We start from the raw sequence: 126,452 nt of genomic DNA, 5'->3' as shown, positions 1-126,452 counted from the left end.
CCCATTGTTTATATTAAACATGCATACTTGCCAACCCTCCCGGATTTTCCGGGAGACTCCCGAAATTCAGCGCCTCTCCCGAAAACCTCCCGGGACAAATTTTCTCCCGAAAATCTCCCGAAATTCAGGCGGACTCAGGTCCTCCACAATATAAAAAAGCTTACCTGCCCAATCAGGTTATAACTATAGAATGATGGAGGGCGAGTTCTTGGTTTCTTATGTGGGTTTATTGTTAGGCAGTTTCATTAACGTCCTCCCAGCGTGGCAACAACACACAACAGCAGTCACTTTTTTGTATACCGTAAAGCAGTTCGTCTGCCGTAAACAGCAATGTTGTGACACTCTTAAACAGGACAATACTGCCACCTAGTGCAATTGATGAAAGCACTTTTGTGCGTGCCACACATCAATGCATCATCAGAGAGGGTGTTCAGCATGGTTAGAAAAATAGTGACAGAGAATAGAACAAGGATGGACAATTCAACCCTTAACTCAACAATGAGTAGATGAGTGTTATGTGTGTGTATATGTGTAAATAAATGAACACTGAAATTTAAGTATTTATTATATATATATATATATATATATATATATATATATATATATATATATATATATATATATATATATATATATATATATATATATGTCTTAATAAGGTTATCCAAAAAATAGTGCTCGATACCGTAGTAGAGCGCAATATATGTATGTGTGAGAAAAAAATCACAAGACTATTTCATCTCTACAGGCCTGTTTCATGAGGGGGTTCCCTCAATCATCAGGAGATTTTAATGGGAGCATTCACATACCATGGTTTATATAGGGCACAGAGTGGGTGGGTACAGGCTGGCGTAGGGGCGTGGTGATTGGCTCATGTGTTACCTAGGAGGTGTTTCTGTCTGTGGCGGCATGCTGATACAATTTCGCTGCGCTTGTTGAGGGATGACAGGTCTGGACGGTAAATAATAAACAGTTTCTCTTTCAAGCATAGGTTGCATCTTTTATTACCACTATTGTAAGGTGTGCTGGATGCAAGAATTTGCCATGTTATTGAATATTCAACATTATTGTCTTTGAGGTCCCAAATGTGTTTGCTGAGTTCTGTGGTATTCCGCAGGTTTTGGTTCCTGAAAGAAGCCTTGTGATTGTTCCATCTGGTTTTAAACTCTCCCTCGGTTAATCCTACATATGTGTCGGATGTGTTAATGTCCTTGCGTGTTACCTTAGATTGGTAGACAACTGATGTTTGTAAGCACCACCCGTTGAGAGGGCAATCATGTTTCTTGCGGCAGTTGCATCCTTTGTTGGTTTTGGGGTCGCTCTGTCCGGGGGCCGACGGCTCATTTGCAATTGTTTTGTTGTGGTTTGAGATGATTTGTCGTATATTGTTCATACAGCTGTAGCTCAATTTTACAGCAAAAACGTCTCAACTAACATTGGCCACAAATTCCTCACTCTGATTGACAAACACTTTCCCAAAGGCAACAGTATTCAACAAGAACAACATTAAATTGAGCTACAGCTGTATGAACAATATACGACAAATCATCTCAAACCACAACAAAACAATTGCAAATGAGCCGTTGGCCCCCGGACAGAGCGACCCCAAAACCAACAAAGGATGCAACTGCCGCAAGAAACCTGATTGCCCTCTCAACGGGGGGTGCTTACAAACATCAGTTGTCTACCAATCTAAGGTAACACGCAAGGACATTAACACATCCGACACATATGTAGGATTAACCGAGGGAGAGTTTAAAACCAGATGGAACAATCACAAGGCTTCTTTCAGGAACCAAAACCTGCGGAATACCACAGAACTCAGCAAACACATTTGGGACCTCAAAGACAATAATGTTGAATATTCAATAACATGGCAAATTCTTGCATCCAGCACACCTTACAATAGTGGTAATAAAAGATGCAACCTATGCTTGAAAGAGAAACTGTTTATTATATACTGTCCAGACCAGTCATCCCTCAACAAGCGCAGCGAAATTGTATCAGCATGCCGCCACAGACGGAAACACCTCCTAGGTAACACATGAGCCAATCACCACGCCCCTACGCCAGCCTGTACCCACCCACTCTGTGCCCTATATAAACCATGGTATGTGAATGCTCCCATTAAAATCTCCTGATGATTGAGGGAACCCCCTCATGAAACAGGCCTGTAGAGATGATATAGTCTTGTGATTTTTTCCCCCACACATACATATATATATATATATATATATATATATATATATATATATATATATATATATATATATATATATATATATATATATATATATATATATGAAATACTTGACTCGGTGAATTCTAGCTGTAAATATACTCCTCCCCTTTAAGCCACGCCCCCAACCACGCCCCCGTCTCACCCCGACCACGCCCACCCCCACCTACCGGTTTCGGAGGTCTCAAGGTTGGCAAGTATGTAAACATGCTTCACTGATTCGAGTATTTGGCGAGCGCCGTTTTGTCCTACTAATTTTGGCGGCCCTTGAACTCACCGTAGTTTGTTTACATGTATAACTTTCTCCGACTTTCTAGGACATGTTTTATTATGCCACTTCTTTTTCTGTCTCATTTTGTCCACCAAACTTTTAACATTGTGCATGAATGCACAAAGGTGAGTTTTGTTGATGTTATTGACTTGTGGGGAGTGCTAATCGGGCATATTTGGTCACTGCATGACTGCAAGCTAATCGATGCTAACATGCTATTTAGGCTAGCTATATGTACATATTGCATCATAATGCCTCGTTTGTAGCTATATTTGAGCTCATTTAGTTTCCTTTAAGTCCTCTTAATTCAATTTATATCTCATGACACACTATCTGTATGTAATATGGCTTTTAATTTTTTTGCGGCTCCAGACAAATTTGTTTTTGTATTTTTGGTCCAATATGGCTCTTTCAACATTTTGGGTTGCCGACCCCTGCGTTAGGGGCTCCGTAGAAATGAGTTTGACACCCCTGCATTAACCCTTGTGTGGTGTTCGGGTCTGTGGGACCCGTTTTCGAAAAATGATCCATCCATCCATTTCCTACCGCTTATTCCCTTTGGGGTCGCGGGGGGCGCTGGAGCCTATCTCAGCTACAATCGGGCGGAAGGCGGGGTACACCCTGGACAAGTCGCCACCTCATCGCAGGGCCAACACAGATAGACAGACAACATTCACACTCACATCCACATGATACAATTAATTAATTGTTCAAACTGAGACTCACTGGCTTTGGCTCATTTTCTGTGAAGAACATATATCAGAATACATATTTAATGACCACACACCATACACCCCCCCTACACATTTCTACTACATATAAGATGTCTGGGTCCACTGAACCCAGGGCTAATAGAAGTGTAGAAATTGATGTTTTGTGTACCACACACACACACACACACACACACACACACACACACACACACACACACACACACACACACACACACACAGCAGGCCTAGACAAGAGGAGGACAGAGTCTAGGTACACAGAACATCAGAGGGTCAAATGTGCGAGAAAATGAGAGAAGACAGTGTTGACAAACAATATTGCAACCTTGTGTGGGAACAGATGTTTACCTTATCCCAATAAACATATGTTCAGTATTTTAACATTAAAAGTGTTTGATTGTGAAGCATTAAAAGCCACAAAATGCAACGGGTCCATCAGATCCACAAACGCTGGCTGAGTAACAACAATATGAACATTACACAAGGGTTAAGGTTTTGTGAATAACCTCTCTCCGTCATATCTCTCTGACCTGCTCCATGTCGCCACGCCCTCACGTTCCCTAAGATCTTCTTCATCTATCCATCTCAGTGTCCCCATATTTAAACTGTCCACCATGGGTGCCCGAGCTTTCAGCCGCTCTGCCCCTCATCTTTGGAACTCATTACCACCAGACCTTTGTAACTTAGACTCAATATCCCTCTTCAAATCAAGACTCAAAACACACCTATTCCTGACTGCTTATTCATTGTAAATCTTATCGATCTTTGATGTTGTTGTTTTTATCCAATTGATTTTATTGTTTTGATTTTGTACGGTGTCTTTGAGTGCCCAGAAAGGCGCCTTATAAGTATAATGTATTATTATTATTATTATCAGTGTGTGAATAGGTGAATATGGAAATAGTGTCAAAGCGCTTTGAGTACCTTAAAGGTAGAAAAGCGCTATACAAGTATAACCCATTTATAAACCTATTCATATTATAAACCTACTCAGTGGCCGAGTGGTTAGAGCAGGCCTGGGCAATTATTTTAACTCAGGGGGCCAAATTTAGAGAAAAAAATGTGTCTGGGGGCCGGTATGTCTGATTTTTAGGAACACTAATACAAAAACTCACAATAATGTCTGATTGAATGCTAAAAAAGTTATGAGAGACCGTCTTAAAAAACAGAGTGGAATTTTAAGTTTTTTTACTGAAACACCCAGAATGTACATGAAAATAAAGAATGTGGGATTTACAATATTTTTACTATGAACGATAAAACACTGAATATTTACAACATATGAACGTCACACCCCCTCTCCATCCACATTTTTTACAATCAAGCCCAACGCAACAAAAATGCAACAAACACAGCGAAATATGAACGTGAAGGGTAAAAAAAAACCACTTACTATCTGATATATGGGATTTATCACTAAGCTTTAGAACTTTGTTATAACAATCTCCTTCAACGTCTGTCCCTGACACCCGCATTTCAGGCTGACCGCTCTGGAAACACTCTGGAAACGCTCCCCACCCACACTGCTTGGTGCCTCATCTGAGCTGCTCTGATTTAGATTACCATAGTAACTAATTAGATTACCATAGTATCTAATTAGATTATCATAGTAACTAGTATATCATGCAAAAGCGCAGATTCCAACCATTGAAATACTTTGTATAGTTCAAGACTCACGGTAATTTGAAAACATCACTGCAAATCATAATGGCAGCTACAATTTCCATCTTGAAGATCTAAAAAAATTTGGGGGGAATGTCCGGTGGGCCAGATTGAAAATCTTAACGGGCCACATGTGGCCCCCGGGCCTTAATTTGCCCAGGTCTGGGTTAGAGTGTCCGCCATGATATCAGTAGGTTGTGAGTAGAGACAGGGGCGCCGAAAAGGGGGGGTAAAGGAGACGGATTCTAGGGGCCCATGATGGAGGGGGACCCAGAGAGGCCCCTAATGATGATGAAATTATAATACAGAAAAAATAATGACACTGTGTTGGCGGCCCTGTAAAGATTCTTTTCATGGGGCCCAAAATCCCTAGCGGCGCCCCTGAGTAGAGATGTCGGCCGATAATATCGACAGGCCGATATTATCGGCCGATAAATGCTTTAAAATGTAATATCGGAAATTATCGGTATCGGGTTTTTTTTAATTATTGGAATCATTTTTTTAATTTATTTTTTTATTATTAAATCAACATAAAAAACACAAGCTACACTTACAATTAGTGCACCAACCCAAAAAACCTCCCTCCCCCATTTACACTCATTCACACAAAAGGGTTGTTTCTTTCTGTTATTAATATTCTGGTTCCTACATTATATATCAATATATATCAATACAGTCTGCAAGGGATACAGTCCGTAAGCACACATGATTGTGCGTGCTGCTGGTCCACTAATAGTACTAACCTTTAACAGTTAATTTTACTCATTTTCATTAATTACTAGTTTCTATGTAACTGTTTTTATGTTGTTTTACTTTCTTTTTTTATTCAAGAAAATGTTTTTAAATTATTTATCTTATTTTATTATTATTATCTTCACCATACCTTGTTGTCCAAATTAGGCAAAAATAATGTTAATTCCACGACTGTATATATCGGTATCGGTAATTAAGAGTTGGACAATATCGGAATATCGGCAAAAAGCCATTATCGGACATCCCTAGTTGTGAGTTCAAACCCCAGCCGAGTTATACCAAAGACTATAAAAATGGGACCCATTACCTCCGTGCTTGACACTCATCAAGGGTTGGAATTGGGGGTTAAATCACCAAAAATGATTCCCGGGCGTGGCCACCATTGCTGCTCACTGCTCCCCTCACCTCCCAGGGGGTGAACGAGGGATGGATCAAATGCAGAGGACAAATTTCACCACACCTAGTGTGTGTGTGACACTTTAACTTTAAACACTGTTTAATTGGTTAGGCTTCAATATTAAATCAACACACAAAAAAAGGCTTAAAAAAAGAGTTTATTTAGTTTTTAGTACGAAGTAACATTGCAAACAAAAAAAATAATAATTGTGAGTCCTTTTGCTCTACTTGAACTGATTGTCAATGAGGGTGCCCTTCATCTTGGCCCTCTTGGCCTCCAGCTCAGCCAGCTCCTGCAGCCTCCTCTTGCTCATGCCCTTCCTCTCCAGCTGCTTCTCGATCACTTTGGCATTCTGGGCGTAGGAGTCCGCCACCTCCCTGGCCTCGATCTCCTCCTCCTCCTCGTCGATGGTGGACACGGTGACGGAGCTGAACTTGCCCATGTCTTTGGTCCGCTTCGTCATCATCACGCGGACCTTCTTCGGGGCTTCGGGCTGCTTCTGGCTGTAGACGCTGGTGCTGCCGAAGCCCCGCCCGAACTTCACCACCGCTCCGTCCACCACGAAGGTGGCCTGGGCGTTCTTCTCCAGGTGTTGGTAGAAGAGCAGCAGGCCGCATTTGCCGCACTTTTTGCGGTACTGCCGCTCGATGCCCTCGGCTCGTTTGATGTACGTGTTGTCGTCCTGGTCCACGTTGCAGAATTTGTGGGCGTGTTTGCCGCCGTCGATCACCCGGGCTCCGTCCCGGGGCCTCATGGGCAGCTTCTCCAGCTGGCAGGCCAGGACCAACACCATCTGTCCGCACAGGCAGTAGTAAACATGGAGGGGCTTCTCTCCGTCGTCGTACTCCTCTCGGTCTCGAGTGTCCGAGCATACAACGCTTCTGGACACAACTTTCGGCATCTTCGCCGAATATACCTTCACTTTATGTTATAATGGAGCGATATGTTGGATTTATTTAGCGCTGAACCCGAGCCGCCATGGCGTGATAACGAAAGTGTGTAAACACGTCAAGCAACGTCGGGCTCACTTCCGGTGTCCGTCACTATAATGTTTCCCACAGGGAACGAAAGCAATTCCATTCCATTGTTCCGCCGAGGAGAAGGGTGAAAACTAGAGATGTCCGATAAATGCGTTAAAATGTAATATCGATTACATTATCGGTATCGTTTTTTTTTTAAATTATCGGTATCGGTTTTATTTATTTATTTTTCCATCCATCCATTTTCTACCGCTTATTCCCTTTGGGGTCGCTGGAGCCTATCTCAGCTACAATCGGGCGGAAGGCGGGGTACACCCTGGACAAGTCACCCCCTCATCACAGGGCCAACACAGATAGACAGACAACATTCACTCTCACATTCACACATTAGGGCCAATTTATTGTTGCCAATCAACCTATTCCCAGGTGCATGTCTTTGGAGGTGGGAGGAAGCCGGAGTACCCGGAGGGAACCCACGCAGTCACGGGGAGAACATGCAAACTCCACACAGAAAGATCCCGAGCCCGGGATTGAACTCACGACTACTCAGGACCTTCGTATTGTGAGGCAGACGCACTAACCCCTCTTCCACCATGCTGCCATTTTTATTTATTTTTATTTTTTGATTAAATCAACATAAAAAACACAATGTACACTTACAATTAGTGCACCAAGCCAAAAATCCTCCCTCCCCCATTTCTTTCTGTTATTAATATTCTGGTTCCTACATTATATATCAATATATATCAATACAGTCTGCAAGGGATACAGTCCGTAAGCACACATGATTGTGCGTGCTGCTGGTCCACTAATAGTACTAACCTTTAACAGTTAATTTTACTAATTTTCATTAATTACTAGTTTCTATGTAACTGTTTTTATATTGTTTTACTTTCTTTTTTATTCAAGAATTTTTTTTAAATTTATTTATCTTATTTTATTTTATAAGTACCTTATCTTCACCATACTTGGTTGTCCAAATTAGGCATAATAATGTGTTAATTCCACGACTGTATATATCGGTTGATATCGGTAATTAAAGAGTTGGACAATATCGGAATATCGGATATCGGCAAAAAGCCATTATCGGACACCCCTAGTGAAAACTAAATTAATTTTACCATTGCAACCTCTTTATACTATTGGCTATGTTTTATATTCATAAATGTAGCTTTCTCAATACCCGACCTGTTTGTTGTGCCTTTAAAAAAAAAAATGAGAATGACCATGAATTGATTTACGTGGACCCCGACTTAAACAAGTTGAAAAACTTATTGGGGTGTTACCATTTAGTGGTCAATTGTACGGAATATGTACTGTACTGTGCAATCTACTAATAAAAGGTTCAATCAATCAATCAACCAATCTACCTCTAACAACCAAAAAGCTGTGAAAACGATGATGCTGTGTTCCAAATTTAAATTATTTACTGAACTTTGTGTGAGCCTATGGCTTTACACTTTGTGCATTATTATTATTTCTTGATTGTTTGTAAATGTTGCAGTTTATAAATAAAGGTTTATATAAAAAATTTAAAAAAGGGTGAAAACCAACTTTCCCTTTGAATCGTTTTTATTTTTATTTTGTACAATATATAATCATATGTCAATCAATCAATCAATGTTTATTTATATAGCCCTAAATCACAAGTGTCTCAAAGGGCTGCACAAGCCACAACGACATCCTCGGTACAGAGCCCACATAAGGGCAAGGAAAAACTCACCCCAGTGGGACGTCGATGTGAATGACTATGAGAAACCTTGGAGAGGACCGCATATGTGGGTAACCCCCCCTCTAGGGGAGACCGAATGCAATGGATGTCGAGTGGGTCTGACATAATATTGTGAGAGTCCAGTCCATAGTGGATCCAACATAATAGTAAGAGTCCAGTCCATAGTGGGGCCAGCCGGACACCATCCCGAGCAGAGACGAGTCAGCAGCGCAGAGATGTTCCCAATCGATGCACAGGCGAGCGGTCCACCCCGGGTCCCGACTCTGGACAGCCAGCACTTCATCCATGGCCACCGGACCTGTGCCCCCCCTCCTCCACAAGGGAGAGGGGAGCAGAGGAGAAAAGAAAAGAAATGGCAGATCAACTGGTCTAAAAGGAAGGTCTATTTAAAGGCCAGAGTATACAAATGAGTTTTAAGATGGGACTTAAATGCTTCTACTGAGGTAGCATCTCTAATTGTTACCGGGAGGGCATTCCATAGTACTGGAGCCCCAATAGAAAACGCTCTATAGCCCGCAGACTTTTTTTTATGCAATACAGATATTATATGAAGCAAAATATATTTCATTTACTGAATCTAATTTTTGTTGTGTACAATTTATAATAAATATACATACATGCAAACAAATCAGCAACCTTTGGGTTCACTTCTGGTGTCCGTCACTGTAATGCTTCCCACTTGGAATGAAGCAATTCCATTTGATTGTTCCGCCGAGGAGAAGGATGAAAACCAACTTTCCCTATGAATCTTTTTTATTTTTATTTTGTACAATATATAATTATATGTAATACAGATATTATATGAAACAAAATATACTTTATCTACAGAATCTCATTTTTGTTTTGTACAAGTTATGATAAATATACAGTACAGGCTAAAAGTTTGGACACACCTCATTCATTGTGTCTTCTTTATTGAAAGTTAAAGTACCACTGATAGTCACACACACTAGGTGTGGTGAAATTACCCTCTGCATTTGACCCATCCCCTTGTTCCACCCCCTGGGAGGTGAGGGGAGCAGTGAGCAGCAGCGGTGGCCGCACTCGGGAATCATTTTGGTGATTTAACCCCCAATTCCAACCCTTGATGCTGAGTGCCAAGCAGGGAGGTAATGGGTCCCATTTTTATATTCTTTGGTATGACTCGGCCGGGGTTTGAACTCACAACCTACTGATCTCAGGGCAGACACTCTAACCACAATGTTTTCATGACTATTTACATTGCAGATTGTCACTGAAGGCATCAAAACTATGAATGCACACAATGTGGAGTTATGTACTTAACAAAAAAAGGTGAAATACCTAAACATGTTTTATATTCTAGTTTCTTCAAAATAGCCACCCTTTGCGCTGATTACTGCTTTGCACACTCTTGGCATTCTCTCGATGAGCTTCAAGAGGTAGTCACCTGAAATGGTTTTCACTTCACAAGTGTGCCTGAAGCTTGGCCTGTACTGTATATTGTATGTGTCGGTCTGTCAGTGTTGGCCCTGCGATGAGGTGGCAACTTGTTCAGGGTGTACCCCGCCTTCCGCCTGAATGCAGCTGGGATAGGCTCCAGCACCCAAGCGGTGGAAAATGGATATATTGTATGCATATATTGAGGACGCCGCTGTAGTGGCTGCTGCTTGCACGAGCAGGTTACGTACATGACTCTGAGGTGTTTGGCTGCACAATTGGCTAAAAAGGTCAGCATAGTACCAGGTAAATCAGCTGTAAAATTGGCTCAAAAAGATAACATGTTGGTAATGCTGCCTGAAGTCCAGCCAATCAGTGGCCACGATACTTAAGAGTACGGTCTGATTTCCCCCCCCCCATCTAGTGGCCAATAGTAGCCATTTTTATGCTGCAAAATTCTTCATTTAGAGGAAAATACATAGAATATGCTTACATAACCATTACATAAAGCTATAGTGTATTGGTTCTATCTTTAATGCACAAATCATGTCCCCTGCATCCTTAAATATTGACGCGGCAATCGCTGAAAAATAGTTTGCACACCCCTGTTCTGGATGTTTCCTTGTACTTTCATGACCTCTGTACTTTATGAACTTTTGGAGCTACATTAAGGAGCAATGGCTATGTCTGACGGCTTTCTGGCACACTAGAGTGCACATGGAGAGACTGGAGAAGATGCGGATAAGCGTTGGGATGGACAAGCTTTACTTGACGAGCATGTATTGGCAGTGCTCAACTTTCTCAGTCTTTTTTGCCACTTGTGCCATCTTTTTATAAACATGTTGCAGGCATCAAATTCCAAAATGAGCTAATATTTGCAAAAGTTTTCCAGTTTGAACGTCATTTGTCTTTGCGGTGTATTCAATTGAATATGGGTTGAAAGGGATTTGCACATCACTTTTTTCACACGTGTCAACTTCACATGTTTTGGGTGTTGTACATAACACCGGGAAAAGTTGAGCAAAAGTTGAAAAGACAGGGCAAAAAAGTTGAAAGTTAATATTGAATACATCTAAGCTTTGAGCAACATTCAAAATTTGGATTTTTCAGTACGTGGTCCTGGATGTAACAAGTTGAAAAATACACACCAACTGAACTGATTTTAAAGGAAACATTTATTTCAATATAGAAGAAAATACATATGTAGATAAGACATGAAAATCAGACATAAGACAAATAAATCCCTGGCAGGCGGGCGGACGGCCATGATTGCTCCTCACTGGCAGCAGCTTGTGTCACAAGTCTTGCCTTTGCACACACAGCCTGATGCACACTTGCTGCATCCAGATGGGCAGCAAGCGCAGCAGCCTGCATCCATAAAAGACAACATAGTTTGTACTTCAACACATGTTAAATACAATTTGAAGTCAACAGCTTTAAAAGTAATTAAAAAGCAGCAAGGCCAACATAGTGAATATAATATAAGGACATAAGTGGACTTACTCTTCTTGCAGGTGGTGCAGGAGCAGTTAGTGCACTTGCAGGATGCTCCGCATTTGCAGGTTCCAGCTACACACACATAGAAATAATAGTATTAGGTCAAATAGCACAACACAATGCACAATAGAAGATGGCTGCTCGGGTAATAAAACTCACTCTTGGAGCAGTCGCAAGGGTCCATGTCGTGGTTTGATCGTCTTCTTGAAGAGAAAAGTAGATGTAGTATTTTTTCCCGCCGAGGAGGTTGTTGTCAATATGGGAGGCGAGGCTGCACTTTTATAGGTCACAGATCAGTAGTGTCGTGTGCAAAGTGCATTCAAGTGATGATGACCATCGACTTTGTGCACACGACTTTTGAAAAAATACCCAGAAGTGGACAATGTGGTCTGAACATTACGTCATTCCGTTCCCTTCATAATTAGTGGGTAGTGGGAAAAAAAACATATATATCTATATGGATGTCCGATCTAATTATGCTCTGCAGTATTTGTTCAAATTCAAGACATGATACATTTTTATTTTTTTTATTTTATAAACCTTTATTTATAAACTGCAACATTTACAAACACTCGATAAATAATAATAAGTACAGAAACAGTACAAATCAGCGCCAGGGGGACATTTTTCCTTTTTTTTCCCCATCGTAAACTGACAACACTGTTGTCGTCATAAAAGAGCGCTGCACACGGCACGCGCTCTCCAGCAAACCTTCCCGTGCGCGCGGCACTTAGCTCCGCCCATTTGCACTCCGCAGCTTCACCGAAGCGCTCGTGAGCAAAAACAAACGGAAAACAACCTATTGTACCGTGCTGCCTTTAAGTACCGTGCGCAGTGGGAAAATAGCCCACTCACACGTCCGCTATAGTGTGTTCCATCCAATCTAATAACTGTTTTCCCCGATGAAAGTGGAAATCAGTACTTATTTTGTGAAGTTTGAACTCTTAACGTGTTTTTTTATTACGTTTTATCCCAAAGTGGCAGCCATAAAAGCGTTTTGTCCTTCATGACGATCGATGACTTGAAGGCAGCAGTCGTCCCCTTTTGCACTCGCCACAAAGTATTTCCTCACTGATAAGTCACTTTATGACAAAGCAGTCATCCTGTCATGTGACAACTAAAGCAATTTCACACATTCATTGTATCTTTGACCTTCTTAATGATTATTTTATTACCACTACAGCACTAAATTCTTGCTTAGTCTATACAACAAGGATATTCAATTAACGTATTTTGAGGGCCACGTATATTTCCTTAAACCTAAAACAACACTACGAGTATAACTAAAGTTTTTATTTTTTATTTATTTTTTGCGTCTCCACTTTTTTGTTTGTTTTTAGTTTTATAAATCTTTATTTATAAATTGCGACATTTACAAACAATTGAGAAATAATAATAATCAAAATAAGTACAAAATAAGTACAAAATAAGTACAAAATAAGTACAAAAAAACAGTACAAAACAGCGCCAGGGGGTTGTAAACTCAATAAAGTAACTAAAATAGAATGCAATATATATATATATATATATATATATATATATATATATATATATATATATATATATATATATATATACACACACACATATTTATACACACACACATATTTATACACACATATATACACCCACACACATTTACACACACACATTTATACACACATATTATGCATACACACATATAGACATATGTATGTATATATATATATACACATATATGTATATACATATATATATATATATATATATATAATATATATAAATATATAATATATACATGTATATAATATATATATATATATATATATATATATATAATATATATATAAATATATAATATATACATGTATATAATATATATATATATATATATATATATATATATATATATATATATATATATATATATATATATATATATATATATATATATACATATAAAACAACGTGCAAAGCCATAGGCTCACACAAGTTCAGTAAATAATTTGAATTTGGAACACAGCATCATAAATTGATTTACGTGGACCCCGACTTAAACAAGTTGTGTTGTTTGTCTTGGTCCTGTGCAATCCAATGTGTGCAACATGTAGGGGTGTGAAAAAAAAAGAGAGAAGATTTTCAGATTAATCGCGATTCTTATTTGTAACGATTCTTAATCGATTCAAAAAAATAGTTTTTTCCCCTACATATACATATATACACATTTATACATATATTTACAATTATACAAATATATAAACACATATACACATATATACAGTCACACACACATATATACACTTACACACAACATTTTTTATACACACATATATATACACACACACATATATGCATATACACACACATATATACACACACACACACACACACATTTATACACATTTATACACGCACACACATTTATACACACATATATATACACACACATTTATACACCCATATCTCACACACAAATACACACACGTATATACTGTATATACACACATATATACATACACTATATTGCCAAAAGTATTTGGCCATCCATCCAAATGATGAGAATCAGGTGCCCTTATCATTTGGTATAAAATCAAGCACTTAGGCATGGAGACTGTTTCTACAAACATTTGTGAAAGAATGGGCCACTCTCAGTGATTTCCAGCGTGGAACTGTCATAGGATGCTACCTGTGCAACAAATCCAGTCGTGAAATTTCCTCGCTCCTAAATATTACAAAGTCAACTTTGTTGTAAGAAAAGTGAAGAGTTGGGGAACAACAGCAACTCAGCCACCAAGTGGTAGGCCACGTAAACTGACAGAGAGGGGTCAGCGGATGCTGAAGCGCATAGTGCAAAGACTTTCTGCACAGTCAGTTGCGACAGAGCTCCAAACTTCATGTGACCTTACAATTAGCCCACGTACAGTACGCAGAGAGCTTCATGGTATGTGTTTCCATGGCCGAGCAGCTGCATCTAAGCCATACATCACCAAGTCCAATGCAAAGCGTGGTATGCAGTGGTGTAAAGCACGTCGCCACTGAACTCTAGAGCAGTGGAGACGCCTTCTCTGGAGTGATGAATCACGCTTTTCCATCTGGCAATCTGATGGACCAGTCTGGGTTTGGAGGTTGCCAGGAGAACGCTACATTTCGGACTGCATTGTGCCGAGTGTGAAATTTGGTGGAGGAGGAATTATGGTGTTGGGTTGTTTTTCAGGAGTTGGGCTTGGCCCCTTAGTTCCATTGAAAGGAACTTTGAATGTTCCAGGATATCAAAACATTTTGGACAATTCCATGGGATGGCACTTCAAGTTCATAAGTGAGTAAAGGCAGGTGGCTAAATACTTTTGGCAATATGGTGTATATACAGTTGTGTGCCGTCAGGGCCAGCAAGGCCTTCTCTGCTTGCCTAACATAACCAGAAATCATGATCATAATTAAAGATAAAAGTAATTTTTATTTACTTTCCCTAAATATCAAAAATTAATCATATTCTCTTCATGTCATATTATGCTCCTTCCAGTGCTGTTGTTTTTAGTTCATAGAGTTTTTATCCAATCAGAATTCAGCTATCTTATGTTGCCACGCTTTACCAAATCTGCCCGAGGCCTTCAGATTCAGCAATGCTGGCGTCCGTGCACTGTAAGTGAACGGGAACATACAGTTGATAGACAGTTGCAATAGCCAATCAGATCACAGGTTGTTGTCAGTAAGGCCTTCTAGATGGCCTAAGGCAGATATATATAGTGATGTTATGAGCTAGGTCAGTGTTTTTCAACCACTGTGCCGCGGCACACTAGTGTGCTGTGAGATACAGTCTGGTGTGCCGTGGGAGATTATCTAATTTCACCTATTTGGGTTAAAAATATTTTTTGCAAACCAGTAATTATAGTCTGAAAATGATGTGTTGTTGTTGTTGAGTGTCGGTGCTGTCTAGAGCTCGGCAGAGTAACCGTGTAATACTCTTCCATATCAGTAGGTGGCAGCCGGTAGCTAATTGCTTTGTAGATGTCGGAAACAGCGGGAGGCAGCGTGGAGGTAAAAAAAGGTGTCTTATGCTTAAACCAAAAAATAAACAAAAGATGAGTGCCCCGAAGAAAAGGCAGTGAAGCTTAGGGAAGGCTATGCAGAACAAAACTAAAACTGAACTTGCTACAAAGTAAACAAAAACAGAATGCTGGACGACAGCAAAGACTTACATGACATGACAATCAACAATGTCCCCACAAAGAAGGATAAAAACAACTGAAATATTCTTGATTGCTAAAAATAAAAAGTAGATGCGTGAAATATCGCTCAAAGGAAGACATAAAACTGCTACAGGAAAATACCAAAAAAAAGAGAAAAAGCCACCAAAATAAGAGCGCAAAACAAGAACTAAAACACTACACACAGGAAAACAGCAAAAAACTCCAAATAAGTCTCGGCGTGATTTGACAGGTGGTGACAGTACACCTACTTTGAGACAAGAGCTATATTGATGCATGCTTGGTTATGGTTTAAAGTCATATTCAACAATTGCGACAACGACTTTTTACTGTCAACTTGAGTTTCGTTTTTTTTAATGATTTCTGCTGGTGGTGTGCCTCCGGATTTTTTCAACGCAAAAAATGTGCCTCGGTTCAAAAAAGGTTAAAAAACACTGAGCTAGGTAACATAAGAACTCCATTACCTAGCATGCCACAGTAGTGTAGAGCAGTGGTCCCCAACCACCGGGCCGCGGCCCAGTACCAGTCCGTGGATCGATTGGTACCGGGCCGCACAAGAAATAAAAAAAATAAAAAATGTTTTTAATTTTTTTTTTTTTTTTTTTAATTAAATCAACATAAGAAACACAAGATACACTTACAATTAGTGCACCAACCCAAAAAACCTCCCTTCCCTATTTACACTCATTCACACTCATTCGCACAAAAGGGTTGTTTCTTTCTATTATTAATATTTCTGGTTCCTACATTATATATCAATATAGATCAATACAGTCTGCAGGGATACAGTCCGTAAGCACACATGATTGTATTTTTTTATGACAAAAAAAAGTTTGTTGAATGTAGACATGCCGGCAGCGGGAAGTTTTGGATGAGCACGCTGTGGAGTAAACTTTAAGAACTCAGCCACCTCGCCTCGTCTGCATCTTTTATGATTAGACAAGACAACACATATACGGTATTTGCAAGGCCATTTTCAAGAAGGATATTTAAAGAGAAACTACATCTTGTGAGACGATGTAGGCCAACCCAGGAAGCCCGAAAGCTCGAACGGGTTCTACTAATTGTGAGTTCAGATATTTTGTTCATTTATTTTGTCACGTTTAAAATGTTTTTAGCAATTTTAATTTTGACAGTACCACAAAAGATATGTTTTAATTGCTGATGCGGGTTTATTGATTTCTAAATGCTCCAGAAAAAAAAACCTTGTTTACACTGTTGGGGGTGATTTAATGCCCAGTAGTGCGTAAATGTGTTTCTATATAGTATTTCTCCAGCAATGGTCATGTGGGGACATACATGATGGTATTTTGAGAGGTCATCGGACATCACTGAAGGCCTAGGTGGGAAACGCACGGCCCGCCACTGCATATACACACACACACACACACCATTTATATATACATATACACACACACACACACACTTTTTCCCCCCTTATCTGTCCTGCCCAGCCAATCAGGAAAATGTCAATGATCATATTTGCTGTACAGATTTACTTTACAAAATTAAAGTGTTGGATACATGTTTTGTTGTCACATACATACATACATACATACATATATCCATCCATCCACCCTGGACAAGTCGCCAATTCATCGCAGGGCTATATATATATATATATATATACAGAGCCGGCCCGAGGCATAAGCGTACTAAGCGCTTGCTTAGGGCCCCGCGGCCACCAGGGGGCCCCAAAAGCAATTAACAAAAAAATATTATTTTTTATTTTTTGCATGTACGAGTCTGACTGATGATTTCTAAATGATCAAAGATATATTATTGTACAAAAACACAATTTTAGGTCAACATTTTTGCACATTGCTGTTTCAGGTTTTTGTTACCAAAAATAATAAAGTGAATCAGAATCAGCTTTATTGTCCAGTTATGTTTAACACACATGGAATTTAACTTCAGTAGACTGCGCTCTCTTTGTACAAAGTAAACATTAAATATGAACAATTAACTAAAAATATAAACTAGTAATTAAAGACTAATATGTACAAGACTGATGAGACAAGATGACACTTTTACTGTAAATACAAAGCTTTATCACTTGGACTGTTCAACCCCAGGCCACTCTTGTAGCTGAATGTTTTCTACATATTAAGATTAGGAACCATATGTGGCACTCTGGACATCATTCGTTCATTCATTGGTATTATTTATGTTCTTAACTGGGCCACCCCCATATCTTTATAAATGACATGTCATTTGTAAAGACATGCCAGGCTGACAATAGGATAATGTAAACAACACTGCCAGAGCCGCAATGAGTTTATATATTATTTATATATTATTGGCAGAAATAGAGGGCCCCAAAATCAAATTTTGCTTAGGGCCCCATGGAGGCTGTATATATATATACTGTATATATATATATATATATATATATATATATATATATATATATATATATATATATATATATATATATATATATATATATATATATATATATATATATATATAAGAATATATATAATTATTCACTGTTACAAGTGGCCCCCGGTGAAAACGAGTTTGACACCCCTGTCATAAAGTGACTTAGCAGTGTTGAAATACTTTGTGGCGAGTGCAAAAGGGGACGAGTGCTGCCTTCAGGTCATCGATCGTCATGAAGTACAAAACGCTTTTATGGCTGCCACTTTGGATAAACGTAATAAAAAAAACACGGTAAGAGTTTAAACTTCACAAAATAAGTACTGTTTTCCACTTTCATCGGGGAAAACGGTTATTAGATTGGATGGGGACACACTCAACCGGACGTGTGAGTGGGCTATTTCCCCACTGCGCACGGTCCTTAAAGGCAGCACGGTACAATACGTTGTTTACCGTTGAAGCTGCGGAGTGCAAATGGGCGGAGCTAAGTGCCGCGCGCACCGGGAAATGTGCTCAAGAGCGCGTGCCGTGTGCAGCGCTCTTTTATGACTACAACAGTGTTGTCAGTTTCCGAGGGAAAAAATAAAAATGTCCCCCTGGCGCTGATTTGTACTGTTTTTGTGCTTATGTAACCTATTTTTATGGGCTTGCCTCTTTTTGATGTTAAGTTCCTGTTATAATTTGTTATACAGTATATGCCGTGTGCTCTTATTTTGAAGGCGCCAAGAGCGGAAGTGGTGACACGTTGTAGTGGAGCGGAGGTTTTGAAAGAAAGGAAATAAAGTGGACCACACGAGGACCACTTTTGAAGTATTATACAGCTCCGTGTTTGTTATTTTGTAGTTTTATGCAGTATTAAACTACAAAATAACAAACACGGAGGCTCCAGTTTTTTGTTATTTTGTGGTTTTATACTGTATAAAACCACAAAATAACAAACACGGAGGCTCCAGTTTTACACGAGTACCACTTTTGTAGTTTTATACAGTATAAAACTCTGTTTGTTATTTTGTAGTTTTTTACTGTATAAAACTACAAAATAACAAAAAACTGGAGCCTCCGTGTTTGTTATTTTGTAGTTTTATACAGTATAAAGCTACAAAATAACAAACACGGAGGCTCCAGTTTTACACGAGGACCACTTTTGTAGCTTTATACAGTATAAAACTCCGTGTTTGTTATTTTGTAATTTTATACTGTATAAAGCTACAAAATAACAAACACGGAGGCTCCAGTTTTACACCAGGACCACTTTATTTCCTTTCTATCAAAACATCCGCTCCACTACAACGTGTTACCACTTCCGCTCTTAGCGCCTTCAAAATAAGAGCTCAAGGCATATACTGTATAACAGCCAATAAAAGGAACTTAACATCACAAAGAGGCAAGCCCATAAAAATAGGTTATACTTATTTTGATTATTATTATTTCTCGATTGTTTGTAAATGTTGCAATTTATAAATAAAGGTTTATAAAATAAAAAAATAAAAAATTATCATGTCTTGAACTTAAACAAAAAAAAAATACTTCAAAACCGATTAGAGCATTATTAGATCGGACATCCATATAAAGATATATATTTTTCACTACCCACTAATTATGAAGGGATAGGAATTACGTAATGTTCAAATCACATTGTCCACTTCTGGGTATTTTTTCACAGGTCGTGTGCACAAAGTCGATTGTCATCAACGCTTGAATGCACTTTGCACACGACACTACTGATCTGTGGCCTATAAAGGTGCAGCCTCGCCTCCCGCATCGACAACAACCTCCTCGGCGGGAAAGAGACGTGCATCTACTTTTCTCATCAAGAAGACGATCAAACCACGACATGGACCCTTGCGACTGCTCCAAGAGTGAGTTTTATTACCCGAGCAGCCATCTTCTATTGTGCATTGTGTTGTGCTATTTGACCTTATACTATTATTTCTATGTGTGTGTAGCTGGAACCTGCAAATGCGGAGCATCCTGCAAGTGCACTAACTGCTCCTGCACCACCTGCAAGAAGAGTAAGTCCACTTATGTCCTTATATTATATTCAATATGTTGGCCTTGCTGCTTTTTAATGACTTTTAAAGCTGTTGACTTTAAATTGTATTTAACATGTGTTGAAGTACAAACTATGTTGTCTTTATGGATGCAGGCTGCTGTGCTTGCTGCCCATCTGGATGCAGCAAGTGTGCATCAGGCTGTGTGTGCAAAGGCAAGACTTGTGACACAAGCTGCTGCCAGTGAGGAGCAATCATGGCCGTCCACCCGCCTGCCAGGGATTTATTTGTCTTATGTCTGATTTTCATGTCTTTATATACATAATAAACTTTGTATTTTCTTCTATATTGAAATGTTTCCTTAAATAATTTTAGCTGGGGTGTATTTTTGAACGTGTTGCACACACAGGGACACATGCTGAGAAATCCCAAATTTTGAAAGCAGGTTAAAGCTAAGATGTCTCAAAATTAACTTTGAACTTTTTGCCTTGTTTTTTTGAATTTTTGCTCAACTTGTGGTTTGCTGGTATGTAATTTTAGAAAACAGGACTGTTTTAAAATAAATTAAAACTTGGGCCACTCTTGAACATGTATTTTGTATTTCCGCTTTTTATTTGGCCATTTTTGATCCAATTAAAATGATCTGAAGTCTAAATCTAAACCCAGTGTGCTGCAAATAAACTGAAAAATTAAAATTTTGAAAGCAGGTTAAAGCTAAGATGTCTCAAATTTAACCTTTAACTTTTTGCCTTTTTAAAAAAAAAAAAAAAAATTTTTGCTGAACTTGCAGTTTGCTAGTGTAATTTTAGAAGACATGACTGTTCTAAAATTAAAACTTGGGCCACACTTCAACATGCATTTTGTATTTCAGCTTTTTATTTGGCCATTTTTGATCCACTTAAAATGAGCTGAAGTCTAAAAAGCTAAGATGTCTCAAAATTAACCTTGAACTTTTGGCCTTTTTAAAAAAAATGTTTTTAAATTTTTGCTCAACTTGTGGTTTGGTATGTTATTTTAGTAGATATAGGACTATTTTAAAATTAAAAACGTGGGCCACACTTTAACATGCTTTTTATTTGGCCATTTTTGATCCAATTAAAATTTAGCTGAAGTCTTAAAAATCTAAACCCACTGTGCTGCAAATGGACTTAGAAATCCAAATTTTGAAAGCAGGTTAAAGCTAAGATGTCTCAAAATTAACCTTGAACTTTTTTGCCTTATTTTTTTAAATTTTTGCTCAACTTGCGGTTTGGTATGTAATTTTAAAAGTAAATTATAATATTCACAAAACTTAAAAAAATAAAATTAAAAAAAAGAGCCAAAACTGAAGTTTTTTTGCCCTTCCTAATTGGAATGATTTTTATTGGCACAGGACCGTGGCGCCATCTTGGTATGAAATGAGGGAAACATTAAAAGAAAGGTCATAGACATTAAAGGAGCACTTAGCTGATGCAACAAACTGCCTCTTCAGAGGCACTATTTCTACATACAGCTACAAAGGTTAATCAAGTAAAAACAAAAGACCAATAAATACATGTTGCAAAGGCTGTAAATCTTCGGGCACAGCATGATTTTGATTCTTGGGGCTAAAGGTTGGGTTCAGAATCAAAATCTACACTTTTTTAAAATGACATTGGATGCTAGTTCTATGATTAACTACATTCCTCCAAAAATAAACAATTTTGATCCATTTCTGTAACTAAACAATAACTCGGGGTGTCGCCAACTTGACGCAGCAGTTTGAGCACCATACTGACGCAGAATGAGTAACGCCAGCCAATGTTAATTTCTAAACAATGGACATTTATCCATGAAAATATGCGACAGCTGCCGATGGTGAGTTTGACAGCTGGAAGGAGATGCATCATAAAAACTACTGTAGTTGGTAATAATACATTCTATTGTATTGTTTTTCATACAGTATGTCATATTTAAGTTTATTTTCTTTTTTTTAAAAAGGCATGTTGCATGGTAAAATTGTGCTGAATCACATTGATTTCAATTGGAGACGATTTCAGATACAAGTGTTTTGAGGTAAGAGCGACGTCACAGAACCAATTAAGCTCGTAAGTTGAGGTGCTATATATCATTTTAAAAACTACATTCATTTTTGTCTTGTGTATTTAAAAAAAAATGCACGTCAGACGTGTCTTTCCGGTGACATTGTTTGTAAAACCACCGCTAGAGGGAGACATCCACTGACAAGTGAAAGCCATTGCTGTTAAAAAAAAAATCATTTGAAAAATAAAAATATAGTCTCGTCATGCAAGATTGATTATTTGGTCGATAAGACATATAATTCAATCACTACACAGAATAAAATATAAATATATGATATATTTATTATAGTATGGTAAATCATGTTATTCTATCATTCTTTGCTTTGTCATTTTGAAGTAAAACACAATCTTATTCAAATTTGTAAGGCATTTAAAAAAAGTATGAGTCTATATTTTGGTTCAAGTAACATTTTTGTAAGCATCTATAAACTATAAAATCACATATTATTTGCACTCAATGCATAATTCAAGATCCAGTGTACCGTATATGTATTCCCGAGATCAGTGGTCCGTGACGCATTTGCTACCGGGCAGCATAAAAACATACAAAACCCAAAACCAGTGAAGTTGGCACGTTGTGTAATTCGTAAACAGAACGCTTTTCCACTCTGCAACGGTCCATCTTAGATGAGCTCGGGCCCAGCGAAGCCGGAGGCGTTTCTGGGTGTTGTTGATAAATGGCTTTCGCTTTGCATAGCAGAGTTTTAACTTGCACTTACAGATGTAGCGACCAATTGTAGTTACTGACAGTGGTTTTCTGAAGTGTTCCTGAGCCCATGTGGTGATATCCTTTACACACTGATGTCGGTTTTTGATGCAGTACCGCCTGAGGGATCGAAGGTCCCTAATATCATCGCTTATGTGCAGTGATTTCTCCTGATTCTCTGAAACTTTTGATATTACGGACCGTAGATGGTGAAATGTTTTTCTTAAACTGTTGGACAATTTGCTCAAGCATTTGTTCACAAAGTAGTGACCCTCGCCCCATCTTGTTTGTGAATGACTGAGCATTTCATGGAAGGTGCTTTTATACCCAATCATGGCACCCACCTGTTCCCAATTAGCCTGTTCACCTGTGGGATGTTCCAAATAAGTGTTTGATGAGCCTTCCTCAACTTTCTCAGTCTTTTTTGCCACTTCTGCCAGCTTTTTTTAAACATGTTGCAAATCATTGTATTCTGTTTTTATTTACGATTTACACGACGTGCCAACTTCACTGGTTTTGGGTTTTGCAAATATTTTATAAACAACCTTTTCTCTGAATTAACGCTCTAACCACAAGGCCACTGAGCAATAACATTAACAAAGCCCACCTTTGTGCATTCACGCACAGTATAAAAAGTTTGGTGGACAAAAAGAGACAAAGAAGGAGTGGCATAACTCACAACCTACCGATCTCAGGGCGGACACTCTAACCACAAGGCCACTGAGCAATAACATCAACAAAGCTCACCTTTGTGCATTCACGCACAGTATAAAAAGTTTGGTGGACAAAAATAGACAGAAAGAGTGGCATTAAAACACGTCTTTCTGCGGCAGCGTCGGACAAAGTCGTATATGTAAACAAACTGATCACAGTCCAGTTCAAGGACCGCCAAAATTATGAGGACAAACGGCGCTTGCCAAATACTCTCATCAGTGAAGCATGTTTGATATAAACAGTGGGATTTATAAAAATGAGGAACGTTTGTGTCATGTTTGTCCTCCAACAAAAAACATATTAAAAGAAAATAATTTATTTATTTTCCTCACCTTTTCCCATTTTCATACATTTTTGAAAATGCTCCAGAGAGCCATTAGGGCGGGGCCAAAGAGCCGCAGGTTGCGTACCCCCGCCCTAAATCAAGGGTTTTTACGTGTCAGGCAGGCTGGAGAGGGCTTTGGGTGAGGCCTAGCAGCTTCAGAAAAATAAAGAAACCCCCTCAAATCTGCTAAAAAAAAAAACATTTTATTTTTTTCAATTCTTTTAAGAGACTATTAAATGCAAAAAAGGCTCCCCCCAAAAAAAGTTTCAGGGATGAGCGAGGTCTTAACTGTATTATATTCACTATACACTTAAAAAAGCTCTGCCCTAGATTGGATAGAAATAGGATCCTGCAGCTTCCCTATAAAAACATGTATCGTCATTTCAAATAGTGTACTGTTCAATACAGGACATGTCTCATTTTAGGACACTTATTACAAGTCACTTACGGCCAATCCTAGCAGAATAAATGACACGCACAAACTGAAGTTATGTGCTGAGTGTGCTGGGATCTGGTTCCAGCTGTACCATGTGTGTGTGTGTGTGTGTGAATGCCTCCAACACAGTCGAGCCACATGTCGGCAGCAAAATGAAGCAATCCGGGGGGTCAAGTCGCCTCTTTTAGATTGCCGAGGTTAGCATGAGCAGTGCTTTCCTCGGTTTGGTGCGTACGGCGAGGACTTACAGCAGGTCTTCGCTGAATGTTGGGGGAGGAAGAAGCCTTTCACACTGCTGGCGTGCGGCCCTGAAGCAGGTTGGTTCAGCTTCATGATGGGAAAAATCCTATTTCTGATCTGAATGCATTTCTCACTTGCATTCTTGATTCAGTTGCATGCCCCAAAAACATTCAAAAAGGTATTCTCTCGTAAGTGTAAAATTGAGCTGCCTTTTTAAATGAAAGAAACTGCTGTTCTAAATGTGTCCACTGGATGTCGCAGTAGCAATTTTGTTAGGCAAGCAAATAGTTTATACAGGGGCGAGCAAGTATACCAAGCAAGAGGTAGGTAAAGAGGGGCTGTGTCAGGTTCAAACACTGATGACATCTATTAAACAGAGAAGCAAGGAATCATGCAGAGACAGAGTTCAGTTTGGCTCAATGAGGAGACGTGTTTTGGCCTGTATTCTAGTTACAGATCCAAACTACGTTCTAAAAGTCCAGCCCGCGTGCTTCCTCTATGTATTTCGAAGGTCCCTGTTAAATCACTGAAGCTGTCGCTGAGGGAAGGGGATAATCTTGACAACTCCAGTTAGACACAATATATGATTATACAAATATGCAAATGTATTGACGCTGGTGCTATCGCCCCGTCTCTGCTTTGTCTGCGTCCCGGTACCCAATGTTCGGCCTTGGCAGTCAGCAGGCCGAGTCTGGACACAACACTGATAGAGACGCCTGGCAATCATTTGGATTGCCAGCTTTGCACAGATACAAAAATACAGATAATAACTATAGCAACGGCCCTTAAAGGGGAACATTATCACCAGACCTATGTAAGCGTCAATATATATCTTGATGTTGCAGAAAAAAGACCATATATGTTTTTAACCGATTTCCGAACTCTAAATGGGTGAATTTTGGCGAATTAAACGCCTTTCTAATATTCGCTCTCGGAGCGATGACGTCACAACGTGACGTCACATCGGGAAGCAATCCGCCATTTTCTCAAACACGGAGTCAAATCAGCTGTTATTTTCCGTTTTTTCGACTGTTTTCCGTACCTTGGAGACATCATGCCTCGTCGGTGTGTTGTCGGAGGGTGTAACAACACGAACAGGGACGGATTCAAGTTGCACCAGTGGCCCAAAGATGCAAAAGTGGCAAGAAATTGGACGTTTGTTCCGCACACTTTACCAATGAAAGCTATGCTACGACAGAGATGGCAAGAATGTGTGGATATCCTGCGACACTCAAAGCAGATGCATTTCCAACGATAAAGTCAAAGAAATCTGCCGCCAGACCCCAATTGAATCTGCCGGAGTGTGTGAGCAATTCAGGGACAAAGGACCTTGGTAGAACGGCAAGCAATGGCGGCAGTTTGTTCTCGCAGACGAGCGCGCTAAACCCCCTGGATGTCTTGGCTCACACCGTCCCTTAAACTGGACAGATCAGCTTTCAGGAAATGAGCGCGGATGAGGGTATGTCTACAGAATATATTAATTGATGAAAATTGGGCTGTCTGCACTCTCAAAGTGCATGTTGTTGCCAAATGTATTTCATATGCAGTAAACCTAGTTCATAGTTGTTAGTTTCCTTTAATGCCAAACAAACACATACCAATCGTTGGTTAGAAGGCGATCGCCGAATTCGTCCTCGCTTTCTCCCGTGTCGCTGGCTGTCGTGTCGTTTTCGCTTGCATACGGTTCAAACCGATATGGCTCAATAGTTTCAGTTTCTTCTTCAATTTCGTTTTCGCTACCTGCCTCCACACTACAACCATCCGTTTCAATACATGCATAATCTGTTGAATCGCTTAAGCCGCTGAAATCCGAGTCTGAATCCGAGCTAATGTCGCTATAGCTTGCTGTTCTTTCCGCCATGTTTGTTTGTGTTGGCTTCACTATGTGACGTCACAGGAAAATGGACGGGTATCTATAACGATGGTTAAAACCAGGCACTTTGAAGCTTTTTTTAGGGATATTGTGTGATGGGTGAAATTTTGAAAAAAACTTCGAAAAATATAATAAGCCACTAGGAACTGATTTTTAATGGTTTTAACCATTCTGAAATTGTGATAATGTTCCCCTTTAAGCATAAAGTTGTGTGATAATATATATACAAGATTATTTTAACAGGCTGTGACTTCTCCCCCTCGACCCAACGTAAAACAAACAGGAGTAAAATAAACAATTGGTAACCCCACTTAAAATATAGTTCTGTAAAAATGATTGTCTTCTGTGCAAATTTAGAGAAAGTGAAGAGTGTGATTTACTGCAATACTGTCAGTCTTTTAAGTTTTTTTTAATTTTGGTTCGTTGAAATTGTTCATACATTGCACAGCTTTTATTTTGCTATCAATACACAGTGATGCCAAGAAGACAGGGAGTACCTCAACACTCTTGAATAGTTTCTACCTCAGTTTGTATGGTTTGTTGAGTTAGCACAGGATTTATATATGGAAATGACACGAGGTAGTTGATACATGGAAGAGTTTTTATTTTTTATTTTGTTTGGATTGGCTGTGATTCAAATTTTACTTGCTTTGTGCAAAACCCAAAACCAGTGAAGTTGGCACGTTGTGTAAATCGTAAATAAATACAGAGTATGATTTGCAAATCCTTTTCAACCTATATTCAATTAAATAGACTGCAAAGACAATATACTTAATGTTCAAACTGAGAAACTGTTAATTTTTGCAAATATTAGCTCATTTGGAATTTGATGCCTGCAACATGTTTAAAAAAAACTGGCACAAGTGGCAAAAAAGACTGAGAAAGTTAAGGAATGCTCATCAAACACTTATTTGTAACATCCCACAGGTGAACAGGCTAATTGGGAGCAGGTGGGTGCCATGATTGGGTCTAAAAGCAGCTTCCATGAAATGCTGTCATTCACAAACAAGGATGGGGCGAGGGTCACCACTTTGTGAACAAATGCGTGAGCAAATTGTCCAACAGTTTAAGAACAGCATTTCTCAACAAGCTATTGCAAGGAATTTCACCATCTACGGTCCGTAATATCATTAAAAGGTTCAGGGAATCTGGAGAAATCACTGCAAGGTCAACATTGAATGCCTGTGACCTTCGATCCCTCAGACGGTACTGCATCAAAAAGCGACATCCGTGTGTAAAAGATATCACCACATGGCTCAGGAACACTTCAGAAAACCACTTTCAGTAACTACAGTTTGTCGCTACATCTGTAAGTGCAAGTTAAAACTCTACTATGCAAAGGGAAAGCCACTTATAGTATCAACAACACCCAGAAACGCTGCCGGCTTCGCTGGGCCAGAGCTCATCTAAGATGCACTGATGCAAAGTGGAAAAGTGTTCTGTGGTCTGATGAGTCCACATTTCAAATTGTTTTTGGAAACTGTGGACGTCGTGTCCTCCGGAACAAAGAGGAAAAGAACCATCCGGATTGTTATAGGCGCAAAGTTCAAAAGCTAGCATCTGTGATGGTATGGGGGTGTATTAGTGCCCAAAGCATGGGTAACTTACCCATCTGTGAAGGCACCATTAATGCTGAAAGGTACATACAGGTTTTGGAGCAACATATGTTGCCATCCAAGCAAAGTTATCATGAACGCCCCTGCTTATTTCAGCAAGACAATGCCAAGCCACATTCTGAGTAAGTTATAACAGCGTGGCTTCGTAATGAAAGAGTGTGGGTACTAGACTGGCCTGCCTGTAGTCCAGACCTGTCTCCCATTGAAAATGTGTGGCGCATTATAAAGCCTATAATACGACAATGGAGACCCCGGACTGTTGAACAACTTAAGCTGTACATCAAGCAAGAATAGGAAAGAATTCCACCTGAAAAGCTTCAAATGTGGTCTCCTCAGTTCCCAAACCTTTACTGAGTGTTGTTAAAAGGAAAGGCCATGTAACAGTGGTAAAAATGCCCCTGTGCCAACTTTTTTGCAATGTGTTGCTGCCATTAAATCCTAAGTTAATGATTATTTGCAAAAAAAAAAAAATGTTTCTCAGTTCGAACATTAAACATCTTGTCTTTGCAGTCTATTCAGTTGAATGTAGGTTGAAAAGGATTTGCAAATCATTGTTGTGGGGAGAGGTGTGGCCAGCGCGCCTGCAGGAGCGAAGGTCACCGCTTCTGTCTATGGTGCTGAGGACGAGCACCATCGGATGGGGGCAGGGCATGTGCTGACGGCGAGACACAGCTGACAGGCGATTAGATTTCACAGGTGGTATGTGTTAATCTAATCATCGGTTGTCTTTAACAGTAAGCGGCCGAGAGTAGGAGAGGAGAAAGGATACGGACGTGACTGAAAAGTCACGTTCTACTGGAGAGATTTTGACAACAAATCTATGCACAATAAAACTTTGTTAAAACTGCACGCTTTGCTCCTGTGCCGTGTCTACAGTGGAACTGCTAGGAAGCAATTTCTAAAATTATATTGTATTTATTTACGAATTACACGTGTCAACTTCACTGGTTATGGGGTTTGTAAACACACTGAGATTAAGTCTAAGTTCATTGTGTTCTTCATGGTGTTTTTGAAACTGCACCAATTTTTTCCTGAGAATTTTCACCTGAAGTGTTTTGTCTAGACCAGGGGTCGGCAACCCACGGCTCTAGAGCCGCATGCGGCTCTTTAGCGCCGCCCTAGTAGCTCTCTGGAGCTTTTTCAAAAATGTATGAACAATGGAAAAAGATGAGGGAAAAATATATATTTTTTGTTTTAATATGGTTTCTGTAGGAGGACAAACATGACACAAACCTCCCTAATTGTTATAAAGCACACTGTTTATATTAAACATGCTTCACTGATTCGAGTATTTGGCTAGCGCCGTTATGTCCTACTAATTTTGGAAGTCCTTGAACTCACCTTAGTTTGTTTACATGCATAACTTTCTCCGACTTTCCAGGACGTGTTTTATACCACTCCTTTTTCTGACTCATTTTGTCCACCAAACTTTTAAGGTTGTGCATGAATGCACAAAGGTGAGTTTTGTAGATGTTATTGACTTGTGTGGAGTGCTAATCAGACATATTTGGTGACTGCATGACTGCAAGCTAATCGATGCTAACATGCTATTTAGGCTAGCTATATGTATATATCTAGGGATGTCCGATAATGGCTTTTTGCCGATATCCGATATTGTTCAACTCTTTAATTACCGATACCGATATCAACCGATACTGATATATACAGTCGTGGAATTAACACATTATTATGCCTAATTTGGACAACCAGGTATAGTGAAGATAAGGTCATTTAAAAAAATAATAATAATAATAAATTAAAAACATTTTCTTGAATAAAAAAGAAAGTAAAACAATATAAAAAAAAAGGTACATAGAAACTAGTAATTAATGAAAATGAGTAAAATTAACTGTTGAAGGTTAGTACTATTAGTGGACCAGCAGCACGCGCAATCATGTGTGCTTACGGACTGTATCCCTTGCAGACTATTGATATATATTGATATATAATGTAGGAACCAGAATATTAATAACAGAAATAAACAACCCTTTTGTGTGAATGGGGGAGGGAGATTTTTTGGGTTGGTGCACTAATTGTAAGTGTATCTTGTGTTTTTTATGTTGATTTAATAAAAAAACAAACTAAAAAAGAATGATACCGATAATAAAAAAAACGATACCGATAATTTCCAATATTACATTTTAACGCATTTATCGGCCTGCCGATATTATCGGACATCTCTTTACATATTGCATCATTATGCCTCATTTGTAGCTATATTTGAGGTCATTTAGTTTCCTTTAAGTCCTCTTAATTCAATTTATATCTCATGACACACTATCTGTATGTAATATGGCTTTTAATTTTTTGCGGCTCCAGACTTGTTTTTGTATTTTTGGTCCAATATGGCTCCTTCGACATTTTGGGTTGCCGACCCCTGGTCTAGACAATTATTTGTGTACATTTTCAGAATGGGCTTGTTCTATTATGGGCCGAAGTAAAACAAAGAAAACAATCTGAAGTAGTCGTAGTATTTTTAATTTATTATGCCATGATTTTACCCGTCCGGCCCACGTGGGAGTAGATTTTCCTCCATGCGGCCCCTGAGCTAAAATGAGTTGGACACCTCTGTCTTAGAGCTTCACGCCTTCGAGTGAAAGCAAGCGGGAAGCATGGCTACAGTTGTTTGGCTGTGTCATGATGGATGGGAGTGTTTTTATTTCCCCACAGACAGACCGACAGTGCCATGGATCATGTGCTGTCCTTTGCAGACTTTTATGTATTCACGCCGTACGTCTACCCTGCTTCATGGCAAGAGGAAGGGGCTTCACGTCAGATCGTCAGCCTGTTTCTTCTCACCAACCTTGGAGCGCTGCTGCTTTACCTGGTCTTTGGTGCGCTGAGCTTCTACTACGTCTTCGACCACAGGCTCACCAAACATCCACAATTTGTTAAGGTGAGCGCCATGCAAGACTTCTAATGCTTCTTTGATCTAATCACTGCCATATGCTTGTTGTAATGCTTGCAACATGAACTTAAATTTATGTCATTTCTTTCAACTCTGAATCTAACAATACAAATATTAAACTCGGGGCGTACGGATTCAGTATAAATATTAGGGTTGTCCCCACAGGAGCCGATCCCGTGGGTGCTCGGGCAATGCCGATGGCAACATTCAATCTTTAAAATAATTTTTGAACAATCAATCTTGTTGTTGTTGATTTTGTGGTGAGTTTGGTTTGTTCTTACTAGGGATGTCCGATAATGGCTTTTTGCCGATATCCGATATTGATTAATTGATATTGATATATTTTTATTTCAAATATGCATAAAAACAAGAGCAAACCTGATCCAATACAGTACTATAGCCTTAACAGACATTATAACAAAATGAAAACAACTGAAAAGAAAAAACAAAAACAAATGAGCATTGGGAATTTCTTTTCTTTTCTTTTTTTTTACATATTTGAAAAGGAGTGAAAAGAAGTTTACATTTATTTAATCCCACCCCTTTTCTTTAAATCATAAATTACTCTAAGCTAGAACTACCTGTTCACTCAATGTACAAACTTAATGAACTTGTATATACATACATTATAGATATATACGGTACATACATATGCACACTACACACATACATAGCCACACCATTACCACTAGTGATCATGGAAATGGTATCATGCCACCACAGCAACACCACTGCCTCAATGGGCAGCCCCACACTCTTCTGTATCATAAACAAGCCAATATCAAAGCCCTTCTTCATCTCTGTACCTCTGGAATACCATGTACCTATACTTCTTTTTAAACTGGTTTATGTTTGGACATTGCTTTAACTCCACATTCAAACCATTACATAATTTCACTCCACAAATTGAAATACAAAAACTTTTAATGGTCGTTCTATAACTAAGCATTTTGAAATTTAAATTCCCCTTTAAATTATAACCGCCCTCTCGTGTGCTGAACAATTTTTGAATGCTTCCTGGGAGTTTATTTATTTTGGCTTTATACATTATTTGTGCAGTTTGATACAAAATAATATCATTAAATTTTAATATTTTTGACTGTAAGAATAGTGAGATATTGACCAAACCCTTAATTACCGATACCGATATCAAGCGATATATACAGTCTTGGAATTAACATATTATTATGCCCAATTTTGACAACCAGGTATGGTGAAGATAAGGTCCTTATTTTAAAATAAAATAAGAAATAAATAAAATAAAAAAATTCTTGAATAAAAAAGAAAGTAAAACAATATAAAATCAGTTACATAGAAACTAGTAATTAATGAAAATGAGTAAAATTAACTGTTAAAGGTTAGTACTATTAGTGGACCAGCAGCACGCACAATCATGTGTGCTTACGGACTGTATCCCTTGCAGACTGTATTGATATATAATGTAGGAACCAGAATATTAATAAAAGAAACAACCCTTTTGTGGGAATGGGGGATGGAGGTTTTTTGGGTTGGTGCACTAATTGTAAGTGTATTTTGTGTTTTTTATGTTGATTTAATAAAAAAAAAAACAACAACAACAAAACAAAAAAAGATACAGATAATAAAAGAAACCGATACCGATAATTTCAGATATTGCATTTTAAAGCATTTATCGGCCGATAATATCGGCAGGCCGATATTATCGGACATCTCTAGTTCTTACATAATAAGTCACAAAATATACAGTCTATAGTTAACACAGCCTAAACCAAAATTTCATTGAGCACGATAACGAACTAATGACACAATCATCTTGACTTTGAACGCACTGCACACGAGCGAATGGAGGGCATACTTAGTCAACAACCATACATGTCACACTAAGGGTGGCAGTATGAACAACGCCAACACTATCATAAATATGTGCTTTATAGTGAAACCACACTAAACAACAACGACAAGCACATTTTGGAAGAATATTTATTATTATTTACAAATAATACACTAAAAAAACTAATTTGTCCCACTAATAGACTAAAAAACTCCTTTGTCCCACACGCCATTGGACTGTATAGCTCCTCTCTGGGAGGGAGGGGGGTACTAGGATGGACAATAACAGTGCGATACTTTTTCATAACATGGTCACTACTGCCTAGTTTCTCTTGTTATATTTTTATTTTACGGTTGTATTCTTATTCTCATTGTTGTTTTTTATTGTTATTCTTATTGTAATAGTTTTCCATTTTGTTTCCATTTATACACCCATTATTTACTTTTTACTTTTAAATTCGATCTCAATTCTGTACACTGCTGCTGGAATTTTAATTTTCCTGAGGGAACTCTCCTGAAGGAATCAATAAAGTACTATCCATCTATTTGCACCGCAACACAACATAAACACTACAGAACAAATTCCCAGAATTCCCTGCAGAACCAACTCTTCGGGACGCTACAATATAAACAAACGCCATTGGTGGATCTACACCTAACGTCCACTGTAATGATACCACGTACAATAGCGTATCTAGTCGATACTACTATGATTACTGTTACAGACTTGGAAAAGAAGGGGTGACCCCAGGATGCAGAGACGGGAGACAAGGTAGAATTGCTAATTGCTAGCAGGTGTGCCTCGTGGTTCGCTCCTTGCCGAGGACGAATGACTAAATACATAGGTGCAGACATCACAACAAAGGAGAAGGCAGGATAATGATAAAACACAACAATTATATCGATATTTTTTAACATCACAAAATCTTCTTTTTTTCTTTTTTTTTAAATTTATATTATGTTTATAAACTCAGGAAATATGTCCCTGGACACATGAGGACTTTGAATGTGACCAATGTATGATCCTGTTACTACTTGGTATCGGATTGATACCCAAATTTGTGGTATCATCCAAAACTAAAGTATCCAAACAACAGAAGAATAAGTGATTATTACATTTTAACAGAATTGTAGGTATAACATGTTAAAAGAGAAAGTAAGCAAATGAACAAGTAGATTAATAATTGATTTTGTACCACTTGTCCTTAATAATTTTGACAAAATAATAGAATGATAAATGACACAATATGTTACTGCATATGTCAGCAGCTAAATTAGGAGCCTTTGTTTGCTTACTTACTACTAAAAGACTATTTTATTTAAGGACTAAATTGCAATAATAAACATGTTTAATGTACCCTAAGATTTTTTTGTTAAAATAAAGCCAATAATGAAATTTTTTGTGGTCCCCTTTAATTAGAAAAGTACCGAAATACTTTTGGTGTTCCTAAAAATAGATATACACATTTTTTTCTCTGAATTTGGACTCCTCCGAGAGAAAATAATTTACATGCTGGTAACAGGAAGAGTACCTTTTTACACAGATATTGAATATTATTGTACTTCAGTTGCAATAATAGTAACTAAATACCAAAATGTATGTGTTTTTTCTTGAACTAAAAAGTAAATCTACAGCAAAGTTGTCGTTCATCTAATGGTAGAACCAGGTGAGTCAAGAGATCCATCTAGCCACTACCTCCATCTTCTGGATGAGTTTCCCCACAGTGATGCTTTTCTTCTGGGAGGTCAGAGGTCACAGCAAACTTTATGATGGCATCAAGCAAACTGTCATGGGTAAGACGACAGTTATTCCAATAATAAGACAAGAGGTTCATAAATGTACTTTGGTCAATTTGTGTTGTCAGGTTGGTCTGAGGTGTTGGCGAGCATTGTTGGATTCTTGTTCTTTACGGACATGTGCATCTACTGGATACATCGCTGCATGCATCATAGGAGCATCTATAAGGCAAGTCTGGATTACCACTGATGTGTTTTCAAGTCAACTATAACATTTTGATGATGTTCACACAGTGGCCCAGTGTTTCCCGTACAAATACTTGGTGCTACCGGTTCCCCCTCGGTCGTAAACACGTTCTAATAGGACTGTTTGTGCAATTCCGCTTGTTAACACACCTCATTTGCACCTGGTCTGCCAAAGAATACATTGAATTGAATTGAATTATATTTATATAGCGCTTTTTTCTAGTGACTCAAGGCGCTTTTTCATAGTGAAACCCAATATCTAAGTTACATTTAAACCAGTGTGGGTGGCACTGGGAGCAGGTGGGTAAAGTGTCTTGCCCAAGGACACGACGGCAGTGACTAGGATGGCGGAAGCGGGGATCGAACCTGGAACCCTCAAGTTGCTGGCACGGCCACTCTACCAACCGAGCCATACCGCCCCAAAAACCATAAAACACAGGGTTTTCGGATTTAACCGCGGCAAGTGCCGCGACCGCCCTTGTCACTTGCCATAATGCCCTAAAGCGGAGGTGTCAAAGTCGTTTTCACTGAGGGCCACATCGCAGTTATGTTTGGCCCCAGAGGCCCGCTTCTAAGAGTGAATACTATTATTACACAATTTTTATATGCATTTTATTAGATTAAAAAAAAACTCAAATGTAAAAAAAATAATAATTTCACCTCAAAATTTAGGGTATATTACTGTATATGGAAAAACAGTACTGCTGTTTTTAAGCTTAAAAAAAAGCAACTCAGTTGCCAGAATTTTATTGTAAAATTGTAATTTGTTTTTTTTACTGTAAATAAAAAAAACTGCCATTTTACAGTAACATTTTGGCACCTGAGCTGCCAGTTTTTTGTTTGTTACCGTAAATCAACAACTGTAGATTTTTCAGTGTATTACTGTAAATGCCAAAACGGCACCAGTTTATTACAGTAAAAAAAGTACTGTACAGTAGAAAAATGCTGTAAAAACCAGTAAATTACACAATTTTACCATGAAATCTATTGCTACTTTTACATTGCACCATTTGATGGATAACTTGCTTTGAAATTATTATTATTAGAATTTATTTCTATTTAAAAAATGAATGTTTGATCATATATTTTTGCATTATTAGACAATATTTAAGTTAACATAATTTGCAATTACATGGAGTACATATTTTGTTTTCTCCCAAAATAGAAAGAAAGAATACATTTAGTAAGAAAAATTACAGTACTTTTGATACATATTATTTCCAGGCTTTCGAGGGTCAAATTAAATTAAGTGACGGGCTACATCTGGCCCCTGGCCCTTGAGTTTGAGAACTGCGCCCTAAAGAATTGACGGCAAGAACATGCTGTGACCGCTCTTGACTTTTTACGTGTTAATAGACAATTATAAAGTAATTGTTTCGTCGAATAAATTGATAAAAACACCCCGACATGACTTTTTTTTCTTACATTTTCAACTGTTTAAGACATGGCATAATTAACGATAATCGGTATAAACAACATGGGCGCATCCAATTTGGAAGCGTGTGTCAAAGGTTAACCGACAACAAGAGGAGCTGAGTTGTTCCGAGAGATACACTAGTTGCATCAGGGACTGGAAGTACGTCAGGTGTTTAGGTCAGGCAGCTCTCAAAATGCAGAGTAATGAATGACTCAAAAAAAGAAAACAAACAATTACAGGCTGTTGGGAAAAAATGTAGCAAGCTACACAACCTCTTTAGGAAGGTGAATTTCATAGTCTAAATGGAGTGCTAAATTAGTCGATCGTTTGCCCTCGAAACTCAGCACTTCTCGACCTGTCAGTGTTGTTTATGTTTTGTATCGTGAATGTTTATTTTGATTCGTGGCTGTCAACGATTAGTTTACTTTTTTGTAAACGTTCAACATAAGTCGCTGATGTAAACAAAAATGGAATGAAAATTGCATGGCGTTTTATATATTCGTTTATACACAACTTTACTAAAGTTTACTACAAGTTAGGTCATACACTATATGATAGTTTATTTCAATTTATTGATTTGATTATTTGTATATCATATACGTGTGTATATGTATATATGTGTGTATATATATATATATATATATATATATATATATATATATATATATATATATATATATATATATATATACATATATATATATATATATATACATATATATATATATATATATATATATATATATACCGGTATATAATATATTCACACACAGTACAGGCCAAAAGTTTGGGCATACCTTCTCATTTCAATGCGTTTGCTTTATTTTCATGACTATTTACATTGTAGATTGTCACTGAAGGCATCAAAACTATGACACCTGTGAAGTGAAAACCCTTTCAGGAGACTACCTCTTGAATCTCATCGAGAGAATGCGAAGAGCGCTCAAAGCAGTAATCAGAGTAAATGGTGGCTATTTTGAAGAAACTAGAATATAAAACATGTTTTCAGTTATTTCACCTTTTTTTGTTAAGTACATAACTCCACATGTGTTCATTCATAGTTTTGATGCCTTCAGTGACAATCTACAATGAAATAGTCATGAAAATAAAGGAAACACATTGAATGGGAAGTTGTGTCCAAACCTTTGGCCTGTACTGTGTGTGTGTATATATATATATATATATATATATATATATATATATATATATATATATGCATTCCTTTAAGGCAACACTTGCCTTGACCCTAAAAAGTTTAAATTTGAGGCCTGAAAACACTTATCGGGAGAGATCCGTGTTGCCAATTTAGGAATTGTCACTATATTTACCGATTAATTTATCTTTTTCCCCAAAAGTGACTAGCGACGTATCTAGGTCGATTTGTGGAGCGTAAAACCAAGCAGCTCCAAAAAGGCTGAGATGTCTTTTTTTGTTTGTTTTTCTTCCATTTGGTGTATTTACAAAGATGTGTAAGCGTCAGAGAAAGTTATGTATTGGTTTCGCTTTGGCGTCTCATAGTGCATAACTGTGTTGCCTTCAAAGACAGCTGAATTAAGTGCAAAATCTGAATGCTTGACTAAATTATTAATGAGACGCAGACAAACAATTTAACATGGACTCTGACATAAAAAAAGCCTTGTTTGTGGCGTTGAAAACAACAGCAAAGAAGCAACAAAAGAAATATTTGTCGTGCTTTAACTCACTTTCTGTCTCCTGCAAAGTCATTCCTCTCTCCTCCAGCGTCCTTTATATTTTACATGTCATTGTCAATTATGCTAATTAAGATGGAATACAAGTTGCGGGTCACAAACGGCTTTGGACAACCTAACAGTTCTAATGTCATTCTTCAAAGACAAGCCTGCTGGCTAACTTAAAGACGAGACAAATAAAAACTTCACTTTTGTTTGCTAGTTTAAGGGTTCAACTTAACCCCTCAGCACAATTCCACAGTAAAAAAATTACACAAACGGCCTGTTGTTGAAGTCTGTGTTTTGAGTTTGTGTATGCATCTACAATAAAGGATGTTCTTTGCTACGGCTTGGTTCTTATCAGAGCGCACAATGCTGATTGCTAGGGGTCTAACGATTGATTAATATATATTCCGGAATTTCAAGTACAGTATTTTTCGGACTATAAGTCGCAGTTTTTTTCATAGTTTGGCCGGGGGTGCGACTTATACTCAGGAGCGACTTATGTGTGAAATGATTAACACATTACCGTAAAATATCAAATAATATTATTTAGCTCATTCACGTAAAAAACTTGACGTATAAGATTTCATGGGATTTAGCGATTAGGAGTGACAGATTGTTTGGTAAACGTATAGCATGTTCTATATGTTATAGTTATTTGAATGACTCTTACCATAATATGTTACGTTAACATACCAGGCACGTTTTCAGTTGATTATTTATGCCTCATATAATGTACACTTATTCAGCCTGTTGTTCACTATTCTTTATTTTAAATTGCCTTTCAAATGTCTATTCTTGGTGTTGGGTTTTATCAAATACATTTCCCCAAAAAATGCAACTTATACTCCAGTGCGACTTATGTTTTTTTTCCGTCTTTAAAATGCATTTTCGGCCGATGCAACTTATACTCCGGAGCAACTTATACTCCGAAAAATACGGTATATCGATCTGTGTTTGGCAAGTTGGCTTTCCGAAAGATAGGTATCAATCCAAGATCGTTTTAAAAGGGATTTTATAACTAGAAAAAGGTCAACATTGGATTTAAGGACAGCAGACGTTATATGAAGTTTAGCACTTTCAATAATAAGGGACGTTAAGTCTGTCTGCCTGTCCGTGGTGTCATCAAAACAAAAATGGCAGATACCTTCAGGGAAGGTCATAACAAATGCAAAAGCCACATGACAATATCAGTTACAACATAAAAAATTCCAGCTTCAGCACGATTTCAAAACACAACAAATACAAGCAACACAACGCTACCATGAATTGATTAACGTGGACCCTGACTTAAACAAGTTGAACAACTTATTCGGGTGTTACCATTTAGTGGTCAGTTGTACGGAATATGTACTGTACTGTGCAATCTACTAATAAAAGTTTCAATCAATTTCAAAAACGCGACTATATAAAGCGGTGACACAACTTTAAGCCACGAAGGATGTAACCGACACAACGGAAGTGACAGGGGAGCAAGTTACGGCAACGCAGCGACCTCTGGAACACAAGGAAAAGTCATTTTATCAGAAACAAATTAATACAAGAGATGGATGAAGGAGGCTATGGAAATTAGGAAGCGAGGGACAAGTGCCATCAATAGGGATGAGGGAGCATACATGCTGCCTCACACCTGGGACACGGTCCATCAACAGATACTGTATGGCCCTTGGTAATTCAATCTAAAGTGTTAGCTGCACTTTATTCAAAAAAATGAATTGTTTACTTGCTTGTTTGTATCCATAATGCATTTATACATAAGTACCTTCCAAGAAATAACAGGAATATAGGAAACTTCACCTGCACTATTTACTTCAGTCACACTGCTTGATTTTTTTGGGCTAAAAAAAAAACTAAAACTCACTATATGGTTTTGGATTAATCGTTCTAAAAATTAAAAAAAAAAATATATATATATATATATATATACATATATATATATATATATATATATATATATTGTCCCTGAAACCTGTAGGCAACCACAAATTCTGAACGAATCGAAAAAGCCAATCGTTACACAGCTGATTGCAGAAACTGATGCTCGCCACACAACAAATACTTTAGTGTTGAACTTGTGCTTTGCTCGGTGCTTTTGTACTTATTTGTTGTTGACTTATGCCAAAAAATGTTGACAAATGTTTTTCCTTTACCCTCTGGATTTTGACTGAACCACCTTTGAGTCTTGTTTATTCATCTTTCTTCCCCCCAGTACTTACATAAACAACATCATTTGTTCAAAATCCCCACGCCGTTTGCGAGTCACGCCTTCCACCCGCTGGACGGCTTCCTGCAGAGCTTACCCTACCACATCTACCCTTTCATCTTCCCGCTCCACAAGGCCGTCTACCTGTCTCTCTTCGTCTTTGTCAATATCTGGACCATTTCCATACACGACGGCGACTACCGCATCTCCGGCCCCTTCATACATCTCATAAACGGCGCTGCCCATCACGTGGACCATCACCTCTTCTTCAACTACAACTACGGACAGTACTTCACACTCTGGGATCGTCTTGGAGGCTCCTACAGACACCCCTCGGTCCTCCAGGGGAACGGACCACATGATCACATCCGTAAAATCGCAACAGAGACGGCACGGAAAAAGTGACCTTGGAGAACAGTCTCACAGAAGACTGAAAAGACTGAAATGTTTTTAGTAGCTTTGTCTTGCAACATGTCAAACCAAAGAATGTTTAATGCTGTATAAACATATGTATGTTAGACACTCCTCTATGACTTATTAAATAGCAAGACCTTCGCTTAAAAGGTATTTCACAAGCTTAAGAACAGCATGCAGCACACTTCTCAAGTGACTGCGCCAGAAAACTACAAACAGTCAAACTATATTTCAATGCACTGACATCAAACCAGGTGAGGTTGAACGTAGCTGGTGCTATGGTTCCACAGTCCAAGTCCAGTCAGTGGTGATTCAACTCCCAGTGTTCGGAGTGTTTTCGTGTAGGCTCTGCAGGGAAAGGTCCGTCCATTTCATCTCTTGCTCCTTCACCGACTCCGTGGATCCCCCGTTGTCCTGCTCGGCCTCAGGGAGTTCACTCTGAAAGACCACAAAGCTGATTAGATGACATTCATCTCAGAGGCCGAAGAGTCTAATCCACCTCATTTTACTCCACCTGGATCTGACAGAACCAATAATGGTGAAATATTGGCGGGGATACTTAGTGTCTACATTCTGTCACTGCAGTTTATGCTAAACAATAAGCAGGACATGTCAAATGAGTCAATCGTGTGAATGAGAGATCAGTCCAAGGTATAGCATACTGTATTGTACTCCCAACTTCCCCATGATCCTACATGGTTTACATGTTTAGAACAGAGGGTGTCACTCATTTGAGCTCAGGGGCAACATGGAGGAAAATATATTCCCAAGTGGGCCGTACTGGTAAAATCATGGCATGATAACCTAAAAATAAAGACAACTTCAGATTGTTTTATTTTGTTTAAAAATAGCACATACTGAAAATGTACAAATCATGGTTTTTTTTTACACTTACATGTTGCGGTTAATAGTATTCTATCTTCATTTGTCGATATGTATACTTTCTGAATAAATGATGTGATAATGATAATCAGTCAAATAGGTAAAATTGAGTCTGGCAGAATTTTAAAATGCTCCCATTGGTGTTATTTTTTTATCTATCAGAATATGAAATAAATAATGATATCAAAATCAAATTACAGGATGTTATTATTATAATTGACTAATTTTCCTCAACGGATGTAACATGATGTGCTTTATTCTGTACATATGTATAGCATCATCTACAATAGAACTTGTGAATATGGACTCATTTCATTAATCACACATTAAGTTATAAGGGGATACATATTATTTCAGCATATTTATGTGCGCCCACAAAATGTGTCCCCAGTCATAAGTACAACACAAAAGCTAGATAAAAACCATTTATTTTAGTAGAAATGTCAATTTATATATATATATATATATATATATATATATATATATATATATATATATATATATATACACACACACACACACATTAGGGCTGCAACTAACGATTAATTTGATAATCGATTAATCTGTCGATTATTACTTCGATTAATCGATTAATAATCGGATAAGAGACAAGCTACATTTCTATCCTTTCCAGTATTTTATTGGGGGGGAAAACAGCATACTGGCACCATACTTATTTTGATTATTGTTTCTCAGCTGTTTGTACATGTTGCAGTTTATAAAAATAAATAAAAATAAAACAATTTAAAAAAAAATTTAAATTTAAAATTGCTTCTGCATGCGCATAGCGTAGATTAAACGAATCGATGACTAAATTAATCGCCAACTATTTTTATAATCGATTAGTTGTTGCAGCCCTAATACACATAATATATATACTTGCCTAGCCTTTTAGACATATTAATATTATTAGTAATTAAACGTAATACATTGAAAATAATGGCCCTGCGATGAAGTCGCGACTTGTCCAGGGTGTACACCGCCTTCCGCCCGAATGCAGCTGAGATAGGCTTCAGCACCCCCTGAGACCCCTCCCAAAAAAGGGACAAGCGGTAGAAAATGGATGGATGAATGGACATTGAAAATATGCAATAAATATTTTAACAATGTACAATTTAATAATAATAGTACATTTATAATCTAATCATAGCCCCTGTATCGTAATCGAAGCGTGAGATGCTCAAACATTCCCACCTCGAAGCTAAAAGGGGACCTAATTATGCAAAACCAACCCTTCTTACCTATTGGTACCTATTTTTGTATATTTGAGATCTGCATAATCCCTGAAAATTTGAAATCAAATCATGGAGGCATGGTGGAGATATTTATAATACAATCTTGCTTTCCTAATACTTTCTCCAAAGGAGCCGTTCGGGCCCATTTTTCCTATCTGTTACGTCAGTAGGTATCTCCGTATATGGTAAAGATTAACCCGAAGAGCTTTGCATGAGTCCAATGGTAGCCCGACGTAGTCAACACTTTCCTTCTTTTTCGCTATCCTCTTGTTGTGGGGCGGACTGGCTCGTACATGCACATGCATCCTCCACTGTTTCTATTTCGAAGACAAAGTAGCATACTGTTCAAACGTATATCTTGTCAGTAGACTCCATATGGAAGCACTAATAACTACAACATGGCTGACGAGGAGAAGACCACCCAAAAAACGGCGCAGCCTAAAAGACGGCCAGAAAGCGGCTTGAAGATGGTCTGTAAAACATAATTTATGCAAAATGTTTCATGTTTTGTAGACAACATTGAAGTGTTTTAAAAGTATAAAAAAATCATAATATGACCAATTTAAGTATAATTAACACTGGAGGATGGGGCTAAACATGTTACACACCGAGAACAAGTTTGGAGCTGGCATGCTAATAGCTAAGCTAACTGCTAAGTTGGCTTGAAAAAACAAATTAAGTGTTTTGTAAACTTTCAGAAGTGTACATAGAACAGCATTACAACAAAAAGTAAGCCGTTTTTAAGAGGAAATTAACAAGAGTCTTCAATCTGTCAATCCTTTCCGTGTCCGGGCCTGGTAAGGTTCCCCGTGTTGAGTCAAATTAAGCTGGGGACGACGTGGTGCAGTTGGGAGAGTGGCTGTGCCAGCAACCTGAGGGTTCCTGGTTCGATCCCCACCTTCTACCAACCTCGCCACGTCCGTTGTGTCCCTTAAGGGCCGTGGTTAGGGCCTTGCATGGAAGCCCCCGCCATCAGTGTGTGAATGTTGAACTAGTGAGTACCTTGAAGGTAGAGAAGCACTATACAAGTATAACCCATTTACCTTTTAGAGAGGATAATATAACAACTGTTGGTGTGTCAACATTGTCGCAGTCAGTACACGACACGTAAGAGGGCAGATCAATCTATAAATTGGTGGTGTCGATACTAAGGCCCTTGATTGACACCACCAAATCGATATGGTCACTATCCTTAGGCATGGGTATTGTAAGTATATTATCAATAATAGACTGATTATATTGATATTTTTATTTTCTCAAAATAATTTTATTGTTGTTGTTAATGCTTGTACATTTAGAGAATACAGCTCTGGACACAGGACTTTGACGGCAAAACGTATATTTTTTGCCATCATTATTTAAACGAGTATTACTTTTGTTTAGTTATCCTGTACTATTGACTTTGTTTTGCTCATTGTATGCAACAAAAGAAAATAACAAACTAGTTTAAATATAAATAAATTGAAAAATGTTATTAATACAAGTGATCGGTAATGGAATCGATATGGCCCGATCTCACTCATGGGTGATCGATATTGAAATCGATCGCAAGAAACCCAACATAAACCATGACATCATCTAAGAAAAGATTTAAATAAAACAAACAAAATAACTATTCTATTTAATGTTATCTGTGTTGGTGACTTTTCCAGGGTGTACCCCGCCTTCCGCCCGAATGCAGCTGAGATAGGCTCCAGCACCCCCTGTGACCCCCAAAAAAGGGACAAGCGGTAGGAAATGGATGGATGGATGAAAACAACTGCGGATTCTTAGCTTGCTTTGAGGCAGCCAATCTTTTTTGCCCTCCAAAAGCTGCCAAATAAATGCAAGGGGACGTTTTGATCAATTTCCTACAACGACTAAGTGTGAAAAAATATCTACAATAACAATAATAACAGGGTTGCCAGATGGTAAATGACAAATTGTCATATCAGAAGCTTAAAAGTGTCATATTTTCTGGAAAATTATGGCACATACTAACTGCACATAATATAGCAAACGTAAACCGCGTACAGTAAAGCATATCCTGATGTAGTTTTACTTTTATAATCATAGACTTTAACATTGTTCATTGGTAATAGTAGGGTTGACGTTTTAATAAATTAACACATTTACAAAAAAGAGGGTTACACTAAATGCCACTGCTAAGCAATGTTTGTATTTGGGTTTCGACCCTGATTAATACTTTACCAAAAATGTGTCCATTACTTATGCAAGAGATGATGTTAATAAAGTGGAGTAGTTACCAGAGGGATGGTGACGTCCTCATAGGGCAGCCTGTCTTCCCTCCATGCGTCGTCTGTCAGATCCAGAACTCTGCCGTCTCGCTGAATTTCACTGTCCATGATTCTCAAAGCTAGACCAGGTTTAAACTTAACTGCTTTTTGGACAGATGAACACTTTATCTTCAATCCAACAATCGCTGTTCTTACTTTGTGGCAGAAAAGAGGACAGGACTGTAAAATAATTCCTCCGTGTGTTTAGCTGTGAGGGTTTGTGTTGATTTCAGCCGTTTGACCATGGCGCACTTTTGCAAACGTTAGCGCCGTCGCGTTGTGATAACGTCATGCACGACGCTTTTATGTTACGGAAAGCGCTCGTATAGAAATTTATAAATAAAGGTTTTAAAAACAAAAAAACAAAAAAAAAAGAAGAAAGCGATCGTATGATTAATTTTAACAGATTTACACAGTACCTTTGCAACCTCATTATACTATTGGCTAAGTTTTATATTCATAAATGTAAGTTTCTCAATACCCGACCTGTTTTTTGTGCCTTTAAAAAAGAATTAGAGCTCTACGTTAAAACACTCTCTACCTCTAACAACCAAAAAGGTGTGAAAACGATGATGCTGTGTTCCAAATTTAAATTATTTACTGAACTTTGTTATATATATATATATATATATATATATATATATATACATACATATATATATATATATATATATATATATATATATATATATATATATATATATATATATATACATATATATATATATTATATATATATATATATATATATATATATATATATATATATATATATATATATATATATATATATATATATATATATATATATATATATCATTCTATTTTAGTTACTTTATTGAGTTTACAACCCCCTGGCGCTGTTTTGTACTGTTTTTGTACTTATTTTCAAAATTATTATTTCTAAATTGTTCGTAAATATTGCAATTTACAAATAAAGGTTTATAAAATTAAAATAAAAAAATAAGTCTGTCTGTCTGTGTTGGCCCTGCGATGAGTTGGCGACTTGTCCAGGGTGTACACCGCCTTCCGCCCGAATGCAGCTGAGATATAAATAAAATATTAATGTTAACACACTTTTAAACTATTAAACAAACAACAAACCCAAATAGATACATCATTATTTATTGTATTTTAATTTACTTTTAAAAATTTCTGCGCATTGTTCCGCCCACAACACCGATTGTTTAATGATCACCATGGCAACCAAACTACACTGCAGACCCGAGGAGAACAACGCGAGTTTGGAAAATCCGCTTTCTGACGGTATTTTTTTCTTCATGTTGTTTACAATTTTTGTTGCTGTTAAAATGACTATTCAATTATTGTGTGCCATGAGCTTTTTCAAAACAAAATATTTAGCATCGAAGACGAATATTAATAAACGGTTTACCACTCGCGTTGGGCGGGTCTGGAGTCGCGTGATGCGATGACGTCACCTGGTGATAGTTTCATTTGCGGGTGGGAGATACTGCAAATAGTTTCATTACGGTTGGGAGATGTGTTGTCTTGTCTAATCATAAAAGATGCAGACGAGGCGTGTTGGTTGAGTTCTTAGTTTACTCCACAGCATTTAACCTAAACGGGGCTACTGCGCATGCTCTTCACTACTGTGGCATGCTGGGTAATGAAGTTCTTTTGTTACCTAGCTCATAACATCACAGAAGATACTGCATATTTGGCTATAGACCCGATACCAAACTTTTAATGAGCCTTCAATGATTTTGTCTTTAACTTGTTGTTCATGATAATTACAATGAAACCCTTAATAGTAAACAACTTAACACGAAATACAATATATGACAGTCTAGCAATATCAACAAAAATCGCGTTCATTATATACTTTATAGCGTCCAGAAATGCACACCGACGCTCTTTTTAACTTTTAGTTTCAAACTCACGCTAACACAGGCTCGATTCCAACATCACGCGTCTATATTCGTCTTTTACCTTCCAATAACAACACTTTGCCAATCGCCTTCCATGCGTGGTGCATTCAAGACAATGGGAACTCCGAACATCACCCACATACGAAAACAGCATAAACCCCAGCAGGTCGTAATCTACAATACAATCGTTTAAGCAAAATAAAGTTAATTGTGCATTCAAATCCGATTATTAAGACGTCCTCCCATCAGCTTGTGAAATTCAACAGACACAAACTGAAAAATATCGAATTTACCACGCTAGTATTGATGTTGTACCTGCTATCGACATTGTTGACATTTGTTCAGATCCTCCCACCGCTGTTTTCCGCCCCAGTATGACAAAGAGACATTTAGGACGACGTGTGAACAAACGTCGCCGTACAAAGAGTCGACCAACATGGCGAGTAGTCTGGCTTTAATTAGCGTAATGCTGCAAACTAAAGCTAATAATGATTATAAAGATGATCATGATGTCCATGGGGCAATCGATGAAGATGGAAATTATTGGTGCGTGTTTCTATTAGCGACTGTGTGCCACCTATACAGGTATAAGCAGCAATATCATGAACTTAACTTCATTTTGTGACTTTTCAAATATTAAAATAAATGTTTACTTATATAGGGGCTTCAGTGATGTCATCCTCCAGTGAAAAGCAGGCAGAAAACACACAAGCATGCATCACCCCTGGCAACCCAGTCTTCTCCTGCACATTCAATCCATCCTTCAAAGGTCCAACTCCGACACCCTGGTCCAAGCCCCAGAACGCCCTGTACAGGACCACCTCTGCGGAATATGGCCTGTACCCTCCGTGCGCTGAAACCACTGCGTGTACTTTCCACCCGAGAACCCAAAAATTCACCAAACATTTGAGCAGGAGCGGCATGTACCGAGACACCTGCTTCAACACCACGGTGGACCGCAGCAGAGTGTACGACTGTCCCAATTTACAACACACCATCTGACTCTCCAGCTTGACTCCGTGAGAGGTGTGGAGGGCGGCAATAAACTATTTCTGCAGAATAGTACATGCTTTGATGACGATTCAGAACCCAAACATGTATCGCACAATTATTATCTTGGTTCATAAGACAAGAATTTCACTGCATATTGTGGTTGTGTACAATTACTTATAGTTTTAAATAAAGACAACAGGACTGTTTGCAGGCAGTGTTTATGAATCACACTGCTGTGAAAAATTGCACTTTAAAGCTGGGTTTCTTAATTATAGGACCGGGGCACATTTCCCCTTAGAGGGCTGCCAAAAAACATCTCTCAGGCCACATGTGTCAAACTCAAGGCCTGGAAATGTGTCAATAAAGTACAAAACCCAAAACCAGTGAAATTGGCACGTTGTGTAATTTGTAAATAAAAACAGAATACAATGATTTGCAAATCCTTTTCAACTTATATTCAATTGAATAGACTGCAAAGACAATATATTTAAAGTTCGAACTGAGAAACTTAATTTATTTTTGCAAATAATCATTAACTTAGAATTTAATGGCAGCAACACATTGCAAAAAAGTTGGCACAGGGGCATTTTTACCACTGTGTTACATGGCCTTTCCTTTTAACAACACTCAGTAAACATTTGGGAACTGAGGAGACCAATTTTTGAAGCTTTTCAGGTGGAATTATTTCCCATTCTTGCTTGATGTACAGCTTAAGTTGTTCAACAGTCTGGGGTCTCCGTTGTCGTATTTTATAGGCTTCATAATGACCACACATTTTCAATGGGAGACAGGTCTGGACTACAGGCAGGCCAGTCCAGTATCCACACTTATGAAGCCACGCTGTTGTAACACGTGGCTTGGCATTGTCTTGCTGAAATAAGCAGGGGCGTCCATGATAACCTTGCTTGGATGGCAACATATGTTGCTCCAAAAACCTGTATGTACCTTTCAGCATTAATGTTGCCTTCACAGATATGTAAGTTACCCATGCCTTGAGCACTAATACATCCCCATATCATCCCAGATGCTGGCTTTTCAACTTTGCGCCTATAACAATCTGGATAGTTCTTTTCCTCTTTGTTCCGGAGGACACGATGTCCACAGTTTGCAAAAACAATTTGAAATGTGGACTCGTCAGACACTTTTCCAATTTGCATCAGTCCATCTTAGATGAGCTCGGGCCCAGCGAAGCCGGCAGCGTTTCTGGGTGTTGTTGATACTGTAAGTGGCTTTCCCTTTGCATAGTAGAGTTTTAACTTGCACCTACAGATGTAGCAACAAACTGTAGTTACTGACAGTGGTTTTCTGAGCCCATGTAGTGATATCCTTTACACACTGATGTCGGTTTTTGATGCCTGAGGGATCCAAGGTCACGGACATTCAATGTTACGTGCAGTAATTTCTCCAGATTCTCTGCACCTTTTGATGATATTACAGACCTTAGATGGTGAAATCCCCAAATTCCTTGCAATAGCTGGTTGAGAAATGTTGTTCTTAAACTGTTCGACAATTTGCTCACGCTTTTGTTCACAAAGTGGTGACCCTCGCCTTGTTTGTGAATGACTGAGCATTTCATGGAAGCTGCTTTTATTCCCAATCATGGCACCCACCTGTTCCCAATTTGCCTGGTCACCTGTGGGATGTTCCAAATAAGTGTTTGATGAGCATTCCTTAACTGTATCAGTCTTTTTTGCCACCTGTGCCAGCTTTTTTGAAACATGTTGCAGGCATCAAATTCCAAATGAGCTAATATTTGCAAAAAATAAAGTTTTCCAGTTTGAACGTTCAGTATCTTGTCTTTGCAGTCCATTCAATTAAATATAAGTTGAAAAGGATTTGAAAATCACTGTATTCTGTTTTTATTTATGATTTGCACAACGTGCCAACTTCACTGGTTTTAGGGTTTGTACTTAATATTTTCTCAGTAACTGTAATTTATTTTTTTCATTTTGACAGAAAAAATATATGTACTGCTTGAAATTGCATGCCTTTTAAACTTTAATAGTATCTCCACACTCTAAAATGTTGGGTCAAAAATAATCCAATTTTAACTCAACTGCTGGTTCAAAAAAGACAAACCTTTTGGGTGAATTTTTTCAACCCAACTTTTGCGTTGAATTATTTAACCAAGAAGTTGATTTATGATAACTTAATGTTGGGTTATTCCCAACCAAACTATTGGGTTGAATTATTTAACCCAAAAGTTGAGTTACGCTAACTCAATGTTGGGTGATTGTAAATAATGTTAATGAGATTAATCTATAATAAAATTCCCTTCAAGAAAAAAGAAAGTTTTTAATTTAAAAAAAGCCTTTTACCCAAAAATACGTTACTCATTGAAAAACAACCCAAAAAGGGTTCATAATTTTGAAAACCCAGAAATTGAGTTAAAATAATACCCTTATAACCCCCAAAATGGATTTATATTCATAAAAAATAACTCAAAAATATAACCCAACACTAGCAACTCATAAATTGGGTTATCAAAATAACCCAGTGTTTTTTAGTGTGCAATATTGCAACAAATGCTAGAGTATATTGTCATACTTTCCAAACATGTTTTTGTCTAAACAAATATACTTAACTTTACAGCAAACTACCCATCAAATTAATACAAATGACAATATATTTTACGGTGTTCTTTACAGCATATTACTGTAAATTGAAAAAAATAAAAATAAAATTTGCGTTAAAATTCTGTTGACTGAGCTGAGGTTTTATTTAACAAGTACATTGAATCTTTTTGGTCACTGTAATATTACACATAGTTTAAACCGTACTTTAAACAAGTGATTATTGTGCATAACACTAGGTCGGGGGCCAGCAGCCTGCGCCCCTCGAGCCGCATGCGGCTCTTTAGCACCGCTCTCGTGGCTCCCTGGAGCTTTTTCAAAAATGGAAAAAGATGGGGGGAAAATATTTTTGTTGTTTTAATAATGTTTCTGTAGGAGGACAAACATGACACAAACCTTCTTAATTGTTAGAAAGCCCACTGTTTAATATGTTTGTGTTTACTTAGTTTTAAGGCTAGTTTTAGTTTCAATCTGCATAGCCTTCCCTAAGCTTCAATGCCTTTTCTTAGGGGCACTCACCTTTTGTTTATTTTTGGTTTAAGCATTAGACACCTTTTTTTACCTTCACGCTGCCTCCTGCTGTTTCCGACATCTACAAAGCAATTAGCTACCGGCTGCCACCTACTGATATGGTGGAGTATTACACGGTTACTCTGCCGAGCTCTAGACAGCACCGACACTCAACAACAACACATAATTTGCAGACTATAATTACTGGTTTGCAAAAAATATTTTTAACCCAAATAGGTGAAATTAGATCATCTCCCGGCACAGTGGTTGAAAAACACTGCACTAGGCCACTGAGTAGGTCATACTTGCCAACCTTGAGACCTCCGATTTCGGGAGGTGGGGGTGGAGGCGTGGTCGGGGATGGGGCAGGGCGTGGTTGAGGGCGTATATATATATATATATATATATATATATATATATATATATATATATATATATATATATATATATATATATATATATATATATATATATTTATATATATATATATATATATATATATATATATATTTATATATATATATATATATATATTTATATATATATATGTATATATATATATATATATATATATCTACATCCTGAAAATATGCAAACAAAACTGTGTTTAGATAATTGATACTTCAAACTTGCATAAATAAATATTAAGGAATATAACATAACTTGGCTTCTGAGAGCTTCAAAATGTAATGAATAAAATGCTAAAGTTGTTGATAAACAAGCAATTATTTTAATAATTAAATATGGTCATTTTAAATTAATTATTATGATAATTTAAAATTAATTATTTCAAATATTTATATTTTAATGTATAATTCTAATGCCTGGATGTAATAAGGAGTCAGAAAAAATACAAATAAAATTACAATTAATTTTGATGTTTTTAGCAAAATATAGTAAAAATGGGAGGCCACGAGGAAGACCCAGGACACGTTGGGAAGACTATGTCTCCCGGCTGGCCTGGGAACGCCTCGGGATCCCCCGGGAGGAGCTGGACGAAGTGGCTGAGGAGAGGGAAGTCTGGGCTTCCCTGCTTAGGCTGCTGCCCCCGCGACCCGACCTCGGATAAGCGGAAGAAGATGGATGGATGGATGGATGGATAGTAAAAATGTATTTAGTTTTGTTTTTTTTAATTAATAAGTATATTTATTTTTAGGTAAGATAAACATAATAATACAATTTATCTAGTCTGGATGATTTAGTTCTTGTCACCCTGTTGTCCTACAGTGAAAAAAGGCTGTCCTCACTCAGGTCCGCATGGAGCTGGAGGGGGCGTGGCCTCCAGCTCCGGCTGAAAATCGGGAGATTTTCGGGAGAATATTTGTCCCGGGAGGTTTTCGGGAAAGGTGCTGAATTTCGGGAGTCTCACGGAAAATTAGGGAGGGTTGGCAAGTATGGAGTAGGTACATATACTGTAATATTGTACATGGTAATTGTTATATATTGTATAAAAATATAATATATCAGTATATATCATATACTTTATATATAATATGTAAATATTACATATATGTTATATTGCTACTACAGTACATTTTTAGTCTACTTTATACCTGCATTGTCTTTTCCATCCTTACACTTTCCATCCTTTGAAACTGAGCTACTGTGTGCAACAATTTCCCTTGTGGATCATTCAAGTTTGTCTAAGTCTATTAGGATTGATATATTATTGCACGTTTTGTCACGTCGTATTGGTGGCAAATGTTCCATCAGTCAGCCTCCCTCAGTCTGCATCCCTCAGCTGATGATGCTGGCTAGCGAGCTGCCTACGCTACGGAACTTAGCATGTAGCAAGCTAGCTTGTATGGTATTTTTTGTTTTGTACTGTTGACACGTTTCGCTAGTGTTTGCCAGACGGACGCTGCGTTGTAGCCGTGTGCGAAAACAAGTGTTGTGGAATACATGCTCTTCAGGTAAATATTAACTTACTCTCGCGTAGCTACACCAGAACCACGCCTAGTTCACTCATGTTTGCTAACTTGTACACTTCGACAGTCACGGCTAGCCTGCTTTAGCCCTAAGCTAGCACGGCTAGTAATCTGTCTTCTTAGCTGCTTTGCTGCTTTGCTTGTGTGTGGACGCCGCTCAGGTTCCCAGCGATAAAGACGTAAGTGTACACTTTAATTAAATTAAAGGCGAAATGGTGGATATAGGACTTTTTTTTAAATTTCCATACTTGGGGCTTTATTAAGGAAAGCTCGTAAGGATGACTGCGAGCTAGCAGGCTGACTGTTAACAAAAACAATGCCGCTCCGATGTCTTCACGTTTATTAATTATTTTTTTATTTTTATTGAGACGACAGCATGTGTATTTTGTGGGACAAGAGGAGGTACATGTTACTTCCCCCTAGAACGGCGGTCCCCAACCACCGGTCCGGGGACCGGTACAGGTCCGTAATGCATTTGCTACCGGGCCGGAGAGAAACATTAAATAATTTATAAAGGTTTGCATTTTCTCCTACTTAACTTTGGCCTGTCCCACTAGACCATACTTGCCAACCTTGAGACCTCAGAATTAGGGAGATATTCAAAAGGCCCGCTGTGTGTGTGTGTGTGTGTGTGTGTGTGTGTGTGTCTCTGTGTGTATATATATATATACATAGCTGTAATTCACTGAAATTCAAGTATTTCTTATATATATATATATATAAATATAAATATTTATCCGTATTTTCCGGAGTATAAGTCGCTCCGGAGTATAAGTCGCACCGGCCGAAAATGCATAATAAAGAAGGAAAAAAAACATATATAAGTCGCACTGGAGTATAAGTCACATTTTTTGGGGAATTTTTTTTGATAAAACCAAACACCAAGAATAGAAATTTGAAAGGCAATTTAAAAGAAATAAAGAATAGTGAACAACAGGCTGATTAAGTGTACGTTATATGAGGCATAAATAACCAACTGAGAACGTGCCTGGTATGTTAACGTAACATATTATGGTAAGAGTCATTCAAATAACTATAACATGCTATACGTTTACCAAACAATCTGTCACTCCTAATCGCTAAATCCGATGAAATCTTATATGTCTAGTCCCTTACGTGAATGAGCTAAATAATATTATTTGATATTTTACGGTAATGTGTTAATAATTTCACACATGAGTTGCTCCTGAGTATAAGTCGCACCCCGGCCAAACTATGAAAAAAACTGCGACTTATAGTCTGAAAAAATACGGTTTATAAATACTTGAATTTCAGTGAATTACAGCTATATATATATATATAGGTAATTCACGTGTATATATATGTATGTATATATATATATATATATATATATATATATATATATATATATATATATATATACATATATATACACATACATATATATACAGCATGGTGGAAGAGGGGTTAGTGCATCTGCCTCACAATACGAAGGTCCTGAGTAGTCTTGGGTTCAATCCCGGGCTCAATCTCGGGATCTTTCTGTGTGGAGTTTGCATGTTCTCCCCGTGACTGCGTGGGTTCCCTCCGGGTACTCCGGCTTCCTCCCACCTCCAAAGACATGCACCTGGGGATAAGTTGATTGGCAACACTAAATTGGCCCTAGTGTGTGAATGTGAGTGTGAATGTTGTCTGTCTATCTGTGTTGGCCCTGCGATGAGGTGGCGACTTGTCCAGGGTGTACCCCGCCTTCCGCCCGATTGTAGCTGAGATAGGCTCCAGCGACCCCAAAAAGGGAATAAGCGGTAGAAAATGGATGGATGGATATATGTATATGTGTGTATATATATATATATATATATATATATATATATATTTATATATATATATATATATATATATATGTAATTCACTGAAATTCAAGTACCATATTTTTCGGACTATAAGTTATATTGTCAGTCAATTATATTTGTTGCAATATTGGACACTAGTTTTTTCCCTGTCAAACTAGAAAATAAAACCCTAATACTTTTAGTAAGAAAATAAGAAAGTATTATTTCCAGGCTTTTGCGGGCCGTATTAAATGACAGATGGCATCTGTGCACTAGACACAAGCTTGTTTATAGATGTACAATAAAACTCCTCATAGGAAGTTTCCATTTGTTATATTTGTTATAACTTTGTGACATGATACAATGCACATTAATGAACATATCAGATAGAAAAATGACAGATTGTAGCCAAAGGCTGATTTCCATCTGCATTTCACTGCAAAGAAACACACCCAGGCCTCCCACTAATTCAGCGTTATACTGAGTTGTATTTTTCATGCACTTATTCTTGCTGTATTTATCTGGCACAAGTGAAAAGCCGGTCCCTGAAAATAATGCCTACATTAAACCGGTCCGTGGTGCAAAAAAGGTTGGGGACCACTGCCCGAGAATGTGGTGATTATTTGCACATATCAACTCGCTTTACATTTGAGTCTTTTGCTTTCCCACAGTGTTTTAAGACCTGGATCTGCATCTAAACCTTGAGATTTTTATGATGTTCAAAGACTTCATCGCATCGCCTGACTCCTCTCGGCTCATCAACTCACCTATAAATGAGTAAACCCAAACTTGATCCTCCATCCCCACTTGACGTGATTCACGATGATCATTTGCGTTGACACAACCCTGCCCTCTGGGACGAGAACCCGCCATAACCCGGCTCATCCAATGATATGATAGTAGCTGCCTGGATCAGTTACTGTGCCTGCAGGAGCCTCGCACAGGTTCTGCTACTCCTTTCCTCCGCAAACACCTTTTCATCCCTGTGGGAGACCCTCGCCGGCCGTGGAGCCATGGGGAACAGCTGCGTGTGCCGGGATGACAGCGACTTGGAGGACCATCACGGGGCGTCCAGGGCCTCCAGGGGGTCGAGGGGACAGGCCAGGCGGACAGATCACGGGACAGGTGCGACCGTCGACGCTGGGGAGTCTCGTGGCGGTCGCCCTAGGGACCCTGTCAGACCCCCGCGCAGGGGACGTGGCCCCCACGAGCCACGGCGGAAGAAGCAGAATGTGGATGGCTTGGTGCTGGACACGCTGGCTGTCATCAGGACTCTTGTGGACAAGTAAGATACTCTCTCCCGATAACACACCTGTCTTTATTTTGATTCCACTTCGCAATGTCACCAAGAAACTACTTCTGTTCTGTTAAAGGACCCATAGTGTCTAGATGACTGAAATTTCACTAACAAATTGTCTTTATATATTTTTTGCGCTTGAAAATGAATCTGGCAGTCATAATCCATAATATCAATTATCGTATTTTCCTGACCATAGGGCGCACCGGATTATAAGGCGCACTGCCGATGAGCGGGTCTAGTCAGGTCTATTTTCATATAAAAGGCGCACAGGATTAAAGGGCGCATTAAAGGGTTCATATATATATACATTTTTTTTCTAAATGGAAAACAATTCCTTGTGGTCTCCATAACATGTAATGGTGGTTCTTTGGTCAAAATGTTGCATGGATTATGTTTTAAAAATCATCTTTAAGCCGCTTTCTGACTGTCGCTTCAGGATGCGCCGTTCTGTGGGCGGTCTTATTTACGTGGCTCACCTTCGACAGCGTCTTCTCCCCACCATCTTTGTTGTAGCGGTGTAGCGTGCAAGGACGGGAGTGGAAGAGGTGTCAAAAGATGGAGCTAACTGTTTTAATGACATTCAGACTTTACGTCAATCAATAACGGAGCAGCATCTCCTCATCCGTGGCTCACTAGTGCAACAACAACGCCGGAAATGTGTCCCGTGAAAAAATGTCTGACCGTAACTCTCTAATAACGTAAGTTCTTTGGGTGAATAATGTTAACTCACTACACCGGTATGTTTTAGTGCTTTCATGGCGAGTTCACTGACAAATATAAGTAAGAACTTTACACTACTTTATATTAGAAATGGCAACAGCGGAGGATGAATGTCCCATAACAAGAAGATTAAAGAAGAAGCTTATCGACTACGGGGTCGGCACACACTACAAAGGCGGACGCGCGCAAATTTTCAGGACTTATGCAGATCCCAAATACAGATCAGAAGGTAAGAAAAGTCTCCTTTGCATAATATTGCGAAACAAAACGCCAGATTATATTTTACCTTATACACACACTATAATAATACTCGTATGTTGAAGCACAGTACAATCCATTAAGCGGTGCGGCTTCATAGCTTACCAAAGTCATACCAAAACATTTTGATAGATTTTTGAGCGCCGTGTGTAATGTTCTATATTTTCAATGGAACATATAACATTTTGGTGTTGTTTACTTGAGTCATATTGCAGTCTACATGTATCTCTTAGTTGTGACTGCCATCTACTGGTCACACTTATCATTTCACCATATACCAAATAAAATAGGTTTGAGGTTGGTAAGCACAATCAAAATGATTCCGTACATTAGGCGTTTTGAGAAAATGAAAGTTTCAAGTGCGCTTTATAATCTGAAAAATACGGTAGCTTTTGAGTAATTGGTAGATTAGTAATTGTACTTGTAACGCCCCCTTTCCATTGCCAGACTTGATATGTCGCCCCTCTTGGTGTGACGTCATCTACAGAACTGGAACCTATTTCCCTGCATAGACAGTGTGTATAAAAGCATATACGGTAAAACTATTATTTTGATCACTTAATTGCATGTTTTTTTCGCCCTTGTTAATCCATCCATCCATTTTCTACCGCTTATTCCCTTTTGGGGTCGCGGGGGGCGCTGGAGCCTATCTCAGCTACAATCGGGCGGAAGGCGGGGTACACCCTGGACAAGTCGCCACCTCATCGCAGGCCCTTGTTAATGTTATTAGCAAAAAATAAATACAAAATAACAGCCATTTTTGGACTTTCCTGCTCTTCCATCTCCTCTTACATGAAAACCATAGCCTGTTTTGTCAATCATCCTGAGGAAAACTTTAGTAGAAGAGGACGCAAAATATAATAGCAGCAGCTTACCTTCTTTTTCTCTCGTTTTTGAGCGCCAGTGGCCTCGTGTAATTAGAGTTGCATGGCGTTCCTACTAAAAATAGACGTATGTACGCAAGTAAAAATTCAAATGTATTAAAGTTGGCGCACGAATATATCCAAGCACATTTCTTTTTTACATCACAATCAACTTAAAATTGGTCCCAGATGTTGCCGTGGCTTGGCATGCCCAGACCACGCCCAGGTTACGGCCCATTTTAAATATGCAATATTAAGCGCTGCACGTTGTAGTCAATCACAAGTCAGGAGGAGGTGCTTCTTTCTGGTGTTTGGAGCAATCACCAGCAGGTTGAAATTGCCGTGTCCTGCGGAAAAGCGCTCATTGCCAGCGGACAAAATGATGTAATCTTGCAACCTTTTAAATGTAAACATGCCAGCATATAACAAAGGATATGAAATACTTTGATTACTCAATTTATTATTAAAACTCAGGAGAGCTTCTTGCTGTAGCAGCCGTATGCGTGGGCGGCAACCACTCACTGCTGCCGTCATGACATGGCGTCACAGGAACACGTTTTGACAGCAATAGTTGGCAAAATGATCGCCTAGATAAATTAATATATGTCCTCACAAATATTAATATGAATATGAAGCATTATGCATTGGTGAAAAAGTACGTTTTATGTCCTTGCCTCGATCATTTTTACATTGTTACAATCAATTGTTGGCAAAGCCTGAACGACCACCTCTGTGTGTTGCCAAAATATCCACAGCCTGTAGAAACATATGTACGTCAGGCTGTTGGCGTGAGGCAGTGCACATTTCCATGTCAACGTCAGTCTTGATACATCTCCTCTCTGTCATGAAAAAGGTCATGCGCCAGGTTTTTGTGCGTTCGCAAGCTTGTTATAGAAAGCCCCTGGTCTGCTCTTCTGTCTCCGTTTTTCCACATGTTCTGACTCAGTTTTTCTACCCTAGACGGTACTCCTGATTTTAGGGATCACACTTAGCTTGAGTCTCTTATTATTATTTTTTTTATCCAAACTCCAACTCGAAGTCTTAATCATTCAAATGATTGCTGTAAATCACGGGTGTCAAACTGGGTATTGTGGAGGGCCAAATGGCAGTTCGAGCTGCCTTCAAAGGGCCGCTTTGTAACAGTAAATAATAGTTTTATATTAGGGCTCTGAATCCTTGGGAATTACACGATTCGGTTCAATTCTTGGGGTAACCATTCGATTCAGTATCAATCCTCGATTCAAAGGAATTCTCCAAAATCTACACTTTTTCAATAACATTGGGTGCCAGTTCTATGATTAACTACGGTACATTCCTCCATAAAATACATAAACAGTTTTTTACATTTCTATATTACTTAAAAGAAAACTGGTTTTGTTTAATAAAATTCTACACACACATTTAATAAAGTCAAATACAAATAAGGCAACAAGAGAAGTATACAACATTTCTATTTTCTAAAGTAAATCTGTACAGCAGATATGATCATTCAACAATATGATTTGTCTGAGTGTCTTGATGAGACAGATTGGAAAAATAAAAGATTTTAGATTTTTTTTTAATTGATTAAGAATCACGATTAATCTGAAAATCTATTTTTTTTGACACCCCTATTAATATATATATATATATATATATATATATATATATATATATATATATATATATATATATATATATATATATATATATATATATATATATTTTACGTACATTGTTTAAAAAATAATCTGTACATTTTACAGTGAATGTTTTTAATTTTTAACACATCAATGGAAATGGAAAAAAGTCCCACCGCTTTTACTGTAAAATCTACAGTTGTTTTTACACTGTATTACTATAAAAAAGAAATTCCGGTGACCTACGGTACTTGTTTTTTTTTTGCAGTAAAAATAATTTCTACAGTGTACAATTTGATGGATAACTTGCTTTAAAATCGATCATTCAGGCACTTATTTTGATTAAAAAAAAAAAATTGTATAATGTGTAACAATTTAATATTTGTTGCAATATTAGATTACATTTAAAATATATGAAACAGTTTGAAGTGTTTTTTTTTCTGTCAAAATGGAAAGTTTAATAGATTTAGTACGAAAAAACTAATTATTTTTTAGGCTTTTGCGGGCCACATAAAATAATGTGGCGGGCCAGATCTGTGCTGTAAATGATATGCTCCTGTCCTTTGGTCCATCTCATTTTGCATGAGTCAGTTTGACTGGAGAGGTCCATACTTTCCTCATATTCACATCATCTGGAAATGTATGCAGGCTGACCCTTTCTTTAGTTGTATCGCTACAATCTGCAACACTGCATCTGGAAGCCATATCTAATAATTCCTTTTGATTATGCACAAATAACTTGCTACCAAAACGCATACTACGCAACATGAAATTGTCTCCAGTCTTCTTAGGTGACGCCAGCTGACTGATGCAGGCCCGCCATCATTTAGAGCTAAAAGTGGGCAGTCCAAAATTTTCATGAACTTGTTGGAAAACAAGCTTAAAATTACTACTGTGTCTGTTTTGGGGGGAATTCTACCTCTAGGCACAATTTTTTTGTCCAGAACTTTGTGCCAATGTTGTCAGCATTTTAAGGGCCGACAATTTTTTTGTTGTTGCTATTTTGTTAATTAGTAACAGGTTTGGATGGCAGGTGTAAAATGTATCAGATTTTTAAGTATGCCAGCTTCCTGCTGTGAAAACAACTTAAGTTATATGGGAGGCGTTTGAACTTTTTCCATTAAGCGGTGCATACATTTTTAAAATTAAAGGATGGGGGCATGGGGTCATTTTGATACACAGTGTGTACTAAATATGCTAAAACCTATCCAGTGTAAGTCAATATATGCCAGTGCTTTTGAAAGAGTACTGTGGGACATTCCAGTATTAAAGATGCTGTTTGCAACTTCCTCACAGTAACATTTTTCAAAGCAAAAAATACAAGGAGAACACTAGCTTATGTCCCCGTTAGTGGTTTAACAGAACACATTTATCCGTCAATTGTCTATATTTTTCACAATTACAAAATATATCCTGCACTCGGGATCTTTCTGTGTGGAGTTTGCATGTTCTCCCCGTGACTGCGTGGGTTCCCTCCAGGTACTCCGGCTTCCTCCCACCTCCAAAGACATGCACCTGGAGATAGGTTGATTGGCAACACTAAATTGGCCATAGTGTGTGAATGTGAGTGTGAATGTTGTCTGTCTATCTGTGTTGGCCCTGTGATGAGGTGGCGACTTGTCCAAGCGGTAGAAAATGGATGGATGTAATAAACATTTTTACTGTCCCGAATAAAATGGTGGCTGTCAACGGTGGTCACTCACCCGGTCTTGACAACACATGCGTGCAGAGAGCATGTACACACATACAAAAGTTGTCCAAAAGAAGAAACAAACAATTTGTAGTCAAGTTACAGAATATACATTCAATGACAGCTAACGCTAGCTGTCCAAATTTCTATTAATAGCAATAAACACCTAAAAGTAATGCGTGTGCATGTGTAAGTAATTACATCATTACGTACAAGAAGCCTTAGGAGGGCGGGATATACTGCGTAAAATACATTGGCAAGTTAGCGCCCTCTAGGCATCTGTGTAAATGTTGCGGCAAAGGCACGGTACACCTTAGACAAACCTATTTCAAGCCAGCGAAGCTACACATCAATTTGTGAGGTATAAAGCCGAATTGTTGGTTAACTTTTCTGAGTATCAGTATTTTCCAAACGAAAATAAAAACATGTCCACTGCAGAGGACACTGCTTCTCAGAAAGTCAAAATTGAAAGACGCTAAAGTGAACATTGTTGTTTTACACTTGTTACACTGCATGTTTAAAGACATCAACTGTAAGTTATTTTGTTTAAATATTTGCTTGAAACAGTAGTTGTTCCTGCACTATTATTTGCACTTAAAAATATTTTGTTGTTGTAATAATTATGATTAGAAATTAGAACATTTGAGCATTGTTTTTATCCTAAACATTTCTGCCTCCTCATTTTACACATTAAAACATCTTTATTTTTGGAGCTCTACCACAATAATATCATACCGTACCATTAAAAATAACTTTATAATACTTGCAAAAGAGATACAGAAATGTATAAGACAACAAGATATAATTACTGGACAGCACCGATATAACGTTACATTAAAAAGTGAGATTTCAGTATTAAACAATTAACATTTGTTAAGACACACAAAAGTACGAAAAATTGGCACCATTGCGTACCGGTATCAAATGGGAGAGGTACACAACCCTAGTATTAACAACTTTATTCATGCTTGAACGATACACAAGCCTCCAACTTGGGGGGAGCAGTGCTTGAAATAATCAACAAGCTGACCAGATGTAAGATGAAGTATACTGTACAATAGCTCTTTAAAGACCACAACATTTTGCTACATTTGTCGCTTGTCGCTTTTTTGAAAGAAGAGAATCTAGAAGGGGTCCAAATACTTGAACAAATTTTTTTCCTGGTTTATGGTGCTGTCATATAGTAATAACCCGGTAGTATAATTCAGTATTGGATGAAAAGAAAATTGGACAAACCCAACAAAAGAGGTGATTTCACTTTGTTTGCACAAACACACAAAACTGCTCATCGTGATGTTGGTGTTGATGAAAAAGGCTTTTAGCTGGCTGGCCAATAAAAAAACTGCAACATCAGCAATAAAATCCATAACGTCTTTAAAACCATTACCTCCAACACAAATGCACGCTTTGGCTTGAAACACATTTGTATGTTATTGCCGATGTGGCAACACAGTAGATCTCTGCCTACAGTGGGGTTGGGTCAGTTTTTGACTCATCCCTCACTTAAAGCATGAGTGAATAATGCACTACCGATCTGTGAAAGAGAAATAGATTATGCATTATTATCTGCTCACAGATGCTACCTGGTGGTTGTTTGAGCACACTGCAGCTAGCCCTGGATTCACTAAGCCTCACTCCTTAATGCTTCAGTCACTTGCAGGATTCTCACAGGCAAACTAACCCAGACCTACTGTATTTGCAGTTCGGAATTTGCTCCCTCACAGATTTCTTTTCCACACTTTAAATTGGAAATGCTATTTTTTTTGGGTGAACCTTAATAGGAAGCGGTTTGATGGCGAGGGAAAGAAGGGCGCTGTAGCTATGAATGCAAAAGGGGGCACTGTTGCAGAAGTCCATTCACTCGATAGTTTCCAACAGGAAGACGCTTTGACAAGATTTGATGTTGTGTAACTACATGTATTGGAAGTGCAGTGTGCCAGTAATGTTTCTTAATTGGTTAAACTGTATTTCTAAAATGTGTTTAAGAACTGTGAGAGGCATGTTAGACTTTCAAAAATAGCGTTTTTTTCGTCAGTTGTAGGGGGTCTTGGAATGTAACCCCTGCAAATAGTGGGCATCTACTGTATATGGTAATACAAATGTCGGTCATGTATTTTTACATTAACACTTTCATAGGCCATCATGTATTCAAAAGTTGGATAATATTGACACGGACACACTTACTTTTCAGTGACCAAGAGCCTCCCTATTCCATGATCACATTGCACGAGATGGCGGAGACTGGTAAGTAAATTGACATTTGTAGTTTGTGTTCAACTGTCTAACAGGTTAACAGTTTAGTTGCAGTGGTTACTACTTAAATATAGTGACAGAAGGATGATTAACAGGAAACACTGCAAGCCATTTACTCAGATAGTGGCCTCTGCTCTAATAGATTGTGTGTGTGTGTGTGTGTGTGTTGTGTGTGTGTGTGTGTGTGTGTGTGTGTGTGTGTGTGTGTGTGTGTGTGTGTGTGTGTGTGTGTGTGTGTGTGTGTGTGTGTGTGTGTGTGTGTGTGTGTGTGTGTGTGTGTGTGTGTGTGTGTGTGTGTGTGCACTGCTTTTAAGTGCACGTAGTCAGTGATGAATGTTTGCTGGCATGGTCATGGTAGCTGGCTCATTTTTTGTAACAGTCAAGTTTGGAATTAGCTGACTGATGGCTAGCCTTAAAGACAGCCTCTGCACTTATCAGTCTGCTACCAGTCACTCTAGACCAGGTGGTCCAAATGTTTTTTTTGGATCGAAAAATTGCTATGGAATTGAAAGAGTGATTAAAATGGCTCTTAAAGTTTGCCAACCCCTGGTCTCTAGGAACTTTAGTTTTTGGACTTCACACTCGGATATATGTTGCTGAACAGACGCTCAAATTAGTCATCTTATTCTTCTCTCTTAGATGATGGCTGGCTGGAGGTTGTCCAGTCTCTGATTCGAGTGATACCATTGGACGACCCACTTGGGCCTGCAGTCATCACCCTGCTGTTGGACGAGTGTCCCCTACCCACTAAGGTACGACATAACATCATCAGTAGTAGATATGTTTGAATTACTACGTGTACAACGTGTTTTAAACCACAGTTTGTAGTTTGTGCAACAATAGTGAGTCAGCATGTTCAGATAACAACATGACCGTGCAAATATGCAGCTGACTTTTCCTGTCTAAAGGGCATTGTGTTTCTTTACCATAATGGGATTGTATTGAAGGAGGTCTGGTTCCTGTTCCTTTTGTGACACTTGTGTGTCCTTGCTGTAGTGGAAATGTAATTTTCATGGTGCGGTGTGCTTTCTCCAGCTGCTACAATCTGATTTTCTCTCACTGTTAAAGGAAATGTATGTGCACCCACCAAATATTTTTTTCTTACATTCTCGTGACTTCTTGTACTTTGTGACCTGATCTATTTTTATTGCCAATTATGTATATAGGATTGGTGTGGTGAGATCTTGCAAGATTAAAACATGATGATATTTCTAGTTTAGAGAAAAACTGTCTTGCAGGCAGAATACAGTCAGAATTTTTTTCCGATAGAAGTATATCCCTTTTGTCCTGTCCAGCTACTCAGGCAAATCATATTGTTGATGTCGATGCACATGTCGGCTGTACAGATTTACTTTACAAAAGAGAAGTGTCGGATACTTCTCTTGTTGCGTTATATGTATTTGACTTTATTAAATTGATTTATATTGTTATTTGGTGCAGCCAGGCCGTAGCAGGAGGGGATAGAAAGAGAAAAAAAGGAAGACAGAGGGTGAAATTGCGGGGACAAGAGGAGGATAAGACAAAGAGACAACTACAAACACAACAATAACAACAACAGAACAGCATCAGTGAATCGGATATGTACAAATATGATGGTAAAAGTAATAGCAAAGAAGCAGTTAGTGAAATAAATATTAATAACACAGAAATGGGACGGCGTGGCGCAGTGGAAGAATGGCCGTGCGCGACCCGAGGGTCCCTGGTTCAATCCCCACCTAGTACCAACCTCGTCATGTCCGTTGTGTCCTGAGCAAGACACTTCACCCTTGCTCCTGATGGGTGCTGGTTAGCGCCTTGCATGGCAGCTCCCTCCATCAGTGTGTGAATGTGTGTGTGAATGGGTAAATGTGGAAGTAGTGTCAAAGCGCTTTGAGTACCTTGAAGGTAGAAAAGCGCTATACAAGTACAACCCATTTATCATTTATCATTTAAATGACAATGAGAATTATTACACTACAAATATAGCAATACAAACACCAATATAAATAGCACTATTGATAATGAATAATAACAATAATTTACCTCCATTATCAACAATACAATTGTTTCAAATGCAACAATACATATAATGTAATGATAACTTGAAATATAAAAGAAAGCAGATAAATGGAGGGGAAGAAAGAGAAGCAAACTGTATTAACCTTGTAGATTGTTATAGTACAAATGGTTGAGCTTTGTCAGTGTGCCATGTGTTACCCAGTTTCCCCTAGGGGAACAACGTTAATATACAGTATGTTTGATGAAATGTGATTAAATGCATGAGTGTATTTATGCATATGTGCTTTCATATATACAGAATGTGTATATGTATGTTTTAGTGCGAGGGACTTAGTGCTTTGCGCACACTACAAACTGAGAGCTAGCAAAAAGAGCTAGCCTCGGCGTTTCCAGCAGCGCGACTCGCCTACTCTAGCGGGCATGGCAGAGGAGACGCGCAGCCGCTCTCCTTCATGAGAGTTGCACAGTTAACAAGCACTGTGCATGTCCAAACAGGCTTAATCATGGATGCCTGGACACACTGAATTATTTCCTCCAGCAGCAGGATGCAAACTGCAGCGGCCAAGAGATAAGACAATACAGCCGAATCAGTGATGCAGAAGACCCCGCGAAGATATTCCAAAAATACAAATTTAATTATATTTACTTGTGAGTTCTCTCCGAGTAGTCCGGCCTCCTCCCATCTCCTAAGACATACATCTGGGGATAGGCTGATTGTCTGTCTCTGTGTTGGCCCTGCGATGAGGTGGCGACTTGTTTAGGGTGTTTTTGAAACCTTACTTGCACACAGAACAGTTATTAGACTTAGACTTAGACTTAGACAAAATTTAATGATCCACAAGGGAAATCGTTCCACACAGTAGCTCAGTTACAAAGGATGGAAAGGATGAGAATGGAAAGCATAATGCACACAAGGACACAAAAAGAGGGCGAAAAATAAAAGGTATAAAGTAGAAAAAAATATACCATAGTAGAAATATTAAATATAACATATATGTAATATTTACATATTATATATACATTATATAATATATACTATTATATTATATTATTATATAATATATACAATATATAACAAATCCCAATTACCATGTACAATATTACAGTATATGTAACAGCTGCAGCAAAAAAAAGGGCAGCATAAAAAACAGATTGAAGGCTGGAAGTGTGCTGCTCTTCTTAAGGGAGCTTGACCACTGCTATGTTTTTGAGTGGAGACAACTTAAGTCTGTGTGGGAAAAAAAAGAGAGTGGGAGTCTCAAGTTACAACTGCCATCCGGTCTGGACATTGAGTTTACGTTGGTGGTGTCGTCCACAACAACACGAGCAGATGAGATGTGTTGCAGGAGTATGGGTTGTCCTCGCTAGCAATAGTTTTGTAGTTTGTTTGCAGATACAGTGATGGTTTTAACATTGTTGAGTTAAGTAGAGGGCAGGTGAGTGTTTCATGGGCGAATGAGCGGTCCCGGACACATGATTTCTCCAGACAAACGTTCCTTCTCCTCATGATGTCAGCATTTCAGTCACATTTATGTCAATGTCTGTGATATTCCGCATTTGACAGTAGATTCTGCTTTTATTAGCCAATATTGTGATTCTGTCAGCGCTGTTAATGTTGAAATTATAGGGCCCTTTTTTGCCTCACGATGCACATGCAAATAATCAGAACTACAGTACACAATCCAAACTGATAGTAACACAAAGAAGAAAAAAAACATGATCCGAGCAACTTACGCGCTTCGAACCATGTCAGGTCAACCTGATGGTTTTGTTTACATAAACTGTTTTATCTTTAGTATGCAGTGAGATGTACTTAAGAACCATTCCTACCATTAAGTGTGTTTCTAAGTTAACTATTTTCTAAAAATGTACACAATTTGATAAAGCAGTTGAACAAAATATTGCACCGCAATGTAAAGTTGAAGCAAGCTGCCTCTCTAAAACCTAAATTGGCCATGACAAATTTGTAGTTTGAGACAAAGAGTGTGCAAAATACAATTACGCTTAGAACGACAAATGATCTTTCTTCTCTTGCTTGTTGTTGACTTTTTTTTTTTTTTTTTTTAGCAACACAGAGAGTGTCCTGTGAGAACTTTTAGATGGGGCAGGGAGCTACAGCTGTTTGTTAAGAAGAGCAATACATGCTTTCAAGTCTCAATAGATTTGTCACTTGTCCCTTTAGAGTATCAAGAGGTCTTACTTCTTGTTATTTATAGCAATAATGCTGCTAATTTGGCAAAACTTATTCCTCCTGCTATGTCTTCTTATTCTCTGGCAGACAAGGTGCGGGTGAGCTGTGTTTAGAAGCGCAGTTACGATGCATTGTGCCCCTGACTGTATAGAGTTTTGACAACAATCTACATCCACAGACAGTTCCATTATAATCTGGGAACAGGTAGTCCCACATTCATTTGTGTTGGCTCAAATTTATGGCAGCCTGCCACAAATAAATTAATGTATGGGAAACACTGCTAACAGACATAGCCTTGTATTTACTGTTTTACTAAGTCAACATGACTGTTAATTAAAAAGAGAGGTGTGTGTGTGTGTGCAGTACTTTATATATTACGGTTGATTTCCCTCTGAAATTCACTGTTTTCATGGTTTGAGTTAGTAAGTCCTAATGTCATCTCTAGGATGCCCTCCAGAAACTCTCAGACATGCTGAGTCTGAGTGCGGCTGTGGCTCGACAGGACGCTCTGAGCCCTTCCAAACACAGAAACACCACAGCTGTCTTGGGATGTCTGGCTGAGAAACTGGCTGGTACATTGACACCATTGAATGTTTGTCTTTCAGACTGACCGGTGACTTATCACTGTCGGCTATCTAATTTTATGTCTTCTCTCTAAGGTCCCGCCAGCATTGGACTGTTGAGCCCTGGAACTCTCGAGTACCTTCTAGAAAGCTTGGTAAGTAATGCAGAAGCAAAATAATAAGTTACATTTTAAAATGATGGATGAATAGTGTCATGTACAAAGCAACACACGTTAAATTTGATTTACATTTGTTGTTTATCGTTGCGAAAAAGTCCTCAGTGGTAAACTTGGAAGAAATACACTCAGCTGAATTTGGAAACACTTTCTCGTTTGACATGTTTTGGAGTACAGAAAAATAGTTTTTTGCAATGTAATGCCTAATTTTTTCATGTGTTTTCTACAGAGCTCTGAAGCACACCCAACTGTCATGCTGTTTGCTCTGATTGCCTTGGAGAAGTTTTCTCAAACCAGTAAGTTCACCTTCCGGTTTTAGAGACACATTGATGATGGGTTGAAAGTTTATCGAGTTGGCACGAACAGCCCAAAAAATTCGGGGTGGGCAACATAATTTTAATTTCATTTCAGCTTTTAATTTGTTGGTGATGATTTGTGGTAGAAAATGGATGGATGGATGGATGATTATAATTAGAATGGAACACAGTACAAAGACTTTAGGCAGACAAAAAAATAGTATTAGACAACGTAATAATATCAACTAGGAGTGCAACGATGCGCTATGATCACAGTTTGGTACGTAACATTGCAATAATGGAACAAAATGCCATAACACAAAACTGCTTAGCTTTTGAGCTGTAATAATATAATAATAATAATAATTTGAAAACTGTAACATAAAAAACTACAAACTGCTGGCCTAGTTGTTAAGTTTTTCTTTGTTTCTTGCATTTAGCAAAGAGAGCAGAGTACCAAGTCAAATTCCTTGTGTGTTAAACATACTTGGCCAAAAAAACGGATTCTGATTCTGATCTAATTTTGCAATACAATTCTTAAATAACAATTTAGAAGACATTTAATGTGACCTTGCTGACACCTAGTGGCTAATGCGTAGTACTGCATATGATTCCTATCTTTTTGTGGGGATCCATTCTTTAAAAAACAACAAAAACAGACACCAAAGATTTGAATGATCGTCGACTCTGGACAAGATCTATCAAATCTGATTCAATTAAGAAAATCCTGAATCAAAGATAGCCCTCCTTTATTGAGAGATGAGAGTCTCCAGATTCTGGGTTTTCCTAAACACTATTGCTCGTCGTTACTATCACTAGCAAAGGACAGGGCAGTGAGCTACTGTGCTGTATTTGTTTGCAGAGTAAACATTTAACACGTGGCATAATTCTTGTACCTCACTTTTAACGTGTACTGATTAGGAAATTGGTACATTTCTGTACCGAACCTAAAATACACTTACCGGTCCCTCTTAATGTCAACCAAATATTACAATTATTCCATGATTACATTTTTAATACATTTGTGTAAAGCAGTATAGAGTCAGGAATGCAAAAATAATTAAGCAAAAGCGAAAACTACTATTGGTTTACATTCAAATTCTTTAAGCCATCCTATGTCCAAGGACTTACTTCCTGAACTTCTAATAAATATTAAAAAATGAAAAAGTAACAATAGAAACAATGTGAGAATAAACATAGAAGAGAACTGTTTTTTTTTTCAATCTCTTCAGTCTAACAGTGATCTGACACTTATAGTACCCATGGTATTAATATTGTAGATATTTGGATCGATCTCCCCACCCGTTACAAAAAATAAGACAAATGTTCTAATTTTTCAATGGTCTTCTTTGCTATCCTTAGGTGAGAACAAACTGACAGTGTCCGAGTCATGTATAAGCAGCAGACTGGCTGTGTTGGAGTCATGGTCGGAGCATCCTGACTACCTGAAGAGGCAGGTCGGATTCTGCTCACAATGGAGCTTAGACAATTTATGTGAGGGGTCCTGTCTATTCAGCACTATCTGATGAGAAGTTTTTGTGTAGTTGAGTTGTGCTAATGGTTCTTCTTCTGTTCCCTCTATCCAGTTCTCAAAGAAGGGCGTCAATTCACCTATGAGAAGGTCAACCTCACCCATATCAACGCCATGCTCAACAGCAACGACGTCAGCGAGTACCTCAAAATCTCCCCTAGTGGATTAGAGGTCAGTCTGAAATTAGCCTCAAATATATTTTCAGTATCAATTGTTTGATTATTTTTTGATGGTACATCTTTTTGTCAGGAATTTTAAAGCAGTCTGGGTTGCATTAATGCAATATTTACAAATAACTTTTGGACTCTTCAGCTTTGTTTTAACACGTTTTGGGTGTGATTTGCTTGCGCCCTCTGCTGATTGCTGCAGGTGTTGCAGTTTGTAGACCAAATCAAGGCACATATATTATGGGTACATTAAAAAAATCTCACAGCACAACCACCAAACAAAAATAAATAGCAACAGGTGGCTACAGATGTCGCTGCTATAGATGAACAATACATTATTTGTTGTCCATTAATGATCAGTTTTGTTCCAATGACGTGTAATTGATAACTTCTCGAGTTACACCTGATAGTCTCTCTTGGTGCCACGATCACTAGTCTTCAACACAAGATTATTAGACTGCTGAAATTGCACAATTTTTTAGAAATGTGTTTTGTCTTTTTTCTCCCCCACAGGCACGGTGTGATGCCTCCTCATTTGAGAGTGTACGTTGTACTTTCTGTGTGGATTCTGGCATTTGGTACTATGAAGTGACGGTCGTTACATCGGGTGTGATGCAAATCGGATGGGCCACCAAGGACAGCAAGTTCCTCAACCATGTACTCCATCTGTCTAATCTCATCCTGTGCAGAGGTCAGTCAAGTGTTTTCTAACCTGTTCAAATGTGTGTTGCAGGAGGGTTACGGGATTGGCGATGACGAATACTCGTGTGCATACGATGGCTGCAGGCAGCTTATCTGGTACAATGCTCGCAGTAAACCTCACGCTCACCCCTGCTGGAAGGAAGGTATGCTTTTTGAAATCACTCAACTTAGCATTTCTGATTTGTCAGATTTTTGTATATACAGATGGTTAAAGAGTTAAGCCTAGTGTCTACTCTCGTGTCACGTAACTTGCGTAGGCGACGCCGTCTTTCCCCATCCTCCTGCGTAGCCTCTCACAAGGCTTGTGTACACTTTCCAAAAATCCCAATGGTTTTGTGGCCAGCGATGCAGAAAGCAGTGCTGTGATTGGTAAATTTTTGCCAAGGAGGGTCCCTGAACACAGGCGACGAGACTTTGTGCTTAAAATACACAAATTATTGTATTAAAAAACATCAGTGATTAAATATTTGCATGAAAACTAATATTGGGCAGTATTTGTACTTAATATCTTGCTTAACACAAGCTTATTGTGTTGTTGTTGCATCCAAAAAAAGTCAACACTCTTTTTAACTTTTAATGCCAATTTTGTGCTAAGAACAGGTTCAATTCCGACACATATTCTTTATCGTGCACACACAACACTTCTCATTTTTCGTCAATAAGCTTTCTAGCACGGTATATTTACGAACATGTGATCTCGAAACATGACCATACAGATAAACACCAGCATGTCGTTAACTTACAATAGTTTTTTTTTTTTTACAGTTTTGTTTATTTACAATTACATGATAGCTTTCTCTTGTCCCATGTCCCAAACGGCCAAATAGCGTTGCATACTAATAATACAGTCTCTGCCGTGATTTGTTCAGAAGTTACAGTCCATCTTCACGAAGAAACAGTCTCTGGTCAACAACAGCTGCAGTTGCTCCTTCTGTAGACACTGCCCCTTAGTGTTTTAGAAGGGAATTACGGGTCTGGCGCCACCGCCCACGGAAGAACTATAAAACAAATAAGGCGCCGTCAAAGGGGACGACGCAAGCTACGTGACGCAAAAATATATTCCAGCCTTTAAGCACCCACATTCCTCATACAGAAGGATAGAGAGTGCTGTATGGATTCAAATGTATGGTGACCTATTTTAGGAGACGCTATCGGCTTCCTGTTGGACCTCAGCAAAAAGCAGATGGTCTTCTATCTGAACGGACATCAGTTGCCGCCAGAAAAACAGGTTTTCTCTTCAGCAACGTAAGTTTTCCTCCCACTTTTGTTTTTCTCCTTTGTCTTCTCCCAACAAAATCACTTCTTACCCCTCAATCTGTCAGGTCTGGCTTCTTTGCGGCGGCCAGTTTTATGTCATACCAGCAGTGTGAGTTCAACTTTGGCGCCAAGCCTTTCCGCCACCCGCCCTCAGTCAAGTTCAGCACCTTTAACGACTTTGCGTCACTGCTTCCCAGTGAAAAGATCATCCTGCCCAGGTAAGATGAAGTTAGGGTAGTGGCATTGTTACATTATCATGTATTTTCTTTAAAGCATACAAAGATGGACCACACCACCATCTTAAGGCATTACATCCTAATAAAAAATAAAATAAAACGGACATAACTTTCTTCCGCCTTTTGATTTTTTTAGGCTTCTGTCAGTGCTGGTATGAAATGTGTTTATACACTGACCGCTTACGTGAACAACCAAATTGTGTGGACCAACCCATTAAGTCCTGGTCCAGTGTTCTTCTTGTTATTCAAAAAAGCGCCAGCTTAAGCCCATGTCAGTATGTATGTATGCATCTATATACATATATATTGATATACAGTATATGTGCGTGTGTGCGTGCGTGTCCAGATCAATCAATCAAAGTTTGCATCCAAAGTTTCAAAGACGCACACAGCGTAAAGTTAGACATTATTGTCGCAGTAATGTCAAAATATATGGGGTACTTAACACTGGTTTGAACAAGAAATGCATTAATTAACTTAAAATACCTTTCTCTTCAACTTCAAGCAGAAATGCTCAAAGAAAAGGGTACATTATGGAAATATCGAGTCCCAAAGCCACGAGAAGTTGTTCTCCTGACAAGAAAAGCCGTAAATAAAGACTATAGGACATATATATATATATATATTTCCATTTTGGGGTCCACTGAGCTAGCTGGTGTTCTTATATTTTATGGTTTGAAACATTTTACTGTGAGCAAGTTGTAAACTGAACATTGTATTGACTTAATTTTATTTCGTGCAGCGGAAAATCCGTGTGTGTGCGAATATAACCCGCAGAGGCATTGGAAAAAAAAATCTTGATATTTCCTGGGATCCCTGTAAGTGTGCACTGACGTTAAAGCTGATGCACACATGCCATTGTACATGTATTATCTCACTATATTGATGAACAGAGACGTCATAATGCGCCACTAAGTCAGCTGTGGTTGCTTCTTATTGGACAAATAATTTTTTTTTTTGAGGGTGGAAATAAAATTAAAAAAGTCTATACTTATGTGATCAGGGACTTTTTTCCAACACCAGAGTCTGGGAAATCTACATTTTTAAAAATATTATTGCCCTTGGATGCCCTTAGATAAGATAAGTGTATGAATTATCATATGAAAACAGAAAAATCACAATAAAAATATGCAATAAAGGAAAAATAAAACATGTCAACAAACTGCTGTCGGTACAAAAATTATTAATTGTCACGCAATAGCTTACGTAATCAGTCAGCCTGAGGGGCGTCAACTTAAATGGGTTTAACTGTACTAGAATATAATTTATGTAAAAGTGCAAGAAAACTATTATGAGAAGTAAAGCCATAATGGAATTTAGTATGTGTGTATTAGTTCTAACATGACCTTAATTTATCGTTTGTGTTGGAGAAGTTTAACTGAGCATTTCTTCCTTGCCTTGGAGTCACCTGACTAAAAAGTAATACATATATGACAAGTTGTGATGCAGTACATCATCATCATAGTTTATCAAAGACAACTTCTTTTTGTTAACGCAAACTCAACATTTCCTGTGCTTTATTCCTAGACATCGGCGCCTGGCTTTACTGAAACAGGTTAGCATCCGGGACAACTGCTGCACGCTGTGCTGTGACGTCATGGCTGACACAGCGCTGCGGCCCTGTGGACACGGGTAGGTCATGTTGCCTCCCAAATATCAGAATCAGAATTAGCTTAATTGGCCAAGTATGTTTAACACACAATTAATCTGACTTGGTAGATTGTGTTGCCTTCTTCAATGTAAAAAAAAATAATATCAACAATTAACTAAAAATATAAACAAGTACTTTATATGCAAGGCTAATAAATAATAGCGCAGTGGTGAATAGAGCAGAGCAAAAAGATAATGAAGTGAACATGAGTTAGTAAAATCAGTGACAGATTAGTTCAAGTTATTTCACAGGGTTTATCAAATTGCCAGGCTGAAGGAAGAAACTATTGTTATGACGGGTTGTTTTGGCATACAGTGATTTGTAACACCTGCCGGGGGCCGGGGGAGTATGAGCAGTTTGTGACCAGTGTCTGAGGCGTCAGCAGTTGTGCTACTACATCTTGTGTTACTATTGTAAAGTGGGTCCAATCTAAAATTTGCACATTTGACCAAAGTTTTTGGTTATAGTATAAACATCAAAAGTAATTTATTTAGTTTTAATTTGCCTCTATTTACAGTACCGTATCTGTTGTTAAGAGAAGAAAGCGAGCATATCCTACACATAAATTAAGGCAGGAATGTCCAAAGTGTGGCCTAGTTTTTTTTTTCTTCATAAAATAAGGTAAATGCATATTGATATATCGCTAGATGTAAGCCTCGCTTTGTCACCAATAAAACTAAACTAAAATGTGGATGTTTTGTACAGAAAGCTTAGCATATGGTGACCTAAATTGGATGTTTTTTTTTAAACCTTATTGATACCCAAAATGTTGAAAAGATTTAATAGCCAACTTTCATGTTATTTTTACATTTGTACTATGGTGAACTTTTTAAAATGTGAAGTGTTCAACTTTAGAGTGACAAGTTTAATTGTTTCTGTGTTTTATTATTAAGTGGTTAACTTCCTGTTACACTTGTCTGCATTTACGCGTTTGAAATGTTACTCAAAACATTGGCTCCACATTTAATTAGGCTTTTATGATGGTGGTAGTTTGATTATGGATTAGTTTGTTGACAAATGAGAGGTTGACCGGTGTCATGGAACAGATGATTAATATTTCTGTGGCTTGTTAATAAACGCGTTGTTGTGTTTTTTTTTGTCTTTATCTTCTTCCAGGGGTATGTGTATGGAGTGTGCCTTACAGTTAGAAACGTGCCCCCTGTGTCGCCAGGACATCCAGACTCGCGTCAGACTCATTGCACATGTCTCCTGACACACTCTAACCTGCTCCTGTAAGGAGAGATGCACAAGCCCTACAGACACCTCCCCCTCTAAGCCCCTCTGGCCCAGCCGGCTTGGAGGATAGTGCCGCAGTGAAAGCATCCGAGCTACGCGTTCTGGTCAGAGGAGGCCTTGATGGAGGGGTGACGATAGGAAGCAGACGAGCGGATGGGGAAGCCAACTGCAGCAGGATTCCTGTGAGCTTCTCACTCATTTAGCCATGCCTCCTCTTTTGTATTCTTCTGAGAGCAGAAGCCAGACAGACGCTCTGGAGCAGAAACAATTAATCACATCAAAACCAACCTCTATAATCTGTAAGATCCAATTTTGCGAACCTCTTTTCACAAAAGATCCCACTGTATTCTTGTTTAGAGGACACTACATAATCACATCATACACACACACGTTGGGCTCTGCAAGGTAGTAGTAATGAATGAGGGTGGGCGATACTGCAAATTTGATAAATCCAGGGCAAGTATTGCAGATGTTGATGCGTTTTTCTTTAATATACAAAGGACATTAAATGATTTTCAAAAATTGCCTTTAATTGGCTAAATAGAATAAACACAGGACAAAGGTTGTAGCCCCCAAAATGTCAACAAACAGTATACATAGAACAATTATAAAACAAAGTAACAATATCAATAAAATAGTTATTCCATTTATTACAATTATTTCAGCAAAATAAAGTCAATGGTGCAAAATAATTCAACAAAAACTACAGCCAGCTCACGTTCAAATATTTGACGGTTTGCCTCCAAATGTAACAATATCAGCAATGTAACAGTATCAATAACTCCAAAACCACAGATATTGTGTGACACTCTGACAATAAACATCAGTGTTTTCCCACAGGGTGTCAAATTTACACAATTGGTCATGACGCATATGTAAAAATTTAGTTTAAAAAAAAAAGAAGCAAAACAAATATTTTTAAAGCTATAAACAAACTGGTTTATTTTTTTGTTAAAAATGCCACAAACAAGATTGAACTGTCTTTGATTGCACCCGGTGTTCCTGGTAAAAAGCTATAGCCTCCAAAATTCCCTTCCGGATTTGTCGCTTGTCACTTTTTTGAAAAAAAGTATAATCGAGACGGGTACTTGCTAAATTATAGAGATAAAGTTGCCTAGTTGGCAGCACTGATACCTCCTGTTTTGTTGTATTGTTTGGCAGACCAGGTGCATTAAAATGTGTTAATGAGGGTGGGAAAACAGGTATTGGCAAATCTATTTGTGGTGGTCCAACATTTGGCAGGCCGCCACAAATAAATGAATGTATGGGAAAACACGAGTAAAACTGATTTCATCACACTAGGAATCATCCAATTCTTAATACCACTCTTGGTATTTCAATATGGTCAATATTAAGGTGAATGGTCCCACCCGTTGTTATGGACACATGTGGTGGTAATAAACCCAAAGTACAGACAAACATTAGTGGATGTAAATCCCCAAATAGCATTGTTATTGTCTTTGCTCTGTGTACCATCGCTATCTCTTGGTTCCTGTGCTGATCCATTTCACATATCTGCAGCAATGTCAGACTTCCGTGTACAAATGTCCACAAAAACATGCAGTTTACTCATTTAGTTTACAAAATGTAAAATATCCGATCTTACCAGAAGACTTCACTAGTCTTTTATCACAACCATTACGGAAGCAAAGAGTGATCCGGTACTGTAAAGATTTTCAACTTATTCATTCGCGCTTGTGTGTCGTGCTTTATTTATAAACTCAGATTTGGATTGTTCACTGTCATCAGTCTAACAGAAGCTTATTTGTTCCCAGTATAATTGTGGATAATGTTGATAATAGGAAAAGTATCCGTCTTGAGTTTACTTTACTGGCACTAAAGAAATATATCCAACATTTGGTTTTGAAAGATGGAGTATCAGTTACATCTGGGGTTTTCAAAGTGGTCAGCCTCATCTTCTCCCACTCACAACTGTTTATTTACATATCAACACACGCCCCCAACTGTTGACACTCTCACTACAAGAACTACAAATAATTCCTATATATTTTCAACATCGCTTAAGCTAAGCAGCTATTAAAATATATTTTAAACTGAAGTTGAGCTTCTGGCTCCTCACACTTTGAAAACTCCAGAGTTGGATTGTTGTAAAAGCAAATGTGAAACGTCAATGTGAATGATGTATCCCCAAGTCTGGCATGTGTTTGCAATTCTATTATTTTATTCTCTTGAGTCTGTTTGTTTACAGAAGTACATTGGCACCAAAAATCTACTCTATCCCCTTAGTTACAAACAAATGAGACCTCTTTAAACTGACTAGACGGACGGGTATGTAGGGGTGGGCGATATTTGGCACATTGATCTGGTACCAAGTAAAAAGAGGGCCAATATTGCAGATAACTTTACTTTTCACTTGAAAATATGCACATTCTCATTGCCTTGCATTAGTTGATTGAGATTTTAATCAAAATAAAACACAGGCTGAAGATTTTTGGTAATCTTATTTGTGAACAATTTAACAATACATACATATTCTTATGGTACTGAATAGATCACAACTGGATTATTCAGATTGTCTGAGAAGACGTTCCATCTCTCAACTCTAGATTAAGGTTATGATGCAGTATCCAGAGGACAAACACTAATTCCAGGATCCTGCCCTCAGACCAGAGCTGTCTAATCTAAAGTCTGAACACAAACTGATTAAGCCTGCTCTGATTAGAGAGCTTTAGTCTTGAGGGCATACTTTTTTTCCTTAGTTCCAGCACTGCACCCTTAGACGAGAGCAGATGAGAAGCGAAATATCTTTTATATGAACAGTTGAGTTGCGATCAATTCAATGACCCGGATGAATAAGAATATTTAAAGGCTATACAACAGTATAAGACAAAGACAACAATATAAGACAAAGTAATAATTACTTACAATTTTGGAGCAAAATAAAGTCTGGAGTGCTAAATAGGTCAACAAAAGCAAACACTACTATTGGCTCATTAAAATCCAGGTCCAAGAATCAACAATATATACCTATAACCATCTAACAATAAAGACATTCCAGAAAATATAGATAAATAAGAAATATCAATCTCATCCCACTATTATTGAGCCGATACTAATACTATCATTGGTATCAATACTATCAATATTTGCATGGATTCGCCCACCCCGACTCGAATCAAACATTTATCTAAAGCCTTTTTGCCATTTCTTGCCCTTACAGGGGCTACTGTAGCAAGCTCTTGTATGAAAGCAGCCCGTTGGTTTCCAAGAACGAGTATATTTATGCAATGGAGTATTTTAAGATTAGGCTGAATTGTTTTTAAAAGAAACCCAGTAAACGCATGAAGTAGATGTGTTAAAGTTTACTGGAAAGGTTTCTGAAGATGACTTGAATCGCTGTGTGAGACAAAAGCCTGTTTAGTTACTGTTTGCTTATTTGGAGCACCTTAAAAGAGCAGCTGAGAGAAATGGTTCATTGTATGACCTAAGGAGATTAAAAAAAACTGAAAAGAGGAATTTCTCCCCAGAATTCCTAAAGATATGGTTTATGAAAGATTGATGTTTCTTGGATTGTGCTATTTGTAATAAATGTATATTCATGTGATGTTTACATGACAAGACAGTGTTTCTTTACATGTTTGGTATTACTGCAATATTTTACACATCAAAGCATATACTGTACTCCAAATATAGATCACATGGGACAAGCGGTAGGAAATAGATGGATGGATGTTAGAATTGTTTTTTTTAAATAGACACATGTTCATTTCATCAATAATTAAAAACCGACATAAAAGTAGGAAATACTTTGATAAGGGTAATTCCAAAGAATCGGAATAATAATGATCACCATTCTAATCAATCACTACTATTTCAATGGTAATGTGTTTGCTAATACTACAAATGTTAGCACTATTAGACAATTGCATACAAGAGTCAGTCAGTGGAGCCCATACTTAGTCCAGCAAAGCACGCCAAAAAAAGGAGGCAAGCGGCCACTTTGATGCATGTTGCTAAAAAAATAAAACTATTCCAATGTAAGTCTTAACAAAACAGACATATTAGCTTTTTGTTATTAGTGACAAAACAAATGACTAGTTATGGGTCAAACGATACTAAAGCATCGATGCCTTATGAAACTAAATTAGTGCTATTGTGTCTCTAGTATCATTTTAATCTTACATCACCAAATAAGGTAAATGCTATTTCTCCTGTTTACGATTTGGCTCAATGACCAGACTTGCGGTTTTCATATTCCTTTTTGGCAAAACAAAAACAACCATTGATTTTTGGGTCAAATGTAATGACTGTTTTAATCCAGTAGATGGTGGATGACCATTATGAAATAGCAACATGAGATCAGTGCTGTGTCAATGCAACTAGTGAGTGTGTCATACACTCACTGAGGTGTCATTTACTACAAAATACCTTACATTAGATTAGACCTTAAATTGTTCCGTCCTCGGAAGGACATTGATTTGCAAGTTTTTTTCCCACTGATTTCTGTCGTAGGCCTGTGTCTTCGTCTGTTCCCATGAAATGTTTGTCAATGTTGTGAGTGGTCTTCCTCTTTTTCCCTTTCTATTGCTATATTTTGTAGATTATGTTGTCATCCATCGTATCAAGACAAACGATTCCTCTTTATCTTATGGTTGGCGTTGGAAACTCTTTCTTGGTTCCCTGCCATACTTATTCGTTTCTTATATGGTTTCTCCGGGATGTCAAAAATCCTTCTTTAACAGAAATATCCACCTTTTGTTAGTCCTTGGCTGTCATTTGCTACTTCTCAGACGCATAGAGGTATGCTGAAATAACTACTGCTTCATATTTTTAGGGTTTTGTTTCTAACTTGATTTTTTTCCCCTCTCTTATCTACCGTATTGTACAAGCTGCCAAATTTTGAATTTGCCTTTCCAAATCTTCCCCCTTTTATTCTTCAAGCTCTTGCCATTGTTGCTAACATTTGTCTCCAGATATTGGAATGTCTCCCCCCTGTTGATTTTCCATTGATGGATATATTTTGCACCCCTTCTTGTCGAATGCTTACAGGCTAAATGGGGGCACTAAGCAACATTTTATTTCAAGGAAAAGGGTTTAATACTTTATTTATGTCAAACGATTTTTATACTTTTTAATAAAACTTGAATTTAATTTGATGCATGTTTTGTACTAAAACAAATTTATGGGAAATAAATATTTTTTAGTGCAAATGACAAATTTTAACATAATAAAAACACAAAGTTGCACATTTTCCTGGAACGACTCCGACGGAGATTCGATCGGTTTCCGACAAATTATCAGCAATACGACTTTTCGGGGGAATATGCTGATATATTCTTATCAATGAAATGCATTTGTGGTAAAAATTTTATATGAGGTGCACTGTATTTATTAGTTGATATTTTTACATGCGCTTCATAACACAAAAACATGGATCTCGGGGTCCTATTTTACTCTTTAATACATTTGTTAGTTCTGGACATCAATAAATATTTTCTTCCAAGCAAATAAGTTAAATATTCTATTCAATGATATACAGTGCATCCGGAAAGTATTCAAAACGCTTCATGTTTTCCCACATTTTATTATGTTACAGCCTTATTCCAAAATGAAATAAAACCATTTTGTCCTCAAAATTCTACAGGCAATACCCCATAATGACAATGTGAAAAGTTTTTTAAAAATTAACTAAACATAAGTATCGACACATTTTTTTCAATACTTTGATGCACCTTTGGCAGCAATTATATCCCTCAAGCATTTTTGATGAATACAATGCCACAAGCTTGACACACCTGCATATCTTTGGGACAGTTTCGACCATTCCTCTTTGCAAAACAGCTCAAGCTCCATCAGGTTAAATGGGAAGCGTTGGTTTTCATCCAGGATTTCTCTCTTCATCTTTTCCTCTATCCTGACTAGTCTCCCAGTTTCTGTCATTGATAAACAACCCCACAGCATGATGCCGCCACCACCATGCTACACTGTAGGGATGGTATTGTCCTTGGGATGACCAGTGCCTGGTTTCCTCCAAACATGATGCCTGGCATTTACGCCAAAGAGTTCAATCTTTGTCTCATCAGACCAGATAATTTTGTTTCTTATGGTCAAAGTCTTTCAGGTGCATTTTGGCAAACGTTTTACTGGGAAATGGCTTCTGTCTGACCACTATAACATACAGGTCTGATTGGTGGATTGCTGCAGAGATGGTTGCCCTTCTGTAAGGTTCCCCTCTCTCCAGAGTGACCATCGGGTTCTTGGTAATTTCCCTGACTAGACTAAGATGAACAGAGACAACCATCCATCCATTTTCTTCCGCTTAAAAACCAACGCTTCCCTTCCAACCTAATGATGGATGGGACTCTTGTCTTGTTCTGTATATTGTACAGTATTTTGTATATTGTACAGGATTGCTTATTTTTATTGGATAGTCTGTTTATTTCAATTCTTATTTTTTTATCTTTATTAGTTCTTGTGTAATTAATTTTGTATCCCATATGTTTCCACTACCACACCTTAAATTGGAGTCCTTAATCTCGTTATATGCAAATATAATGACAATAAAGTCCATTCTATTCTAATGGATCTTGAAAAGTGCTGCAAAGAACAATGGTCAAAACTGCCCAAAGATAGGTGTGCCAAGCTTGTGGCGTCATATGCAAAAATACTTGAGGCTGTAATTATTGCCAAAGGTGCATCAACAAAGTATTGAGCAGAGGTTGTGAAAATGCATGTATGTGTTTTTTTCTATTTTTAATAAATTTGCAAAAAACATGTTTTAAAAAAAAAATCACATTGTCATTATGGGGTGTTGTGTGTAGAATTTTGAGGACAACAATTGATCTGTTCCTTTTTGGAATAAGGCTGTAACATTACAACTGTGGAAAAAGTGAGGCGCTGTGAATACTTTAAGAGCGCACTGTAGCTCATGAATAGATGAATAATTGCATTGACACCCCTCTTGTTAATGCGATTATTATCATGCGTATGACTGATTTATTTACACTCGTAAAAAGTCAATGATGCCTTAAAGAGACAACACATTGGTGCATCCACTTGCTATTCCAGAATGGAAGTTCGCAAATTTCGACTTGTAGGCAGTACACGAACGCAACATAACTTGCCAGCGCTCTCCTACGGTAGGAACCAATGTGCTCTTAACTTGGTTCTGTCGGAGATTACGTAAAGCCGCACCGAAATACGTCGTTTCCAGGGTAACCATATCCTTCACGACTGCCTGAACATGGACGTTCAAGAACGAAGTAAGTGAATACCTTTAGCCAGCGTGCCTTAAACGCGCGTCTTTTAATGAACATTTAGGTGTGTTGCTCATTCGGAAGCGACCATTTTTAACGACTCACGCGTGTCGCTAACGTTAGCCAGCCGAGGCTACAGCCTGACGTCGTCGTTGAGTAAAGCGCTAAACCTGTAAGGTGTGATAATACACAGCTCTGACGAAGTAAAGAATTGTGCATTTTAAAGCAGACGTTGCCTCACATTTCTTCCCCGCCACAGGTGTGCAGGCCTGCGGGGAGGACATTGTAGAAATGGTTGACATGGAAGACGAAACATTTGCCATTTCCAGGTTAGTTAAAGCCAAGAGATAGTTTGCTAATAATTGAAGAGACGTGTCTCATTATGTGGTGTTTCTGTCCAATAAAACCCAATGTTTTGTCAATCTTGTCTTCATCCAGTTCCTCAGCCATAGATACAGCCTTCGACTCTGTTATTGGATGCATAGAGGACATCATCATGGGTAGGAATACTAATTTAAACGTCCTCTCCATATTCACTTGTGCTATATTATGTATAGCACAGGTGTCAAACTTAAAAATTTGGCCCGTCCTATCATATATTGTGGCCCACAATATCATTTTTAGTGGTTCGTATCATCAGAATCAGAAATACTTTAATAATCCCCGATGGGAAATTAAGATTTTCAGCATAATCCCATTCAAAATCAGACAAACATTACAATCCAATCCAATTTATTTATACAGCACATTTAAACAACAAAATGTTTCCAAAGTGCTGCACAACAATATTAAAAACAATATTGAAATATTATCCTTAGCTCCACCAATGACTGAATAAAAAATTAAAATAAATAGATATAAAACCAATATAAAATAAATATGATTAAAAACTATTTTAAAGGGTAAAACCAATTAAAACAGTAAATAGAAATCAACATTTTAAAAACACAGGACAACAGGGAGACAGAACAGGATCGCTGACGGGTCTGCCAATTTACAAAAAAGTTGAACAGGTAAACGCAGGGGGGTGAGGGAAAGAAAAAAAAAGTTTAAGCCTGGGCCATCATTTGAGTGGCGCGCCAAGTTATATAACAGGGTCCACGTCATTTCCTCCGGGCTGCCACACCATTTAACGGCCCACATTATTTTATGTGGGCCGCAACAACATTTTTAGTGTTGCTCCACGTCATTTATGTGGTTTGCCACATCATTTAAAGTGGCGCGCCATTTTGTATTTTACGGTCTGCCACGTCATTTAAATTGACCTGACTTACTATTTTAAGCGAGTCGTCAGAAAATGTTCTGTGGCCCGCCAAATCATTTTTGTTGTCCGTCACACAATTTTCCCTGGTCTGCCGCATCATTTGATTTGACCTGCCGCATCATTTGATTTGACCTGCCGCATCATTTGATTTGACCTGCCGCATCATTTGATTTGACCTGCCGCATCATTTGATTTGACCTGCCGCATCATTTGATTTGACCTGCCGCATCATTTGATTTGACCTGCCGCATCATTTGATTTGACCTGCCGCGTCATTTGATTTGACCTGCCGCGTCATTTGATTTGACCTGCCGCATCATTTGATTTGACCTGCCGCGTCATTTGATTTGACCTGCCGCGTCATTTGATTTGACCTGCCGCGTCATTTGATTTGACCTGCCGCGTCATTTGATTTGACCTGCCGCATCATTTGATTTGACCTGCCGCATCATTTGATTTGACCTGCCGCATCATTTGATTTGACCTGCCACATCATTTGATTTGACCTGCCACATTTGATTTGACCTGCCACATCATTTTATGCAGACTGCAACAACATTTTTAGTGGCGCGCCACTTCATTTATATGGTCCGCTACATCAGTGTTTTTCAACCACTTTGCCGCGGCACACAAGTTTGCCGTGAGATACAGTCTGGTGTGCCGTGGGAGATAATGTAATTTCACCTACCGTATTTTTTCGGACTGGAAGTCGCAGTTTTTTTCATAGTTTGGCCGAGGGTGCGACTTGTACTCAGGAGTGACTTATGTGTGAAATTATTAACACATTACCGTAAAATATCAAATAATATTATTTAGCTCATTCATGTAAGAGACGAGACGTATAAGATTTCATGGGATTTAGCGATTAGGAATGACAGATTGTTTGGTAAACGTATAGCATGTTCTATATGTTATAGTTATTTGAATGACTCTTACCATAATATGTTACGTTAACATACCAGGCACGTTCTCAGTTGGTTATTTATGCCTCATATAACGTACACTTATTCAGCCTGTTGTTCACTATTCTTTATTTATTTTAAATTGCCTTTCAAATGTCTATTCTTGGTGTTGGGTTTTATAAAATAAATTTCCCCAAAAAATGCGACTTATACTCCAGTGCAACTTATATATGTTTTTTTCCTTCTTTGTTATGCATTTACGGCCGGTGCGACTTATACTCCGGAGCGACTTATACTCTGAAAAATCCGGTAATTGGGTTAAAAATATATTTTGCAAACCAGTACGGTAATTATAGTCTGCAAATAATGTGCCGTTGAGTGTGCTGTCTAGAGCTCGGCAGAGTAACCGTGTAATACTCTTCCATATCACTAGGTGGCAGCAGGTAGCTAATTGCTTTGTAGATGTCGGGAACATGGTTTGTCGTGATCACGATATGCGGGAGGCAGTGTGCAGGTAAAAAGGTGTCTAACGCTTAAACCAAAAATAAACAAAAGGTGAGTGCCCTATGAAAAGGCATTGAAGCTTAGGGATGGCTATGCAGAACGAAACTAAAACTGAACTAGCTGCAAAGTAAACAGAATGCTGGACGACAGCAAAGACTTACAGCGCGTGGAGCAGACGGCGTCCACAAAGTACATCCGTACATGACATGACAATCAACAATGTCCCCACAAAGAAAGATAGCGTCCGCACAACTTAAATAGTCTTAATTGCGAAAACAAAGCAGGTGCGGGGAATAGCGTTCAAGGAAGACATGAAGCTGCTACAGGAAAATCCCAACAAAACAGGAAAAGCCACCAAAATAGAGCGCAAGACAAGAACTAAAACACGACACACAGGAGAACACCAAAAAAAATGAAAATAAGTCACGGCGTGATGTGACAGGTGGTGACAGTACACCTACTTTGAGACAAGAGCTATTGGTTGGTTATGGTTTAAATTCATATCCAACAATTGCGAGATGGACTTTTTATTGTCAATGAGTTTAATTTTTTTATGTTTTCTGCTGGTGGTGTGGCTCTGGATTTTATTCAATGAAAAAAATGTGCCTTGGCTCAGAAAAGGTTGAAAAACACTGCGCTACATCATTTCATGCAGTTTTCCACATCATTTAACGTGACATGCCACATTATTTTATGTGCGCCGCAACGACATTTTTAGTGAAGCCCTATGTCATTTGTGGTTCGCCACATCAGTTAGAGTGAACCGCAACTTCATTTTTAGTGGCCCACCTGATCAACACCTTGTCCGCCACATAATTTTCTCTGGTCTGCCACATCATTTAAATGAACCTGCCATTCTATTTTATGCGGGTCGTCACAACATTTTCTGTGGCCCGCCACATCATTTATGTTGTCCGTCACATAATTTTCCCTGGTCTGCCATATCATTTAATGTGACCTGCCACATTGTTTTATGCAGGCTGCAACAACATTTTTAGTGACGCTTCACGTCATTTATATGGTCCGCTACATCATTTCATGCATTTAACGTGACATGCCACATTATTTTATGCGGGGCCGTCACAAAATTTTCAGTGCCCTGCCACACCATTTTCTTTGGTCTGCCACATCATTTAAAGCGAACTGCCACATCATTTAAAGCGAACTGCCACATTATTTTATGTGCGCCGCAACAACATTTTTAGTGAAGCCCACGTCATTTGTGGTTTGAGCACATCAGTTAAAGTGGCCCGCCACTTCAGTTTTAATGGCCCACCTGATCATCACCTAGTCCGCCACATAATTTTCTCTGGTCTGCCACAACATTTTAATTAAACCTGCCATTCTATTTTATGCAGGTCATCACAATTCTCTGTGGCCCGCCACATAATTTATGTTGTCCGTCACATAATTTTCCCTGTTCTGCCATATCATTTAATGTGACCTGCCACATTGTTTTATGCAGGCTGCAACAACATTTTTAGTGACGCTTCTCGTCATTTATATGGTCCGCTACATCATTTCATGCATTTAACGTGACATGCCACATTATTTTATGCGGGCCGTCACAAAAGTTTCAGTGCCCTGCCACACCATTTTCTTTGGTCTGCCACATCATTTAAAGCGAACTGCCACATTATTTTATGTGCGCCGCAACAACATTTTTAGTGAAGCCCACGTCATTTGTGGTTTGAGCACATCAGTTAAAGTGGCCCGCCACTTCAGTTTTAATGGCCCACCTGATCATCACCTAGTCCGCCACATAATTTTCTCTGGTCTGCCACAACATTTTAATTAAACCTGCCATTCTATTTTATGCAGGTCATCACAATTCTCTGTGGCCCGCCTCATAATTTATGTTGTCCGTCACATAATTTTCCCTGTTCTGCCATATCATTTAATGTGACCTGCCACATTGTTTTATGCAGGCTGCAACAACATTTTTAGTGACGCTTCTCGTCATTTATATGGTCCGCTACATCATTTCATGCATTTAACGTGACATGCCACATTATTTTATGCGGGCCGTCACAAAAGTTTCAGTGCCCTGCCACACCATTTTCTTTGGTCTGCCACATCATTTAAAGCGAACTGCCACATCATATAAAGCGAACTGCCACATTATTTTATGTGCGCCGCAACAACATTTTTAGTGAAGCCCACGTCATTTGTGGTTTGAGCACATCAGTTAAAGTGGCCCGCCACTTCAGTTTTAATGGCCCACCTGATCATCACCTAGTCCGCCACATAATTTTCTCTGGTCTGCCACAACATTTTAATTAAACCTGCCATTCTATTTTATGCAGGTCATCACAATTCTCTGTGGCCCGCCTCATAATTTATGTTGTCCGTCACATAATTTTCCCTGTTCTGCCATATCATTTAATGTGACCTGCCACATTGTTTTATGCAGGCTGCAACAACATTTTTAGTGACGCTTCACGTCATTTATATGGTCCGCTACATCATTTCATGCATTTAACGTGACATGCCACATTATTTTATGCGGGCCGTCACAAAATTTTCAGTGCCCTGCCACACCATTTTCTTTGGTCTGCCACATCATTTAAAGCGAACTGCCACATCATTTAAAGCGAACTGCCACATTATTTTATGTGCGCCGCAACAACATTTTTAGTGAAGCCCACGTCATTTGTGGTTTGAGCACATCAGTTAAAGTGGCCCGCCACTTCAGTTTTAATGGCCCACCTGATCATCACCTAGTCCGCCACATAATTTTCTCTGGTCTGCCACAACATTTTAATTAAACCTGCCATTCTATTTTATGCAGGTCATCACAATTCTCTGTGGCCCGCCTCATAATTTATGTTGTCCGTCACATAATTTTCCCTGTTCTGCCATATCATTTAACGTGACCTGCCACATTGTTTTATGCAGGCTGCAACACCATTTTTTGTGGCGCGCCACTTCATTTTTATAGTCCGCTTCATCATTTAATGTGGTTTTCCACATCATTTAACGTGACATGCCAGATTAATTTATGCAGGCCGTCACAAAAGTTTCTTTGGTCTGCCACATCATATAAAGTGACCTGCCACATTATTTTATGTGTGCCGCAACAACATTTTTAGTGAAGCCCCATGTCACTTATGTGGTTCGCCACATCATTTTGTGTACTGTGCCACATCAGTTTAAGTGGCCCGCCACTTCATTTTCAGTGGCTCACCTGATTATCACCTGGTCCGCCACATAATTTTCTCTGGCAGACCAGAGAAAATTATGTGGCAGACCACAGAATTTGAATTAATCTGCCATTCTATTTTATGCGGGTCGTCACAATTTTCTGTGGCCCGCCACATCATTCATGTTGTCCGTCACATCATTTTTCCTGGTCTGCCATATCATTTAATGTGACCGCCACATTGTTTTATGCAGGCTGCAACAAAAAAATTTTTGTGGCGTGCCACTTTATTTTTATAGGCCGCTACATCATCTCATGTGGTTTTCCACATCATTTAACGTGACATGCACCTGGGTATAGGTTGATTGGCAACACTAAAATTGGCCCTAGTGCGTGAATGTGAGTGTGAATGTTGTCTGTCTATCTGTGTTGGCCCTGTGATGAGGTGGCGACTTGTCCAGGGTGTACCCCGCCTTCCGCCCGATTGTAGCTGAGATACTCTCCAGCGCCCCCCATGACCCTGAAGGGAATAAGCGGTTGCAAATGGATGGATGGATGGATCCCACATTATTTTATGCGGACCATCACAACATTTTCAGTGGCCCGCTACATCATTTATGTGGTTCACCATATCATTAAAGTGACCTGCCATGTTATTTTATGTGCGCCGCAACATTTTTAGTGGAGCCCCACGTCATTTATGTGGTTCCCCAATTCATTTTTAGTGGCCCTACCTGATCATTTATGTGGTCCGCCACATAGTTTTCTCTGGTCTGCCACATAATTTAAATTAACCTGCCGTGCTATTTTATGCAGGCCGTCACAACATTTTCAGTGGCCTGCCACATCATTCATGTGGTCCGTCACATCATTTTACCTGGTCTGCCATATCATTTTATATAGGCTGCAACAACATTTTTAGTGGTGCGCCACGTCATTTATATGGTCCGCAACATCATTTAATGTGACCTGCCACATTATTTTATGCGAGCAGCCACATTATTTTAAATGGCCCGCCACATCATTTAATGTGACCTGCCACATTATTTTATGCGAGCAGCCACGTTATTATAAATGGCCCGCCACATCATTATAATCGAGCCGCATCATCGTTTTTAGTGGTCCGCCACATCATTTTATCTGGCCCGCCACATCATTTATTTTGGGCTGCCACGTCATTTTATGCGAGCTGCCTCATAATTTTTGATAGCCCTTAAATACTTAATTTACTTGTCACCTTGACTTCATTAGAAAGCAAGTTATCTATGAATCTATTCATAAAAGAATGCAATCAGAGTTGCCTCGGCAAATCGTGTAACGTGCCTATTACATGTTTATATTTATATACAGTATAATATATAAAGGTTTATTTGAAATACGGACAGATACTGAAACATAGATATCTGAAAGTTATCTAATGTATGCATCATAGTGTTTGTAGCCAAAGCTAATTTACAACACTTGTCCCCAACAACAACAACAACAACACAGATCTAACATCATTAAAATTGGAAATCACTGTTTCAAGCCTCCCTCTGAGGACAGCAATAATTGCAACATGGCCCTCCAATGAAAATTAGTTTTACACCCTTAGTATCGCTTTTTATTAACAATTTTCATAGTGAGTTGTCTTGACATGTCTTTAGAGGAGGAGTTCCAGCAGCTGCAGTTGAGCTTCATGGAGAAACACTACCAGGAGTTTGACAACACTGATGAGAACAAGCTCAGCTACACAACCATCTTCAATGATTATGTGAGTAGCTTATCAAACCCACACTTGTTGTATTCTCACATGGCATTTGTGTGCAGGTGGAACAGTTGGAAAAATACGTGGAGCAGCAGCTGATCAGGAGGATCCCGGGCTTCAACATGAGCACCTTCATTGAACATCTCATGTGAGCAATGGCATCTTTTTATTCTTGCTCATGACACCTGTACATTTTCTGCTACATGGTACCAGGGGCGGTATAGCTCGGTTGGTAGAGTGGCCGTGCCAGCAACTTGAGAGTTGCAGGTTCAATCCCCGCTTCTGCTATCCTAGTCACTGCCGTTGTGTCCTTGGACAAGACACTTTACCCACCTGCTCCCAGTGCCACCCACACTGGTTAAAAAAATGTAACTTAGATATTGGGTTTCACTTTGTAAAGCGCTTTGAGTCACTAGAGAAAAGCGCTATATAAATATAATTCACTTCACTTCACCTATTCAGCGCCCCCCAGTTTTACCCACTAGTGACACATTTCTCCTGGCAAAAGCAAAAAGTACAAGCTATTTCAAGTATCTGGTTATAGGTATGTGTTTTAAAATTTAAAAAATAAATTGATTTTCATGAAACCAGTATTATCAGACAGGTCTTGTAGAGACATTTCCAGTGATGTAAGTATAATTTGAAATGTTAACAAAATGCACACATTTCTGGTCAACTTTTTTAATACAAAGTTAAGCTCAAATTTTACACACAGTGCATCTGGAAAGGGAAGACTGTAGCAGCTATGTCTACATCCTCAGAATTCTACAGACAATACCCCATAGTGACAACGATCACATTTACATAAGGATTCACAGCCTTTTCTCAAAACTTTGTTGATGCACATTTGGCAAACATTTGAATATGATCCTACAAACTTGTCACATCTATCTTTGGGCAGTTTCTCTCATTCCTTTTTTAAGCACCTCTCAAGCTCCGCCAGGTTGGATGGAAAGTCTTGTTTTTCTTCCAGGATGTTTCTGTACATTGCTGCATTCATCTCAGTTTAGTCAGGGAGGTGACCAAGGACCCGATGGTCACTGTCAGCTACAGCATTACCTTGTGGAGAGAGGAGAACCTTCCAGAAGGACAACACAGATCCGGCCTGTATGTTATAGTGGCCAGACGGAAGACATTTCTTTGAAAAAAGATTGCCAAAATGCACCTGACACACTCTCAGACCATAACAAACAAAACTCTCTGGTCTGATGAGACACAGATTGAACTCTATGGCGTGAATGCTAGGCATCATATTTGAGGGAAACCAGGCATCACTTGGCCAATATCATCCCTACAGTGAAGCATGGTGTTGGCAGCATCATTCAGTGGCATGAATTGTGAGACTTGTCAGTATAGAGAGAGATATGAATGCAGCAATGGACAGAGACATGCCGGATGTAAACCAACGCTTTCCATCTAACCTGATGGAGCTTGAGAGGTGCTGCAAAGAGGAATGAGAGAAACTGCCCAAAGATAGGTGTACCAAGCTTATGGCATCGTATTCAAAAATACTTGAGGGCTGTAATTGTTGCCAAAGGTGCATCAACAAAGTATTGAGCAAAGGATGTGAATTCTTATGTATATGTGATTAAAAAAAATTGGCAAATAAAATAATAAAAACTTTTTATATTGTCATTATGGGGTATTGTCTATAGAATTCTGAGAATGTAGACATAGCCGCTACAGTCTTACGTAAGTTAATGAGAAGACGTATAAAAGACATAGTCTTTTCATTGACGAGAACAAAACACAGATCTCATTTGCAACTTTTTCCACCCTACAAAAATAGACTAAAACATTCTAATAAGCAAACGGTAGAGATTGGATGGTTAAAGGGAAACTGCACTTTTTGGGGAATTTTGCCTATTGTTCCCAATCATATGAAAGACATGACGATGGATGGCTTTTTTTTGCATTCTAAATATTAAACAATCAGCTTACAATGGAGCCATGGGAGCTGCGCAATTGCGCCTACAAAGCCCTTAAAAAAACATCCAAACACCTCCATTGAGGTTTAATATACATGATGGAAGTATATATGTAATGTAGTAACGGGCACATCATTTATAATAACATTTATTATTTAGGTATTTTGCTCATTTTATGCATACGCGGTGCATTAATTAGTATCACAACGTTTGCTTTTTTTCCCCCCTTCATCACTGATTTCTACTCACTGCAGACTTTGAGAGCCAACAGACAAAAAAAACATTACTTACCGTGCAAGGTCTGCTGTCAGGATGTTCATATATTCCCATTTAGATGAAGAATGTCTCATAATCCTCACAAAGAAGCAGAGTAGAGGGGCGGGGCGGGGGGACCAAGCGTCTTTTCTTGTTGTTCTGTACATTTTCGGGTCCTAAATGGCTGTCAAAGTGTACCAATTTGTCGGAATACCTACTAAGACTTTTTCTGTCCAGGTGAGATGCATGATTTATGATCTAGAATAAAGTTGCAGGAAGCAAGGAAACGAGGAAGCAACAGACCACTCGATAATGTAAACATAGGTACCGTATTTTTCGGAGTATAAGTCGCACCGGCCGAAAATGCATAATAAAGAAGGAAAAAAACATAAGTCGCACTGGAGTATAAGTCGCATTTTTTGGGGAAATGTATTTGATAAAACCCAACACCAAGAATAGACATTTGAAAGGCCATTTAAAATAAATAAAGAATAGTGAACAGGCTGAATAAGTGTACGTTATATGACGCATAAATAACCAACTGAGAACGTGCCTGCTTGTTAACGTAACATATTATGGTAAGAGTCATTCAAATAACTATAACATATAGAACATGCTATACGTTTACCAAACAATCTGTCACTCCTAATCGCTAAAGCCGATGAAATCTTATACGTCTAGTCTCTTACGTGAATGAGCTAAATAATATTATTTGATATTTTACGGTAATGTGTTAATAATTTCACACAAGTCGCTCCTGAGTATAAGTCGCACCCCCGGCCAAACTATGAAAAAAACTGACTTATAGTCCGAAAAATACGGTACACATGTTAGTGATCATGGCGCCGCTAAAATAGTTTGTCTGCGTTAGCGCTTATAATAACAATATCACTAATACTTGGTAATACTCAAGTCACAAAATGTAAATGGAGTATTGAATTTTATTGGCGAAATAGTGAAGCTCCCATTGGCTTTGCTGTAAGCGGACTTTTATTTACGTTTATTTAATATTTAGAATGCATAAAAAAAAAAAAAATCCATCCGTCGTCATGTCTTTAATATAGTGTAATCCGACTCTTCAGAATTGAATAGTCGAATAAGAAGACACTCCTACTTAGTCACCCAAGATACAGTAGGAGGGATCAATGGTGGCCATTTAGCAACTTTGTTGCTATTAGTAGCGAGTATTCAGGTCCTTCGAGATACTCCGAATGTTTTTTTTCTTCAAAAGGCAATGAGCGACAAAACATTTCTTGGTGTCATTGGACACTAACATGAACCTGCCCTATAAAAATCCACACCAGTTTTGTATTTGCTGCTGTCAAGAAGCGTTGCTTGATGTGACCCATGGCTCGCACAAAGGAGCTCTCCCAAGACCTATGATCAAGAATTGTTGACTTACGTGAAGCTGGAAAAGGTTACAAAAGTATTTTTAAAAGTCTTGATGTTCTTGTGTCTGCGGTAAGACAGATTGTGTACAAATGGAGAAAGTTCTGCACTGTTGCTACTCTCCCTCGGCGTGGTCGACCTGTAAAGATGACTGCAAGAGCACAGCGCTGAATGCTCAACGAGGTGAAAAAGAATCCAAAGAGTGTCAGCTAAAGACTCTGGCACATGTTGGCATTTTTTTTGGACAAATCTACAATTGGGAAAACCTTAGACAAGAATGGAGTGAATGAGAGGACCGTACGGAGGAAGCCACTGCTGTCAAAGAAAAACAATGCTGCACGTTTGTGTATGCAAAAGAGTGCCTGGATGTTCCACAGCACTACTGGCAAAATATTCTGTGGACAGATGACACCAAAATTGAGTTGTTTAGAAGGAACACCCAACACTACGGGTGGAGGAAAAAAGGCACATCACACTAACATCAAAACCTCTTCCCAACGGTAAAATATGGTGGAGGGGGCATCATGGTTTGGTGCTGCTTTGCTGTCTCAGGGCCTTGAAGGATTGCTGTCTGATAGAAAATTGATTTCCCAATTGTATCAAGACATTTTCCAGGAAAACTTCAAACCATCTGTCTGCCAACTGAAGCTCAAAAGAATATGGGTGATGCAAGAGGACAACGACCCAAAGCACAAAAATATAATGAACAGAATGGCTTGAATTGAAGAAAATACCCCTTCTGTAGTGGGTGGCCCAGTCAGAGTCCTGACCTCAACACAATTGAGATGGTGTGGCATGACCTCAAGGGAGACATTTACGGCAGACATCCTAAAAATATTGCTTAACTGAAACCGTTTTGTAATGAGGAATTGTCTAAAATTCCTCCTGGTGCACAAGCATGTCTGATGTGCAACGACAGGAAACGTTTGGTTGAGGTTATTGCTGCCAAAATGAAATCTAAAGGTTTACATACTTTTTTCACCTTGCTGTGAATGTTTACAATAAAAAATGAAAACATAAAATTGTTTGTGCAGAATTAATTTAGTATGTCTATTGTTGTGATTGTGATGAAAATCAAAATACACGTTATGCTTAATTTTTGTAGAATTCCAAGTAATCCCAGAGGGTTCACATACGTTTTCTTGCAACTGGCCAATTATGCAAATTAGACAATGACATCAAATACGTTTTCACACACAATCATATGAAAAATAAAAAGACATAACAAATGTTTGCGAGGGAAACATGTTTGTTGGTCATTAACAGACTCTAGGGACACATTACTGTTATATCTTTATAAAGTCAATTATTTTTACAGTAGGGTGGCCTTTTACGCTTTTGTTTTTACAAGCCACTAGGTGGCTCACATGTTGAAAACAGAACTTTAGCATTCATCTTTCTTTCATCTACCTGTAGGCAGCACAAAGACGAGGTGTCAGGTGACATAGTGGACATTCTGCTGTCTTTTATTGATTTCATGGCCTTCAAGGAGATGGTTCTGCAATATAAAGTGGTGAGTTGGTGAAAAGACTTCCATAAAAGTGACAACCTTATCTGCTGTGTGCAGTAATCCATACATGATGTATGCTTTAACACTAACTGGTTAATATTTATCATGCTCTAGGAAAAAGAGGGACGGAGTCTGGACCTGAGCCAAGGCCTGGTCGTCACACCTTTGACCCCTGCAGCCTCTAGCTACTCTGGATGCAATCAATCACAGTGACACACAGACCATAGACCCAAGTATGTGTTTATGTGAAATATTTTTTATTTGACGTAGTGATCAGCTCACCCAGTCAACAGACAATCATTTAGATGGATGGACAATTTCAAGTCTCCAACCGACTTCTACATAGATGTTTTTGGACTGATGGAGGAAGCCAAATTAGCACCCACACAAGCATAGGGAACTCCACACAGACAGAGTCAAGAGTCAAACCCACATCCCAACTTGAACCTTCTTCTTGTCGTGCAGTGCTAACTAGTGCAGTCCCTTCTAAATCTTTGTGCATGATTAAGATGAAAAATACATGTGACAGCAGCCTCATTGTCATTTTACTGTCTTCTATTCATAAATGTATTCTGAAGGGTTCTTTTGAAGAATACTAACATTTTTGTTTGCAGAGATAAAAAAAATAAATAAAAAAAAAGCCAATGTTAGCCTAAAAGTTTTAAGCTTGACTAAACAAGAGTCCCGGACATTTTTATGACATGTATTATTGTTTGGATTGAGTTTTGTGCCTGTGACAGTGATTTTTAAATGTGTAAATAGTGATTTTGTATAGTATAGTTGTCAATAATGAAAAATTGTGTGCTATTTTACTGCTACTTTCTAATAAACAAAAGCCTGAAATCCCCCAGTGCTTTTATTCATTCCATTGTAGTAAGCCCCGTTATTCACCCCTAAACAATTCCACTTGTATTTAAAAACAAAAAAAAAGATGTAAAAATATAGTAGTGGTACCTCGACTTATGAGTGCCCCAACTTATGAGTGTTTTTTAAATAATAGCTGTCTTGGCTGATTATGTTTTAAGTTGCAAGCAAACATTTTAATTACAAGCCTCCCCCCCTAGTTGGCATATATAGTGAACCCTGTAAGATCTAACCAAAACATCTGCGGCCTCATGCATCAAGAGTTGTGTGGATTTCCTAAAATAGACAAATTCAGATAACTACATACGTAAGAAAAAAAAATTCATATATTAAAAAGTGCGCACGCACAAATTTTTTTTTACATGCCAATCAACTTGAACTTGCTTGTATTCTGTCATGTGACTTCTTCCCGGAAGGAGAATAAAATGGTGGTCAACCAAGCCAAGATTGCTGTTGTGCAGCAAGCAGCGTGCAAACTCTCTTGAGTACGCAAGAGCCTAGATTTTCCTGCAAAATGCAGATATGACCAAAAAAATCAAACTGCAATGGAATAAATCCCTATTCTTGATCAAAAAAAGATTTGTTGAGGAAGAAAGATGGTGTCGTATCACAAGGCTCCGGTGATATTTTTCAGTTATCAGATTACTTTACACAATTGCGTTGCAGAAGTGTCATTAACGCGACTCAGTAATGATTCAGGACAATTATTTCTTCAAAATAACCGACAACATGCCCAAAAATAAGCAGAAAGCGGAACACGTGGAGCAGAGCGAGGAAGCTTGCGCAGTGGAAATGGCCGAATGTAAAGATGCTACGTGCAGCAATATTGACTCCGATATCTTTGATAGACCGAAGACATCACCAGAACCATCACAAGTGAAATAAACACGGTGCTCGCGGCTCTAAGGGACCAAACAACCCAAATTCATGTGCTGGAACCCCAAATCTAAGCGATGGAAGGCAGAATTGTTAGCATGGAGACCACAACAGAGTTGCTACAGGCCAAAGTCAAAAGACTAGGAAAAACAAGTGATACTGGAGCACATTGATGACTTGGACAATCGTGGGCGCAGAGGAAGTATTCGGGTTGTGGGACTGGCTGAAGGTAGCGAGGATACATGGATAAGTGGATACCTGAGTGTCTTAAATTGACAATGCAAAAGGGCGGGTTTAACTACCGCGCAAACCGCTTCTTGGCACAAAAACCCAGGTCAAATCAATGATCAAGACCCATTTTTCTAAAGTTCCACAACTTCAGTGACAAGCAACAAGTCATGAATGCAGCCCGCCTTCTCGGAGTAGACGTGGACCAGCCCGCGGGTACTGGACTGTGGATCTTTTCAACGATTACTCGGCAGCAGTGGTCAGAAAGCGCAAGGCATTTGATACCGTGAAAGACCAATTAAAGAAGATGATTTGATTGATCTCGACCTAGGACACGTTGGAGGGACTATGTCTCACAGCTGGCCTGGGAATGCCTCGGTATCCCCCTGTAGAACTAGAGCGGGTGGCCTTAGACAGGGAAGTCTGGGCATCTCTGCTTAGACTGCTGCCCCCGCGACCCGGACTCGGATAAACAGCGGAAAAGGATGGATGGATCGATCTATCTCGCCACGCTGAAGTTGACAGTCAATGGGAGGAAGAAGAGGTCGGTGCGGCGTTGGTGGACTCTCTCGGTTAAGGCGTTCGGTACTGCATCATTCTAACGAAAAAGTCTAGTCTTCTTTTTCCCTCCTTACCTTTCTACAGAATTGAAGGTTTTTATTTCTATTAATTCACTACCATGAATTGATTAAGGTGGACCCCGACTTAAACAAGTTGAAAAACGTATTCGGGTGTTAGTGGTCAATTGTACGGAATATGTACTGTACTGTGTAATCTACTAATAAAAGTCTCAATCAATCAATCAATCAAAAACCAATAGATAATAGCTTACTTTAACTGAGACCTGTGAAACATATGCAAGAGGTTTGATCATATCATTTTCTGCCACAATGAGGCGCCAAAAATGAGAAGGTCTCTTAGATATTTGATATCAGTTGGGCTAGAAGTTGTCATGTTACTAAAGAGGCGGAAAAAAACCTGATATACCAAACAGGTTTTATTAGCATAGTGACAAACCAAGGAAGTGCCTTGCATACAGAGCTAGAAAAAGAATAGAATCTCAGTCAATAGCAGCTATTATTAAAGACGACGGCATTACAGTGTACAAAAAAAGCTAAATGACTGCTTGAAGGAATACTACATTTTTCTTTACACAGATTGATCTCAACAATATCAGAGTATCAAAAATGTTCCCTTGATGGTCCAATCGCCAGAGGTGAAGCATTGAATGCAATTAAAAACGACTATTTGTATTTTTCTTGTTGGAAAAAAACAATACATATATTGTTGGGAAAAAAAAGATTTGTCAAGTGATGTCAAGGACTATCCGTCCGTGGAGTTCCCACACTGCAAAAACTGAAATCTAAGTAAGATGAAATATCTCAAATAAAGGTGATATTTGCTTATTTTCTGTCTGATAAAATAATTATTCTCACTAAGCAAATTTTATGTTAGTGTTTTACTTGTTTTAAGGGTTTTAGTCCTAAATGATCTCAGTAAGATATTACAGCTTGTTGCTGAGATTTTATGACCTTTATTGAGTAAAACATGCTTGAAACTAGAATATCAACTGTTGCAAAGCTGTCATCAACACTCACAAGTATAAAACTACTTTTTTAAAGTTATAATTTCTTATTTCAAGCATGGAAAAAAAATCATGAATTTGACACAATTGTGTCTCATAATTAAAACAGATGGCAGCCAAATGGAATTTGCGGTTTTATTTTCAATGAAACAAGAGAAAAGATGTACTCATACAGTAGTACAGTTGGCACAGTACAGTAAACTGACAGTTAATATTTAAACATTTAACATGTGACATTTCAAACTATTTTGAACAGAAATAGTTCATGCAAATTCAGGTAAATTCTTCAAAATAACAATTAAAATTTTTTGGGCCGGGCTGTATATATGCGCACTAATTGACTGAAAGAGCACGCACTTGGCGCGATGATGTCATGTTATCGCTGGAAAAATGCATTTTTAGACAATATGATTTGCCTGAGCGGCTAGGAGACCCCGAGAGTAACAAGCGCTTGCCTTGTTGCCTTTCCATTAAGAACAATGAATTCGGTTTTTAGTATAAGTTTGCTGGTTTCAAGAAATGTAATGCCTAGTGCATATCATTATGTCAAGATAATGGCACTAGCATTTACTTCATTTAAGAATATTTTTGAACATATTGAGCAAAAAGGTCTCTTTTTTTTTTTTCTACCAAGAAAAGTGCATTTAATATTAAAGATAATATACTTATTTTAAGGTATTTTTGGGTTCATTGAAGTTAGCTAATTTGACTTGTTTTGAAAAGTCTTGACAAGCCAAATTTTCTTGTTCTATTGGCAGATAATTTTGCTTAGTTCAAATAAAATACCCCTCATTTTTGTATTTGTTTTTCTTGTTTTTGAACACTGACATTTTGCAGTGCAGACATATCGAACAATCGTGTACTCCAGACGTTTTTTTGTTTTTTTTCTAATGCATGATAAAACTTTGGGGTTTGATTTCAGTTCATTTCAATGGCAGTATTGATGTAGTGTTTTGAGTCAACAATCAACTCCCGCATCAGTCATACTGGTCATATCCTTGGCTCTAAGGCAAAGTTACAAAAAAAGACAAGTCAGAAATTGAGTTTTTAATGTTAGAGTAATTTTTTTATGGGCATCAAACATGAGAAAATATATCATCTCCCATCTATTTCCCTCTGCAAAGTCAGGCCTCTGGGAAATTTCCCTTAAGTTCAACTGCAAATGCTGACAGGTATTGACTAACCTAACATGATAAATGTGACTAACAATAGCACTCCAGCTCACAAAGCTATGTTAGTGTTGCTAACATTTGTGTCCTTTCCCACTCCTCTTATGACATCTATTACTCTGGGCAAGTGCACACAGTCCCAGTGTATGTGCAGTGCAACTACATTAAAAAAAAAATACACAAGTATAATATGGTCGCTTATAACAAATTGAGAAAGAGATTGTCCAGTCTTGTGTGCCGTGGGAGATTATCTAATTTCAGCTATTTGGGTTAAAAATATTTTTTGCAAACCAGTAATTATAATCCGCAAATAATGTGCCATTGTTGAGTGTCTGTGCTGTCTGGAGATCGGCAGACTTACCACGTTATTCTCTTCCATATCAGTAGGTGGCAGTCGGTAGCTAATTGCTTTGTAGATGTCGGAAACAGCGGGAGGCGGCGTGCAGGTAAAAAGGTGTCTAATGCTTAAACCAAAAGTAAACAAAAGGTGAGTGTCCCTAAGAAAAGGCATTGAAGCTTAGGGAAGGCCATGCAGAACGAAACTAAAACTGAACTGGCTACAAAGTAAACAAAAACAGAATGCTGGACGACAGCAAAGACTTACTGTGGAGCAAAGACGGCGTCCACAAAGTACATCCGAACATGACATGACAATCAACAATGTCCCCACAAAGAAGGATAAAAACAACTGAAATAGTCTTGATTGCTAAAACAAAGCAGGTGCGGGGAATAGCACTCAAAGGAAGACATGAAACTGCTACAGGAAAATACCAAAAAAAGAGAATAAGCCACCAAAATAGGAGCACAAGACGAACTAAAACACTACAAACAGGAAAAGAGCAAAAAAGTCCAAATAAGTCATGATGTGACAGGTGGTGACAGTACACCTACTTTGAGACAAGAGCTATAGTGATGCATGGTTGCTTATGGTTTAAAGTCATATCCAACAATTGCGACAACGACTTTTTATTGTCAACCGAGTTTCGTTTTTTAATGATTTCTGCTGGTGGTGTGCCTCCGCATTTTTTCAATGAAAAAAATGTTGAAAAACACTGCACTAAGCCTTCGTTGCACAAACATACTAGCTTTGTTAGACAAGGTCATAAGACTGTATTGGACAATATAGTTTACATACGAAATGTCACTTTCCATTTATTACAAGTAATAATCCGACGCATTGTCGATATTGCATTTATGACAACGCCATCTAAGTGGTTTCTGTACATCACATATTACTTCTACACTCATTGGTGGACAGAAAGCAAACAGTACATTCCAATGTGTTACAGTTGTAATGAATGATGTGTATCCAAGGGAGTGTCATCTGATCCAGGTTGAGCATTTTTGATCATCACATGACTCTTTGATTACATCGTATGAACAGGAGACTTTTCCAGTAATAAAACTGTCTTTTTTTTTTGCGAGGCTTTGTTGCGGTCCTAGGTGGGCACTGTGCTGGTGGCGGCGTTTCCTCCGTCTCCCTTCCAGTCCAAATAGGAGAAGAAAGCACTGCCGCCATATGCCACCGTCACGACGGCAGCGAAAAACTGGACGGGCAGAAAAAGATGACACAGGAGTGAACGGTGAGATAACTCGAGTTGTTAGACGCCGACTAAACAATACGGAGGACGGTGAAGTTTAACTTGACAATAATGGGCCTTTAACTGGAAACACGTGGCTGATAAGAATGTGATAATACAAGCCACCAAGGCTGCGTTTGTGTGTGACTTCTCGGACTTTAGCCTCAAACTATAAAACTGCTCGCTGCTTGTTTTTCCTCACCTTGACTATATTTGAGCAGCAATCCATCCCACATACCTTTTAATCTAAACCTGTCTTTCTTTGTCCCTCATGTTTGGCCACTATCTCACTACGCTGGTGAGTGATGACATTTTTCTCCCTAGAAAATTATGGAAATAGGTAATGAACAACAGTACAGGACAAAAGTTTGGACACACCTTCTCCTCATTCCAATGCCTTTTCTTTATTTTCATGACTATTTACATTTTAGATTGTCACTGAAGGCATCAAAACTATGAATGAACACATGTGGAGTTATGTACTTAAGAAAAAAAGGTGAAATAACCGAAAACATGCTTTGTATTCTAGTTTCTTCAAAATAGCCACCCTTTGCTCTGATTACTGCTTTGCACACTCTTGGCATTCTCTCGATGAGCTTCGAGAGGTAGTCACCTGAAATGGTTTTCACTTAGTTTTGATGCCTTCCGTGACAATCTACAATGTAATTAGTCATAAAAATAAAGAAAACACCTTAAAAAAGGGAAGGTGTGTCCATACTTTTGGCCTGTACTGTATATTAGGGTCATAAGAAGCCTTTGTAAATATCACTGATCTACATTTATGGTCCTTTTTGAACATGTTGAAAAGAGAAACTGGAAGTATGCACGTTCGAAATAAACTAAAGCATAACCATCACCATAAATATACAATGAGGATTCTCAGGATGTTGGCCTCTACTGTAATGCAGGAGTGCCCAAATTCAGATGGTTGTATCAAAGTTGTCCTTGTCTAAATCTACTAAAAGGTGCCCCAATCGTTTGTGCAGCAAACATTTTCTTTTTTGCCATTGGACAGTTTTTAATTTATTAAGGTTTTATAGTATTATTCTGTAATTAATGTTTTATTAATTATAACTACTCGTCGTCAAACTACTCTGTCAAAATCTCCTTAAACTTGTTCCATTCGTATGTCCTTCGTTTGTGCTTGTTTGTGCTGTAAACAATTTAACCAACTATAACTTAAAAACTATAACACAAAACCCAAAACCAGTGAAGTTGGCGCGTTGGGTAAATTGTAAATAAAAACAGAATACAATGATTTGCAAATCCTTTTCAACTTCTATTCAATTGAGTAGACTGCAATGATAAGATATTTAATGTTGGAACTGGTAAACGTTGTTATTTTTTTACAAATATTAGCTCATTTGGAATTTGATGCCTGCAACATGTTTTAAAAAAGCTGGCACAAGTGGCAAAAAGATTGAGAAAGTTGAGGAATGCTCATCAAACACTTATTTGGAACATCCCACAGGTGAACAGGCTAATTGGAAACAGGTGGGTGCCATGATTAGTAAGCCCAGGGACCCCACCCAATCAGGGGCGGTATGCAATGATTGGTGTTCATAGCCGTCAATCACAAACAACTCAGCTTCGTCTAACGCGGTGCTTCTCCAATATTTTCTGTTACGTTAATTGTTATAACTATACCTGTGCATAACATAGAGGCCCCACCCCACTATTTGAGAAGGACTGGTCTTGCGATTGTGTCGCCGGTGTGAAAGGCCACCGTACTACTACTGAGCTAAAAACACAGGCAGTCTCCAGGAATGCCAGCACTTTACTCAAAGTTGACTGGCTTCTATTACACTCACACAGACGTGCATGCGCCCGTCGCAAAGGGGATGTATTCAGGAACGAAATTATTTGTCAAATGATTGATATTTTTGCATTGTTGCCGTTCTGTTAAGTAAAATCGTTATTTTTTTCCGTCAAACTGTGTTTCCGCCCCCCAGTGCTTCTCAAACATTTTCTGTTACGCTTGATTGATTGATTGATTGATTGATTGATTGATTGAAACTTTTATTAGTAGATTGCACAGTACAGTACATATTCCGTACAATTGACCACTAAATGGTAACACCCAAATAAGTTTTTCAACTTGTTTAAGTCGGGGTCCACTCATGATACAGATATATACTATCAACATAATACAGTCATCACACAAGTTAATCATCAGAGTATATACATTGAATTATTTACATTATTTACAATCCGGGGTGTGGGATGTGGAGGGAGGAGTTGGGGGGGGGGTTAGGTTTGGTTGTTATCAACACTTCAGTCATCAACAATTGCATCATCAGAGAAATGGACATTGGAACAGTGTAGGACTGACTTGGTAGGATATGTACAGCAAGTAGTGGACATAGAGAGAGAGAGATCAGAAAGCATGAAAATAAGTATCTACATTTGATTATTTACAATCCGGGGAGGTGGGATGTGGAAGGGAGGGTGTTAGTTTAGGGTTGAAGATGCCTGGAGGTGTTCTTTTAGTGCGGTTTTGAAGGAGGATAGAGATGCCCTTTCTTTTACACCTGTTGGGAGTGCGTTCCATATTGATGTGGCATAGAAGGAGAATGAGTTAAGACCTTTGTTAGATCGGGATCTGGGTTTAACGTGGTTAGTGGAGCTCCCCCAGGAAGAGGAAAATATTCTGCCCTCCCTCGCTCCACCATGACTCTAAATAGTATAATGTGTCTATAAAATTGTTGTAACTATACCACTGCATAACATTTTAAGTTTATTACTATTTAAAAGAAACAACACACCAGTCTATCCTTGTCTCCCACCGTGGTTACTGTGAAGCCAAGCGCTACATACGTTTAAAAAACAACCATGTTCCCCAAGGTCACACCGAGGCCCCCCACTATTTGAGACGAACTTGGTTAAAGCAGCCCCAACTGCAGCCGTTATCAGTTGTAATTAGACATGTCCGATAATGTCTTTTTTGCCGATATCCGATATTCCAATATTGTCCAACTCTTAATTACCGATTCCGATATCAAACGATACCGATATATACAGTCGTGGAATTAACACATTATTATGCCTAATTTTGTTGTGATGCCCTGCTGGATGCATTAAACAATGTAACAAGGTTTTCCAAAATAAATCAACTCAAAAAAATGCCAACATGGCACTGCCATATTTATTATTGAAGTCACAAAGTGCATTATTTTTTTTAACATGCCTCAAAACAGCAGCTTGGAATTTGGGACATGCTCTCCCTGAGAGAGCATGAGGAGGTTGAGGTGGGCGAGGTAGGGGGTAGCGGTGGGTGTATATTGTAGCGTCCCGGAAGAGTTAGTGCTGCAAAGGGTTCTGGGTATTTGTTCTGTTGTGTTTATGTTGTGTTACGGTGCGGATGTTCTCCCGAAATGTGTTTGTCATTCTTGTTTGGCGTGGGTTCACAGTGTGGCGCATATTTGTAACAGTGTTAAAGTTGTTTATACAACCACCCTCAGTGTGACCTGTATGGCTGTTGACCGAGTATGCTTGCATTCACTTGTGTGTGTGAAAAGCCGTAGATATTATGTGATTGTGCCGGCACGCAAAGGCAGTGCCTTTAAGGTTTATTGGCGCTCTGTACTTCTCCTTACGTCCGTGTACCACTCCGTACAGCTGCGTTTTAAAAAGTCATACATTTGACCTTTAAAAACCGATAATTTCCGATATTACATTTTAAAGCATTTATCTCTAGTTGTAATACATTTTTCCACCACGTGTCAAGTTCGAACGATCAGAAAAAGTCGTAAAGTTTCTTCAGCGCAAAAATGATGACCAAAGTGGGACCAACTCTTGCAAAAAGAAGTGTGAAGTGAATTATATTTATATAGCGCTTTTTCTCTAGTGACTCAAAGCGCTTTTATATAGTGACACCCAATATCTAAGTTACATTTAAACCAGTGTGGGTGGAACTGGGAGCGGGTGGGTAAAGAGTCTTGTCCAATGACACAACGGCAGTGACTAGGATGGCGGAAGCAGGGCTCGAACCTGGAACCCTCAAGTTGCTGGCACGGCCACTCTACCAACTGAGCTATACCGCCCTAAAAAAGACAATTTTTTTAAGCAAATATATTTTATTACTACAAACCCCGTTTCCATATGAGTTGGGAAATTGTGTTAGATGTAAATATAAACGGAATACAATGATTTGCAAATCCTTTTCAACCTATATTCAATTGAATGCACTACAAAGACAAGATATTTGATGTTCAAACTCATAAACTTTATTTTTTTTTTGCAAATAATAATTAACTTAGAATTTCATTGCTGCAACACGTGCCAAAGTAGTTGGGAAAGGGCATGTTCACCACTGTGTTACATCACCTTTTCTTTTAACAATACTCAATAAACGATTGGGAACTGAGGAAACTAATTGTTGAAGATTTGAAATTGGAATTCTCTCCCATTCTTGTTTTATGTAGAGTTTTAGTCGTTCAACAGTCTGGGGTCTCCGCTGTCGTATTTTACGCTTCATAATGCGCCACACATTTTCGATGGGAGACAGGTCTGGACTGCAGACGGGCCAGGAAATTACCCGCACTCTTTTTTTTACGAAGCCACGCTGTTGTAACACATGCTGAATGTGGCTTGGCATTGTCTTGCTGAAATAAGCAGGGGCGTAGCATATTCAACTGAATATGGGTTGAAAATGATTTGCAAATCATTGTATTCCGTTTATATTTACATCTAACACAATTTCCCAACTCATATGGAAACGGGGTTTGTATTTATTTTTGTAAGCAGCCTGACCTGAGCCTTGTTCGGCATGTTGTATGTGCCGAGTTATGATCATTTTGATAAGTTTTAACTGCAGTAGATTATTGAATATGTTTAAAGTCGGGAGTAAAAGGACTAAGTGGTAATAGTTGCATGGGCCATGTGGTCAAAAAAGGTTAAGAACCCCTGGTGGAGCCCACCCACCCGGTTGACTAATTAATTGATTACGATGTGTGTCCCAATACTTGTGTCCATTTGTCAGCTGTTGTATGTGCAGGTGTCAGGTGTCACACTCACAGCAGCGGCGGCCATATGTCCAAAAAAGTAGCTTTTCGAGAAGGGCTGAACTGACGCAGCGTTGGCCAGGAAGGCTGTCAGGTAGAGGAGCGTTGCAACTCCATGGTACACCATCACCTGGTGGAGGAGACGTACATTGTCAGACATTTGAGTCCCCATGAAATCAAATGTAGAAAAGCACCATAAAATTAATTGCAATATACCCTCAGCCTTTTTACGGAACCAAGTGTCCTGCACATGGAGCTGCTTGCGTATATTTACATAAGTACAAACTACCTTTGACCAGCGGGAAAATAACATTTGTTGCCTGCGCCCGCTTCCTAAAATTAGCCGTGAAATATAATCATTTAAATCCTTTTTCGTGTTACTCCATATCCCAACTTCAAGTATATATATATTTTTTTTAAATGTTTAGTTAAAATTCACAATTTAGTGTCCATGGGCAGGATATGCGTGGCCTTAAACAAAATTTCATTTGTGGCCCCATTTTGGCCTTTAATATGACTTTTTTATCGTGTGAATGCATTATTATTATTATTAGACTCCTAAACCTACGGTCACCACTCTACATTTACATGAACTAAAAAACGAATTATTGACTTAGTTTGGTCGAAACTCGCTTTTTCAAACACATGTAAAGACCTTAATAATGTTTTTGCATGCAGCTTGTAATGTCTCCAACATTTTGCATGGAAAAAACTTTACTTCGGGGTTTTTCTGATTACTTCATTCATGTAGGGCAGAGGTGTCAAAGTGGTTTTCACTGAGGGCCACATCGCAGTTATGTTTGGCTCCAGAGGGCCGCTTCTAACAGTGAATACTATTATTATTACACATTTTTTGTTGCATTTTTAGTAGATTTAAAAAAAAAACTAAAGTGTAAAAAAAATATGGTAAGTTGCAATAATTTCACCTCAAAATGTAGTGTTTATTACTATAAATGGAAAAACAGTACTGCTGTTTATATGGGGGGGAAAGGCAGCTCAGTAGCCAGAATTTTACCAGAATTAGTTTTTGTTTACTGTGAATAAAAAAAACTGCAATTTTACAGTAAAAGTTTGGCACCTGAGCTGCCTTTTTTTTTCCCCCCGCAAATCAACAACTGTAGATTTTTCGGTGTATTACTGTAAATGCCAAAACGGCACCACAGTTTATTACAGTAAACAAAGGACAGTTTTTTTTTCATTGAGAGAAAAATGCTGTAAAAACCACAGTCATGTTTTATGTATAACTTGCTTTAAAATCATAAATAAAGGTGACAAGCAGATATTTAACTATTTGTTTTTATCTCACAAAAATAGTTTTGTAATACAGTGTATAATAACATAATTGGCATGATCAGATAATATTGAAGTTTAAATATGCACTTTTTTTCTGTCAAAATTGAAAGAACAAATGCATTTAGTAAAAAAATAAAAATAAATAAAAAAGTATTATTATTGAAACCCATTTTTTCCAGGCTTTTGCAGGCCTTGAGTTTAAAACCTGTGCTGAAGAGTGAACCATTTTACATTTGAGTTTCTTTTAGGTTACTTTGCAGGCCATGATTGAGCCTGCACTTGTGAGGTACATTAGTATAGAATAGACCAGTTAAACCCGTATCTACTGTAGGAGATGTATTTTTGACGTTTTCTGATTTACAGAAGAAACTATGTTTACAAGAATGGCAAGTTCCTTCCATTGGGATTTAATTCCACTGGTGGAGGTAAGTAGAACATTGTATCCGTCTGCCACTTCAACAGTACTGTGCTCTAAGTCCATTTTCTCTATGTACCGTACCGTGAGGGGCCACGGCACTGCGGAAAGTCTTGTCTGGACACGGAAGAGGATCATGAAGAACAGGACGGTGGTGAGAAGCCAGAAGGTGATGGCCACAAACAGCACCCAGCCATTGGCAGGCGCCCACATGTAAGGAGAGGCGGCTATCAGCGCCCAGTGGAGCAAGCCCAAACCCTAGACGGGTAAGAGATAGACACACACATCATAAACAAGGGCAAACAATTACATAACAATCAATCAATACATCTATGTCAGTCTTTCCCCAACATTTTGTAAATTTGGACTGCAACTAATAGATTGAATGGCTCATTAAACACATTACAATGGGACTGTGTGTGAACGTAGCTTGTCCTTCCAACTCTGTACAGTAAATGTCCAAAGCTTGCGTAGGCATAAAACAGAGCCGAGAATTTGTGTACAGTATTTTCCACACACAGTGTGTGATCTATAAAAACACAACCAGCAACCTGGCAAAAAGATACATAAAAAAACAAGGCAGCACTTGGATTTTTGCTCCTTTTATGATTTATTATGTATTTGATGAATATTAAATGTCAAATGATCAATGAAGATGTCAGGTTCAAACACTGATGACATCTATTAAACAAGACAAGAAGCAAGGAATTAAACAGAGACAGAATTACATTTGGCTCAATTGAGGAGAGACGTCTGGACTGTACTCTTGTACAATCTCACCACGCTCTGACGAAAGATTGTACGCATCCTCTTTTATTTGGACTTTCCCTGATTACATGGCAACAGCTGTTTCTAAGGGTAGGGGGTCGTAAACAGCCATCGCCTTTGAGTACAAAACAGTTTAAAGAAAAGGTCGGTTCAAAGAAAAGGTCGCCTGGAGGGGAGTCTGGTCCTGCTTCCTCTCCACTTTGTAGTTCTCGGGTCAAGACAAAATCTTTCTGTGTATTACAATACATCAAAGAAACCGAACACCTTCATGTTGCTTCCCATCCTACACAGTGGAGTTTTAAAAGCCTTCTTCTTGGTAGGATCAAAGACAGCTTTTGTGCTCTCGCCTTGAACTCATGGCAACACAAAGTTTTGTGATAACTTAGATACAATTATTCTGACAGTAATAATGACATGGGTTTAAGTTTAAAAGATATGACGTAGATTTTAAAATGCAAGTCGTTAGTTTTCCAGTGTGCCACTTTGTACAATTTATTAAAAAATAAAAGACATCTCTTTGTCACATATGTCCAATGAAATACCAAAATGTGTCTCAGCAAATTGTCAGCCCTCTGTGTGTAAAGTTAATCTTGTTCTAATTTCTGTGTTTTGTTGTAATTCGTACGGATACTTAAAAACCTTGTAAATGCCTGGATTTTAATGTTGTCTTTTCAAGGTTTGAAAAATGCTTGAATTTTTGGTGAAGTGCTTGTAAATGCTTGGAAATGTTCATCATATTTTTTGGAAGTCTGACTCAATAGGCTAATTATAAAATGAAAATAAATAAAATACATTTCCTTAAAAATGAAAGCCACACGCTTAATCTGTTGGCTTTGCACGAGGCCTTACATTAGGTTGTTACAAGAGGACAGTGGTGCATCGGTCCATCATGCCGGGAGGTTGTCGTTTTAATGAACATTGGATGGAAAATGACAAATACAAACTTTGGATAAAACGTGCACCAAACCCACGTGTAGCCTGCTGCAAAGTATGCAAAAAGGAAATCCAACATGGTTCGATGTATTTTCTGCTCCATTATTTTGGTTGTCTACTTAACTTATTTGACTACCTCAGTTAAAGCAAACGTTTTGTCCATCCATCCATCCATTTTCTACCGCTTAATCCCTTCGGGGTCACGTGGGGCGCTGGAGCCTATCTCAGCTACAATCGGGCGGAAGGCGGGGTACAACCTGGACAAGTCGCCACCGTTTTGTCATTTTGGTTAATTGCATTAAAATGGTTACATTCTTGGACTTGTTTGTACTGTGAAGGTCATGCACTGCAAAAACTGAAATCTAAGTAAGATGAAATATCTCAAATAAGGGTGATATTTTCTTATTTTCTGTCTGATGACATAATTCTTCTCACTAAGCAGATTTGATGTTAGAGTGTTTTACTTGTTTTAAGGGTTTTGGTCCTAAATTATCTCTGTAAGATATTACAGCTTGTTGCTGAGGTTTGATGACTTATATTGAGTAAAACATGGTTGAAACTAGAACAGGCCTGGGCAATTATTTTGACTCGGGGGCCACATTTTGAGAAAAAATGTGTCTGGGGGCCGGTATAGCTATGTTTAGGAACATTAATACAAAACCTCACAATGTCTGATTGAATGCTAAAAACGTTATGACAGACCGCCTTAAAAAACATAATGGAATTTTTAAATTTTTCTATGAACGATAAGGCACTGAATATTGACAAAATATGAATGTCACACCCCCTTTCGATCGACATATTTTACAATCAAGTGAAACGCAACAAAAATGCAACAAACAGTGAAATATGAACGCGAAGGGTACAAAATAAACCCACCTACAATCTGATATATCTGATATTTGCTGAATTTCTCCCAGGGATCAATAAAGTAATTTCTATTCTATTCTATTCTATATATCACTAAGCTTTAGAACTTAGTTGTGAAAATCTCCTTCCGCGTCTGTGGAAACGCTTCCCACCCACACTGCTTAGTGCCTCGTCTGAGCTGCTGTGACGTAGATTACCATAGTAACTAATTATATGACCATAGTAACTGGTATATCATCCATAAGCGCAGATTCCAACCATTGAAATACTTTGTATAGTTCAAGACTTACGGTCATTAGAAAACATCACTGCACATCATAATGGCAGCTACACTTTCCATCTTAAAGATCTAAACAAATTATTTGGGAATGTCCGGCGGGCCAGATTGAAAAGCTCAACGGGCCGCATGTGGCCCCCGGGCCTTCATTTGCCCTGGTCTGAACTAGAATATCAACTGTTGCAAAGCTGTGTCATCAACACTCACAAGTATAAAACTACTTCTTTAAAGTAACAATTTCTTACTTCAAGCATGAAAAAAAAATCATGATGCCGAGCGCATACCATTATGTCAAGATAATGGTATGCGCTTACTTAATTTAAGAATATTTTTCAACATATTGAGCAAAAAGGTCTAATTTTTTTTCTACCAAGAAAAGTGCACTTGTTATTAGTGAGAATATACTTATTTTAAGGTATTTTTGGGTTCATTGAGGTTAGCTAATTTGACTTGTTTTGGAAAGTCTTGACAAGCCACATTTTCTTGTTCTATTGGCAGATAATTTTGCTTAGTTCAAATAAAATACCCTTAATTTTTGTATTTTTTTTTCTTGTTTTTGAACACTGACTTTTTGCAGTGTGTAATGTATAATTTGTAAACTCTTTTCACAACTTAGAGCTGAATTAACATGATAGATTTTGTATTTTTTACACAACATGGTTGTATGCGTTTCTTGCTCTATTTTTTTTCGTTGTCTACTTAACTTGAATGGCAACCTCAGTAAAAGCAAAAAAAAAGTTAACTTTTGTGTATTTGTTAAGTTGTTATCATAGCCACAGTTATAAGGCTAGATATGCTTAATGAAAGGTGACAGAGGTGTTGGGAAACAAACAAAATATTTTCCTTTAATTTATTATCCTTATATTAATGTGGAACAGTTTTGTTAATAAATGAGTGCAATTGACGTTTTGAGGGTGCGTGAATTTTTATCACGTTATGCAGTTTACAAGCACAAATGAATCAATCCGTGCTGTTCGATGTCATTGAGTGCTGTAAGTAAGAAAAAAACGACACAAATGGAGACACGATTGCAAACACCAATGACATTGAATAGTCTACACTGAGAAACACTGCTTCTTTTTCTATGCCCCATTCAGTTCATGATAACTGCTGGTTCAATGTTAGGCTTAGGTTTTAGCATATTTTCCGTATTTTTCCTACGGACAGCATTTGGTGACCTCAAACAACAAGGCCATGGATTGAGTCCCACTGGTTTTCGCCTTTTGAAGCGTACTGGAAAAACTGGAAATTTGATCTTAAAAGTCCTTAAAAAGTGCTTGAATTTGGCCATGGAAAAGGTGTACGAACCCTTATTTATTCTTACAAGCGGCCATAACTGCAATGTTGCACTCAATGAAATTGATTTCGACACCCCTTCTCTAGATCAGTGTTTTTCAAGCACTGTGTGCCGTGGGAGATTATCTGATTTCACCTATTTGGGTTAAAAATATTTTTTGCAAACCAGTAATTCCATCCATCCATCTTCTTCCGCTTATCCGAGGTCGGGTCGCGGGGGCAGCAGCCTAAGCAGGGAAGCCCAGACTTCCCTCTCCCCAGCCACTTCGTCCAGCTCCTCCCGGGGGATCCCGAGGCGTTCCCAGGCCAGCCGGGATATATAGTCTTCCCAACATGTCCTGGGTCTTCCCCGTGGCCTCCTACCGGTCGGACGTGCCCTAAACACCTCCCTAGGGAGGCGCTCGGGTGGCATCCTGATTAGATGCCCGAACCACCTCATCTGGCTCCTCTCGATGTGGAGGAGCAGCGGCTTTACTTTGAGCTCCTCCCGGATGGCAGAGCTTCTCACCCTATCTCTAAGGGAGAGACCCGCCACCCGGCGGAGGAAACTCATTTCGGCCGCTTGTACCCGTGATATTGTCCTTTCGGTCATAACCCAAAGCTCATGACCATAGGTGAGGATGGTAACGTAGATCGACCGGTAAATCGAGAGCTTTGCCTTCCGGCTCAGCTCCTTCTTCACCACAACGGATTGATACAGCGTCCGCATTACTGAAGACGCCGCACCGATCCGCCTGTCGATCTCACGATCCACTCTTCCCTCACTCGTGAACAAGACTCCGAGGTACTTGAACTCCTCCACTTGGGGCAAGATCTCCTCCCCAAACCAGTAATTATAGTCTGCAAATGATGTGTTGTTGTTGAGTGTCGGTGCCGTCTAGAGCTCGGCAGAGTAACCGTGTAATACTCTTCCATATCAGTAGGCGGCAACCGGTAGCTAATTGCTTTGTAGATGTCGGAAACAGCGGGAGGCAGCGTGCAGGTAAAAAGGTGTCTAATGCTTAAACCAAAAATAAATTAAAGGTGAGTGCCCCTAAGAAAAGGCATTGAAGTTTAGGGAAGGCTATGTAGAACGAAAGTACTTTGTAACCCGTTCAGTTTTAAACAAAAACAGAATGCTGGACGACAGCAAAGACTTACTGTGGAGCAAAGACAATGTACATCCGAACATGACATGACAATCAACAATGTCCCCACAAAGAAGGATAAAAAAATCAAATATTCTTGATTGCTAAAACAATGTAAATGCGGGAAATATCGCTCCAAGGAAGACATGAAACTGCTACAGGAAAATACCAAAAAAAGAGAAAAAAATACTGCCAAAATAGGAGCGCAAGACAGGAACTAAAACACTACACACAGGAAAACAGCAAAAAACTCTAAATAAGCCACGGCGTGATGTGACAGGTGGTGACAGTACACCTACTTTGAGACAAGAGCTATATTGATGACCAACCGTTATGGTTTAAAGTCATATCCAACAATTGCAATTACGACTTTTTACTGTCAACTGAGTTTCATTTTTTTATGATTTCTGCTGGTGGTGTGCCTCCGGATTTTTTCAACGCAAAAAAATGTGCCTTGGCTCAAAAAAGGTTGAAAAACACTGCTCCAGATAATATGTATCGGATATGCTTTGGTGTAAATTTGGCTCCACATTCACTTTTGTAACCCGTTTTCTGAGTCCCACAAATTCAATCACGCTCCACTCTCCCGAGAAGTATCATAGTTTATCTTTTAAAAATGTAATTGAAAGACGAACGTCACCGCTTTTTATTGTTTTCCAGACACAGTCCAAAATAAACTTCATAAACATTACATAGATTCACCCTGTCACAACATTAGGTACACGTGCACACTCTTTGAACGATTCGGACTCTGCGTAAAAAAAAAAGAAGCTACTTTCAGCAAGATTTATGTCACAGCATGTCGCATATTGGTGGTGTTATTATGCGCATGCCAGGATTAGATGAAAACAATACTTTATCCTACTTTTTTGTGTGCTTCCTGATAGCCTGAAGGGAGGAGCTCCTCCCCCTCTGGCTGAGAGCTTTACTTGAAATGTCCAAATAAGTACGCCCGCCTCGCTGTGATGTCACGACGTAGGCAGACTGCAAAACCCCGCAAACAGAAGCATCCAAAACTGCGTGCAAGCTCACTCCCAAATGCATAAACCATGAGATTTGACGCTTTCACATTGTTTAACATGAGTATCCAACATTGTAACAACATTTACTCCTCAGAAAAGATTAATTTCATCATAGGCCCTACATATATTCCGTTCTTTTTAAATCTAATTGCTCATGCAAAATGACATCTGAATACTATAGATTAAAAATGAATGCTAATCAGTTGTGAACAATCTGATTGAAAATGAACATTATTTGACAGCCCTACTTTGAACACTAAATAACTTTTCACACCTGTTGAAGAATTTAAAAACAAATCCAATACACAATTCGCCCATGTCATTCATTAAAGTTATTATTAAGTAATAACTTATTCATATGATAGTGTGAAACGTGAATGTTGAGATGTTCTTAAAACATTGTCTTTTACAGCTAATAAATGTTTATCACTGCTCTTTCTATTTTGTTTCCGAATAAATTCACTTACAAACAGCTGACCTCCTGATTTTAAAGTTGGTAAATAGACTTTGATCCCCCCTGTAAAATAAAAACTACATTAAAGAAAATACAAAGTCCTGGGGTGGGATTTATGGCTCTGCTCTTTTCATGAGGCAATATGAAATTGTGGTGACCCTTTAGAGGAGTCATCATACAGTATTTAGGAATATACCACATCTAGACTAGGTCAGCAAACTACCTCTAATGTCTGTATTAAAATGCATTATCGGTATTTTTTGGTACCGGTTCCTAATTGGGTTGGTCCCGGAGGGCCGTTAAGATTCTTGACAAATGATAAGGTTGTCCGTATATTTTTTTTAAATCTAGCTAACCTTCGTAATTACGACACGCTGTCACATTCACGTCAGGTCCAGCTGCTTTGCACACAAAAAAGACAGGGGTAGGATCTGGTAATCAGCTTGAAGTAATCACAAATAAAGAAGCAACACCACACTAAAGTTTTTAACACTTCAATATTTCCTCTTCAAAAGTCCCTCAAAATCACGCACACTAATAAGAGTTAGTCAGTTTGAAGTGAACGCACTTCTAGTAATCCACAGGCCAATATTAATGCACTCTGAAAAGTTTAAAATTGAAGTGACCCAGTAATCCATAAAGTTGCTTTGAAGCAAGATAACATCCGCTGACAGGTCTCTTGTCGCCATCTGACATCACTCTATCAATCGCGCCGCGTTTACCTGGCATCAAAACACACCTTGCCTCAATGCACACCCACCAAACATACTAATTGATTGTATTGATTTATACGATATATATTTTATATAATATAACATGTAAAAGGTCTGTGCTCTGCACATGAATGCCATACATAAGTTTGATTTCGAGCTGAGTGTAATTGTAATGAATAAAAACAGTGATGGATCTGTATGCTCTTTACACGATGATGACATAACTTCGCACCTTACACTGGAAACATAGTTACCGCATTTTTCAGACTATAAGGCGCACTTAAAATCCTTTCATTTTCTCAAAAGTCGTAAGTGCGCCTTATAACCTATGTATACCTAACGTATGGAATAATTTTGGTTGTGCTTACCGACCTCAAATCGATTTTATTTGGTACATGGTGAAATTAAAAGTGGGACCAGTAGATGGCAGTCACACATACGACATACGTGTAGACTGCAATATAATGGCAGTCACACGTAAGAGATACATGTACTCTGCAATATGACTCAAGTAAACAACACCAAAATTGTATATGTTCCATTGAAAATATAGAACATTACACACGGCGCTCAAAAATCTATTGAAATGTTTTAGTACAACTTTGGTAAGCTATGAAGCCGCACCGCTTGATGGATTGTCCTGTGCTTCAACATACGAGTATTATTATGGTGTGTGTATAAGGTGAGACATATTATCTGGCGTTTTGTTTCCCAATATTGTGCAAAAGCAACTTTTCTTACCTTCTGGTGCCTGCTGATCTGTATTTGGGATCTGCATAAGTACTGAAAATTTGCGTGTGTCTGCCTTTGTAGTCCGTGTCCCTAAGCTTCTTCTTTTTCTCTATCTTCTTGTTATGGGACATTCATCCTCCGCTTTTGCCATTTCTAATATAAAGTAGTTTAAAGTTTTTACTTATATCTGTCAGTAAACTCGCAATGAAAGCGCTAAAACATACCGGTGTAGTGAGTTTACATTATTCACCCAAGGAACTTTACTTATTAGAGAGTTCCGGTCGGACGGTTTTTCACGGGACACATTTTTGCTAGTAAGCCACGGATGAGGAGATGCTGCTCCGTGATTGAAGTAAAGTCTGAATGTCATTAAAACAGTTAGCTCCATCTTTTGACACTTCTTCCACTCCCGTCCTTGCACGCTACACCGCTACAACAAAGATGACGGGGAGAAGACGCTGTCGAAGGTGAGCCACGTAAATAAGACCGCCCACAAAACGGCGCATCCTGAAGCGACTGTCAGAAAGCGACTTGAAGATGATCTGTAAAACATCATCTATGCAACATTTTGACCAAAGAACCACCATTACATGTTATGTAGACCACAAGGAAGTGTTTTACATTTATAAAAAAATATATATATGTATGACTCTTTTAATGTGTCCTTTTATCCGGTGTGCCTTTTGTATGAAAATAGACCCACTCATCGGCACTGCGCCCAATAACCCGGTGCGCCCTATGGTCCAGAAAAAAACGGTAACTTTTTAAAGCAGGTGTTGATAAACTACTTCCCTGCAATGAGATGTTCCATGATGTTGGTGCTGTACGAACTCTTGTGCTAATAAAAAAACGGTAATAAAAAAATACTTTTTTCACAATGTTATTTACGCTAAATTGGCCCTAGTGCAGTGGTTCTTAACCTGGGTTCGATCGAACCCTAGGGGTTCGGCGGAGCCTCCGCCGCGGAGGTCAAGACACACCCAACTCATCGTGTGAATTAAAACTTCTCCCTGTCGGCGTATTATGGATACCCCCAAACAATGTTCCCTCTAATTTTCCATCTGATTTGCAGGTGTGTAATTTGTTGTGAGTTCATATGTTGGTTTTGTTCTTTGAACGAGGTGATGTTCATGCACGGTTCATTTTGTGCACCAGTAAAAAAAAAACATATAACTTTGTCTTGAATTAGAATTTTTAATTTTTTTATTTTTTCACTAAAGGGTTCGGTGAATGCGCACATGAAATTGGTGGGGTTCGGTACCTCCAATAAGGTTAAGAACCGCTGCCCTAGTGTGAATGTGAGCGGGAAAGTTGTCTGTCTATCTGTGTTGGCCCTGCGATGAGGTTGTTATGAACTGGTCAAGGGGGTGACCCCGGGATGCAGAGACGGGAGGCAAGTTTGAAATACAAAAAGGAATACATTTAATAAGTCAAAAAGTGTAACAAAAAGCGATGGGGCAGAAGTGCACACCATGAATATTAACAAAACAGGTTCCTCAGTGGTTGGCAAGGGGAAAAGCCAGGGCGCACCAAGCACCGCATAAAGTCTTTGCTGCCTCAAGGAGGCTAGGGAACAAACACAAAGAAGTTAGAAATAACAGGACAAGGGAAAGCAACGTACCACGAGGCGAAGTAGGCGCATGCACGTGCGGAGTTCGGGAAACAATGACCAGCAAGGTCAAGCTGTAGGTGACGAGCCTAAATACTGGCGGGCTAATTGCGAGCAGGTGTGTCACCAGGTCCGCCCCTCGCCGAGGACGAATCACTAAAACACAGGTGCAGACAACAAAGAAGGCAGGAACACACTAAAACACAACAGAGGTGGCGACTTGTCCAGGGTGTACTCCGCCTTCCGCCCGAATGCAGCTGAGATAGGCTCCAGGGCCCCCCGCGACCCAGAAAGGGACAAGCGGTAGAAAATGGATTGATGGATGGATTTACACCAATTACATATAGAGCTGACAAGAGAACCGATGAATACCGGTATCGATATTGGTATCACTGCAAACAGTCAATTGAAACTAAAGGCACATTTTTTTGTACAGGTTGGTGTGATTTAGTTGCGAATGTGCGCTCCGTGGAAAAGTTATCGATTCTTCCACTTGCACGTGAATAATCACAAGCTGCAACCTCCACACCAAAGCAGGGTTGACAATGTAATGCGCTTTAAAGGCAACAAACGGCTGGCAAAGTGGCCGGTTTACTGATAAAGCTCATAAAGCATGACAAATGTTTAACAGCCTACACTTCAAACACCGCCTTGCACCCCCATGTACACATTTAAGTACAGTATGTACACATATAAGTACATTATATACACATATAAGTACAGTACTGTATATCCACACATATGTAATAATGGAATGATCCTGCAGGCTATTACCAGTATGTACAACTGTGCGTCACATGACCAAACATCCCGCATGTAAAAAGAAGTATGTCATTCATATTCAGCTATCAGCGTCCTCATTTCACGCACACTTTGTGGACACACATTCCAGCATCAGATAAGAGCAGGGATGTCCCAACTTTTTCCAGTTTATGGAAAGATTTCTCCGGCCATTAAGATGTTTAATTTCCCTTAAAAAAACAATACAACATACTGTAAGTATGCAAAAAAAAAAAAAAAGTCTGTAATATATTATATTTAGTTAAATGTATTCTTTGTAGTACTTATCTTTTTAAAATATTACTTATTATATTTTTATATATTACGTTTAAACAAGTATTTAATTCAAAAGCAAACAAAGATGCTGATATGAAGCATTTTTGCAGCTGTAGAAGAAAAAGCCCACTCACTATTTGAGCCATCATGAGCACAGATGGGATGCTCCTGACAAAAGACATGTCCATGTTGCTGCTCACGTTAGCTGCCACCGCTCTCAGGCTGTTGCCCCCCTGCTGAGTGCCGTGGGAGTTGGGGGGGCTGGTCTCCGTGGTAACCTTAGATGGGAAGTCTGCCATGATCGTGTGTATTAATGTAAAAAAATGTAATCCTTGTGAGGAACGGAATGAAGATGCAACGATAAATGCTGAATTGGCGGTGTTAGGTATTGACTTCCTGCGTGGAGTTCAAGTCCAATAGTCGAAGCACATCTAAGAAACAATAAGAATAAAGAAAAAAATGAGCAAAGTAAAGGAAATTCTAACAGGTAATCTTTCCAAATCCGTTGTCGGGTGTTCAGTGGAGGGCGGACTTCCTCTCACTGTCAGTGACATCTTCTCTGTTTGCTTCTTCCCTCTGGCTCCTCCCAAGGCCTGGACACTCATTGACATGTTTGACAAGTGGGAGGAGGACATGCCAGAGAGAAACACAGCGTCACCATTTCATGACCTTTTTTTTTTTTTTTTTCTTTACACACACCTCATATATGTCTTTAGTAGAAACGAGTTACATTGACTTTGAGGGATACATTGTACTTTTTCATTGCAACATAGTAAACGAGTATTTTTCAAAAGAAGAATCGCTACACTGCAAAAAGTCAGTGTTTAAAAACAAGAAAGAAAAAAAAATTAGGGGTATTTTATTTGAACTAAGCAAAATTATCTGCGAATAGAACAAGAAAATTTGGCTTGTCAAGACTTTCCAAAACAAGTAAAATTAGCTAACCTCAATGAACCCAAAAATACCTTAAAATAAGTATATTCTCACTAATAACAAGTGCACTTTTCTTGGTAGGAAAAAAAAATAGACCTTTTTGCTCAATATGTTGAAAAATATTCTTAAATTAAGTAAATGCTAGTGCCATTATCTTGACATAATGATATGCGCTCGGCATCATGATTTTTTTTTCATGCTTGAAGTAAGAAATTATTTCTTTAAAAAAGTAGTTTTATACATGTGAGTGTTGATGACACAGCTTTGCAACAGTTGATATTCTAGTTTCAAGCATGTTTTACTCAATATAGGTCATCAAATCTCAACAACAAGCTTTAATATCTTACTGAGATCATTTAGGACCAAAACCCTTAAAACAAGTAAAACACTCTAACATAAAATCTGCTTAGTGAGAAGAATTATCTTATCAGACAGAAAATAAGCAAATATCACCCTTATTTGAGATATTTAATCTTACTTAGATTTCAGTTTTTGCAGTGTACTTTTACTCCATTACATTGAGTTCCATTCTGAGCGCTATTTGTATTTACGTCATTACTGTATATTTATTTATACTTTGCTGGCTCGTTAGAGAGACTTCCTCCAGTGATTTTTCATTCCATTTTCAAAACGTAGCCTGACAGTCACATGACCGCACGAAAAATACTGCACGATGTCAATGTTTAATACTCAATCAATCGGGCTTTATTGCAGACTCCAACGTCCAAGTAGGCATGCAATCACACACAGCAGTGTTTTTCAACCTTTTGTGAGCCAAGGCACATTTTATGCGTTGAAAAAAATGCGGAGGCACACCACCAGCAGAAATCATTAAAAAACCAAACTCAGTTGACATTAAAGTGTCGTTGTCGCAATTGTTGGATATGACTTTAAAGAATAACCAAGCATGCATCACTATAGCTCTTGTCTCAAAGTAGGTGCACTGTCACCACCTGTCACATCACGCCGTGACTTATTTTGCTGTTGTCCTGTGTGTAGTGTTTTAGTTCTTGTCTTGCGCTCTTATTTTGGTGGCTTTTTCTCTTTTTTTGTTATTTTCCTGTAGCAGTTTCATGTCTTCCTTTGAGCGATATTTCCCGCATCTACTTTGTTTTAGCAATCAATAATATTTCAGTTGTTTCTATCATTCTTTGTGGGGACTTTGCTGATTGTCATGTCATGTTCGGATGTACATTTGCTCCACAGTAAGTCTTTGCTGTCGTCCAGCATTCTGTTTTTGTTTACTTTGTAGCCAGTTCAGTTTTAGTTTAGTTCTGCATAGCCTTCCCTAAGCTTCAATGCCTTTTCTTAGGGACATTTTTGGTTTAAACATTAGACACCTTTTTACCTGCACGCTGCCTACCGCTGTTTCCGACATCTACAAAGCAATTAGCTACCGGCTGCCACCTACTGATATGGAAGAGTATTACACGGTTACTCTGCCGAGCTCTAGACAGCAACAACACACCATTTTCAGACTATAATTACTGGTTTGCAAAAAATATGTTTACAGTGGTTGAAAAACACTGACATAAGACAAAGACAAAGAATACAGTATAAAAGGCATTATCACATATTAAAAACAGCAGTTGTGTGCCGTCAGGGCCAGCAAGGCCTTCTCTGCTGGCCTAACATAACCAGAAATCATGATTATAATTAAAGATAAAAGTATTTTTAAATTTACTTTCCCTAAATATCTAAAAGTATTCATATTCTCTTCATGTCATATTAGGCTCCTTCCAGTGCTGTTGTTTTTAGGTTAGAGTTTGTATCCAATCAAAATTCAGCTAGCGTACGTTGCCATGCAGTACCAAATCTACCAGGGGCCTTCAGAATAAACAATGCGGGCGTCCGTGCACTGTAAGTGAACATGCACATACAGTTGATAGATAATTGCGATAGCCAATCAGATCACGAGCTGTTGTCAGTAAGGCCTTCTCGCTGGGCTCACGTTGAACGTGACATTTACGCGTCCTGTGATTGGATACTCACTGGTTTGAGCCGCAGTGGTGCTATGCAGATCAGCAGAGCCACACCCGGGACACATAGAGTTGATAGACAGTTGCGATAGCCAATCAGATCACAAGTTGTTGACTTGTGATTGATTGATTGAAACTTGACCACATTGAATTATGCACTAGGCCACATTGAATGATGATGAAGGCCACATTGAATGATGATGAAGGCCACATTATATGATGATGAAGGCCACATTGAATGATGTGGAAGACCACATTGAATGATGTGGAAGACCACATTGAATGATGTGGAAGACCACATATAATGATGTGATGGACAACATTGAATGATGAGGAAGACCACAATAAATAATGTGGAGGAAAACAATAATTGACGTGGCGGACCACGTTAAATGATGTGGCGGGCCACATTAAATAATGTGGAACGTCACATTGAATGACGTTGCAAGCCACATTCAATTTTGTGGAACATCACATTGAATGACATTGCAAGCCACAATAAATGATGTGGCTGACCACATTGAATTATGCAGTAGGCCACATTGAGTGACGTAGCAGACCCTATTAAATGTGGGACAGCACACTGAGTGACGTTGCAGGCCAAATTGGGCCACGTAGAATAATATGGCGGGCCAGATCCGGCCCCCAGGTCTTGAGTGTGAAATATGTGCTCTAAAGTAAAGTTATGTACTTACTTAATTGTTGGCTCCTCATCCCACCTGTCTGCCTAAAAGGCCATACAGTCGACAATGAGGATTATGCTTGCTAACCAACAAACAAGTGTTTCTTCCTCAACAACCCACTAGTCTTCCTGGGGTCCACAAATAAAAGCATATAATTATAACTACACAATACAGAAAAAAAAAGCATCAATAAGAAAACAAGCAAACCATTTACAGTCACAGAATAATAATTACCATATAAATATAACTACTCAATATAAAACCAAACAAATCATCCCAAAGTCACCAGCCTTGGCGTCACTATAGACAGCGATTTTAAACTTGACAAACAAGTCAATGGCGTTTTAAAATCGTGTTTTTGTCATCTTCGTCTTTTAGCAAAGGTAAAACCGTTTTTATCTTTTAACCTTTTTGAACAAGTCGTGCATGCTTTTATTTCAAGTCGCCTGGACTACTGCAATGCACTTTATGCTGGCATTAGCCAAAAAGCTCTCTCCCGGTTGCAGTTAGTCCAGAATGCGGCAGCACGACTTTTAACAGGGGCCAGGAGACGCCAGCATATAACCCCAATCCTTGAAAGTTTGCACTGGCTCCCTGTTCATTTTAGAATTGGTTTTAAAACCTTGCTGTTTGTTTTTAAAGCTTTACATGGACTGGCACCTCAGTATATCTCGGACCTCATCCAAATTTACAATCCTGCGCGCACTCTGAGGTCCGAGAGCCAGCTCCAGCTCGTGGTGTCCAAGACCAGACTTAAAACCAGGGGAGACAGGGCCTTCTCTGTGGTCGGCCCTAAACTCTGGAACACTCTGCCCCTCCATGTTTGAACTTTTCCCACAGTGGAGTGTTTTAAGTCTCGTCTTAAGACCCACTTTTATTCTCTGGCTTTTAACACTACGTGAGTTGTGTGGTCCTCTGTGTTTTTAAAATTTCGCTTTCTATTTACTGTTTTAATTGGTTTTACCCTTTGAAATAGTTTTTAATCATATTTATTTTATATTGTTTTTAATTGTGTTTAATATTGTTGTGCAGCACTTTGGAAACATTGTGTTGTTTAAATGTGCTATATAAATAAAGTGGATTGGATTGGATTGGAACGAGCAGACTAATGTAAAGACTCAGATTAAATATTACTCTCTTTTTAAAAACCTGTTTACTTTCAATGCCGGTGAGAATTCGAGGCAGGTTATTCCAGAGCGATAAAGATCTATAAATAAAAGACTTCCGCAAAGCATTCTTCCTGGGACGAGGGAGTATAAAATGCCCCTCACTGGACGCCCTGGTATTGTGATTATGTATAGTAAAATAGCTGCTCAAAGGTTTCGTTAATCGTGTTGGATACATTTTATTAAAATCCTAAAATACCCACAATTGAGTGTATCAAATATGTTTTCAAAATGACAAAACCCTCTTTTTATCTGGACATATGTAACAGTTGCCATCTAGTGTTGTTGTGCGGTAGTACATGTGTAAAACCCTCACGCCTTAAAAAGCTGGGCTGGATTATGTGTTGACAGCTGAGGTTTTTAGCTCATTGGCTAGCACTGCTTGACTCACTATTGTGTACAATCAGTGGGGACTTGTAGTTTGTGGTTCGAGCCCAGTGAGTGCAGGGCAAGACTGTGTGAGTGCTACGCACCGATAGACAAACCTGTGATAACATCAGGTAACTTTCAGAATTAGTCCATTTCAAATGACGTCAAATAATAAGAATACGTTGCAATTTGTTGTCTTCCTTCCCGATTATATAGACCAACTAATCAAGACATTATTCGTTTTTGTTTGATATGAGTACAACGTATCACATGAAAACAGGAAGAGCAAACCAAATTTACAATTTGAGGAAAAGCATGTCAAATTTGTGTAATATCAATCAATCAATCAATCAATGTTTACTTATTTTTAAGGTAATCCATTTTCTACCGCTTGTCCCTTTTGGGGGCGCTGGCGCCTATCTCAGCTGCATTCGGGCGGAAGGCGGGGCACACCCTGGACAAGTCGCCACTTCATCACAGGGCCAACACATATAGACAGACAACATTCACACTCACATTCACACACTAGGGCCAATTTTAGTGCTGCCAATCAACCTATCCCCAGGTGCATGTATAGCCCTAAATCACGAGTGTCTCAAAGGGCTGCACAAGCCACAACGACATCCTCGGCTCAGATCCCACATCAGGGCAAGAAAAAACTCAACCAATGGGATAACAATGAGAAACCTTGGAGGGGACCACAGATGCCTTTTCTTAGGGGCACTCACTTTTTGTTATTTTCGGTTTAAGCACTAGACACCTTTTTTACCTGCACGCTGCCTCCCGCAGAAATCATTAAAAAACAAAACTCAGTTGACAGTAAAAAGTCGTCGTCTCAATTGTTGGATATGACTTTAAACCATAACCAACTATGTATCAATATAGCTCTTGTCTCAAAGTAAGGGTACTGTCACCACCTGTAACATCACGCCCTGACTTATTTAGACTTTTTTGCTGTTTTCCTGTGTGTAGTGTTTTAGTTCTTGTCTTGCGCTCCTATTTTGGTGACTTTTTCTCTATTTTTTGGTATTTTCCTGTAGCAGTTTCATGTCTTCCTTTGAGCGATATTTCCCGCATCTACTTTGTTTTAGCAATCAAGAATATTTCAGTTGTTTTTATCCTTCTTTGTGGGGACATTGTTGATTGTCATGTCATGTTCGGATGTACTTTGTGGACTAAGCAGTAAGTCTTTGCTGTTATCCAGCATTCTGTTTTTGTTTACTTTGTAGCCAGTTCAGTTTTAGTTTTGTTCTGCAAAGCCTTCCCTAAGCTTCAATGCCTTTTCTTAGCGGCACTCGCCTTTTCTTTATTTTTGGTTTAAGCATTGGACACATTTTTTACCTGCACACTGCCTCCTGCTGTTTCCGACATCTACAAAGCAATTAGCTACCGGATGCCACCTACTGATATGGAAGAGTATTACACGGTTACTCTGCTGAGCTCTAGACAGCACCGACACTCAACAACAACACATCATTTGCAGACTATAATTACTGGTTTGCAAAAAATATTTTTAACCCAAATAGGTGAAATTAGATAATCTCCCACAGCACACCAGACTGTATTCCACGGCACACTAGTGGTTGAAAAACACTGGCATAGATAATATTTCATTTGAAAATCAAATTATTGAGATTTATTTCACCGCAAAACAAAACTATGTCAATAATGTATGAATCTTAATAAATTATACATATATTCTGACAGTCGAAGTGGAGGCACGTAAATAAAACCGTCCACAAAATGGCGCGTCCTGAAGAGACTGTCAGAAAGCGGCTTGAAAATGGTTTGTAAAACATAATCTATGCTTAATTTTGACCAAAGAACCACCATTACATGTTATGTAGACCAGTGGTTCTCAAATGGGGGTACGAGTACCCCTGGGGGTACTTGAAGGTATGCCAAGGGGTACGTGAGATTTTTTTTTTTAATATTCTAAAAAATAGCAACAATTCAAATATCCTTTATAAAAATATTTATTGAATAATACTTCAACAAAATATGAATGTAAGTTCATAAACTGAACATCAAATCAAGTAGGCTATTCCATTCATTACCATAAACCCAGAGTTCCCCCCATGCCATGATGGTTTGACCCTCACTAAAATGTCTGTCAAAAAGAACTGTGAAAAGAAATGCAACAATGCAATATTCAGTGTTGACAGCTAGATTTTTTGTGGACATGTTCCATAAATA

General features: G+C 38.5%; 9 protein-coding genes across 13 annotated transcripts; 5 read left to right on the top strand and 4 right to left on the bottom strand.

Moving 5' to 3' along the window:
- Positions 1 to 6,192: 6,192 nt before the first annotated feature.
- On the bottom strand, positions 6,193 to 7,134 carry steep1 (STING1 ER exit protein 1). The gene has a single exon (XM_061969321.2). It carries the CDS (start codon positions 6,952 to 6,954, stop codon positions 6,277 to 6,279), a length of 678 nt encoding a protein of 225 aa, XP_061825305.1. The 5' UTR covers positions 6,955 to 7,134; the 3' UTR covers positions 6,193 to 6,276.
- Positions 7,135 to 11,320: 4,186 nt separating this feature from the next.
- On the bottom strand, positions 11,321 to 11,974 carry mt2 (metallothionein 2). Its single transcript, XM_061969323.2, has 3 exons — positions 11,820 to 11,974; positions 11,667 to 11,732; positions 11,321 to 11,531 (listed from the first exon to the last, which is right to left on the bottom strand). Exons 1-3 carry the CDS (start codon positions 11,842 to 11,844, stop codon positions 11,440 to 11,442), a joined length of 183 nt encoding a protein of 60 aa, XP_061825307.1. The 5' UTR covers positions 11,845 to 11,974; the 3' UTR covers positions 11,321 to 11,439.
- A 7,936-nt stretch (positions 11,975 to 19,910) lies between these two features.
- On the top strand, positions 19,911 to 20,563 carry LOC133612640 (metallothionein A-like). Its single transcript, XM_061970247.1, has 3 exons — positions 19,911 to 20,085; positions 20,173 to 20,238; positions 20,373 to 20,563. The coding sequence occupies exons 1-3, from the start codon at positions 19,926 to 19,928 to the stop codon at positions 20,462 to 20,464; spliced, it is 318 nt and encodes a 105-aa protein (XP_061826231.1). The 5' UTR covers positions 19,911 to 19,925; the 3' UTR covers positions 20,465 to 20,563.
- Positions 20,564 to 30,861: 10,298 nt separating this feature from the next.
- Positions 30,862 to 40,603, top strand: LOC133612642 (lathosterol oxidase-like). The gene is made up of 4 exons (XM_061970249.1): positions 30,862 to 31,083; positions 34,566 to 34,698; positions 34,770 to 34,870; positions 40,205 to 40,603. The coding sequence occupies exons 1-4, from the start codon at positions 30,874 to 30,876 to the stop codon at positions 40,601 to 40,603; spliced, it is 843 nt and encodes a 280-aa protein (XP_061826233.1). The 5' UTR covers positions 30,862 to 30,873.
- A 298-nt stretch (positions 40,604 to 40,901) lies between these two features.
- On the bottom strand, positions 40,902 to 45,357 carry anapc13 (anaphase promoting complex subunit 13). Its single transcript, XM_061970248.2, has 2 exons — positions 44,976 to 45,357; positions 40,902 to 41,050 (listed from the first exon to the last, which is right to left on the bottom strand). The coding sequence occupies exons 1-2, from the start codon at positions 45,072 to 45,074 to the stop codon at positions 40,925 to 40,927; spliced, it is 225 nt and encodes a 74-aa protein (XP_061826232.1). The 5' UTR covers positions 45,075 to 45,357; the 3' UTR covers positions 40,902 to 40,924.
- Positions 45,358 to 47,566: 2,209 nt separating this feature from the next.
- Positions 47,567 to 47,896, top strand: pierce1 (piercer of microtubule wall 1). The gene has a single exon (XM_061969324.2). The coding sequence runs from the start codon at positions 47,567 to 47,569 to the stop codon at positions 47,894 to 47,896; it is 330 nt and encodes a 109-aa protein (XP_061825308.2).
- Positions 47,897 to 52,730: 4,834 nt separating this feature from the next.
- Positions 52,731 to 75,427, top strand: rspry1 (ring finger and SPRY domain containing 1). Of its 2 annotated transcripts, none has more exons than XM_061970250.1 (15): positions 52,731 to 52,883; positions 55,363 to 55,976; positions 63,333 to 63,385; positions 64,034 to 64,146; positions 68,029 to 68,155; positions 68,243 to 68,301; positions 68,552 to 68,618; positions 69,981 to 70,112; positions 70,205 to 70,320; positions 70,830 to 70,973; positions 71,050 to 71,161; positions 72,161 to 72,263; positions 72,341 to 72,493; positions 74,039 to 74,143; positions 75,279 to 75,427. In XM_061970250.1, exons 2-15 carry the CDS (start codon positions 55,585 to 55,587, stop codon positions 75,373 to 75,375), a joined length of 1,773 nt encoding a protein of 590 aa, XP_061826234.1. In that variant the 5' UTR covers positions 52,731 to 52,883; positions 55,363 to 55,584; the 3' UTR covers positions 75,376 to 75,427. The 2 variants fall into 2 exon arrangements, with proteins under 2 accessions (XP_061826234.1, XP_061826235.1); XM_061970251.1 differs by lacking the exon at positions 52,731 to 52,883 and adding an exon at positions 52,930 to 53,077.
- Positions 75,397 to 96,099, top strand: arl2bp (ADP-ribosylation factor-like 2 binding protein). Of its 4 annotated transcripts, none has more exons than XM_061970254.2 (7): positions 75,397 to 75,580; positions 82,875 to 82,944; positions 83,054 to 83,115; positions 90,074 to 90,180; positions 90,237 to 90,322; positions 95,163 to 95,259; positions 95,371 to 96,099. In XM_061970254.2, the coding sequence occupies exons 2-7, from the start codon at positions 82,907 to 82,909 to the stop codon at positions 95,467 to 95,469; spliced, it is 489 nt and encodes a 162-aa protein (XP_061826238.1). In that variant the 5' UTR covers positions 75,397 to 75,580; positions 82,875 to 82,906; the 3' UTR covers positions 95,470 to 96,099. The 4 variants fall into 4 exon arrangements, with proteins under 4 accessions (XP_061826238.1, XP_061826236.1, XP_061826237.1 ...); XM_061970252.2 differs by lacking the exon at positions 75,397 to 75,580 and adding an exon at positions 82,475 to 82,621; XM_061970253.1 differs by lacking the exon at positions 75,397 to 75,580 and adding an exon at positions 82,634 to 82,792.
- Positions 96,100 to 99,504: 3,405 nt separating this feature from the next.
- Positions 99,505 to 119,652, bottom strand: pllp (plasmolipin). Its single transcript, XM_061970256.1, has 4 exons — positions 119,261 to 119,652; positions 108,354 to 108,527; positions 106,575 to 106,691; positions 99,505 to 101,525 (listed from the first exon to the last, which is right to left on the bottom strand). Exons 1-4 carry the CDS (start codon positions 119,423 to 119,425, stop codon positions 101,418 to 101,420), a joined length of 564 nt encoding a protein of 187 aa, XP_061826240.1. The 5' UTR covers positions 119,426 to 119,652; the 3' UTR covers positions 99,505 to 101,417.
- Between the last annotated feature and the right edge of the window lie 6,800 nt (positions 119,653 to 126,452).

Source organism: Nerophis lumbriciformis, linkage group LG10 (genome assembly GCF_033978685.3).
Source record: "Nerophis lumbriciformis linkage group LG10, RoL_Nlum_v2.1, whole genome shotgun sequence".
Lineage (NCBI taxonomy): Eukaryota > Metazoa > Chordata > Actinopteri > Syngnathiformes > Syngnathidae > Nerophis > Nerophis lumbriciformis.
This window is presented reverse-complemented; position numbering and strand designations above follow the sequence as displayed.

What these genes read in the sequence shown, in the direction of transcription:
- pierce1 (XM_061969324.2), top strand. Translation starts at nt 47,567, where the DNA reads ATGTCATCCTCCAGTGAAAAGCAGGCAGAAAACACACAAGCATGCATC.
- mt2 (XM_061969323.2), bottom strand. Translation starts at nt 11,844, where the DNA reads ATGGACCCTTGCGACTGCTCCAAGA. An exon ending in CCCTTGCGACTGCTCCAAGA is followed by an intron (nt 11,733 to 11,819) that starts GTGAGTTTTATT and finishes ATGTGTGTGTAG; the next exon opens with CTGGAACCTGCAAATGCGGA. An exon ending in CTGCACCACCTGCAAGAAGA is followed by an intron (nt 11,532 to 11,666) that starts GTAAGTCCACTT and finishes TTATGGATGCAG; the next exon opens with GCTGCTGCGCTTGCTGCCCA.
- LOC133612640 (XM_061970247.1), top strand. Translation starts at nt 19,926, where the DNA reads ATGCACTTTGCACACGACACTACTGATCTGTGGCCTATAAAGGTGCAG. An exon ending in CCCTTGCGACTGCTCCAAGA is followed by an intron (nt 20,086 to 20,172) that starts GTGAGTTTTATT and finishes ATGTGTGTGTAG; the next exon opens with CTGGAACCTGCAAATGCGGA. An exon ending in CTGCACCACCTGCAAGAAGA is followed by an intron (nt 20,239 to 20,372) that starts GTAAGTCCACTT and finishes TTATGGATGCAG; the next exon opens with GCTGCTGTGCTTGCTGCCCA.
- rspry1 (XM_061970250.1), top strand. Translation starts at nt 55,585, where the DNA reads ATGATAGTAGCTGCCTGGATCAGTTACTGTGCCTGCAGGAGCCTCGCA. An exon ending in AGTGTCCCCTACCCACTAAG is followed by an intron (nt 64,147 to 68,028) that starts GTACGACATAAC and finishes TGTCATCTCTAG; the next exon opens with GATGCCCTCCAGAAACTCTC. An exon ending in TCACCCCTGCTGGAAGGAAG is followed by an intron (nt 71,162 to 72,160) that starts GTATGCTTTTTG and finishes GACCTATTTTAG; the next exon opens with GAGACGCTATCGGCTTCCTG.
- arl2bp (XM_061970252.2), top strand. An exon ending in ACCTTCATTGAACATCTCAT is followed by an intron (nt 90,323 to 95,162) that starts GTGAGCAATGGC and finishes ATCTACCTGTAG; the next exon opens with GCAGCACAAAGACGAGGTGT. An exon ending in TGGTTCTGCAATATAAAGTG is followed by an intron (nt 95,260 to 95,370) that starts GTGAGTTGGTGA and finishes ATCATGCTCTAG; the next exon opens with GAAAAAGAGGGACGGAGTCT.
- steep1 (XM_061969321.2), bottom strand. Translation starts at nt 6,954, where the DNA reads ATGCCGAAAGTTGTGTCCAGAAGCGTTGTATGCTCGGACACTCGAGAC.
- pllp (XM_061970256.1), bottom strand. Translation starts at nt 119,425, where the DNA reads ATGGCAGACTTCCCATCTAAGGTTACCACGGAGACCAGCCCCCCCAAC. An exon ending in TGCTCATGATGGCTCAAATA is followed by an intron (nt 108,528 to 119,260) that starts GTGAGTGGGCTT and finishes TTACCCGTCTAG; the next exon opens with GGTTTGGGCTTGCTCCACTG. An exon ending in CAGTGCCGTGGCCCCTCACG is followed by an intron (nt 106,692 to 108,353) that starts GTACGGTACATA and finishes CTCCTCCACCAG; the next exon opens with GTGATGGTGTACCATGGAGT.
- LOC133612642 (XM_061970249.1), top strand. Translation starts at nt 30,874, where the DNA reads ATGGATCATGTGCTGTCCTTTGCAGACTTTTATGTATTCACGCCGTAC. An exon ending in AACATCCACAATTTGTTAAG is followed by an intron (nt 31,084 to 34,565) that starts GTGAGCGCCATG and finishes ATCTAATGGTAG; the next exon opens with AACCAGGTGAGTCAAGAGAT. An exon ending in CATCAAGCAAACTGTCATGG is followed by an intron (nt 34,699 to 34,769) that starts GTAAGACGACAG and finishes TTGTGTTGTCAG; the next exon opens with GTTGGTCTGAGGTGTTGGCG.
- anapc13 (XM_061970248.2), bottom strand. Translation starts at nt 45,074, where the DNA reads ATGGACAGTGAAATTCAGCGAGACGGCAGAGTTCTGGATCTGACAGAC. An exon ending in AGGACGTCACCATCCCTCTG is followed by an intron (nt 41,051 to 44,975) that starts GTAACTACTCCA and finishes GTGGTCTTTCAG; the next exon opens with AGTGAACTCCCTGAGGCCGA.